This window comes from Crotalus tigris, unplaced genomic scaffold, assembly GCF_016545835.1.
Source record: "Crotalus tigris isolate CLP2741 ecotype Arizona unplaced genomic scaffold, ASM1654583v1 scf7180000019200.1136910, whole genome shotgun sequence".
Lineage (NCBI taxonomy): Eukaryota > Metazoa > Chordata > Lepidosauria > Squamata > Viperidae > Crotalus > Crotalus tigris.
Genome location: NW_024097429.1, coordinates 409,554 through 530,371, shown reverse-complemented (window position 1 = coordinate 530,371; position 120,818 = coordinate 409,554). Strand labels below are relative to the sequence as shown.

Here is a 120,818-nt window from a genome sequence, read left to right as displayed (position 1 = left end):
GGAGATGGAAGTCCACCCCGAGAATATCCAAGAGGCACACCCATGTGTAGGGTTGCTCATATGTCTGGTATTGAATATAATTTCCCCAATTTTCTGAGTTTGTTAAATCTGTCACACTATCAGATTCTGACTAAATTTAAATGCTTGATTAATACAGTTTAGCAATAGCACTTAAATTTATATACTGCTTCACAGTGCTTTACAGCACTCTGAATGGTTTACACTAGTGTCAGCATATTGCCTCCAACAATCTAGATCAGACATGTCAAACTCGCGACGTCACGTCACATCACACAACGTATCGGGACTGTTTTGCCATTGCCGGCAATGGGATGGGCACGGCTTCCACGTGATGCATCCGGCCTGTAGGCTGGTGGCTTGACACCCCTGATCTAGATCCTCATTTTACTGCTCTCAGAAGGATGGAAGGCTGAGTCAACCTTGAGTCAGCCAGGATCAAACTTCTGGCAGTGGGCAGTTAGCCTGCTATACTGCATTCTAACCACTGTGCCACCATGGAAATATTTTACAATATTTTGGTACCATATATATCAAACAGAAGTGTATCAACCTGATACTCAGATTTGACTCAATTTTACTCTAGGTCAGTGATGGCGAACCTTTTAGAGACCGAGTGCCCAAACTGCAACCCAAAACCCACTTATGTATCGTTGGGTGCTGGGTGGGTATGGCCCATTGGGTGGGCGTGGTCCATTGGGTGGGTGTGGTCCATTGGGTGGGCATGGCTGTGGTGGTAACAGCAGACTGGGTGGGACTAAAAAGTTCAATCAATTCCAACTTAGCGAGATCTTTTTTTTTCGTGAGAAGTTGATTGATTGCACCTTTTTTTTTTTTTGGCACACAGTGGCGGAGGCCTAAAGCGAAAAGATTTTATAAAACCCAGATGAAGGTCTAGGACTGGGGTGACGGCGCGCGTGCCCACAGAGAGGGTTCCGAGTGCTGTCTCTGGCAGGCGTGCCATAGGTTCGCCACCACAGCTCTAGGTAATATTTGGACCGTTACACCAACGGTTTGTTTAGTTTTTGCTTTTGGCCTTCCAAACAATAGTTTTAAAAATCTTTATAAATAAAGATTAAAATTCCTTTATTTCAGAAAAAGGAAAGTTTGTAAGTTTAATGGAGCTGTGCAGAAGATTAGCTTGTGTTCACTATTGTGTAAAATGGCAACTTGTTCTTCATTAGAGCATAAAAAAAACACATCAGATAACATACTGAATAAAGAGTGATTTGTATTATCAGAACATTTATTCTGAAACTAATGGATTGCAAAAAAGGATTTTAACTGTCCAGACACAATTCCAGATAATTTCTCAGAATTTTTATGGCATGTTATAAAATATACAATTAATTTTATCAGTAAAGGCAGATGCTCATATACTCTGAAAAGATAAATATTATTTATGACACAGTGGCAAAAGTATATCATTATTTGCTTTTTCAAACTTATAGCAAACATTTCTCAATATGTCAGAGTTTGTACTTTAGGACAGGGCTTTTCAACACTTTCACCCATTGTACCACTTTTAGGATATGGCAACATCTGAGTACCACCAGTTGCCTAGCAAGGTGTCAAAAAAGGGGGGGGGGAGTGATAAAGTACAGGTAGTCCTCAACTTGCAACAGTTCACTTAGTGACTGTTCAAAGTTACAATAGCACTGAAAAAAATGCCCCCCAAGACACAGCTGAGCAAGACACCTGCCTGTCCGCCCGACGGCGCTCTTCCTCCTGTCCAAGGTTTTCATTGTTGTGAGCATTTCTGTTGAGGATTGGCAGCAGGGGTGGGTGGGGGTGTTTGGTTTTTATTCCCCCATCTGTTGGGTGGTTGCAACAGCTTTTGGGTCACTTCACATGACCCTGGGACACTGTGACAGTCATAAATATGAATCAGTTGCCAAGCATTTGAATGTAAATCACAAGACCCTGGAGATGCTGCAACAATCCAGCTGATTGGCACTTCTTCTGGGCTCAGCAGAAGCGCCAGGATCAGTGCTGCTTTCCAGCTGATTGGTGCTTCTTCTGGGCTCAGCAGAAGCACCAGGATCAGCGCCGCCGAGCTCCAGCTGGAGCCTGGCGCTGATCCTGGCGCTTCCACTGAGCCCTGACAGCCCCGAAGAAGCACCAATCTGGCACTGATCCTGGCGCTTCCGCTGAGCCTGACAGCCCTGCAGCTCCAGCCATCTCTTGCTCAGGCTTGTGCGGTGCTGCCATTGGTTCAGTTCATTCCCCTCCCCCACTAAAACTTTTCTAGGATGGCCGCGTACCACCTGCCAGGTGCCAATGTACCACAAATGGTACCCGTACCATTGGTTGAAAAGCCCTGCTTTAGGATATCTCAAAATACGTTAAATGCCCAGGGCATAGAGAAAATAAATATGAAGTCTTTGTTTATAAAGTCCTGTAGATGGGAGATCACAGTCAATGCCACATAAATACCCACTGGTGTTACTGACATCTTTTCCTGCAGAATTGGAGGTGAAAATATTCTGCATTGTTACATCTTGTAGTCAGAAAAGAATGTTTTAAAAATTCTAAGCATATCATATTGTCTTAAATTTATTTTTGATACCTAGTTTGCTTATTTCAGTCATAGCCACTGGTTGTTCAGTTAGAAGTGGTTATCAAATATAATTTCCCCACATTTCTATTGGAAAAGTGGGTAAATATTTCCTGTATCTTTAACATTCTGAAAATACTTTAGTATTCACTAATTGTTCAGCAGCAGTATATTCTATGTAAAAGATTTATCAAATTGATTATAACCTTCCTTAGGCCAGTATGCCCCAAATTTAAAAACGCTTATGGTCCTTGTGAGTTGCTCAAGCAGATTGCCTCAAGAGTGTTAAGTTACCTGACTAAAATGTGATCTCACCTACTGTTGAATATTCTAGATCAGTAGTTCTCAACCTTTTTAATGCTGTGACCCCAACCGGTCATAAGTCGAGGACTACCCAACCGGTCGTAAGTCGAGGACTTTCCCTGCCCGGGAGCGCTGCACATGCATGGTGCCGCCCCCTGCGCCAGCCGAGGCGTAGCTGGCAAGCGGCAGAGACGGAGCAGGCCGACCACTGGCTGGGCCACCAGCTGGCCCAGCCCAAGGGAGGTAAGGCACCCGCCGGGCCCCACGTGTGCCAGCAACCCTCCCTGCGTCCGCCAGCCTCCCACCTCCCACCCCTGGTCCTCTTTTACTTACATTTTTAGAAGTTGCTCAGCAGGGAGGGGTGGAAACTTCCAGACAGCTCACCTTTGCTGCAGACAACTTGCAGTACCATTTGCAGAATGGGACTTTTGGCAGGCTCAGCAGGGCAGAGACAGCCTGGACAATTCCTATTGGCTTTTGAAAGCCAATAGAATTAGACTCTATTCAAGAGAGTCTATTCTATTGGCTTTCAAAAGTCAATAGAATAAAAGGGAATAGCAAAGCTAAGAAAAAGGGGGAAAAATGGCAGACTGCGTTGTTTGGCGATCCCTGTGAAATGGTCGTTCGACCCCAAATGGGGTCGCGACCCACAGGTTGAGAACTGCTGTTCTAGATCTCTTGTTTGAAAGATGGCACATATGAAAGTCAACACTGAAAAAGCACAACTAAAGAGTTCATGTAGTCCTCAACTTAAGACCATTTGTTCAGCAAAGTTACAGTTGCTGCAGTGCCCCCACAGTAATATGATCACAATTTGAGCATTTTGTTTATGCTGGCTGCCCTTATGACCAGCTGCAGGGACACTGAAATTACCTCCATCTCACCCAGTTGGGTCCCTTGGGCCTTCTTTCACTCTGCTAGGTCCCCATAGTTTTGGGCCTGCTTCCTGCCTAGCTAGGCCTCACATCCTTGAAATTTTTGCGCCAGACCTTCATTTACATCTTCCAAAGATCATCTTTTCAAAAGAGCGCCCAGTCGATGCACCACACAGCCTTCTTATACAAAGCTACCTCATGGCATTCTGGAATCAACCACAATTCTCAGATCACAAGAACTATGGCCTCTTCCAAAATGACATCAGCTTCTGGGATTCTATGTGGCAGCTACTATATAGGAAAGCTACAGTGTTATATTTTGTGAGGTTTTACAATTGTCTTCTATTCTACTAAACCCTAATATTGCCACATCAATTGTCCACATTTTTCTTTCCAGCCACAGTTAAACCTGGTGTGTTATGTGCCAAGACTTTATCAATTTGTATTCAGAAATCCCACAATATTTTAACCTGCTTCTTTGTATTGCTTTTTCAGCATATGTTCCCACCAATTTTTTGTTATTGGCACATGATAATTTTTACAGATTTTCAAGTGAATCATTTTGGCGACTCTGTTATGTTATTGTTTATAATCAGTTTGTGCTCCTTTTTTGCATGCTTCTTTACACAATCTGTACTTTGAATCATTTTCAGTTTTGGTTTTGATTGCTTTACTTAGAATAGTTTGCTTTTGAGCAATCTAGTTTTTTAAAAATATTCCATTTGTAAGGCATTTGCAGGTCTTATCTTTTTCTCCTTGATTTTTTTGTAGAAATAAACCATATAATGCTTTTTTTTGCCAACATTCTATTCATGTTGTTACTTATTTTGATATTCATGTTTTGTGTCCTGTTCATTCAGTAAGTTCTAATGTTTAACTTGCATCAACGCTTGTGCTTGGCTGCCTTTTACATAATCAGCCAATGCATGCTTTTCCTCAACAGTGTGACTTGTTATCATTTCTGTAATTTATATCATCTGTTTCCTCTATATTTCCAATTGTTATCTGAGTTTTTTTTCTACCACCTCAGCAGGACAGTGGGGCGGGCTAATGGTGAAGACACTCACACTCAGAAGGTTGAGAGTTCAATCTTAGGCAGGGACAGATGTTTCTCTACTAGCGTGCAAAGAGAAAGCATCTGCTGCAAACTCTGTATAGGCATCTGGAAGGGCATCCTGTCAATAAATACTCAGCTTTATTCAGTGCCCCAACCCCCAAAGTAAAGATTACAGAGTCGTAAAAAAGAAAACAAATCTGAGTTTTTTCTACTATTTTACTATTGTTTTTGAGTCTTCCATTTTCACATTTTTTTCTGAATCTGAACTTTTTTTCCTGAAAATGAAGAAACTAAATTGCTCTGGGACTTTAGAATTCAAACAGACAGCTACCTGTTACGTAACACCTCAGATAAGAAAGACAAAAAAACTCTGGATAGTGGACATGGTGGTACCTGAAGTCAGCAGAATAGAAGAAAAATTGGAGAAGATAACTACAAAGACCTGCAAGTAGAAATAGAATGTGGCCAAAAAAAAACACACCAAAAGGTGGTACCACTAGTGATCGGTACCTTAGGTGCAATCCCAAAAGAACTGGAGTACCACTTGAACATCGTTGGCATTGACAAAATCATTCTTGGTCAAAGAATGCGAAAAGCAGCTAACTACCGTATATAAGACATTGCTATCTTTGATGATGTTTAATGTTTATTTTGACTGAAAAGTTTTCACTTTGGAAATGTTTAATTGAATGTAATAGGTTAGTTGGTAATATTTGGTAATATTTGTTAGTATTTTCAATATAGAGTTATTTCGATAATGTTTAATATTTTTTGTAATATTTGTTGAGATTGGATTTTAAACAGAAGTAGGAAAATACATGTTAATAGGTGTTTTTGTTGGCACACTTATTCTTTGCTGATTAAGACAAACAGGATTTGAGACTAGTTTATTTAAAATGGAGTGGGATATGGAATGAAGATGTAGCTGACCATACTTTAAGAGACAGTGCTAAATAGTTAATGTTGAATAATGTCGCAGAGAATGAATGGGAGGTTTTTTCCAGTCTGTTTTCCCCCTTTTTGGAGAGAAAGGTTCTGCACTTTCTTTTTTCTTTTGATGTATTGTTTTTTTAGGATTTTTTTGCATCTGTTTTTATCTATTTCATATAGTCTTCAATAAGATTATTGCAAAAGATGAAAATAATTTATCGAATATACTGGTAAAAATATCAAGGATGCCAATCAAGTCAGAGACTTCGTTTTTTTAGATTTTCATCTTTTAGTATAGGAGTTACCTTGCATTCCCCTCCTCCGTTTTTCCGTAAACACCCTTGTGGGATAGCTTGGGCTCAGAGCCATGATTGATTGGCCAAAGCCACCCAGTGAAGTGACACTGTACTTGAATCCGGGTCTCGTTGCTCCTAGTGCATCACCTGAACTCCTATTGGGGCAGTCCAGGCTCCCCAGCGAAAGGTGTCAGATCCAGTCTTAGCAACAAAACAGTGCAAACTGTTTTGCTGCACTGCTACCGATCATCACCATAGCATACTTAATTAGACAAACTTCGTAGCATCTCGGCATGGTTTCGACCGTGCGTGTAATTTCCGCCTCATTTTAAAATCTCAAACGTTTGAAAGGCAGATCCGAGCGTTTTGTTTCTTAGTCTTCCAGAAAATCGTCAGGAGAAGAACACCTCGGGCGGATAAGCCGGGCCCAACAACAAAGACATACAAATTACGTACGAGCACCGCCCACCCAGGCAACCGTTAACGGCCATCTCGCGGTGAAATGCATCGCAGCCCACCCTCCCGCCTCGATCCTTTCGTTTTTGAACAAAACCTTCCGAAAACTTTGATTGGCTTGAGGACGTTGGCTTCTTTCAACGCGTGCGCAGCAGCGAAGCGGCCGGCCGTTTCTTTTCTCTTTTTCTGTTGATTCTGATTGGAGGCAGCTGGAGGAGCATCATTAGGAGGCCGCCGATGCCGTCTCCGGTGGGGGAGCTCATTCGCCGCGGCAGGAGAAGTTTGGGGGAACGGGTGGCCTGCTGGCGGTTCAGGAATCCGGCGGGAGGCTGAGGTGAACTTCGACGGCGGGCGGGGGGGGGGGGGAAAGAATCGGCGCCGTGCCTGTTTGCTTAAGAACGAACCGAGGAAGGGTTCAGGCCCTGGCCGTTACTGCTGTTGTGCCCCTCAGTGGCCTGTGTGTGGAGAGGGACGAGCTACACTAGTGACTTCGTTTGCGAAGAGGACGTTTATCGGACTGTTCGTATCTTTAGAATAGAGCTGGAAGGGACCTTGGAGGTCTTAGTTTTCTAACTAAAACCTTTGTTTTCTGGAGCTGACAGCTTACTTAAAAGCAGGGGTTGTCCGCATCCTTGTTCTTGTGCTCATCGCTAAACTCCAATCGCCCTGTGTGACTTTTTTTCTGGTGATTGTCACGATCATCTCTCTCTTTAGACAAGGTGCTCTTTCAGTGGGAGGCTTTGCCTCGCATGTAACTATGTGGGGAAGAGGCGATCCTAACAGGTGTAACTCGTAAGGATATTTTTCCTTAGTCCATTTTCTTTCCTCCTTTTGTTTTAATGTGGGATTAATATCAGTTCAGGTTTCTCTGGCTGGTTCATGGCCAACTAGATGAATTCAGAAAATTTGCAAGCAGTATAGTTAGTCCTCGACTTACAACCATAATTGAGCCCAAACTTTCCATTACTAAACAAGGCAATTAAATGAGTTTTGCTCCACTTTATAGCCTTTTTTGTCACAGTTTTTAAGCGAACTGTTGCAGTTGTTAAGTGAATCTATCATTAAATAAATCTGGCTTCTCCCATTGGCTTTGCTTGTTGGAAACCAACTGGGAAGGTTACCAATGGTGATCACATGATCCCAAGACGGTACAACTGTCATAAATACACGCCAGTTGCCAACCATCCGAATTTTGATCATAGGGATGCTGCAATGGTCATATGTTTTTCAGTGCCATTGTAATTTTAAATGGTTACTAAACAAATGGTTGTTAAGTTGAGGACTGCCTATAGTTCTTTTCTACCAGTGCTAGTTTTCTATCTGTGAGCCTTCAAAATGTATAGCTATTCCAGTTGGATCTTCCATTTATTTGTACTTTTAATACTATCTGCATTTTTGGCCATCACCAATTAACAGTGATCATACATTGATAAAACTGTTAAGAATATGAAAACAGCTTTCCTTAGTCTTCTGTTTTTACAACATATGATTGTTTATTTGGTTCATTTGGTCATTGTGGTTTGTAATTTTGGGAGTTGTAGTCAAACATTTAGATGCTTGGGGATGGAGACTGAGGACTGCTGGTAAAGATGCTGGCCTAGAAACAATGAGACTGAGTTCCAGTCTCACTTTAGGCATGAAAGTTGGCTGGGTGATTTTGGGTTAATCACTCACTCTCAACTAAACCCACCTCACAGGGTTGTGGGGGAGTGAAGCAGGAAGGGGAAGGAGAAAGAATAGATTAGAATTGGAATTGAATTCTTTATTGGCCAAGTGTGATTGGACACACAAGGAATTGTCTCCAGTGCATAAGCTCTCAATGTACATATAAGCAATAAGCGATAAATCATTATTATAATCATAAAAAAACATTCATCATAAATCGCAAGATACAACACTCAGTGATGGTCATAGGATACTAAATAAGCAAGATAAATCATATTAGGATACTAAATAAAACAATATAAATCATAAGATACAAGCAACAAAGTTATAGTCATAAGAAAATAAGGAATAGGTAATAGGAAGGATGAAAAGGATAATAATAATACAGCCCTACTAGGTAGTTATATATGTTTGCTGCCTTGAGTTACTTATAAAGCAATAAAGGCAGGATAAAAATCTAATAAATTGTTAAAAATAATACAATGCCTCCAGATTACTTTTCCCTTCCTTTGAAGAGTCTTTCCATTAAAATATGCCAATAAGGAGGAAAATCTAGAAAAGAGGAAATGCTTTTGAATAGTGCTACCCAGTCTTTATTTCCAAAATGATTTTTTAAAAACAATTCAGTAGCACGATGTAAGACTATTTTACAGTATCAGAGCTATACAATTCCTAGGTGTCACACAGAGTATAACTTTTAAATGCAAAAATAGTCCTTTTTTTCCTTTGTGAAATATTAACACCTTCTGAAGGTGGGTCTCAGGCATTTATCATTGACCTCTCTTCCTCTTGTTCCTATTTGATCTAGAGTTTGGTGTATCTATTCTTGCCTTTTATTGAACCTCAAAACATGGGGATGCATTGGTAGTAGTATTCACTTATTTATATTAGGAACTTAAAAAATATGCATGTCACTTTATATATTACAATTTTCCTCAAACTTTCTTCCCTCATGGAAAGATGATAATATGGGAAGGTTATATTATATTAAATGATTGTATCATTTCTTGAAATATTACATTGAATCTTATCACAGACAGGTGATCAAATTGATGTTTTACATGAAATTAAGCTTAATAAAATTATTAATATTCTAGTGATGCATATCTGTTAAATTTGCCACTTGTAATCTTGAGTAGAATACCGTGTTTCCCTGAAAGTAATGCCTACACCAACAATAAGCCCTAGCTTGATTTCTGGGAGTGGGCCTAATATAAGCCCTATACCAAAAATAAGCCCTAGTTTTGGGGTGAGGCATACACCTAAAAATCAAGCTGGGCTGGGGATGTGGAGCTGCCCCACCTGCCCCACACCCACTTTCCTTGCAGCCAGGCCTCTCCTTGCCAGCCCACTTCTTCTTCTGAGGCCTCTTCTGTAGCCAGGCCTACATTTCTCAGTCACAGGGCTTTCTGGAAGGCCTGCACAGCCAAGAATCAAGTTATGGATTCAATCCATAGCTCAGTTCTGCAAGACCTCAGAAGCCGAGCACCAAGCTATGGATTGAATCCATACCTCGGTACTCAGCTGCTTAGGCCTCCTTGAAAGGCCTGACTGCAAAATGCAGGCCCGAATGGAGAACTTTGCAGAACTTTGGCCCCAGAAGTGGGCTGGCTGGGTGGGGCCATCTGTCGGGAGTGTTGTGTGATAAATGTTGCTATGGCTCTTTCTTCACTTGTGAATAATAAATGCCTTGAAAATTGTTAGGAGGAAGATCAACAAAGATTAAAGTATGTTCTCTGAGAAGGCTCTATGCTATGAAACCTGTTTACTTCTGTTTGAAAATCTTTGTTGTCTTGCTTAAGAGTTTACTGTGTGCAGTTCTACCTGTAATGTGTAAATGTGGACACAATAGCTTTTCAAGTGTTATATGACACTTGAAAGTTCTATTACAATTGGCCCAATATAACTGCCTTTCTCTAAAATATGTACAGTTCTCGAAACAATCACGTTTTTGCTTCACAAATAAGTGAACAATGCTTAATTACAAAAATCAATCTATAAGAATAGTAGATCAATTTTGTCCAGCCTTCTCATCCCATGTTGCCAAAAAGCAACCTCAAGTTGGACTTGGAGTGCTCCTGCTTAATTACTTGACCAATTGGATTTCAGTGGCATTGTTCTCTATTGGAAGTTAAAAAACAACTTTTGTTTTTGTGATATTAATAACTCAGGCTTTATAGATTTTTATCTGTTTTTATAGTGGCAGTTTTATGTATTGTTTTTGTTCTCTGAAGCCCTGAGCTATACCAGGGATAGGCAACTTTGGCTCTTTTATGACTCATGGACTTCAACTCCCAGAATTCCTGAGCCAGTCATGCTGAGGGGAAAGAGAGGTTTCCAAGCTGAGCCATACTGACTCAAGAATTCTGGGAGTTGAAGTCCTTGAGTCATAAAAGAGCCAAGGTTGCCTACCCCTGGGCTATACCCACAAATATTAAGCTTAGCTTAAAACATGGTAACTAAAGCAGAATGCTAAATTGCCACTATGTTCTTGAATTATTATTTCATGATTTTACTTTGACTGTAAATCTAATAAAAGCTTAGTAGTTAAACTAATTTTAAAAATAATGGAATGATGAAATGTGTGTAAGATGCAAAGCATTTCTTGTTAACATTTTATTGTTAATTTTTGGATTTTTTTTTTTTTTTTTTGGTTTAGATCAGGGATGTCAAACTCGATTTCATTGAGGGCCGCATCAGCATTGTGGTTGCCGTCAGGTGGGCGCATGGCTGGCTGGGCATGGCTGGCTGGCTGGGCAAGGTGGGCACAGCCGGCTCAATGTCGCTTGCATCAGGGGCACCTTGAGGGTTGGACAGGACTGTGGGAGGATCCTGGGATCTGCAGCAGAGGGGGATGGGACCTCGTCCATCAGAGGAGCCTCGCTGTCCTTCTCAGACCATGCGAGAGTCCCCCGGACGGTGGCATGGACTCTCCAGGGCAACCCTGTGGGCCAGAACTAGGCCCATTGTGGACCGGATCTGGCCCGAGGGCTGTTGTGTTTGACGTGTCTGGTCTGGATACTACAGACAAATTTAATATTAGAAATAAATAGTAATTAGGTTAATATCTTACACCAAAGAGATAAAGTGGGAATTAATCATGTATTATTTATTGTGTTGGCTAATTCTGCTTGTATTTTTTTAAAGATTTGCATTTAAATCATGTAATAGCTAATTCCTTTGAACTATCAGTATTTTAATATTTCTTAATCATTTTACATTTCTATCTCATTTTTTTTTAATTTTAGGAAATGCATTATTTTGAAGAGGAATTAACTTGTTCTATTTGCTACAGTATATTTGATGATCCTCGTGTACTGCCATGTTCACATACATTTTGTAGAAATTGTTTGGAAAGTATTCTTCAGATATCAAGCAATTTTTCCATATGGCGACCTTTAAGGCTTCCTCTGAAGTGTCCTAACTGTAGAAGTATTGTTGAAATTCCTCCATCTGGTACTGAATCTTTGCCTGTAAACTTTGCATTAAAGGCTATTATTGAAAAGTATCAACAAGAGGATCATCCTGAAGTTGCTACCTGCAATGAACATTATAGACAGCCATTAAATATTTACTGTCTGCTAGACAGAAAGCTTGTGTGTGGCCATTGTCTTACAATAGGAAAACATCATGGCCATCCTATAGATGATCTACAAAGTGCCTATATGAAAGAAAAAGAAACTCCTGGAAGACTCCTTGAGCAGTTGACAGACAAACATTGGAGTGAAGTTTGTTTGCTTATTCAGAATCTTGAAGAACAGAAAGCTCAATGTGGGAGCATTGTTCAGGAGGATAAAAAAACAGTTTTGCAATATTTTAAGAGACTCGGAGATGTCCTTGATCAGAAAAAACAAGCTTTACTTGCAGCTCTGGATGATGTAAATATGCAGATTGAGACAGAATATGAACCTCTCATAGAAATGTTGAAAGGAATACGAGAAGAACAACTTGAACTAATGTCACTGAATACATCATTTCAGGAGGAAGAGTCTCCTCTTCATTTTCTGGAGAAAGTTGAGGAAATACGTCAGCGTGTTAAATCTTTGAGGGAAAAACCATTACCAACGATTAAGCCAGTTGAAATCCACCCTCGAATAGGACAGGTATTAAAAGATGTGTGGAGCAAAAGTGAACTTAATCAGATTAACAAAATTCTCATTCCCAAAATAAAGCTAATTTCAAAGCAAAAAGTGTATACCCAGGATTGTGACAATGAGACTAGACCAGCTAAAAAATCCTTCTGGTCCTTAAGTCCTTTGGCAATTATATTAATTTCTTTTATTTTTCTTACTGTTGCTTTTAGCCAACATATATTAACATTCATAAATAAAATAGTTTTTCCATATATTTTTGATACCTTGCAGATAATTTATCAAGATTTAAGTAAAAGATTGCACATAGCAGTGGAAAACACTATGATACACCCCTGATTTAATTGAATAATATTTTTGCTTTTGATAGCAACTTTTTGCCCTGTTAAGAAAAATATCTGAATTCTAATGGATTTAATTTTAGCTTGATGTTAAATTAAGGTTTAATTGATATCAATGTCTTTTGTCAGGTGCGTCAGAGGATAAAATTACCTAGCACTGCAAATAGGCGAGTAACAGCCTGTACTATTTGGATAAATATTCAATTCCGTTCTCAATATCATGCAGGGGTAATCTCTGGCCAACAGAAGATCATGTAAAAATTGTGTGAGAATCAAGGTTTGTTTTGTTTTTTTGCAGTTTTGCAAGTTAATGAACCCTAGGTAACATAATCAACCATAAGAACACTTCCACCAACAGTGATAGGGCAAGACATTTGTATATAAACATAGAGCAAACCCCATTCACTTCTAGCAACCATGGTGTTACTACCTTAGTTGTGTAATGAAATGTCTGCAGAACAAGTTTAGATGGTACCAGGGACCTTACAGTTCAAGCTACAAATATTCTCTTCTTTGGGGATCAAAGTAATGTTTGACTTGACTTGGTTTACTCCGGTCATATTCTTGTTGTCTTCACATGCATAGTTTTATACACTATATATTAATGCTAATTATTAGTGCTAATTATCCTAAAACTTTATTTTAAATTGCTTTTCCTGTTAGGAATAAATATTGGAGACTATATGTGTTTACTTATGAAAAAAGGAAAGTTAGATGAAACATCTAACAATTTCTACTCAGTTTCAAATGGCATGCCTAAGAAAGACAAAAAATATTTTTATTAACTCTCTTATAGAGAGAGATTATCTTGACAAGTAGGGAAACAAGTTATATTTCTAGTCTTAACATTTAAAATTTATATTACGTCATCTCAGCTTTCATAAAGCTTACAATTTTTTAATGATCAGCATTTGCAATAAATCTCCCAGGGGTTCCAGTTTTAATTTCACAAAGATTTGAGCCTGTCACTTCAAACAAGCATTATAGTTCTTTTAATAATGATCCTATAACTGCTTCCTATTTTACATACATATTTCACTGAGGCCTTAATTTTTCTTGGAAGACAGTAGAATATTAAATAGTGAGAGAGTGAACTTTCCAGGAAATAAACCTGGCATTACCTGACAGAATTATCATAAATTGCCAGAAGGGTTTTCATACTTTTTAAAATGAAAATGATAATGAACTGGTCTTGGCAATTTTTCACTGCAAATGGCAGTGAAAATGATTAAATGACCAAAATAGCAGAGCCTATCAGCTTCTTCAGAATAGTTTGTGGGGTTTAACAAATTTTCTATAAAGATTAATGGACTTGTTTAACATGTTTTCATGTTGCAAAAACAGATGTTTAGCTGTTACCACATAAAATGAGATTACTAAAAAGGAATAAATGTAAACTATAAATGTGGTTTCAGAGTAAATATTGTCATCATCCTTAACTGTAGTTGGTTCAACAAACATAGAGCACAAGAGCCTGGTAGAAAATATATTTTAAATAATGTAGTAGCCTCTTTTCTGTTACTCATACCATATATGGTTTATAGCAGCCGCATGATGATCAGGGAGGTTTTTTTGGAATTTGTAATCTCTATCCTCAGTATTGGTTCTCATTCACATTTTTAAATTTGTAGTGGGTTTTGCAAGATTCAGAATTTCAGAATTTGTACTTTTAATTAATAAAAAAATCATTCAGCTATAATTGTATTAATTTATTTCTGAAGCTATTTTAAATGTGTAAAAAAATAAACTGTTCTTGGGTAAGACAGATTGTAACTGATGAGAAACACCATTGTATCTTTTCAATATGCATGTTTGTTTCTCTATGTTAGATTTAAATGCAAATATCATTTGTGATTTGCTTTAATATGGTGGTTACAATTCCTGAATTTGGGGGACAATGCATTTTATTTATTTTACCGAATTTGGATGCTGCCCAACCCCAGAGAAATGGATCCTCTTCAAAGAAAAATAAATACAACTCGATAATTTTAAACAACAAATCTAGCCTAAAGTACACCTTGTAGCAGGGGCACGAGGAATCTATAAATGTGTTTACTATTAATCTTGACAGTTGCAGACACTACAAATGAGAGAAAAGTTTGTTTTAGTGATCTAGAAGAAAATCCCAATGTTTCATTTATCCCATAACTCAATATGAACCTCTTAAGTCCTTATGCTATGTTTTGTCTTTACAGTGCATATCATATAGAAATCAGGAACACTGCTATGACAGGATCACTAACCCTGCCAGCAAAAAACTTTCCAGAATACAAGAATCCCTAGAATGTCTTAAAAGTTTCAAGAATGGAATTGATGTAATAGATCCTTCAATCCTACAGAAGGGATCAACTACTGCCGATCCAAAATTTCTATAGTAAAGAAGTTGCTACTTCACCATAATGGAATCTCTGAATCTCAGCTTGCACGCACCTAATCATCCTCTCTTTGTCCAATTGCAAATCAAACTAACTGCAAAAAGCAGATTTAAAAATTGTCTTCTGTGATAAAAGTTTAAAACTGGTACAATTCCAAAGGTGAAGATGAAGGGTTTCATCTGACACTGCCAGGAAAACATTCAGAGACGGCTTAGAATTTCTTGTGAGAGCTGCAGTTGGTTGAGTTTTATCCTAAGAACCTTGGCTCTGAGCCAACAGAAGCCTGCCTAGCAATAGACTACTGTTTACATTCAGAACTCTGAAAGAGCCAGGGGTTAAGTGTGGAAAGAACAAGTAACTCATCCATCTGCCCATCGTACTCTACCATCTATCTGCCCATCATACTCTACTCTGTGTCCAGTACTCAATTTAATGTCCAGATCTGATGGTTCTCATTCTCACTTATTGATATAGAGGTTTGTGTGAGGTGAGCATTACGTCCAAGTGTAGAGTTCTATTTAAATTTTGTTAACTATCTTTGTTGCTTAGAAATTGTTTCTGCATTTCACTGTAGAGCAGGGGTGTCAAACTGCCAGTCCGTGGGCTGGACACATCACGCAGAAGCCGCGCCCACTCCATTGCTGACAATGGCAAAACAGTCCCAATACGTTGCGCGACGTCACTTGACTTTGTGAGTTTCACATGTCTGCTGTAGAGCATGACTAATTTTTTAAAGATTTTTTTTATCCTGCCTTTATTATTTTTATAAATAACTCAAGGCAATGAACATACCTTATATTCCTTCCTCTTATTTTTCCCACAACCACCACCCTGTGAGGTGAGTTGGACTGAGAGTGACTGACCCCAAAGTCACCTAACCAGGTTTCATGCCTACCATCCTTGTCACAATCACTGTTTATAATTATTCGGCAATTCCCATGATTTGTTTGAGGCAAAACCCAGACCACCACCCTACATCCAAGTTTTATTTCTACCAAACTGCGGCTTATCTGAAATGTTTTGTAAAACATTTGAGAAGGTGATATTTGTTTCAGGTTTGAAATAAACCTGCTTTTCTATTTTGGGAACACCCTTAATTTGTTGGGAAACATGGAATATTACAAGCAATTTTAAAATTACTATGAAGATTCATTTTATTTCAATTCAAAAACATGGAGTTAAAGGAAAACGTGCAAAAATCATATTCTTTATTCTCCTTTTCTATGAACAATGCTTTCTTGATGGTAAAAGATAATATAAGATAAAGCTCAAGTGGAGGAGGTTGTTCCAGGACATTTTTTCTTCAGAACCCAGGTAAGACCAAACTAGGGCCTTCAAAGCCACCCGTCTCACAGAAGGAATGAACTCCAGAAGTAAAACTCAAACCATTTTGTAAAGCTTCAGCATAATCTATACAAGTAATTTAATGATGGGAAATGGGATTGGAATTTCCATCACTAAGCACATCATATGACTACATTGCTTAGCAATGGTAATCCAGTTAGTCTCTGTTGCTCTCTTTAAGCGAGGACCTCCCAACTAGTAACTTTTTGTCAGCGTCCCACAAGTAAAGGGGAAACCGGCAGGAATCTGAAAGTCCCAAGAGGCTTGCAAGCAGGTTCGTGAGTGGGTGAGTGCTAGAGTGAGTCTGGGGGTAGGGGTATTGCAGTACTAGTGTGTATGTATGGAAAAGGATGATACTGTGGTGCTAGTATGCACTGTAGCAGTGGTGGCAAACCTATGGCATGCGTGCCAGAGATGGCACTTGAAGCCCTCTGTGGGCACACGTGCCATTGCTCCAGCCTCGCCTCCCCCTATGACCCCACCAGCAACCCCTGGAGGAGAGTTGCCCCTGAGTGTGGCCCACACAGAGCAGCACAGCCAAGGACAGGGCAGCCAGGCAGCATAGACAAGACTCTGCTCTCACACCCCATCACGCAGTTGATGCTGTGGGGCGCGGACAGAGGGTGTGGTTGCCATGGCACTGCTAGGCTGCCATGGCAATCTGCGCTGGGCCCTGGAGGCGGTGAGTGGTCCTGTGGGCAGGCAGGGGCGGGGCAGGGGAGGGGCCAGTTTTTGGGCACTCGGTCTCTAAAAGGTTCACCATCACTGCACTATAGACTACAAGATCCCTGGGATCTTACATAATGGGGTCCATTATTGTAAATGGGAGTGGCTTACAGGAATGATTTGCAACCTTTCCTGCCTCCTTCCACATTGACTTCACTTGGGACAAACCAGCAAAGGTTACAAATGGCTGTCATGTGATCCAGTTGCCAAGCACCTGGATCACAATCACATGACTGTAGAGATGTTGCAACAGCTGGAACTTCTGAGGACTGGTCTAAAGAACCATTTGTTCATCGCTGTCACAAATAATTGCCTGAGCTGGTGGGAGTAACAGGACCAGCAATAGCAATCACAGTACAACAACTAGCCCAATGGCAACAGCAATCATGGCAGAGACAACTGGTCCAATGGCAACAGCTAGCAAGTGGCCTAGAATGTATTCTGGACTTGGCCCCTGCCCTAATTCTTGGGATTGCTACCATAGAGATTTTATTATAAAGACAATCTGAGCCAGCACAGGATAGGACCTTAGCTGCAGTTTTCCAGGATGAGTAAAAAACTTTTTGGGAAACTGCCAAACTGGGGACATTGAGACAAAAAGTTTTCTACCAGCTTATTTAAGGGAAGCAACTTATTTAAGCACCATCCACTTGATGGTTATTAAGTCTGGTTAAGAAACATGTGATTTTCCTTGCATTGCAGCCATTGTCCATTATTAAGAGTGTCTTGTTCTGCAATACTTGTAATGTAGTGAGAACATATTTCAGCAATAATTTTTATATTATTGGTGAAATAATTTTTAGATTATGGGTTAACAAAATGTTTGAGCCAGAGTCTGTTTAACCATTATTTGTTGCAGCTTTTAATTGTCAAATCAACCCCAAATCCGAGATGCCAAACCAAATCCAAGAACCATACTGCAGCTAGCACAATATCACAGCCTCGCCTCTGCTTGCTATTTATATATATTTTTACTGTTTATCAACTTATTTATTTACTAGACTGTTTTTGTAATATACAGAGAAATTTGTCAAAATTTTATTTTCAAATTCAAATAAAAATATGCTGCGTGTATTTTTTTTTAAAAAAATCCACCATTTTAATCACTAAGTGCTTCTACCAAAAGTCATATCTGAACTGTCTGTTTTAAGCAGTCACTTAAAGAGATCTATATTGTTTAAGATAATGAACACTCAGTAACAAGTCAGATTTAAAAACCACTTATAGAAAATAGATATTAAATTATTGGCAAATCTTCAGGAAAATCTTAGGAAAAAATAATGTTGAAAGAAAATTCCATATTCAGTAGCATTCTGTGGAACCAAGTTCAGCAAGTCCCTTTGATGCAATAACTTTGGGGTTTGTTGCCACACTTTTTGTTGTATTATAAGTCTTGTAAATACCAATGAGTCTGTCTGCTATTTCAAACATGTTGTTTCGCAGAGAAATAATGATGAACTGTGCATTTTTTGTTTGCTCCTGGAAATTGGAATAAATTTTGTATTAATATTCATAACTCAAGGCAACGGACATATACAACATACCTTGCTCTTCTTTTTCCCACAACAACCCTGTGAGATAATTTGGGATTACAGAATGACTGGCTCAAGGTCACCCAGCTGTTTTCATGGTGGGACTTGAACTCACGGTCCACTTCTTTCTAGTCTGATATCTTAACTTTAACTTTATATTGTTACTTTGAAAAGAAACAATATAAAGTATACATTCACTAAAATACTGGTCATGTGCATTTTCTACAGTATCGGTACCCATAGTTTTTGCTGTTGTTAATTAATCTAACATTCTGAAAAATTATTTTCATATTTCATTTTTTTAATTTGTGGGGGGTGTACATTTCCAAAAAGTTCAAAAGCTTTTCCCAATACTTTTATGTACAGCTACTGTTCCCTTGATATTAATGTATATGAAGTTTGAATGTTAACTTCTGTAATACTTACATATATGTAAAATGCTACAATAGAAACGTTTTTAAAATCAAGGGCTGCGTCAATTTCATCCATGAAATACAGAGGGGTTGGCTTGTAATGATGCAAAGCAAAAACCAAAGCTAATGAGCTCAATGTCTTCTCTCCACCTGACAAGTTAAATATCTTCTTCCAACTTTTCTTTGGTGGCCGAACACTGAAAGATGATTGTCACAAATGTATGCTTTACTTAATTTCACTGTAACACCAAGATGCTTTAAGCAAACTAAAAGCACATTATGTCTATCATCTCAATAATTTTCCATTAATCCTTCAGACACATTAGAATCATCATTATTTTTGTAGTGCAAATTAGGGGCCAAGATTTAGATATCGTTACTGTGGTTAAAAAAAAAAAACCCACAAGTTTTTGTGATTCACATTCTTAGTCCTTATTTTATCCCCACGTCCATCATGTAGTGTTAATTCATTCGTGTCATCACCCCCTATGAACTTACTATACTTTCTTGCCAACTTGTTAGATGGTTTATAATGAAAAATATGACTTTATCCAAATTCTATTGTTAAACATTTAGAATTTTGCTTCACATTCTCTTCAGAACAGATTTGGAATTCCTTGTATTTGAAATATTTTTCTTTAATGTGTATTTATAACTAAGTATACTATTTTCTCCCAAACAATAAACCTGCGAGATAGGTTTGGTTGAGAGGTAGTGACTGGGCCTAAGGACGTTTCCCAGTTAAGGACATATTAGTCTCTCTGTTCATAGTCAAATACCTTATCACTATAGTAAACTGGCTCACAAAAAAACAAAAAGTTCAGACTTCAGTGATAGTACAATTATTCTAAATATCAACATTTAAAAATATAGCAAATTAGCAATTGCCTTGCTTAGTGACCATTTTCAGTTATGATGGTGATGAAAAAGTAATTTTATGACCAATCTTCACAATCCTTTGCAGGCCTGTAAAGTGATGCAAAGCTGAAGTAAGATCATACTTAACAACCAAATTTCTGTTGTGGTCATTAAATAAGAATATAGGTAGAACATCCTTCATTCTTGAACACTGATAAAGTATTCCAAAACATTAACAAATTCTCTTTGACTTTTAACCAATATCAGTAAAGAAAATGTTTCCATTGGAATATAATGCAAAGCCCTAAAAAACAAAGACTACGACCAATTCTCAAGTTTTCATACTTCTCTTATCTTCTTCCTCTGATATTAGGTGATATACGTTCCTTCTTTTTATATTAATTGTAATTCCAATTTTCTGAAGAGAAGATAAGCCAGATTCCCAGACTATATTTTCAAGTTATTTTTTACTAACCATAATTAAGATTTCTTTACCCCAATTTTCAGCTAAAAAAATGATACAGCAAACTGCCTTGAATTGAAATTATAACAAAAACCTTCAATCACCTCTATAGGAAATGAGAGATTAAGAAATCTAAGAACACTAGATTTGATTAATCATGTTAAGTCTTGATTTCTTTGATACTTAGCTTTGCACATCTTGCTTTTAAAATGGCTTAATTTAAATTAATATTACATGCAATAACAACCTGAACATAATTCCTTCAGAGAAAGGATCCAGACTGTCAACAAGCTCAAGTTCTGCATCTCCTCCTAGTGTAAGCATCTGATAATTTTCCTTTAGCTTATTTGTTATGACATTAAATCCTGCCATAAATTCATTAAGCCGTTTTTTCCGAAGGTCTTCAAAAGCTTCTCTGAATTTATGTCTCTCGTTGGTAATTTCATCCAACTCTGCCACACGTTTTAGATACAGCTCTTCCTAAAAACAAATGTTAAAAATCAAGTACACATGAAATTAAGCAATGTATTTAACAATTCAATGAAGCTTAACAGTGCTGAAATACTGGACAACAGCCATGTCATCCTAATACAGATAGTCTTTGCTTACTGACCACCTGTTCAACAAGAGAAGTTGTCACGGTACTGAATGGTACTTACAACTGATTCTTGGAAATCTGACTGTCCCAGCACCCCTATGGTCACATGATTGCGATTCGAGCATTTGGCAACAAAATTGCACTTAGATTGTTTCAATGTCCCACATTCATGCGATTGTCATTTGCAATCTTCCCTGCCGGCTTCCAAAAGGAAAGGCAATGGGGAACCTGGCAGGGAAGGTCACAAGTCACTGTGGTAATCCCCACCTTCAGTCTTCTAACACTCAGACTGCATCACACCTCCTTCCCTGAGCCTCCCAGCACTCATCCTGTGCCATGCCGCCTTCCTTTAACCTCCCTGCACTCACACATCCATATTCTCTTTCCTTCATCAACTATCCCAGTGCAGCCTCTTCCCAACTTGGCCAGGCCTCTCCTGCCACCCTACAGAACCCACACTCTTTACCTGGAACTCCCACCACTTCCTACTTAATGATCTGCATGGGGTTATAACAGCATTTGGGACTACCTGGATTTTCATTGCTAAGCAATGTGGTCATGTGATGTACTTTACAAATTTCAGTCCAAATTGCTTGGTCCGTCCCAGCCCAGTCTTCAGTATGGTAAGACACTGCCTCCTCTGTAATTTACTCAAACTTATTTAACTTTCCCCATACACATCTGTCATTTTGGTCTCCCTGCACACTGGCACTCCTTGACAATAGTACTGGAATTAAAGTACGGGCTTCTAAAATCTTTTAAGAAGGCTGTACCCATCATTCTCCAAATCACGCGTGCCATTCTCATAATGCTTTGGAGTGTCTTGGGGAAATTATATGGGGCATTCTTGCGATGCTTTAAGCCTTTGGAAAGCTTCTCTTCCGAAGTATTGTGCATATGCAATTTAGAGTATGGTCTGAATGGCTCTTGGAACAAGGCCTACTGTGGCCAGCAGCTGCCTCATATAGGAAGGTAGACTTCAGCAGCAGTAGGAGAAAGATGGCAAAAATCAACTGGGCATGGCAAGGATTGTGGAGCATAGGAAATGGCTGGGGTTTGTTTTGCAGCCAGTGTTGGGGTGACTGGCTGCAGTGCAGGGCTGCTGCTGCCGCCACAGAGTGCTGCTATTCAAGGCAGCCAACCCCATCAAGAAGAGATAGGGAAGAACTAGGTGGATAGATGGAGATGAAGTTTGCGTGGGTTGTAATGCCTGAATTTTGATCACATGACCCCAGGGACTACAACCTAATCTACATTAGCTTGTAAGAATTCTACAACAATACTGAAAAAATTCTTACCTTTTTATTATATTCCGCAATGGCACTCAAGTTTGGTTTCATTTCATGACACTGAGCTTCTAAAAGAGCTATTTGATTTGTTATAATATCTGGATCTGTAATATTTTCTAGTTCATCTTGAGTTAGTACTGGAAGGTTTTCTGTTTGTTTATCTTCCATCGAATGCAGTGATATCTTTGATATCTAAAATATATTTTATTCAGTTCAGTGAATGAGCAATTACCATTCATATCTGTAGCAATTATTTTAAAGAGGGGATTATATACTGTATTGTGTTTATTTTTGCCCAGATTCTTAAACTGTGATTAATGGAGTTTTTAAAGTGCTGCATTTCATTTTGAAAGTCTTACTGTTAAAAAGTTCACCTGGAAAATGTGACCATAAAAACTAATTACCGAATCAGGAAAATGTAACAAATTTGACAGTCCAATTGTTAACAAATGAGGAATTCAGTAATGCAAAAGATAGACAAAAATTCTAATAAAATTAGTGTACTTTCCCAAATAATTTTTCATTTTGTTCCTAAATTTGAAGAATGCCCTACCCAAGGAAAAGGATTATACTAAGTTTTAGAAAATTGAAAATCAATTTTTTTCTTAGGTAAACCTTACAGATGTTTTATATAAACTGTTATACAATTAAGGTATTGATGCCATTAAGACAAGATCATATAAATAAACATTTATTAATTCTGAGCTACTCTTAACTTCCAGTAGTTTCCACTGAATTTCAATATTAATCCACTTACTCAGTTCCCATAACTATCAAAAAAATAAAATTACCCAAATGAGTTTCTGGAGGTTATAATGAATGAAGCATTTCATTTGTCCCTACAGAGGTCTCTTCCTTGTATAACCCATGTATGCTATAAAAGCACATGCTTTGCCACTTCTCCACCCAGGAGACAAAGCCCAGCATAAAAACCATTGATTTCTTCAATATTGATTTTTACAAATTTCAGCATATGATACGTTGATAATTTAATGCCTGTTATATGAAATATGCAATCATTTAGGACCTTTTTCTAAATGTGTAATTTGTGTTAATTTTTTAAAAATATTATCAGTATTTATTACCTCCTTTTGCCAATACTTAATCTTTAATTGATGCTCAGCAATGTGACTGTCTAGTTGTTCAATTTTAAGCCTAATATTGAGAGCCTCTTTTTGTAACAAATGTTCTTCTTCTTGTATAGTTTTAATTTTTTGAAGCACCAAACGACGTTCCTCTTGAATCTCTGGTAAGGATTCCTAAACAAGTTAAAATTAAATCTTTATTATTAGGTTATAAGAAAAATTGCATTTCTAATGATCTATTTTAAAATACCTTTTAATGTATCTTTAATTTATATATATGGACATAGATACCATGAAAAATTAAAATAATAAATTTTATAAAATAAAATTAAAATTATTTGCAAAGCATCAAAATTAGTCAAATTTCAAAGAAAAGTGATTGAAAAAGCCATACAAGTTTTGTCTGCTTAGTTTTGCTTTGAATTATGGACAATCTCTTCCCTTTCTCATAAAGTGAGAAAATATTCCATAAATAAATAAATGAATAAAGCCATCATCAATTTCTATTTTGACTGTTTTAGAAAGCTGTTTTTTTCTGAACAGTATTCTTACATCTAGTCTACTACGTAAAGCTTTTGATTCAGTCTCCAAAATGAGTTCTGGAATAGATGATATTTGCATGAGTAGAGGATCCATCACCAAGATCACTCCTACCAATACTTATAGGGTAAGCCCCTAGCATATAAAACGAGAGCAAGCTCTACTCCCTTCTAGCACTGATAATGTTACAAGTTTAGTAATGAAACATCTGCAAGAAAACAAGCTCAGAAAGCACAGAGGACCCCACGATTTTCACTGTGCTTTCAAAAGTTACTGTTAAAGACTATAAAACAGCAACTTAGTTTACTTAGAATTATTTTAACAGAATATACCTTAAGCAGAGTGAATTTCATCTGATACTCTTCCCTCATATATAATTTTTGGTAGTGTTACAATCTTACCAGAGAATTCAGTAGAAAATACTACTTTTTTTTTTTATACAAGCTCATTTTGGGTTCATGTATCATTATGACTATTTTAAATGTCATCTGAAAAATTAAGCAAATGTTATACATACTTCAGCTTTTTTGCTGTTACCTATAACTTCAGCAGCTCTTTCGTCTAATGCAGTCAGCTGTTTTTTAAAGATTTCTATATTGTTTTTATTTTCTTCAATTTCTTTCTCAGTGCGAACAATTGCATCCTCCGTTTTCTTCAGGTTTCTATAAAGTATAAACATATATTATGAAACTCCTTTTTAACATGTATTAAATACATAAATACAATAAAGACCAAATTTTCTGCAGAAAAATTAGCTACATTGCTGTTTTCTTCGCTGTTGAAACATGAGCTCATGTTTTAAATCTTTGCCTTGTATTCATTCTGTTTAAAACTGCTAACAAGAAATGTCAGAATCTTTTTCTGCATCTGAAAATATTGTCAGTTTTTTATTGCTGATCTATTCTAGTTCATTTATTATAAATCTATTATTGTTCATTTTCCTTTTGATCTATCTGATCAGTTTTAATTAATTAATTAAATTTATTACCGCCCGTGGGGCTAGTCTGAGTGGCTTACAACAGTAAAAATGTAAAATTATAATAAATGTAAATATAACAATAGTAAGACAATGAAACAAGAAAAATAAATAAAAGTATAGCAATATTAAGAGTCGGGAGCAGGATGCATGGGGGGGGGGCGAAGTGGGGAAATAGTAATACATACAGTGCATTCACAATGTATTCAGACCTCCTTCACTTTTGTCAATTTTGTTATGCTGCAGCCTGATTCTACAGTTATTGAAAATCTTTTTTTCTCATTAATCTACACTCTGTTCCCCATAATGACAAAGTAAAAACAGAATTTTAGAAGTGTCTGTAATTTTTTTAAAAAGAACAAACCGAAATATCACATTGGCATAAGTATTCAGACCCTTTGTAACAACACTTGAAATTTAGCTCAGGTGCCTCCCATTCTTTTGATAGTTGCTGACATGTTTCTACACATTGATTGGAGTCCACCTATGATAAATTAAATTGATTGGACATGATTTGGAAAGGCACACACCTCTCTAAAGGCCTCACAGCTGACAATGCATACTGTAGCAGAGAAAAAGCCATGAGGTAAAAGGAACTGCCTGCAGAGCTCAGAGACAGGATCATTGCAAGGCACAGATCTGGGGAAGGCTACAATAACCTCTGCTGCACTGAAGGTTGCTAGAGCACAATGGCCTCCATAATTCTCAAATGGAAGAAGTTTGGCACAAACTGAGCAATCGGGGGAGAAGAGCCTTAGTAAGAGAGATGACCAAGAATCCAATAGTCACCCTGACTGAGCTCCAAAGATCCTTTGTGGAGATGGGACAGAGCTCCAGAAGAACACCCATCACTGCAGGCCTCTATCAATCTGGGTTTTATGGCAGAGTGGCTAGACGGAAGCGTCTCCTCAGTGCAAAACATGAAAGCCCGCTTGAAGTTTGCAAATAAGCACCTGAAGGATTCTCATACTGTGAGGAACAAGATTCTCTGATCTGATGAAACCAAGATTGAACTGTTTGGCCTCAATTCTAAATGTTATGTCTGGAGGAAACAAGGCACCACTCATCACTTGCCCAATATCATCACAACAGTGAAGTGTGGTGGTGGCATTCTGGAACTCTGTCCCGTCTCCATGCTGCGGGGGTGTTTCCAGCAGCAGGGACTAGGAGACTGGTCAGGGTTGAGGGAAAGTAAAGTACAGGGATATCTTCAATGAAAATCTGTTCCACGGCCCTCTGGACCTCAGACTGGGCCGAAGATTCATTTTCCAACATGAAAATGATCCTAAGCACACAGCCAGGACAATACATGAGTGGTTTAGGAACAACTCCGTGAATGTCCTAATGTGGCTCAGCAAGAGCCCTGACCTGAATCCTATTGAACATCTCTAGAGGGACTTGAAAATGCATGTCCACCAACGGTCGCTATTTAACATGACTGAGCTTGAGAGGATTTGTAAGGAAGAATGGCAGAAAATCCCTCCAGTCCAGATGTGCAAAGCTTGTTGCATCATACCCAAAAAAACCTTGAAGCTGTAATTGCTGCCAAAGGTGCTTCAACAAAGTACTGAGTGAAGGGTCCGAACACTTATGCCAATGTGACATTTCAGGATTTTTTAAAATAAATTTACAGAGATATCTAAAATTCTATTTTCACTTTGTCGTTTTGGGGCACCAAGTGTAGATTAATGAGAGAAAAAAAAATTCAACAACTGTAGAATCAGACTGCAGCATAACAAAATTGACAGGGGTCTGAATACTTTCTGAATGCACTGTAGCTTATAATTGATGTTCACTAAAGAAATTGGATTATATGTCTGAAGTTCTCTGGATTAATTCCTTTTTTATATAGTTCAAAATTATATATGCATCTCCCCATGTCTTTGGTATTATTTGTGTTTCTTTAATTTCACTCATTGTTCTTACCTCTTTACTATGGTTCCAACAGTTCTTCCTTTATGTTTTATAATATTGGGCTATCAGCCTGTCTGGGCCTAGTGCTTTGTCAATTTAACATTTTAAATTGCTTCCTTAGTCTCTTGAATAGTTATGGGTTTGCTCAATATTTGTCTATGTAATTCATTATATTCTTTAAATAAGTCACCAATATATGTGTTGAAACCAATGCATGACACAATAGCAGAATTCAGACTATTAAGAATTAAAAATTTAGTTATAAGAACAAAAAAGACTGTCAGCAGTTAATACATGGATTACTTAATACATTTGTTAAATTATTGAATTAAATGTAATAATTACAATAAATATCGCAATTCTACCTCTAAGAGGTTGGTTCATAATAGGAAATCATACCTTTCTGATGTCTTGATGGCTACCTGCGCTTTTGTAATGGCAAAAGTGCACTGATCTATTTCTTTGTTTATCTTATCAAGACTGTCTTGCTGAGCTTTAAGTTTATTATTACTTATCTCAATAATGAGATTATGTAGTCTTTTAACTTCTTTTTCCAGTTTGTCAGCTTTTGCAGCCACTTTGTCATAATCTATCAAAAAGAAATATCCTTATTAATATTTTACTGCAAAATTAAAGATGGAAATGTAAAGAACTATTGTTTTGAATTTTACCAATAATATTATACTTGTTGATGACCTACAATTAACTCAGGATAGAGGTGGTGCATCCATCTCTCCTTGATCTCTTAATGGCCTTTGAACAATGGTATCACCCCGGTTCACTATGGGTGTTGGCACCTTTTTGCAGTGGTTTTCGAATGCCAGTTCCAGTTGGTGGAAGGGAATCAACTGAACTCTGGGTCTACCAGATCTGGAAGTTGCAGAATTTCCATCTTTGGTTTTGGTTGGGTGGCACTACACCATTCAGATTTGGTGCACAATCTGCACATTCTATAGGATTCTCAGCTCCTGCTTGAAGAGCAGGCAACAGCTATGACCAGGGGAGCCTTTGCACAACTATGTCTTGTTTGCCACTTGTTCATCCTCAAACAAGGAGGCCCTGTTCATAGTCACTCACACCTGATCACTCTAAATGAAACGTGGATGTATGGATGACCTTGGGGAACGAGGGGAAGAGATGTGCTTAGGAAACAATCAGACAAGAGAGGCAGGAGCCCCAGTGGCTTCATGGTTAGAGTAAGAAACTTAGGAAGGACCTACCCTAATGAATAAAGCAATCAAAAGTGGTGGCAGGAAGTTTGCACTTTCAGATTTGCAGGATTCTATTAATGTAGCCTTACAATAAAGTAGAATTAGTTCATCTAGTCATGTCTCCTGCCTAGTTTATCTGGGGGGCTGACAAGCAAATCTCGTTATGCTCATGTAACTCTCTAAACTGTACTGGCTAATAGGATTCCGGGTATGATCCAAGCTGCTGATTATTGCCTTTAAAGCCCCACATGGATTACTTTGAAGGATCCCACCTTGTTCCAAGAATATCTACCTCTATCACACATCTCCAAAGGTAGGATATGCTCTGCACTCTAAATTTTGTCATCTTATCAGATCCAGGAAATCTGCCTTTTTCACTGATTTCTAGAACAATCAACTTCTCAACAGGCCCAATATTCTTGCCTTAAGGAAAGCCACTAAGACTTGGCTCTTCCCAGACATTAGGGGCCAGTTAAGTCCAACTCCCCCTAGATTTCATTTCTTGTATATTTGTTTAGTGTTTTACATTTTATATTTATATGTTGCCTATTTATTGTTATGATTTTTTTGTTTATTCTTTTTTAATATATTGTATGTTTATGCTGTATGCTGCTCAGAGCCACACTGTTTGGGTTGGGCAATGTTATAAAGCTTGAAAATATATAAATATTATTATGAGAGCTGATAAAAGTAATAAAGGATTCTGGCTTGTTTTCTGAAAAGAAAATCAATCAAAAGAAAACAACATAATAGCAGGAACTTAGCTTGAGGGGAAAAATGTGAAAAAGGAGACCTGACTGTGAGATAACAAAAGTTCCACTGAAATATTTAGTACTTTACTTGTCATGATGCAATAAGGATATATTTTGAAACTGTTGCAATAAATTATGGAAGGGAATGAAACAAGACCTTGAAATACAGAAAATATTAAAACATTTCTAGTTATGACTTAAGGTGACCAAAAAGAGATCACTACGCAAGATAAAACGATTTCAAATGACACCAATTCAAATCGCACATTTAAAAAATGGCAAAAACATTTAATGGATTTATATAGTGTGTGTGTGGGGGGGGGGGGGGAACCAAGAGTAAAATTCAACATTTTGCAAGACATGAACCAGCCCCCAAAGATTATTTACCTTCTTTGAAGTTATTACATTTTTTCTCCATTTCTATTTGCTTGACTTTATCAGGAGCAGAAGCAATTACATTTGCTTCTAGTTCTTTAACCTGGACTTTTAAATGAGCTTCTTGATCCAACAAACTCTAAAGATAAAAAGAGGCATGTTAGCAGTTCACACAAAATATTCAAGTTCATGAGTACTGCATAATCCTCATGAAAGACAACTCTCAATTGACTTCAGACCAGCAGACTCCTCACAAGCTACTCTTCTTGAACATGATTTTATGATATAAGAACTTCTGTCAATAAATGAAAATACAGTGGGGCAAAAAAGTATTTAGTCAGCCACCAATTGTACAAATTCACCCACTTAAAAAGATGAGAGAGGCCTGTAATTGTCATCATAGGTAGACCTCAACTATGAGAGACAAAATGAGAAAACAAATCCAGACAATCACATTGTCTGATTTGGAAAGAATTTATTTGCAAATTATGGTGGAAAATAAGTATTTGGTCAATATCAAAAGTTCATCTCAATACTGTTATATATCCTTTGTTGACAAAGACAGAGGTCAAACATTTTCTGTAAGTCTTCACAAGGTTGGCACACTGTTGCTGGTATGTTGGCCCATTCCTCCATGCAGATCTCCTCTAGAGCAGTGATGTTTTGGGGCTGTCGCTGGGCAACACGGACTTTCAACTCCCTCCAAAGGTTTCCTATGGGGTTGAGATCTGGAGACTGGCTAGGCCACTCCAGGACCTTGAAATGCTTCTTACGAAGCCACTCCTTCGTTGCCCGGGCGGTGTATTTGGGATGTCATGCTGAAAGACCCAGCCACGTTTCATCTTCAATGCCCTTGCTGATGGAAGGAGGTTTGCACTCAAAATCTCACGATACATGGCCCCATTCATTCTTTCCTGTACACGGATCAGTCGTCCTGGTCCCTTTGCAGAGAAACAGCCCCAAAGCATGATGTTGCCACCCCCATGCTTCACAGTAGGTATGGTGTTCTTTGGATGCAACTCAGCATTCTCTCTCCTCCAAACACGATGAGTTGTGTTTCTACCAAACAGTTCTACTTTGGTTTCATCTGACCATATGACATTCTCCCAATCCTCTTCTGGATCATCCAAATGCTCTCTAGCAGACTTCAGATGGCCCGGACATGTACTGGCTTAAGCAAGGGGACACGTCTGGCACTGCAGGATCTGAGTCCCTGGTGGTGTAGTGTGTTACGATGGTTGCCTTTGTTATGTTGGTCCCAGCTCTCTGCAGGTCATTCACTAGGTCCCCTGTTCTGGGATTTTTGCTCACTGTTCTTGTGATCATGTTAACCCCACGGGGTGAGATCTTGCGTGGAGCCCCAGATCGAGGGAGATTATCAGTGGTCTTGTATATCTTCCATTTTCTAATTATTGCTCCCACAGTTGATTTCTTCACACCAAGCTGCTTGCCTATTGCAGATTCAGTCTTCCCAGCCTGGTGCAGGTCTACAATTTTGTTTCTGGTGTCCTTCGACAGCTCTTTGGTCTTCACCATAGTGGAGTTTGGAGTGTGACTGTTTGAGGTTGTGGACAGGTGTCTTTTATACTGATAGCAAGTTCAAACAGGTGCCATTAATACAGGTAATGAGTGGAGGACAGAGGAGCCTCTTAAAGAAGTTACAGATCTGTGAGAGCCAGAAATCTTGCTTGTTTGTAGGTGACCAAATACTTATTTTCCACCATAATTTGCAAATAAATCCTTTCCAAATCAGACAATGTGATTGTCTGGATTTGTTTTCTCATTTTGTCTCTCATAGTTGAGGTCTACCTATGATGACAATTACAGGCCTCTCTCATCTTTTTAAGTGGGTGAACTTGCACAATTGGTGGCTGACTAAATACTTTTTTGCCCCACTGTATCCCATTTTTGTCTACTTGCTTCAGAGTGTTTTATTAAAATGAATTCATAATTCCTAATCTACATACCTGCTCTCAAATTCTAATTTATTTTACATATTTATTAAATTTCTATACATTCTAGATGACTTCATTCTCAAATGAAGAATTTAAACTTGTAAACCTTCACATTATGACTTAATCTGAAGAAAGGTTGTCTTCTACCAGTTATATTAAATAATAGAAATACCACTGTAGAAAGGCAGTCTCTAGAACTACCTACAAAGTACAAGTTCAAAAGAACAGTTTTATTTTCTGAGATTCAGAATCTTGCATTTATTTTCTTGGGTGATATTTTTAAATAGGACTGTCTCAAAAATAGACCACAAATTTAGTTTCCTCTAAAAAAGATGTAGCTATGCAACATAAACAATGATTATTACCTTTATACTGGCAGTATATTTTTCTAAAGTGTTTTTCATTTCTCTAATATTTTTATGTAATTTCGCTATTATTTCCTCCAGTTGTGCTTTCTGTTCCTGACATAGCATGGCCATTTGAGTCTTTTTTTGCAATTGTGATTCCATTTCTTGGACCTGCAAAAATAAATTGTAAGTTAAAAAAGTTAAATGTAAATAAGTTAAGCAAAGTATTATCCGGAATTTATTAGTGTCATCTTATTCATGAATACTCCCATTTCTAAAATTTGTGACACACTTAAGGTTCAATATGATTATTCCAGGGCTTTGAATATGATTGCTGTAGGTGTACATTTGTTTTCCTTTCCTTACACTTTAAGTTGAATTAGTTATTTTTATTATTTAAACCTACAGTAGGTATTTTAGTTCTTGATTATAAGGCATTTTGAGATTTGTTATAATAGAAAAGGTCATGCAAATAAATATGTATTCAGCATTTATGCAGTCTACTAACCTCTTCTTCAGATGTTTCAACTATAACAGAGGATCCCATTCTACCCTTCATTACTTTTCCTCCACCACCAGTCATTGTTCCTATGGAAATATTAAGAACAAATTAGAAATGCTAGCCTTATATATACATTCCATTTCTTTTTTATTGTATTTTTAAAAGTACCTGACTGTTCTATCAGTTGTCCTTGCAAAGTTATGACTCTCCATCTATTGCCTTTTCCAAATGCTACTCTGGTGGCCTGATCCAAGTTATTGGCTACCAGAGTATCACGCAATGCAAAATAAAAAGCTTGGCGAACCTTCTCATCTTTCATTTTCACCATGTCAAATAGACGAGGAATGTTTTCAGGAGTCTGAATTTTGCCCATGTTTTTCTCCCATACTGCCATCTGGAGGAGAATGAAAACCATCATAAAAGCAATAGATTGATAATTTTAAAAATTATATAAGCATATCTACAGCTTCAGTTATATCGATTTTTGTTTTATTTATTTATTGGCATCTTAATGATACTACAAAACATTTTTAGTCCTTTCTTTGATGCAATCTTAATATATATTTTCAAACTGTAACCTGGCATCCAGAGAACACACCATAAAAATTTCTTAGCAAAATAACATTTTGCTATAGGTTTTGTCCTACTTTTCTGGTGCTGCATTTTAATGGGTAGGATATGAACAGAGAACAGTTAAAACTACAGGTAGCAGTAAACTTCTAATTGGTTGTTTAAGAATGTTCAGGTACGGTGGCCTTGGAAAGGATGATTTACAGCCTTGAAAAGCACTTATGGATGTCATAGATTGTTGCAATGCCATCAAGTCGGTGATTACATGACTGCATTTCAGATGATTGGCAACTAGTTCATATTTACAACTGATTGCAGCATCCCAAGGTCACATGACTGCGATTTATGAATTTGCCAGTTTCCAGCATTAGTACTTATTCTGCCAAAAAGCAACCATTCGGGAGATAGATCTGGGATTACAACCATATGATTTGCTTAATTCGGAGATTTGTACTTGCAAGCAGGTCATTTGCTTAATAACTACCATAAAAATGGTCATAAAATCAGATCCATTCATAGAAGTGTCTTGACTTATGATTGTCATGACTTAAGATTGAAATTCCAGTCCCAGTTGCGGTTATAATTCGAAGGCTACTTATGGTTGACATAGACCTAAAGCTGCTTTTATTAAAACAGCGATGGCTACAAAATCTTGCAAGGCTCAGATCTAATTATTTAAAAATAATAATATTCCGAGCAGCTACTAAAGCACATGTGAGGCTCTGTTAGAGGATCACATAAAATTATTCAAAACATGGATAATTTTAATGGATACATAAATGAAAGCATTGATATTAATTATTGGTTTAAAGGCAAAAATTTTCATGTATCAAGATAATAAAAATGACATTAAAATTTAGTTCCAATTTTATATTAAAATTTAAATATCAGTCATTGGAAAACATTTATTGACTATAGCTATAATATAAAATCATTTTTCCAAATTAAAAAACCCTACCAATTACAAGAAAATTACAACAAATTAAAACCATACAAACCTTATCAAGAGCTATAAATGTTGCTACTCCTATGTTTTGCTTCTTTAAGAAATTAACACATTTTTGAGCTGTATCAATAGTATCAACAACTATGTGATCTAATGCTCCGCATGATGATGATATTGCAACATCGTATTTTTCATCTATAGCTCCCAAGTCACCCTGTTGGCAAAATATCAAATATTTAGTATACAGGTAAGAAACAGAAGTTAGTAACATGATACTAAGCAATATTTATTAACATATAAATACCACAAATTTCATTAAAACACACACTTCATTTTTCATTAAGAGAAATTAACATAATTTGCTTCTTTGTTCTAAGCTTCATTATTAAAATGTGTAGTGTGTAAGAGTCCAAAAAATTATATGCATTTAACTTAAATTAATTGAAGTTGTATAAGCACTGTCAATCAAAGCAAATGGCAGTACTTTGTTGTCTGAAGCAAATCTTGAAAAAAAGCTGTACAGGATTGGACTTGGAGGCAAATATACGCATCCCAGGATAATGTTGCAGGATCCAACTGGGTTGGTCACTGGGACCAGAGGTTTAGTCTTCCGAGGTTTCAGACTCATGCTGGAATGCACTCTCACCAGAATGTATACATATTCCGAGGATGGTTTTCCAGCAGAATCTGAAAGCTTGGAAGACTAAATATCTGGTCCCAGTGACTAACCCAGAATGGATTCTGCAGGATTGGACATCGATGAGAGACTGCCAGGAAAAATCAAGACAGTAAGCTAGAATGAGAAGTTAAAATATATAATAAATCTAGAAGATGCAATTGCAAAGTCCTTCCCTATTGCTGTTTGGAAAACATTGAGATTTCATGTAACACCAGTAACAGAATTCAGCTCAAGGGAAACTTTTATCTTATGCACAATTAATTCTCCAGCAGTTGTGAACAAAATCCTCTGAAGCTTAAAGATGTTTGAGTCAACATTTGAATCCTTTTCAGTATTGAAGGAACACGCCACTTTGTGTACATGCATGGGTGTGTAAAAGAATGTAGATAAATGCAGCCTGGTTTGAAATAAAAATACGGGGTAATGCTGCCAACTACAATAATATGATTTACACATAAGTTTTATGTGAAAGATCAATAATGGATAAATCACGGTATACCTTCATAGATTCCTTAGTAAAAATTACAATTTAAATGTTTTCAAAACTCTAATAAAATCAAGATAGTAGAACACTAGTTTATTGTAGCATATCAACAAAAACATTGAAAGGTATATGACCAAAGAACTGGATATCTAGCAGATGTTTAAAAATGAAAAGCTAATGTTGAACTTTTTTTTTTCCTGTAGAAAACCCTTGGAAACCAGACATATCTTTGAAGAAGGTTTTTTATATATACTTTTAGCTTTTAACAAACACTTCTTTTACATTTTCTAGCTTTTTATAATTTTGTTAGATTTTCATTAAATCAAGATATTTTAAATCCATTATACTTTTTAATGACTCTAACGCACTTTATGCTGGTATATGACAGTAATAAGGATATAATTTATTTATAATAATCTTTATTTAATAATATTTTACCTTAACAAGCAAATACTTTAATCTCCAAGCAACGGCCACAAATTAAGTTTTATTACGACCAGCCATTCCCTGATAACATGTTTTCTCAATGAATATAGTTCTTTCCTAAATTACAGTTCAAAAAAGGAGGGGAAAATAACAATATAATAAAAAAAAAACAAATAGCTTACAAGTCTTCCATATATTCCAGAAATATTTCCAGATTTCTTCTGCTGAATTAAGGCTTCAAGAACTTTTCCTCGGCTTTTATTTATTGCAAATGAACTTTTTGCTTCTTCTACTTTCTGACGTAGATCTCCAATGTAATATTTTAAGTCCGTCTCCTCTTTTATAAGTTTATCCAATTCATTTTCTTTCTTAAAAGAAAGAAATCAACATTATTTTTTTTTTAAAGTCTACACGCAGCATAACAAACTTAATATTTAGGAGTTACCTGAGTGGAGACATTTATGTTAGATATTACCAGAAAATATTTTTATAATAAAACTCTTACACAACCAATCCACCGAAACACTTATATTCACAACTACTTAAAAAAGTGGGAATTCTACTAAAAATTAATTGTACAGATACTTGAATAAGAAATGGAAAGTATATGTCTCCACAAGGGGGAAGCAAATGATGATACATATGTCATATCACACAAATGCCATAACTTATATATTTGCCTTAGGCATCAATACGACAGTATATAAGGTAATATTTGTTATGACATCACTGTATACATATCAGTTTGGATCATCATGACTTGCTGCAGATACATTCATAACATTTAATTTATGATTCTACAAATAAGATGGGGTAAAAGACATATCAAGCAATACCTAATAATATAACTGAACTTTGAAAAGTGACATAGGATAGTAATAAAACCATTTTTCTGCTGTTCCTCTTATTTAGTCAAATAAGCCTTCCAAATTTATATAAATTTATAAATAAAATATACAACTGCCCATATCATCAAAAGTGATTGGACAGTGTACAATAAAAAAACATTTTTGCAAATCCATTTAAACAGTAATAAGAGATAAAACAAGGCTATGAGAGGAATGATGTTACAATAGAACCAACATATAGGCTCCCTATTGCTAGGGCAGGCTTCCTGACAAAAACAGACTTATAAGTTTTTCTTTCTTACAGTTTAATTTAGTTTATACTTTCTTAATGTATTTATAGTTATCCTCTGGAAATTTTGGAACTGGAGCATTTTGCAATTATCTAAATGGATTGATGAATCTGTTGCAACATATTTAGATTATGTGAATATATGTAAAGCTACAAATTAGAACCCAAGAATTACACAAACATCATTTTTTTACATGGAAGCAAGATAACTAACAGCAGCAAGGTCAATACTTAATCCATTTTTCTATGAGGGAAAAGCCCATGCCAAGTTTTGAAATGATGAATTTAAGTTCTTAAGAGCATTACTTATAGAAAAGTGGGCAAAAGAAACCTATAAAAAGAAACAGTGGTTAAAAGAAAGGGAAATATCCACTGCTTAACCATGTGTGTGTGTGCGCGTGCCCAAGAATAGAAGGAAATGTCTTTGTCCACCATGGAAAAAAGGCATTCATAAGAATGATCTCCTACAACAGTGGTTCTCAACCTGTGGGTTGGGACCCCATTTGGGGTCGAACGACCATTTCACGGGGGTCGCCAAACAACACAGTCCGCCATTTTTTCCCCTTTTTCCTTAGCTGTGCCCCTTTTATTCTATTGACTTTTGAAAGCCAATAGAATAGACTCTCTTGAATAGAGTCTAATTCTATTGGCTTTCAAAAGCCAATAGGAATTGTCCAGGCTGTCTCTGCCCTGCTGAGCCCACCAAAAGTCCCATTCTGCAAACAGTGCTGCACCAGTTGAGTAGTCCTCGACTTACGACCTGTTGAGTAGTCCTCGACTTACGACCGGTTGGGGGGGGGGTCACGGCATTAAAAAGGTTGAGAACTACTGTCCTACAAGAATGAGATGTATCAGAGGGGAGGCTGGTAACAGTTAATATTTGAAAGAAAAAATATTCTGTAATATCTGTGGAAGAAATTTCTAGTGTTTAAAGCAGATCTGCTGGCAATACTCAACTGAGAAAGCTTGTGATAAATTGCTTAACAAAATATGCTGCTTTTCAAGAGTGCTACTAAGAGTTACTATCAGAGAGCATTTCACTTCAGAAGTAATAAATACTTTTGGGATCTGCTTGTTATGATGTTCTGAAGGAAGTCCAGAATCTTCAGAAGTCATATGTACATCCTCATCCATTCATACTAGGTTTTGTGTGCTACGTTAGGGATAACATTTCAAAAATAATTGTGGCCAGGATGCATTTCAGGGGCAAGGGGGAATCAACACTTTTAAGGGATGAAATGAATGCCATTAAGTTCCTACTAAATTAGCACACACATTTTGTTCCTTAAATTTCTCCATCCTATTTTGTTCTAAAAGAACCTAGGTGTCCAGTCATTCTGGGAGGGTTCCTAGAGCTACAAAACAAATGCTGAAATTTTTGTATTCATAGTCTATGGGCTGCAGGATAACTAGTTTCCCTTTTGGACGGGTTCTGGGGGGGGGGTGAGATGACATGGCTATAATGCCATCTGAAACTTATTCTACAGTTTGGTCAGTACTTAGAAAATTCACATGCCTATAGATGAATCCACAGATGTGCAAAATTTACCAGCATTCCATCCATTAGACAGAATTGAAATTGTCATTGCTATTTGCATTAGTTCATTTGGGTATTAAGAAAGGTGTGTCCTTGCATTAGGATTTATGTTGTTAGATCACTGCCATGTTCACAAGATACAAATTGGGTTCCTATTCTAACAATCATAATGCTGAAAGAACTTTGTAAGATAGTGGACATTCCTGTGATCTTCCCTCTAGTCTAGCCTCTCTTCTAGTTAGTAGTAAGTCTTTCTTTTTGTCCTTACTTTAGATCAGCGGTTCTCAACCAGTGGGTCGCGACCTTATTTGGGGTCGAACAACCATTTCACGGGGGTCACCAAACAATGCAGTCCGCCATTTTTTTCCCCTTTTCCTTAGCTGTGCTACTCCCTTTTATTCTATTGACTTTTGAAAGCCAATAGAATAGACTCTCTTGAATAGAGTCTAATTCTATTGGCTTTCAAAAGCCAATAGGAATTGTCCAGGCTGTCTCTGCCCTGCTGAGCCCGCCAAAAGTCCCATTCTGCAAACGGTGCTGCAAGTTGTCTGCAGCGAAGGCGAGCTGTCTGGAAGTTTCCACCCCTCCCTGCTGAGCAACTACTAAAAATGTAAGTAAAAGAGGGTCAAGGGTGGGAGGTGGGAGGCCGGCGGGCGCAGGGAGGGTTGCTGGTGCGTGTGGGGCCCAGCGGGTGCCTTACCTCCTTTGGGCTGGGCTAGCTGGTGGCCCAGCCGGTGGTCGGCCTGCTCCGTCACTGCCCCTTGCCAGCTACACTCTGCCGGCTTAGGGGGTGGCACCATGCATGCGCGGCGCTCCCGGGCAGGGAAAGTGCTCGACTTACGACTGGTTGGGTAGTCCTCGACTTACAACCAGTTGAGTAGTCCTGGACTTATGACCGGTTGGGGGTCGCTGCATTAAAAAGGTTGAGAACCACTGCTTTAGATCTAAATATTCAACCTTGAAGTGTCTGGATATTAGAATCAGTTCTGATTCAGAATCCATATTTCTGTTCTGTATTACAGCTGCTTCTGATGTAAACAATTGAGCCTGTGACTTTTATGGAGAGCTATGGGGTAGTTAAGGTAGAATCTGACATGAATGCTGCTGTCTTTCCTAACTCATTCACACTATCATAATTCTTCTTCCTGTAATGGAATGAGTTGTTTGATCCATAGTATGGAAGCTCTGGAAAGAAGGACATCCCTATAGTTGCCTATAAACAGTCAATTTTTTTTCAGGATTTTATGGGATCTTCCCCATTCTTGTTGATTATTATCCCAGAAGCCAATGCAGCACCACTAGAACAGCACTTCTTCTAGGAAAACATTTGTGGAATTGGCACCAAGAACCCCACAGTTCAATCCTAAGCTACAAATATTTTCTTCTATCAGAAACCACCTACTAGATATATTTGAGAATCTGAGGATTCAGTTGCATTTGAGCCCCTTATTTTGCTCCATTTCTGGTAAAAAATAGAGAATCTATAGCAGTGGTTCTCAACCTTTTTAATGCCGCGACCCCCAACCGGTTGTAAGTCAAGCTCTATCCAACCGGTCGTAAGTCGAGGACTACCCAACCGGTCATAAGTCGAGGACTTTCCCTGCCCGGGAGCACCGCGCATGCATGGTGCTGCTCCCTGCGCCGGCCGAGGCGTAGCTGGCAAGTGGCAGGGCGACCACTGGCTGGGCCACCAGCTGGCCCAGCCCAAGGGAGGTAAGGCACCCACCGGGCCCCACATGCACCAGCAACCCTCCCTGCGCCTGCCGGCCTCCCACCTCCCACCCTGGCCCTCTTTTACTTACATTTTTAGTAGTTGCTCAGCAGGGAGGGGTGGAAACTTCCAGACAGCTCGCCTTCGCTGCAGACAACTTGCAGCACCGTTTGCAGAATGAGACTTTTGGCGGTCTCAGCAGGGCAGACACAGCCTGGACAATTCCTATTGGCTTTTGAAAGCCAATAGAATTAAACTCTATTTAAGAGAGTCTATTCTATTGGCTTTCAAAAGCCAATAGAATAAAAGGGAGTAGCACAGCTAAGGAAAAGGGGGAAAAAAATGGCGGACTGCGTTGTTTGGTGACCCCCATGAAATGGTCATTCAACCCCAAATGGGGTCCTGACCCACAGGTTGAGAACCGCTGATCTATAGGGAAGCAACCTTAATTCTTATAATTATAATGTATAGATAGGCAACATATAGGATGAATAACAGCATTTCTTCACCAGCGAACTGATACTACTATTCTAGCTTATACTAAAACAGGGGTTCCCAATCAGGGGTGTGAGATATTCCAGGAAGTGTGAAAACTTGGGTTTTCAAAATTATAATGTATATGCATAGTTGTTGTTATTTCAAACTTTTGTAAGGGGCGCGAGAATATATCAGAAGCATTCTAGGGAAAGGTTGGCAACCACTGTACTAGAATATAGAAGACATGATTTGCTTTGCAGACCAATAAATTTAGGGTATTGGGGAAGTTGTTAAAACCTGTTATGGCTGACTAAAGGGAGACCCAGAAATGTGTGAAATATCCATACTTCACAGATCTCGTAATTTGAAGCAATAACAGTCATCTGACTTTCTAAAATATAGCAGAACAAACAATCACCCTGACTGTTGTGTATCGGTTAATGTGTGGATGTGTATAAGGATAGGACCACAAACTCAGACAAGCTGCCTGAATGTATATTGTGCATGCAAAATAAATTAGAATAACTAAGGAAAGAGTCATGAAAGACAAGTGGGCAGATGAATTCAAGCCTCCTTCTAGAATAGGCAAAAAAAAAATTTTTTTTTTTTGCAGTAGATACTATGTTAAGTCATAAGTTAAAGAAAAAAGTATAAAACATTGGCCAACTCCCCCCCCCACTCCCAAAGAATGGTCTCAATCATGACTGATGAGATGTTACTGCTGTGATACGTGAGTCAAGATTCACAATTAGGTACATATATTGAGGTATATTTCTGGACATTTATCTTTAATTCAGGATAACATATACTGGTTCCTAAGCAAATCAGCAAAGGAAACTAACACATGACAGTTTAAATGTTTGTTTAGAGTACATCTGAAGATTAATTCAGTTTATTAGATTTAGTTGAGCTTCAGGCCAATTTCACTTTTATTCTTTATGAAGAATAGAGTTGATATTCTATGCATCCTGAGATAGTATCTCTAACATTCCAGGCTTTCAGATTTCCCCTTGAGAATAAAGGAGCTAAAATTAAAATTTGAAAAAAAAAAAAAACAAAACCCTCTCATCATTCTTGAGACTAATTCTTTCCAGCATCAGAAACTCTGTCATTAAGAAGGTAAAAATGAATCATGAAGGACACATGGGAGTAAACACTAAGTGAAATGTACAGCCCTCAATTGTCTGATGCAGAATTTGCAAGCCTGTGACCCAAAAATGGCCCCAAGTTTGGTTCTTTCCACTCCCACAAGATCACATCAATGACTACATTCCTAAATGTTAAAAGACAATATCTGTTTTAAAAATATTTATTTTTAAAGCACAGTTTTTGATGTCAAAAAATTATCCACCCCAGATTTCTAGAACATCACAAATGAAGTTAAACATTTCAAATACTCAAAAATATTTTAATAAAATCTGACCTTCTTGAGTTCATTCTCTGTTTGAGGTAATTTTGATTCCAATTCTTTGATAGCAGTTAATCTTTCCTTACGTGTCCCTGAAGCAGTCTGAAGAGCATCTTCTGTTGCTTTTAGCTGAGATACAGCAGTATTATGACAACTAAGATACAAATCAAGTTCTGACTTGGCCATGTCAAAATTTGAACGTGCTTCATTAACTGTTTTGCTGAATTCCATTAGTTCTTTTTCTTTATCCTGAAGAGAGAGGCAGGGGAAAAACGAATAGATTTGTCTTACTATAGAAATTAATATATCTGTGGATTTCAACTTTCCATAACAATTTCTGCCAAATGTCATTCTATTAAGATATAAGTGTGCACAATGTTTTGAGATTAAAAGGGCTGTTTTGAATATTCTAAGCGGATTCCAACATCCTGCAATTGATTTTTTTTTCAAATTCCTTCCCATGAAAGTGCATTGGCCAAGTATCCTACACAAATATCATCCTTACTGCCATTAGCTGGAACTAATTAGAGAAGACAAGGAATGAAGGACAATCAAGCACACCAGAGATTGAGAACTACCTACACTACAGGTAATTCTCAACTTACAACAGTTCGCTTAGTGACCGTTCAAAGTTATAACAGCACTGAAAAAAGAGGCTTATGGCCATTTTTCAAACTTATGACCATCACAGCATCCCACGTGATCAAAATTCAGACACTTGGCAATTAACTCACATTTATGACACTTGCAATGTCCCGTAATCATGTGATCGATCCCCTTTTGCGACCTTCTGACAAGCAAAGTCACTTAACAACTGTGTTACTAATTTAAGAACAGCAGTGATTCACTTAACAAATGTAGTGAGAAAAGTTGTAAATTACTGGAAGACTGTTATCATATCACCCCTAATCTTTCTCTTTGTTAGGTTAGACCACGGGTCGGCAACCCGCGGCTCTGGAGCCACATATAGCTCTTTGAGCCTTTTCCTGCAGCTCCCAGCCTCCTCTGCCATTTGCAGACAGAGACCGAGACAGAGAGAGGCACTTGCGTCCCCCCTCCTCTGTGTGTGTAAAAAGGGGGGTGTCCTTACGCTGTTCTCTGACGAGCTGACAAGCTTATTGGGTGGAGCTCCTGCCTTGTCTGCGTCTCTGCAGGAAGCAAGAAGGGCAGAAGAGCCAGCTCAATAAGAATGTATGTCAGCTTGTTGGAGAACAGCCTGAAGCCAGCTTGCCAGGTGAGCAGATCGGAGAGAGGGAGGGGGGGAGAGAGAGAAAGAGAGAGGGAAAGGAGAGAGGGAAGGGAAAGGAAAGAGAGGGAGAGAGAGCGAGTGAGTAAGAGAGGAAATAGAGAGAGGAAAGAGAGAAAGACAGAAAGAGAGAGAGAGGAAAGAGAAGAGAGAAAGAGAGGGAGAAAGGAAAGAGAGAGAGGAAAGAGAGAACTCATGCACAGCAGCCTCTATTTCTTTTTAATTAAACTCTTCAATCAAGCTCCCTCCTAGTTTTGCGGCTCCCAGTGTTTTCTTTTCTCTGGGAAACGGGTCCAAGTGGCTCTTTGAGTGTTTAAGGTTGCAGACCCCTGGGTTAGATCTATCTAGTTCCCTCAATTGTTCATTGTGCGATTCAGCCTTCATACCCCTTATCTTCGTTGCTCTTCTCTGCACTCTTTCTAGGATTTCAACATCTTTTTTGTACCTAGTGACCAAAACTGGACACAGTATTCTAAGTGTGGTCTCACCAGTGCAGTATAAATAATAAGCATAATCCATGGGCTTGATATTTTTTTAAAATCCAGCTGTTTCAAAACTCCAGTTTTCTGTATATGTATCTACATATACAATTGTCATCTCATAATCATTCAATCTGTCCTTAAAATTTTTTTTAAAAAAGAACCATACACTGACTACATTAATGCTGCAACATATTTCCAAGAAATAAAATATAGTACCATAGTAATCAAAAGAATATGGACAACTGTATTTCATTATATAATTGATTGCTGGGAATTTACTGTTATTTGAATGGGCAAAAACAAAATACTATTTTTAAGAGATAGATAGATAGATTTAATACAAACCGCTTTCTCTTTCTGCAGTCCTTGAGTTTCTTTTTTAAGACTGTCCATAACTTCTTTTAGTTTTTCTTCCAGTTTTTCTTTTTCTTTTTCTTGAATTCCTCTCTTAGCCGTTGCTTCAGTAATTGCAGATTCACTGCTAGCAGGTACAGTTCTGAAGTCTTCTATCTATGAGAAGTCTAACATTAGTTTTTCAATGGAACAATTCCCTACTTTTAAAAAAGTTTTATGAAAATTTACAATCAGATTCTTTAGAATCATCCAAACCTATTTGGAAGATTAGGAGACATTTTGAAAATGTAAAGATTAGAAGAATAAGTCCCTACAAGCAAAAAGAAGCCTAGTTATGTAGCTTTGGATATTGCTCATTAGTTGTCTTTATCAAAAAACATACGTAGTATCTAAAGATCAGATGAATTTGTACACATTATAATTTATGCAGCAAGCATACCCTATTCATGAATAACAATATATAGCACAATTTTTGCAGAATGCATCCTAAAACAGACAGGAATTCTATGCTGTTGTACTTCTTTCCTCAAGACATTTTATCTATATACTTACAGTACTAAAACTTTCACTCTACTTATCTGTATCCTGCTTTGTCCAAATGCTGCATTACAGTGCAATAAATTTTAAATCAAGGTACATAAAATCAGCTAACTTAAAGAATGCATAAAAATTCAGGTGGAGTTGAAAATTCCAGAGTTTAGACCAGCGGTTCTCAACCTATGGGTCGCGACCCCATTTGGGGTCGATCGACCATTTCTCGGGGGTCGCCAAACAAGGCGATCCGCCATTTTCCCCCCTCGGGGGCGGTGCCACGCATGCGCACCGCGCATGCACGGCACATTTGTGTGACGGGGGTCGCCGTCACACAAACGTTGAGAAGCACTGGTTTAGACAGTTTATTCACCAATTTGTGACTGTTCAGTGTCCCCAGTCACATGTTCTCCAATGTGCCCTGCTAGTTTTCTATAAGCAAAATCAAACAGGGAAGCCTGCCTGTGATCATTTATATGTTGAGTCATTATTAAAGTTTGTTTGCCACTACAATTATCTTTATGATATATAATCTTCTTAGATTATCAAAGGCTATCCAGCATTGGGTAAAACACATATGATCAGCCTAAAATTTAATGTTTATTTCACTTATAATCAGACTGCACTATCATTCTTTCAAAGGATAACCCAGTGGGTAACAGGATTATCTAGTTCATAATACTTCACTCATTCAGAGTCACATTACATCATTAATAATTGGTTTGCCAGAAATAGTAACTAGTCTAAACATTTTACAGTAACTTTGCCTTAATGCAGATGTATTTCCATGTTTTTGCAGCAAAAGCTATATGCATGCCATATAAATATTTACATAAACGTAAATATAAAACCTAACCAAAAGAATGAACTATATAGAAACCATAAGTGAAACCTCTTTTCCTTGAACTACCTCATGGAAGAAATGTCTGCTGGTCAAGAATTCCTCTTAAAACACAAATGACATCAAAGTAACTGTGTCATTTGAATAATGACATCACACAAATGGATACAAATGTCAACTAATGACTTCATTTGAATGATGTCATTGTGTAAATGATGCATGTCACTACACAAATCACTTTAGATATTTGGTTCCAATTCATGCAGTCCATTGTATTGAGATTAGGCTAATAAGAGATTTCATAGTAATTACTGTATGTAGTTATGTTTCCCAAAGGAGATAAACTGAATCAAGTATGAACACAGCCTAAAAATTAAACTGTTCTTGGCTTATGATATGGAGGAATCTTCTCAGGGGAATAATCCAGATTTTGCAACTTCTTATTCCAGGAAGTTTGTTTAGTTTGGAGTTGGGTGTTTTTGGTCACTTTAATATACTCATGCTAAAATAGTTTAATTTAAAGACTACTTGACTACAAAATAAATTATTTAATATCTTTCTTAACTATTGTGAGAGGTTTGGAATATTATAAGGCAGATATTAACTGTAAATTAATATCACAAATTATTTCATTAAATAAATTGCTATATATATAGTAAAATTCCACCATTATATAATTTTCCTGATTCTCTGAAGATAATTTTCATAAATAGAGTATGGAAAAGTTAAAAAATATTTTGAACAAGTTTTATTTAAATGGCTACTAGATATAACTTAGTGATGTTTATTCAGTTTATATTATTTAAAGTTTGGATGTAATCCTAAAAATGTTATCAAATACTAATGTTAACTTTATTATATATATAGAATCTGCCTAAAACCACATGCCTACAGATAAAGAAATAAAGCCTTCGAAAGATTGTCTAAGTCAGTGCTTCTCAAATAGTGGGGCGCGCCCCCAGGGGGGGCGCAAGGCTCCGTAAAGGGGGGCTCGTTTGACCTCGGCAAATACTGTCATATTGGATTTCTAGATCGAATCATCCGACTCACTCGCAAGCGGCGTCCCACACGGCATTGGTTGCCCAGCAACTCTAGAGCTGAAGAGAGGGAGCAGCGCGGCGCGAACACTGAAGATTGTCCCAGCGCAGCCCCAGTAGCAGCCTGACGCGGAGGACAACATGACCGCCAACGCACGTGACACATGCAAAGGATCCGATTGGATAGACATGATGCTCTATCCTGATTGGCCAAACCCGCCCATGTGACTTTTAGACCCGGAAATCGGTCGTCTGTACAGAAAAAAAATACAGGTCTCGGCTACACATTGAGAAGGAGCTGAGAGTTGCTGTGTCCTGCTTCAAACCCCGCTTCGAAAAGCTATGCATTGAAAAACGTGCTCATTGTAGCCATTAATCCAGACATCACCTCTGATTAAAAAATCAGCTCAAATTATTTTATATATTTTTGTTTTGCAGGTTAAAGTTTTTTTTAATATTGTGCTCCTTTAAATCTTTTCTGCTACAGTTAATAAAGCTATTCTTTGTTGTAAATTGATCCACATTTCTTTCTTTTTTTATTCTCATATACGTTAATAAGGATACAGTGTTATGCAGAGGTGTATTTATAACAATTTTATAGACAAATGATACTATTTACAGTCGCGCGGAGGGCGCGAAATGTTTTCTTCTTCCTAGGGGGGCATGACAGAAAATAATTGAGAAGCACTGGTCTAAGTTGAGAGTGGGCTAGAGTAGCAAACTTTTAAATAATCTATCTTTTGTAGTCATAACTGCATTAGGATATGGGAATAAAATATTAATTCCCTGATTGAAGAAATTGGGACAGAACAGAACAAAGAGAGAAAAGTCATAGAAAGGAATACAGCTATGATCACAAAACTTTCATAGGTTCTAACTGCAGCAGCAGGATTCGTCTTTCTGGAAATAATGCCATATATTCAACATATTTTTACATTATACAATCTAGAGGCAACTAAATAGATTTTTCCCCTTGAAAAGCCATAATGATATTGCAGTTATACCTTTTCTTTATCCTTCTGAAGCTGCTTCTCTAGTTTTTTTGATTTGCTTTTTGCATGTTTTAGATTTTCCCTTAACTGAACATCCTCCAGATCTAGCTGGGTAAATCTATTTTTATTTTCTTCAATAAATGCTGTGATTTCATTGAGTTTCCTAAAAAAAGTAAATATATCAACAACCATTGTATTAGAATAAGAACATAATCCAGGTGTTCCTTTTATGTCCACACACCCCTTTATTGTAATCTTATTGTACACACCTTGTTAAAAATACAAACACCAAAATGAACACAATACAATGGAACTTTGAGAAAGATCTAACAAACTAATTTCTTTATGCCTCTCCTGAACTCTAGCTATACTTCCCCATGGGAGGTACACTTCAGTTTGAGAAACCCTCAAATGATCCAATGAATTTTATTTTCATCATTTTTACAAAAGATAAAAAATGCACCAGTGATGAACAGCAAATAGAACAAGTACAGCACTCTTTCAAATATTGTTACATTTTGCCAAATAATAGAAAAATTAATGCTTACTTTTCTACTTCTTTCAGAGCCTCATTCTTATCTCTCATTTCATCTGCCAGTTTGCTGCTCTTCTCATTAACTTCTTTGGTGTCTTCATGTATTTTTCCTTTCTGTGCTTCCAGGTCATATATCCGCTTCTGTAATTCATAACTAAAAAAAAAAAAAAAAAAGAAGAAAAAGAAAGAAAGAAAGAAAGAAAGAAAGAAAGAAAGAAAGAAAGAAAGAAAGAAAGAAAGAAAGAAAGAAAGAAAGAAAGAAAGAAGGCATCTGATATTGGATAAAATTGATCTTATCTAAAGTCACCTGACTGCTTTGAAATATACAAAGTCAAAGCAAACCTAGTGCCCTACATTGGATTCATTGCCCAGTGTAAGGAGATTTATAAAAGCAATGGGTTAAATCTGGACTCCACTATTGGCAATTAAATTCCATTGTTTGAATGGAAAGTATTTAATTATAAAATTTATTTGACATCCATCTCATAACCTACTCCAATGAAATGAGTAATTTACTCATTTTTTTCACACTCCTTAGCAAAGTGTAAGTAAGCCCAAATACTGATCAAACCCAATATATTTCCTATCTTTGGTTGAAGTGCATTAAATAGAACATATACTTTAACATTTCACATACTTTAACTGAACTATGGGTGTAGTCCAAAATTATTTTTTGAAAACTTTTTATTTAACCAATTAGTGCCAAAAACAATGCACAATAAAACATACACATTGTAATAATTACAGAAACCAAACCAACCAAATGTACCAATATTACACTAAAATACATCATCATAACTGGTAGCTTGGTAGAATAGGAAATAATACAATTTCTATCAGAAGTGTGTAAAGCTTACAGTTTTGAAACAGCTGGTTGAAACGTTCCAAACTTATTCAGAGCTTACAGGATATTTCATTCCACATTCCTTCTAATGATCTAATAACCCAGTTTTTTTTTTAATAATTTCAAGCTATGGTGAGTTGGAAAGATCAGCCTATAAATAGCAAACTTTGCATTTCATATGTGTCACTAATGGTTATATTTAGGTAATGTCAGGTGAAGAAAAGTCATTTCAGCACATACTATCACATTTCATAGATAACTACTGCTCTTTTTAAATTTGCTACTATAGAATTCATTAGCTGTAATATGTCTTAGGTGCTATCTCAATGTATTCTAAATGCATTGTGCTTTTTTAAGCAGGTTATCAAATGCAAATTTGAACATTGTGCATTTGCACTGTAGAAACTGTTGCTATTTCAGACTGATGAACCTAAATTTATCATTGACATTCAGCTTTGCAGGAAAGCTCAGAAATTTGAAAACTATACAGTTTTAGCTTGCACATTAGGAAAAGCCACATACAACCAAAGAAATGTGCTTCTGCTCTGTTGACATTAATTGTTGAAGTAAATTCTACTGCTTCTTTGCTGAGTTGATTTCTATGGTTATCTGTGCAGGCAGGCCAGGCAGTAAAAAAAAAAAATCTTTCCAGTTTACTTGTCACTTGGAATTTATTTACTGCTGGGATTTTAAAAAGGGTTTTATAATATACTTTATAAACAACTCCTAGGTAGCATATAACACACAGTAGTCTCATATATCAATTTTTGTGTCTCAAGGATGAAAAACAAAGAAATAAGAGACTTGTTTCAAGTTTCTATGTTATATATGATTGAACATTCAACACATTTTGAGTTTTGTTATGTTGGAATACAATCAACTCAGAACATTCCACTGAAATATTTCTAATAAAGCTGTCCTGTTCTGGGCTCAGAACAATATTTTTTTTCTCTCAGACATATTGTAGGTTTTACTAGCTATCTAAGCAAACTACTATAGGAAAATAAATCTTCCACATTTAATGTTTCCATAAATATAAACTAAACACATATTTGAGTAGATATATGTTCATATATGCTCATTTAATCCATTCCATCCCATCTTTTCCAAAATGATGCTACTTACATGTAGTATTGACAGATTTTATTTTTTTCTTTAAACATTTTGTTTTCCAAAGAAAGAAATTCAACTGCTTTATTCCGTTCTCCTTCCAAGGCATCTTTTTCCTTTTCCACCATTTTAACTCTATTTAACTAGACAGAACATATAGATTTAAGCTATTTTGCAATAGCTACACCTACTTAATTAGTTTTCACAAATTCACTATATAAAAATCATAAAGGGTTTAGCTTGAGTTTGCATGCAGTTAATTCCACATGAAAGGAAGAACTTTCCAGATACTTCACTTTTACAGCATTCAAGGTTGTTGCAATTCAGAAAAAAATCAGTTGCATTGCATAGTATATGACAAACATAATACTCAATGGTTTCTTAGATTTATAATTTAAGTTTACATTTATAATTTAAATAAAATTAAAACTATAGAATAATTTATTAATTTAAAGTCTCACCTTCTCACCTCTCTGTTCATTTAATATCTCCACTCTTCGACATAATATTTGAATAGGCTCTTTCAATCGTCCTGATCCTATTATATCTTCTAAATATTCAAGCATGCCTTCATCATGCTCATTCTGCCCTTTTGGTTTCATCATTGCTATTTGTTCAACTTCTCCCTACAAGGTATTTAATAAAAAGAATCTTCAAGAGCTTTAACCAAAATTGCAAATATAACGACCAAAAAATACTTGTATACCAACGCAAGAAAATCTTAATTGAAAAGATACATAACAGGATGCTAGTACTTATGTTTGCACAAAGCATTATGTAATATCTTTTTTCAAGTCATGTGCTTTCCCAAGTTTCTTACATGTTTCTGTCAAGGATTCTCAGTTGGTGTGTCTCCATGTGCACTTCAAGCTCAAATCTATCTACAGTTTGTTGTCTATCTATATTAAGCATACGACATACTTGCAAAAGGAGCTCCACTGAAGACCTGATACTACAAGGTAGACTAAAAAAAACCATTAAATTGAACCCAAAGAGCACCAGCATAAGTATTTCAGCAAAGGGAGAAGTGCCACCTGAAGTTTGCAAGCTATTGTCAAGGGCTGCCCCACAAATTCTTATAGTAGTGTAGACAATAGTTTAAAGGCTAAAACTACATATTTTTAATTAAAAATTAGCAGCTAGCTGTTGCTGAAGGCAAGTTATGATACAATTATACTGGCAACCGCAATCCAGCCAGCAATGAAGTACATATTAATTTCATTTGAAGTTTGTAGCTTCTGTTCTACTATCTTTAAATATAACTGATCCACCAATCTGCAAATTATATTGTTCAGAATGTATTTTAACTCCCATTAAAATCACAACTATAGAATGAATAAACCAATTTTATTATAGTATTTAAATATTATAGTAAGAATATTCTTAGTAGACCATTGTAGTTTAATATGTAAATTCAAGAATAACAAATAACCCATCATTCAAGTAATCCTTGATTTATGATCACAATTGGGCCTGGAATTTTGGTCATAAGTCAGGATGAAACATGACTGGACTTCTTGATAACTGCTTTTACAAAAATAAGTGGTATGTTACAGCTTCAGTATTTTCAATAAATATTCCTGAAATAATATTTATCTGGATTATGTCCTAGTTTTCATAATAACCATATATAATGGACTATTTTTCGATTTAGTAAAGATTCTTAAAAAAATACTATAACAAATAATTCCTTTTCAGTTTAAGTAATACTTAAAAGTATGCATCTATAAAAGTACAGATCTGAGAAATAACCTTACAGTACAATAACTGTTGTTGTATAGGACTATTGGCAGGTGTCTGTGTATATAATTGAGGATAGCAACCTAAGAATTTGCAGATACAAATGAGTTCCTTTAAGACCTACTAGCACATTTTGAATAATATTTCTTCCCAGGATGATAGGAAAATATATTGGGGATGAGTATATTCTAAACCATAAAATATGTCACTTCTGCTGTTGATAATTAGCAACAAAAATGGGAAATATTTGGATTTTGGGGAGGGGACATTTATACTAAGAGAAACAGAAACAGTTTTTCAGATCAACTGAATTTGAATGACTCAGATAACATACTTCATATCTTATTTGCACTTAGAAGAAAATGATGAAATTCTTGGAATTTTTTTTTAAATGTTTGGATGTCAACAATACTATATTTCTCAAGATTCTAGTATATAACACTGCAGATACTCAAAAATAATTTTTCCATAGTTTCTTTTAAGATTTGTACAGTCCTGTTTCTGACATACACAGACACACACATATACAGGAAAAATTTTACTTATATCATATAGAGGGAAGTGTGGTAAGTTCCCAAAGAATTTTTTTAAAAAGTTCTAAATACAGTTGAATATACATATTGGAAGTGAGAAAATTCTGATTGTAGCACAGTTCTGATCCACTAAACTTTTTGTGTCTATTTAAATTTATAGATTCTGTATTTTAGTTTGAAGCAAAAATGTTAATTTTACAGAAATAGTAATTATAATTTACAGTAGGGTAATTGTTTTTAAAATAGGAAAAGATGTTTAAAATAGGAAAAGATACTAAAATGGTATATTCAGATTTTAAAGAAAAACAATAAAATTATTAAAATATTTACACAATATGACAAAATTTCCTATTCTTTTTTATAGGAATATTTATTTTTCTCTTATAATCAGATTACAATAGAAACAAAATTATATAATCTGATCACAATCAGCATTTTCAGATAATTTAACTCTATGGAAAAAAGTTAAGAACATGCTTATCAATTTTAATGAAATCCAACAATTTATGGCTATGTGGTCATGTTTAAACTGAATAAAGCTTCAGCATAACTTGTAATCTTTTCAGATTACATTATTAGACATAAAGGATTCCTAAATTTGATATGAATCCTTTATTGCTCATGGTTAAAAAGAGCTGCATATGAGCAACATATAAGTGCGTATTGGATGGTCCACACCAAAATTAGGAAGTGTTCTCTGTATACAGATTGAAACTAGGTTATTTTGTTTTTGAAATGGAAGAGTTGTTCCAGCCAGAAATTGTTGAGAGGATAAAAGCAGGACTGAGCAATCAGTGGAAGTAGAAGGTAGATTAAGAATGTCAGGGACAAATGGACCAGTAGAATATTTGCACTCTTATTAATATTCCTTACTGATTGGATTTCTGCAGGAATTTGGTGGCACTAACAGAGATGAGCAAGGAGGCAGGCAGTGGGAAGATAAGAACCAGGCAGGCTGCTACACAAACTATTCAGAATAGTAGGAGAATGCTCAAAGTTTGTTTTACATTTAAAACAAAACACATTTTCCATTTTATGCATACCTTTAATGTGTGTGTGTGTGTGTGTGCGCGCGCGCGCACACACACACACACACACACACACACCCCATATACCCATATTTTAAGAATTAGGGAACCTGCAGATATACATCTGGAAACAAAAGATAACCAGCAAAAAGCTTTCATTTAACAGGTGGGCTCTGTGTAAACTGACTTAATAAAGTTATACCACATCCTTCGGAATAGTGTTTTTCAAACACAATTTTATTGTGGAAAGCTACATTTGATCACATTACATCTTATTTAGAAGTGGTGAATATAAAACATTGAATTAGAAAAAAAATACAGATACAGTTATACATCCAATTCTAGAAAGACATAGCAACCAAGATAGTAAAGAACCTAGATGGCAAAACATAGCAAATTAATCTTGAAAAAGACAAGATGATAGAGAAAAATATCTACATATCTGTCTCTTACAATCTGAGGGGCTACCATGTAGAAGCCAAGGCAGAACTGCTGTTTTCCAGAAGACAGGATAAAAAATAGTGAATTAAAATTACAAAAGGGTACATTTAGATTGGACATCAAGAAAAAAAATGTAAGTGTTCAAAAACAGAACAGAATGTCTCAAGAGGTAACATATTTTCTCATGTTGGAGGGTTTTAAATAGAGTTCATCTAATGGGAATACTTTTACAGGGCTAGCTGCAGGGGGCTGGAATAGATTATCTCAAAAGCCCCTTCTGATAGTTACATTATATGATTCTTTCTAATGACTTATAACTAAGCCCAGATGAATTCAATAAGACATACTCCTAAGTCTTATTATATAATTAGGGCTTAAATACATCTTTGCAAATATAAACAGCTAACAAAAGTTTTGTACTGGACATATACATTGGACAGCAGGAATTATCAAAATGCCCTGGACACAATCCAGTCAAAGGTTTTGCATTTGACGGACTGCCAATTTCAATAAATTATTTATGTCCTGGTTTTGTTTAATTGAGGGAAAAACCCAATAATGCTACACATGTTTAATTTGGCTAAAATATACAATAATATATTATTTTACAATACAATATACAATAATATAATCCAATTATATTTTCCCATTTAATAAATATCATTTTAAAAGTGTTTTTATTTAAGTTTTAAACCAAAATAACTTGCTCTTCAAAAATGCAACACTTTAACATATTATATTTATGACATTTATAAATTATTTAGCAGAACAGGAACATTGAAACCTGCCAACTAAACTTATTGGAAGTTTTTCTAAAATTTTAAAAGTTTTATAAAATATTTAAATATAGTATTTTTAAATCTGGTTTATATTAAACTTAATGTAATCTTGTAAATGTAACATTAAACTTCATTAAGAAGCAGACAAAGCAAAATATATAGTAACTTTAGCACAAAAGTATTAATTCAAATCCTCCAATTAATTAACTTAAAACTGAATCATTATTCTCTCCATAGTACTAGGTAGATAGTAGAGTGCCAATCCTGCTGATCAGCATAAAGAAATAACAACTGGAAAAAACCCTTACTTCTAATCAGACATAATATAGCATACTTAGTACGTTTTGGTTGGGATCCAAGAGGTTTTAGATATTAGATAATCTTTTTTTGCATTCTCTTATTGTTCTTCACAGTCACCATTGTGGACATTCAACAATGTAAACTGCAACCTGAATAAAAATCTGGACATCCTTCCCTCAGAGAAACCTTTTCCTTTTATGTATGGGCTATTTTGGATTCTAGCCAAAACCTGTTATGATCCTAATTCTATTAGCCAAAGGCCACAGAGTCATAATCAATTCCAGCTCCAAAATAAATCCTATGGTTCACCTAGTCAACCCAGCAAACCTACCAAGATGTCTTTCTATAAATGTTATGTATCCTATCTGAGAATGTGATTTTAAGCTGCCATGTTTGATTTATTACCATAAGTGCAATTAAGTCAACCAACGCAGTTCCCGACATCCCTTATCATCAGCCATGAGGAGTTAAGCAGTTGATAATTCTATTTCAGAAACTCCTTAGGCACATCCCTAAGCAAAAACATTACATGGTACTTCATTCCATTTCTCACTATTATTCCAATCTCCTCTGCATGTCCCAAAAGTTGAAGCACTTCTAAAGGCACTCTAAATTACAATATTAAACTTGCAACAAGATTGTAATAAGGTGGTAACAAGCAATCTATCCCTGTCATATTCTAAAAATATGGATTGATCATAGAAAAAGAATGTAGCAACAATGTAAATATACAAGAACTTTTATAAAATAAAGCACTTAAAATGCACATTTCTTTATTAGTAGTAGTAAACAGAAACATCTTACATTTTTACCTATTTTCCTTAATGGTTTATACTACAGTCCTACATACTATTTCTATTTTTTTTTCATTTACATCATTTTTTTACATCATTTTTTTCATTTACATTTTTTTCATTTAAATGTTAGCTCATTTTCTATTAAAAGTAATTCCAAAGAATAGTGCAATAGGACTATAGTCTTAAATCATTTGATTTAAAATAAAGCCACCTGTCTTTAAGTGTTTCTCTGATTAGGATACAGTGTTTCGGAGAATCAACCGAATTCAGTCTGGGAGCCTGGATGCTCAGATATTGCTTAAAAACTTTAAAAGTCTAAAACTATAAATTATATTGTTTGACTTTCAAATCAAGCATAATCATCAAAAATAATTTCTTCCAAGGATATTGCTTATTACAAATTATTCATGTTATCAAGAGTCACAAAGGTATATTGGCAGGACTCCAACTCTATACATTGTATTCATATAAAAGCTGTACGTAACTTAACTTGAAGTTACTTTATTTTTAAAATTGTGCTTTATAATTTTTATATCTCTCATGGGGAAAGTATGTGCTCAATCAAGAATAAAATACCTTTTCAAAATTAAGCCTCTAAATTATGAATGTTAAGTTATACTTTTTTATTTCAGAATAAATTAGGAACCAGCTATTAATAACTCAAAATATAGAATATGCTATTTTGAAATATATTTCACATATTACGAAACATATTTTGTACAGTAAAACTGTAGAGAATTGTGTATGTGTGTATCTATCTAAATGAGTAGGCCTGAGTGAAAGATACAATTCTTGATATCATTACTCTTATTTTTAACAATAAATTCAGTGTGATTTACATTTATAAGATTTAGAATCTGATGCTATGCTTGCATTTGATTTAAAAAAAAAAAAGGGGGGAAGCATTAGTAAAAAAGAAAAACAAATTATTGTATGCATACCTACATGATCCCATTCCTTAAGAATTAAGCGATGGCATAGTACAACTAATATAACTTTAAGCAGCTATAAAACGAATATGGCATCACATAAAGGTCACCTATGACATATAAGTGCCTCTGTACATGGACAAAGACTTTTTAGCTAATCCATACTAACTCTTAATGTTAGAGGTGTTCAAAGTTCTCAGTCTTGGAGCAAACTTTACTTTTGAGCATTTGAAATTCATATAAGTTTCTCTGTACTGCAAACTTTACAATATTTCTCTATTTGCTTCTGACTAAATAAAAACTCAAAATCTTCTAAATAGAATTTTAGTTATTTTAAAATTATTTCATAACCTTTTAATAAAATACCATTTGTAATTTTAGGGAAATGTTGTTTGTCATTATTTATTCAATTAATTTTATTCCTGCTTATTACTTTAAAATTTATAATGTAGGAAAAAAACTAGGTTTGACACAATTCATTCCTGGTGATTACTGTAGGGATTTAGCCATCGTCATGAAACAGAAAGTAGAAATTAGTAAATATCAAGTTACATTAAATTTTTTCTAAGAAAGAAAATTTAAGCAATATGACTGTTTACATTTACTATTAAATCCTGTGTCCTCAATTAATATTTTAGGCCTTACACTCTTCTGTCCAAAAACAGGTTTAACTATTTGTGTAAGATTACAGAATGGGATGAAAATTTTATATTTCTAATCTACTAATACAAAAAGGCACAGAGAATAGTAAAACGTATTTCATTAATTTGCAATAAATTATGTACTAAAAATTACAGACATTATCATGACATGTAACAGGACCCAAATGTTGGTTAATCCCTGTCACGCTTAAGCAGCACAATAATATTGGTGTTATCTTTACTACACCAATATTTACGTGCTGCTACAGCGGAACAAGTATAAGAATTATTCTATCCACATGCCTATTTAACACATGAAATCAATCTAATATCAGAAACTTTTTAATTGGTTTTCTTCCTTAAAATTCTAAAGCAGCAAATAATGACTTGCATATTTATTATGAAACACAAATCATGATGTGCTGCTATAGTACTCTGAGGCTTCCAGAACAGAACTGCCATAATCCCTAATAAAATATATTGAGTTATATGAAGTAATAAATTATTTTAGAGAGTACCTGTAAAATCAGAAACCTATTATGGTCCAGGTCAATACCATGACTTCGGAGCAAAAGCCCAACATCTTTAAAAGTTGCTTTCTTCCCACTGATATGGTATATTGAAGAATTATCTTTATAGGCTGTTCTGGAAACACAGAAACTGCTGTTGGGAATGACTTCATAATCATCCCCTTCCTGTTTTGAAGGAAAACAAAACCAGAAAAACAAATCTTAGTATTAAGTCATTTCTCTACTTCAGATTTCAAAATTATTTTATTTCACAAATCTTTTATATTCAAACTACAACTGAAGCTAGAATAAATTTTGCAATGCATGTACTGTATTAGTCATACCAGTATTTTTGTTATCACAATGTCTTAGAAAACAAAAGATCCACATTCAATTGCCAAAACAGTATCAAACACACCTTTCTTCCTGAGTAAACTTAACTGAGTAATCTTAACTGCGTTCAGTGGGAGAGTCTAAAATAATTGTATACAGGATTCCACCTTACACTTCATCTGTTGCCATCTTATGAAAAAGATGCTTCTCTTCTATATTGTGGACTGCTTGCATAGTCTTGTCACTTTAGAATACTTGTAATATGTATTAATGAAAGCCTTAGTATTTGAACACTTGTAATTGCTTTATAATCATTTCTATGAGGAAACTTGAAAAAAAATGGGATTATGTATAATTTCAAAAACATCAAAATTACACATTTACCCAGTCTCCTGCTTCAGAAGCATTTTTAGAGATTTTGATAAAAATCCAAAATTATTTTATTTTCATTTTTGTATTACTAATTTTAGGTAACAGTTTGCTTTCCCAGATTAATTCCTTAAGAATTTATTTTAATAAAAAATGGTAGAGAATACATTTTAGAAAGCCAGTATTAATATAAATGGAAAATTAGCTATGATCCAATTATGTCTAATAGCCAAATGACCATATATCATGGTTAAATTTATAAGAAAAATATTTTAAATTATATTTAAATTATTGCATTTTAATATATTCCATTCTCTTTCGTCAGAAAAATACCAACTTTAATATCACTTTTATACAAAATTCCTCCATCCAATTTCTTTTTAGACTATTAAGTCACTAAAATGTTATTGGTGGGTATTTTTTTAGTATCTTTTGTAACAGTAAAACATTAAAATAAGTCCCAAATTTAACTTCAAATTAATCCTTGCAAAAGTAACTATCATTAAATGTATAATTTGAAAATTTAAATAAATTATATCATTTTTTAAAAAAAAGTTAATACTGAAAGGATTATACATGTGTGTGTGTATACACACACATATCCAAATACAAACCCACACACCACATATCCTTGAATTATCTAGAATTTTTTTAAAAAAATATTTAGCAATATACATTTGTAGCTATACCATATTTCATACAAAGCAAATGTCTAGAATGTTGCAAATTGTGTATACAGTAAACACTTTCCCCAATTTAACACATTTACACAGAAGAAAATGAATATTAAATGTCATTGTTTTATAGACAATTTGAATAAATTCAATACTACTTCCACAGTGTTTTTCTACCTAAATTCAATCAACTGCATGATTAAAAATTCATAAGGCATTAAGTGATTAGCTTCTTCAGGTTTAAAAAACATACCTTGTCAATTATCTTTTGAAAATGAACTTCTACAGTGCAGCTCTGGATGTCACTATGTTCATCAGAATTGTGTATCAGTACTGAAATTTTTTTGGATCTTATTTTTTGTGCTCGATAGCCAAAAACAAAGAGCATGGAATCAATCACATTAGATTTTCCACTGCCATTTGGTCCAATAATGCATGAAAAACGCTGCATTAACACACACACACACAAAAAAAATACATAGCAGCTTAATAGTTCCTAACAATTGATCTCTCTACCTTTCACAATGGTTTAAAATATAGTTAAACATGGTACAGGAAAATATGAAGTATAGTACTGGAAAGCTTAGTTTTTATTGCCAAGGATAAAGCACACAAACTACACCCCCTATTAGTTCACATTTCTAAAGTTTTACCAAAAACATAAACCAAATGCTACAAACAAGTATGTTCATAATTAGCATCAATAAAATGCTTCAAACTGTAAAAGATTATTTTATTTAATTACCGATTGTTATTCATATGTACTAGGAAAATACTGTGTATACTTTTAGCTTCTTGAACTCCACAACAAGCAACTTTTTGAAAAGTACAAACAATAGTAATTGAGACTTTCATCTGCTCTACCCCCCCACCTCGGTGTTAGTTGCCAATATGTAATTTATTTAACTATTAAGTAGAAAAGTCACAATAAATCTTTACTTCAGCTTAGAAGTTATATAAACTAGAAAGATACCTTATGAAACGGTCCTAGAATTTGCTCCCCAGCATAAGATTTGAAGTTCTGGTTTACAATGTGAGTTATCATGAGACGAGGAGCTCCAGCTTCATTGGTCATAGCTGGAGGTGGGGGAGGAGAGATGCTACTCAAAATTTCTTCTAAACTTTGATCAACTCCATTTGATACTGCTAAAGATATTCAAAAACAAGAAAACTGATATACTTAATAACTACAGTAGACAGACACAGACACACACACACACACATATTATCAGTGGAAGTAAAAGCTTCATCTTTTAAAGCTATACTAGTGTAACAGGATCAACATATTTGTACAATTAGACTGAATTATTAGGAACTGACCTAGAATGCATCTCTCCCAATTAGTCCTTCAGGACTAATTCAATCATCAGAATTCTATTCTCAGAGCAATCATTTTTTTTCTATGTAGTACCTTCCTCGATTAGAAAATACCTTTATACATATAAATCAAAGTAAATAGAAAAATCTTCCCATATTCCTGCATTTTCAGGCACACCCAGAGGTTCAGCAAACTGTGGTTGCTAACTATACACTGCCTTGCAAGTTCTAATGACAGCAACAGCACTACTTCTCAAAGACAGGAAGTTTGTCTCTCTCAAACACAAACACACACACACACACACAAATCTGGCCATTTATGTTTCAGCAAGACTTAGACTTTTTACTAACTCCCTGAGAAAAACTTTTCTCTGAATAAATGGTATCAATGTTCAGTATCAATCCACTTACTAATATTTGATAAGTAAGTTGTACTGGCAGTTATTTATTTTTACTGGAGAACACACACACACACACACACACACACACACACACACACACACACACACACAAACTTAAGCATGATGAGTAATTGTCTACCAGTATATAAGGTACAAATACTGCTCTCCAAATGTTTCCAAAAATTTTATCTACTTCAATTATTGATGTCATGATATCACAACATACCGAAAATAAGGCAATTAACTTTCCCTGAAATTCCAAATTTGCTTTTAAACACCACTTTTACCTGAACATTGTATAATCACTACACAAGCCAGCACATAATAATAAACAAAATCAGGTCAATAAGAGACTGACCTTGCTGAAGTACTTCAGAGGGGTACATATTCGCTTCTTTTTCAGGTATCCCATCATTAGAGGACTCCTCCAAGGAATCACTGCCTTTTTGATGGGCTGCCGTAGATACTTTAGTTCTTTTGCTTGGCATGATTTCTGTCTGTTTCAATTCCAAACAATCATACTATAAAAACTGTGTGTTTTGTTTCCCTTTGTGCTGAAGTACTAAAAGAGAAAAGAAAAACCCTATACCTCGACTATAAAAACTTGCATCTACTCCCAAATATTAATTGATCACAGCAAGGATTTCAAATTGGCAAACTATTTATGATAGCGGCATGCATTTTCCTATCTTTACACAGCAGATATCTTCCATACTAAGGCAGATTGTATATTATAAATTACAATTTACATCTGTCCTACTATCCCAACAAATAATTCAAGCTGATAAAAAAACGAAAATGAATTCCTAATAAGTACTCTGCAGTAGAGAACTGGTCTAGCACTTAAATTCTTAAAAATATATTAATATGAACTTAAATGAATATAATGGGATCCAGATATATTGATTTTATTCTAAAGTCAAAAGTTACAAAATTGAAAAAAAATAAAACTTTTATAAAAATCAGATCTTAAAATTTAGATGGGTTCATAATTTGGTTTATACAAGATGAAAAGCATGATTGTTTTATGCCTCATGAATTTTTTAGATATTAGTATTAAAGAAATGTCTAAAAACCACTAATCTAGATTGAAGTGTTGGTTTGACTCAGTCTGCATAGTATTTTGGAGCAATTATCTTTCTGATTTTTAGCAAAAAACATACTATTAACATAACAGGAAACTGAGACTTACGTAAATTACATATTTCATTACTTCAAAATCCCAAAAAATCCAATTGACAGGAATCAAAATTTGAGTTTATTTTAAAAGTTCCAAAAAACTACCTTATGGAGAGCATTTCATAAAAACTGTAGAAAATTAAGGAGAAAAAAAAATCAGATTTCTAACCTTCATAAATCCATCACCTCTTCCTCACCCCTCTTAACTTGCATCGATAAGGGGTCGAAGTAGCGGTGTTTCCTAACAGATTTACGAACCTAATGCAAAATATCACTCATCAGATCAGAGCCGCAAAATCAAAACTCTGCTGCTTTTGAATGTACAAGTTTTAAAAATTAGTGTCTTGCCAATTTCTGAAAGAATGTATTGGAATAAGTTTCCCCTCCTCTGCACTTCGAAGGCATGCATGCTTTTCAAAGTGCTCACTTGCTAGAATAATCAGTTTAAGACATTGGAAAAAAAAGCAGGCTGAGCGTTATCATTTAAACGGCTAATTAATTTTTCTAACCCCCCCCATCACTTTTTATAGAAATAATACGAATTGAGCGGAATAGGCACTATGACAGCCTACTTCAAATAAAAAAATGGCTGTGCGAGAATAAAAGTTAGGGAGTCAACTTGGCGTTTATTACAGGCAACGGAAAAAAAGCCAACCAATGCCTTCTGTCCCCTTCCCCCACGCGGTGGCGGGGAGTGGGAAAAGCGGGGGAGAAGAAAGTGTCCGCCGGTTGGGGGAAGGGGGAAATGAAGCAAGTGCCTTTTCGTACAAGAGACAAATTTGCGCGGAATTTCTATTCTCCCAATTAGGCCGGAATCAAATACTCTTCCCCATACACACCAATAATTATTTACCGTATTGAAGCTTTAACCTCCGGTCTAATCCCAGCGAGTTCCTCAAATATATCTCCTGAAGCAAAACGCAGGAATATTATATCCAATGATGAGCTTACCAGGCAGCTACTAAGTATTCCGTCTTCACCCACGAGCAGAGTTGGTACTAGGACCGCGGGCCAGCAAGTTTCCGAGTAGCAGCCCCTGCAGCACCAGACACCTTCGTTTCCTGCCTGCAGCCTTGGCGGCTTCTACACTCGAAAATGGCGCCCAAACGGCAAACTCCTAACGAAATTCGTTAGAAAAGCGCAAAGCATGCTGGGGGAAGAAAGGGGCAGGGTTCCCGTAGGTTTGAAAGGAGGAAAAAAAAATAATGAAACGCTCTCCCGCGCCGCCATCTTGTTTTCCGTTATTTCGCGAAAAGGTGGCGGATTGTTCTCACGTCATGTTTTCTCAACAGTTTTTTGAAGTTTATGGGGGAGGAAGCAAGAGGCATACTTCCCAGTTTTTAGAAGAATATGTTTGAAAATATCCCCAAATAACAAAAGGAGAGGAAAGGACACGAACTCCTCCCGTTGTGTCGGTGGGTTACTTAGCAACAGCCTAGAGATAATGGAATAATAGAGGAGTTTTTAAAAAGACTGACTGCAGCCTTTATTATTATTATTATTTTTTAAAAAGAAACACATTTCATTTTGTGTGCATTGATTAAACTTGACAGATTGGACTTTTGACGTCAGGGCTGGCGTCACGCGCTTGGGAATGCCCGCGTTGGGTGGGGGAAAAGGGAGTCAAACCTCGTGGGGGAGGGAGACGATTGCTAGGGATTAGGCATTAGGAACTCTCGCGGGAAGTAGCTATAGAAACCGAGCCGCTTCCTCTCACGGTGGAAACGGCGGAAAAGCTCCTCTTTTCCTGTGGAGGTTTTTGAGGGTGCGGTTGGGAGACTGGCACCTTTAGCTACATCAAGGCTCAGGACACCTGTCCTGGGAGAGGCCTACTTTGTTTCTCCTGGCTCCTGAGTTATCCCAGGTAAGTTCTTTCCGTAGACCTTCACTTTGGAAAGATGATGGGAAAAGTGAGCCGCACAGGTGTTGGAGGTAAAGAGACTCAGAGGCGAATGATAAGAGACGGGAACGTGGGATCGGTTATTGACAAGCCCAGATTGGTGGGCCTGGTCTCGTTGAATTGCCTTTGCCTTCGGAGACTACTGGAGAGCGGGAAAGGACAAGATTATTACCATTCCTGGTCGTTGCTCATCAGAGAAGGGGTAAACCATGATCATACCTTCCCTCCGCTAGATCTATCTACACTCAGAAACCGAATAAGTACAAGTATGCGAAGCCCCAGTGATGCCTGTCACTTTCACGGTAAGAGTTATTTGGGAAGTGAAAGCTCTGAGCCTTCCCCCCCCCCCGCCGCCTTTTCTATATACGACTGCATAGAGCAGCTCCCCTTCTTGATCCTTTTCTTTTAAGCTAAATTCGCCATATAAAAATATTAGAAAAGATTTCCGAGCCGAAAATTAGTGGAGGTATGAAAGATAACAAGCTGATCCTTGTTAAAATTGAATAGATTTTAAATGAATGTTTGCTATTGCCTACCTTTACTGCAATGCTAACACTTTATTACATTACTACATCATTTACTATATATTCTGAGTCTTTGAAACAGGAAAGAAATTTATGAATGTCTTGTTATCACAATCTTATTAGAGAGAAAAAAAGAGGGCTTCATTAGTAAACAGCCAAATTGCATATTTTCCTGCATTTTAGTTTGATTGCCAAATTAGACTACATGAAAAGATGGAGTCAGGAGTCCATAATCTCACTGAATACCCGAGTCTTGCAATGTAGAATGCCAATTAAAGATTAAACTACATTGCCTATTATCAATGTGTTTTCAGTTATATTACCAATAGATAAAGAAGTGATGGAGAAGATTTTCAGTTCTTTTAGTACACATTTCCTTGGGAATTTGAATTAAAATTCACATTTATGGAAATTTGCAACAAGAAAGGAAAGGAAATACTCCCTGCAGATTTTACTCTGCTTGTTGTTGCCAAATATAGAGGACAGCATTCATCTCTGTTTCAAGGCCTTTGAGCCAGTGCTGTCTAAAGAAATTTTTGCAGTCATGTGGCCAGTATGATGCCACGGAACTCTGTTTCCTCCCACCAAAGTGTTACCTATTTATCTACTTGCATTTGCATGCTTTCAAACTGCTAGGTAGAAAGACAGGTGCTCACCATGCTAGGGTACCAACTGTTGGCTTTCCAGCCAACAAGCCCAGCATCTTAACAGCCAAGCCGTTATGCCACCCTGCAGAAAATATTTCCAGAAATTATAAGTTTGTTAGAGTTAGCAGCAATGGTTCAGAGGTAAAACTTCATTCTCAATTTGTCATGTGTAATAAATTTATTAAAAGAGAAAGTTACAGTGTAATTATACTAGAGAACAAAACTGAGGATCTAGTAATAAGGCAAAGTCTCATAGAAGCATATAACCTGAGGTAGTATAGGCTAACTTCCCTCCTATATAAATTTAAGGCATTAACTAAGCTTATTGTAGCTGTAAAATTACTGACCTCTCTGATTTTCCATCTAAGAAAAGCATAGCATGTAATGAACTCCCTCTGAAATTCAGAAAACTTTTACCAAAAGCTTGCAAACAACTGAGTAAATAATACAAATATTTCCAGTACTGTAAAATTTCTCCTTTACTTTGCATTCTTGGTGTGTTCCTGTGCAGTTGTTATGACAATCTCTTGCAGTAGAAAATACAACCCTGTGGGACCTTAAAACCCAATATTTTTATTAAGCAATATGTTTCATAGCTTCTGGCATATTTCATATAAGGGAATTTCTGCTGCTAAGACTAACATGTTGACTGGGTGTAAATGTCATATTAAGCCATGGTGTAATTTATTTGGCTTTGGTTTAGCTTCTTGTATAAACATAATCATTGTGCCTTCTGAAAGATTTAGTGTAACATAGGAATCTAGCCGTTTATATTTATCAAACTACGGTAAGATTAAATTACACCTTATTATAGGTGATCGCAGCTAATTGCTCTTCAAAACAAGTAGGTTTTGAGTCTGTTAAACACTCTTCTCATTTTTAATATATTTACTTTTTTGTGGATAGTAATTGTAACATTCTTTGGAAATTCATCTTGGCTAAAGGATAGGGAATAAATACATTGTTACAGTAGTAAAAATATGCTTTCAGTATCATTGATACTAAAATGACTATCAAGAATAGTCTAAATCCTTGATTTATCCTCATAATATAAAATAATATAAAAAAATTACAAACAAGTTGTGAAAAGTTAGATTTATTTATTCATTGAAAACAATAGATCTTTAATTAGTATTTCTACATATTTAGCCATTTTATTCTCAGGAGTATAATATGTACTGAAATTTTGATGTGAAATATCTGTAGAGAAAAGTTATGTGATTAAGATTAAAATTAACATTATTTTTTGGTAAACTCTTATAACATTTTTTATATAAATATATGTTAGCAGTTGAAAAATGGAAGCTCTCTGCATCTTCTGTAGTGAGAAAAAATCTGAATCAGCAATTGAAAGGAGAATTTCAGGGCCATAATCAGAAACAGAATCTCAAGATGTATATTCACACATAAATATGAGATTGTGAGCCACAATGTGATTTATTGAAACTTGTTTTCATTTTAAAAGTACTGTATAAAAATTTTTTATTTTTAAAATACAGTAACAAGGTTATATGCTGTACTCTCATATTACATCATTTTCATATTTAGTTAATAAATGACAGAAGTTTCACCTATATTATAACTGGATAAAACGATTTTAAGATATAAAGATTATGTTTGAAACAGCATTTGTCTTTTAAGTTAACCAGCTCTTAAGCCTGATCTTGCTTATTCTATGTTACTAACATGTGTATTTATGCCTAATTTAGCATTTACAAAAAGTTCAACCCTCCAACCATTTAGAAATTAAATTTATAAGAAATGTCTTTTTTCCCCTTTCAAATTAGGTTAAGTTAAATACTCTGGGGAAAATTGATATGTCCTGTAGATGTATCTATTTTGGGCTTTGAAAAAATCTTTGTGTAGTAATTCTTCAGTGGGTTGTAGTCCATTTGTCATAGGACTCCCAAGAGATTAGAAAACATATGTTCTAATTAATAGGATATGCTCTTCTGAATAAGCAAATGCAAGTACCTTTCATTGTAGAAGTTACATGAGATCCATTGTTTTGCAGAGCATTTTGTATCATTTTCTGCTTTTTGTAGATAAATATTGTTAATTACTTTTCAGTTTATACCAGGAAATAGACCCAATATTAATATTAATGTTTAATAAATTACCAATATAGAACATGGTCAATATTTTTTTTATTCTTATGTATATAATTATATTCATTTTTTATTAGTTTGGGTCAGGAAATATTTGCAATTTATATATTAGTATTTAATTTCCATACAAGTGTGTGTAACATTTTAGAGCAAAATCCTAAAGAATAGGTAAAATGTAAAATGGTTATATTACAATAAAATAATTTAAAAATAGGTCCTTTAAAATATGCTTATATAATTAAAACATAAAAACTCCAAGTATATCAGAAATACTTTCGGATTTTTGTTTTATGTTTAAAATTTCAAACTACAGTTTGAAATAATTGAAATGAACCTCTGGACTATGCCAGAGTTGTCCACACATGCATCTTACAGAACACAGTGAAATACAAGTAGTCCTCGAGTTATAACTACAATTGAGCCCAAAGTTTCTGTTGCTAAGTGAAACATTTGTTAAATGAGTTTACCCCATTTTACAACTTTTTTTGCCATAGTTGTTAAGTGAATCATTTCATTTGTTAAGCTAATAACATGGTTGTTAAATGAATCTGACTTCCCTGTTGACTTGGCTTGTCAGTAGGTCACAAAAGGTGATCACATGATCCTAGGACACTGCAACCATTATAAATATCAACCATCTGAATTTTGATCATGTGACTATAGGGATGCTGCAATGGTCGTAAGCGTGGAAAACAGTCATAAGTCACTTTTTATAGTGCCGTTGTAATTTTGAATGGTCACTAAATGAATTGTTGTAAGTCGAGGACTACCTGTAATCTAACTCAGATGTGAATAATGTATTGATGAAGACTTTTCCTTCAGCAATTTTCAGTATAAAATGACCAAAGTCTAGTCTAATCATAGGTGATGGCTAAGATACTAAAAGATCTGCAGGCCATCTGTAGAACTGGAACCTGATTGTACAGGGGAATTCAGCTTATTCCAAGAAAAAGCTCATTGTTACTTCCAGGTACCTGCCATCTTGGATACATTTCAGCTTCTCAACATTTAATGTTTCAAAACCTCTTTATATCTGTTTGGACTCCATTACCTTTCTGGAGCTTTTAAATAGAAAAAAAGAAGTAAACTTGGATTGTATATTACATTGGTAAAATTATAACAGGACGTTTTAGAAGACTGTTTGTTCCTAGCCAATTCATATAGATGTGGATCTTCATAAACCAACAATTATGAAATAGAGTTGAAAATTCAGAGAAATTGAAAAATATCTCTGTATTGCTACTTTGGACAAAACAGTCTGTAAATTATATTTGCATTTATTAAAGTGTTAGTCTATTATCTAGTCTTGGAGGATGGTCTATTAATGATTTTTTAAAATATTTACAGATAACGTGTGCAATCAAGACAACATCTCTTCATGAATCTGCTGGATTATCAGCATAGAAAATATAGTCCAAATGAGATTAAAGATATCACTGCTAAAAGAACCAAAGCATATCCTTTCTTTGTGTCTGAAATAATGCTGTCAGTGTAGTGGATGTTGTTTCCCAATGTTTGTAGTAATTTATATTTTAAAAATTATACATGATAAGACAATAAAATGGATGGTATCCTGTATTGGCCCAAACAAAGTCATTTTGTGCAAATCAAAATCCCCCCTGCCATTTTAAGAATTTATTATCCATTTTCAGTAAAATATTACAGTGGTATAAAGAAAAACAATAGAATGAAAACACTTTATTTATGAAATAATAATAACTGCATAATCCAAGTTTGTAAGTTATCTCTATTGAACACGTCAACCAAAATTTTGAGAAAATCTTTATTATTTTTGTAGCCAAATTTTGACACACTTTTGGTGTTAAAGTTCCCAACATCAGGATCTGTTTCCCATGTACTCTGAAATAATTTACTTTATTGTAAGGGAAATCTTGATTGTTGTAGATCAGAAGTTTCCAACCTATTGGGCACCAGGAACCAGTTCCATGGAGAGAGGTTTTTCCATGGACCAGAGGGTGTGTGGTTTTGTGTGCTGCCTGCATCTCACAGATGGGGCTTTGCTTGTTTGTGTGGCCTGGTTGCTGGCATGCCACGGCTCGGTACTGGTCCACGGACTGGGGTTGGGGACCCCTGTTGTAGATGGTTTTAGAATTGTTTTGCTATTTCTTCGGAATAAGAACTTAGATGAAACACTAGGAAGAAAGAAACAAGGATTAATTTCAATTTATTTTTCAAATTTGTATGCTGATTAACTCCCAGCTACTATGGCAGCTCACAAGAAAAATGAGAAATATTATTAATAACAAAGGAAAAATAAAAGATGGCGAGAAGAGGAAACTGGATTAGAATGAAACAAAGGACTTCACTCTCCATTACCGTTTAGCCAAAGAACCAAATCTTCCAGTCCTTCTAAATAATAGCAAGGAGGGGCCACGGGATTTGTGGAGAAATTTCATTCTAGAGGATAGGTATTGCTACAGAAAAGGTACACTTTTGGAGTTCCAATAGATAGATAGATAGTTTAATCGAAGAACTCAGATTGTGCAAACTCTGTAAGATTTAATCAATGGGGTAGATGCTATTGGGAAAAAATGTATCTTGTTGGCTTTATAGGTAACAGCTAGAACCTTGAATCATTCCAGTAGCAAACTGATAACCAGTGCTGAATCAGAAGCAGATATACATATTACATGGACACAGGGTACCTGAGGAATCATCTCACCTAATTGGACTCATCCCAATGGAAAGGGCCTACTTCCGATCCCGTCAGCCAAAGAAATTCAACTGGTGAGATCCAGGAGAAGAGCCTTTACTACTGTGGCCTTTGCCTCTGGAATATTCTCCTGTCAGAGATGAGGTCTACTCCCACATTCCTGGCCTTCAGGAAGAGCCTAAAAACTTGACTCTGCCACTTGGCCTGGGGCTCCAGGAGGGGTCTGCTACATTTGGGCTGGCTGACGGGATAGAGAAGATTCTCACTCTCTGGACGCCTGTCACCTTTGTTTTTAACTTTTAACTTCTTTAATTTTTTCTCATTGTAATTGCACTTTAAAACTTTTTATTATATTGTAAGCTACCCAGAGTTTTCATCAGTGAGATGGGTGGCATAGAAATTTAATAAATAAAGTGCCTACAACTGCCCACACTGGTGCATTCTGGGCCAGTTGAAGCTTCCTGGTTGTCTTCAAAGACAGTTCAGTGTAGACTGAATTGCAGTAATTAGATTGTGACATGATCAGGGCATGAGTAACAGTGTGAAGGGCCCCCTGATCTAGGAAAGGTACAACTGTCACACCAGTTGAAGTTGTGCAAAAGCCTTCCTGGCCACATCTGCCACCTCTTCTTTGAGCAGGATCTGTGAGTCCAGAAAGATTCCTCATGTAGTGGACTAGCTCTGAATAGGGAAATGCAAGCCTTGCCAAATAGAAAAATGAGGTATCCCCAGATCTGGACAACCTAACACCCACAACTACTTGGTTTTGGTAGGACTGAGTTGGATACAGTTTCTCCTCATATAAAAATATGATCAAAGGTTTTGAAGAGAACTAAATAGGGTTTGTAAAATAGAATCATGTTGATCTGCTAAAGGTTTCGAGAATATGGAAAACATGTGGAATAAGGGTAATTTGATAGCTTTCTGAAACATCTAAACTGTTCATTGTTAAACACTTCAACAACAAGGAATAAAAGAAATCTTCTATTGATTGGTAATGGATTAGAATAGGAAAAAATAGCCTGTTCTCAAAATAAAGGGATATAAACAAGCTTTTTAATTGTTAAACTTCTACAGGTTGCAATATTATATTGCTGTTCTCTAGGAAACGTTCAGATTGTGTAAGTTCTGTTTAAATTAAACAGGTCAGTAATGATTGAATGAATGATTTCAGTGGATTTACAGCTGGATTTGGATTCAAGGCAATATTTTTACTATGTGCTAATTAATCTTTATTCACATTCTCTGAAGAGTAGATGTTATAATATGATACTGTCATTTGAGAAATGCAGCCCTCATACAAACAAAATTGTACAATTATTTGTTGTAAATTCTAGGATTAAGCATACCAATCCATGTATTTTTTTTGTGCTGGAATATTCAGATGATGAGATTTTAAAATAAAATGTACTGTAATATTTATTGTATCAATTTTTAAAACAAATGTAAATTCTTTTTGAATAATGCATGAGTCAGATGTGTTAGAAATAATTTTATTCCTTAATTCTTTCAAAACATAAGGAATTAGTTAGTTGTGTGGGGTGGACAACAGCAGATGAACTATATTCATGTAGCGATGATCACCAAATTATAAAATGGAACTTGTTAAATGGAGAAACAGCACAAGTTGTCAAGCTTCCTGATGATATCTATCCTCTAGATCTTCACTGGTTTCCTAAAAGTTTAGGTGGAAAGAGACAAACCCATGCTGAGAATTTTGTACTTACAAGTTCTGATGGTAAGTTGCCTTGAAAATGTGTATTATTCATTTTGGAGTATTATCAAAATATGATATACCCTCCTAAATCACTAATGTTAGATTCATTGTCACATTGATTGCATTTGCACATAACACTATGCAGGATTTGTTTTGCCCACTATTCAAACAACGTAAAGTTGATCTTTTAGACAAGCAAATTAATAATATTTTGGCCAATTTCTTATTTGTTTTTCCCTTCAATTAATTTTCTAACCAATTGGCCTCCCCAAGTTGCTCTCTGCTTACGTTTTTTTTTCTTTTATTATACAATATATTTGTGGTGGTTTACTGGGTAAGAACTTTTACATTATGTTAGTATCATTTTATAAGGCCTTGGTAAGATCATACTTGGAATACTGAATCCAGTTTTGGTCACCACAATATAAAAAAAATGTTGAGACTGGAAAGAGTGCAGAGAAAAGCAGCAAAGATGATTAAGGGGCTGGAGGCTAAAACATATGAAGAATGGTTGTAAGAATTGGATTTGTCTAACGAAAAGAAGGACTAGGAGTGACATGATAGCAATGTTTCAATATTTGAGAGGCTGCCACAAAGAAGAGGGGCTCAACCTATTTATTAAAACACTAGAAGGCAAGACAAGAAGCAGTGTTTGGAAACTAATCAAGGAGAACCTAGCACTAAGGAGAAATTTCCTGACAGTGAAAACAATAAACCAGTGGAACAGCTTGCCTTCAGAAGTTATGGGTACTCCATTACTGGAGGCTTTTAAAAAGAGACTGGACAGCCATTTGTCTGAAATAATATAGGATCTCTGTCTTGAGTAGAGGGTTGGACTAGAAGACCTCCAAGGTCCCTTCCAACTCTGTATTCTGTTATTCTATTACATGGAGAAAAATGGTAATAGTATTGATTTGATGCATTATCTATGTAGTTGAAATGTTTTTCAATTTCTTTAATGAAGTGTGTATTAGCTTCATAATATATTTTTGTAAGGTATATCTTTTAAAAGATTTTTGATGTTGTGTACAATATATTATCCATATGTATGTGTGAAGAGCAAGAAAGAATTTGTCCAAAGACAATTGAAGTTAGATACAATTTTGGTTGGCCTGATAAGTGTTTTATATTGGGGGTAGGGGGTATGGTCTGTCTAATTTATCATTTTAGTTGTTGTGTTGAAATGCTTAGCATGTTGTTTTCCTGGCCCAATTCAAGGGGCTTACAATGAAGGTTAAAGTGTCACATGGCTTAGGATCACATTATTTACCCCTATTCCTATACAGAATCACCTACACTTGAATCATTGACAAGTCAAATTTGGTTGGTTCTGTCATGGATGCAATCAACATTAATATTCAGTTGGCTTTTTCTAAGATAGGGCCTATGGTATGGAGTGAACTGCCACTGAACTGAGGCAAAGTCTTTGCCTGACCTAAATTTAGGAAGTATTTATATACTTACTGCATACTTACCTTTTTACATTGTTACTGGTTTTGGATTTTTACTCATTTTATCATTTAATAATTGTTTTATGGATATTTTAACAAAGTTACCTGCAGCCATTACAACAATATGTAGCATATATAATCATTTAAATAAAATATAAAGCTTGGTACATTTGTACAAAGTGAATCAAAACAAATCTTGACTAATTTCTATCTGTAAATCAGGACATTTTCTGTCCTCTGTTCTCTCTTCCATTCTTTCTCCCCTCTTTTTCAAAATGTAAACAATTTTGCACAGTAACTGCACTAGCTCTAGTGTGATATATTTGGTATGAGGGAGATCTGTTTGCATATGTGTTCCCACTTGGGATAAAAATATTTAAGAAAGCAATTGGCAAAATATGCCAGATTAACTCAAATACTATTGAAATATAAGTCAACATAACTGGTATGGTATGTTAACCTTTAACACAATTGTGTTATTTTTCAGAATCAAATTTTGTCATAATCGAACAGTTGCTGAAAACACATATTAACACAGTAAAAAATAAATGTTAGGGGGAAGTGGTGGTTTAGAAAAAATAATTTTATGTCTATCAAGAGGGATGTTAAGATGCTGTTGGTTTGCTTAGAAGTACATTGAAATGCAATCCCCTTTGCTGTGATATGAATTAAGATATATGTTCCCATTTGCTTTTATTGCAAAGAAGTTGTCATTTTATGTAATTCTGATACTAAATATTGTATTTTCCTATGGGGCATTATGCATGTGATTCTTTGTGTTTTTGCTGGGACTGCCTGGACCTGACAAGTTTCAGGTGTTTGAAACAACTTAATTCACTTATAGATGATCTTCTGGATAATGGAACAATTGATGTCCAATTAATTGAGGATATTTTTAAATCCCTTTTTTTCTTAACACCTCACAAGCCTTTTTTGATATGTGCATGTCGATACCACACATTTGTCACATCCCTATTATTTCAAAGAAAAAATCAAATTAAATGTCAGGATGAATAGGTTCCTCCCAGATCCCCTATAATGATATTCTAATCATTATTTGCTCCTGAAAATTTTGGAATATCCATGATCAAATAATTTGACAAATTAAAAATGCAAATTTGTCAAACTGGTCTCCAGAAGAATATATTTCAAATGTATTTGTCAATGAAATACTAACAGTATAACTGAGTTCTTGCATCTTGCTAAGAGTTTGTTTTATTCAGCAAATCATAGCTACTAATCAGCAGGGTTTACCCTATGCTAAGCTATAAACTACAAGGATTATATTCAAACAGTATGATAAATAAACCATACAATGTACAGACCCAGTGAAAGTTGAAAGAAAGAGAAAACAACATGGAGATGTTCTGAGAAGTCAGTTTAACTAGGTGATAATTTCATAAGAAATGTTAATAACTTAATTCTGAGTTTGAAATAATAGGGATGTGACTTCACAGCAAGTAAACTGATGATAGCTGCAGATGTTATGAGTCCCTCTTAATACAGATTCACTTTAACATCAATCACTTACTAATGCCATCACTTATGTTTAACAAGGTTTTTGTACTATAATCTTTACCTTCAAAACTCAGGTTAAAACTAGCAGTTCCATTTTCCACACATCAAAACACGTTCTTTAATTTGATCTGCTATTCAAATCAACCACTCCACTTTCTGTTTATATGAAGTTTTTCCTAATCATTGGCTTTATTCCTGAAAAGGCTGATTTGAATATAAGTTCTTCTGAACTGAATAATGCTTAATTTGGAATAGTCACTTTAATATTAATTACTTTATTCTTTGATAGATTGAAAATTACATTTATATAAAGGTCCATTTCTATTTGGCAAAGGGGAATTAAAATTATTTATCAATATTTTTTATAAATATTTGTACATAACCTTTTTATTCGTTCTGCTTTTCAGTATAATCTGTACTGGTTCTTTAAAAGTGTTTCCCTCTACTAGTTTTTGTTTCATTGATGACTAATTGTTAAAACTGGAACAGAATATTTAAAGGGTTTGTGGTAGCAAATGAATATAACAGACATACTGTAGTTTTGTGCATGTTGTACTTGAAAAGCCTGCTAATATCTTATTTGAATAATTTTCAGAACAGCAAAAATGTTTCAATATTGAGAATCTTCATGGCTTCAGTAATTAATAAAAACGGAAAAAGGAATAGATACAAAGTTGAAGTTGAAACTGAGTCTTTTCATTTTTTGTTCCAGCTATATTATCAAAAGTTTCTTACTAAAAGTTTTATTTTTTTAAGTTTGATTTACAGCAGTGATGAAAAGAATATATCAATTCCAGCAAATGTATTAATATTTAGTTTCATTATTGATGGATGCATTAATGCTGCAATATAGTTACAGTTCATGATTGCTTGTACATTTGTGAGAAAAAAAGTCAGGAATCTTTCATAATTTCAATAGGTTTTTAGTCTTAATCCTTCCTCAGCATCTTTTTACACTTAGAATTGTAAGATATTTTCCCTTAGTGCAGTGGTTCTCAACCTTTTTAATGCCGCGACCCCCAACCGGTCGTAAGTTGAGGACTACCCAACCGGTCGTAAGTTAAGGACTACCCAACCGGTCATAAGTCGAGGACTACCCAACCGGTCTTAAGTCAAGGACTTTCCCTGCCCGGGAGCACCGCACATGCGTGGTGCCGCCCCCTGCGCCGACCGAGGCGTAGCTGGCAAGCGGCAGAGACGGAGCAGGCCGACCACCGGCTGGGCCACCAGCTGGCCCAGCCCAAGGGAAGTAAGGCACCCGCCGGGTCCCACGCGTGCCAGCAACCCTCCCTGCGCCCGCCGGCCTCCCACCTCCCACCCCTGGCTCTCTTTTACTTACATTTTTAGTAGTTGCTCAGCAGGGAGGGGTGGAAACTTCCAGACAGCTCACCTTCGCTGAAGACAACTTGCAGCACCGTTTGCAGAATGGGACTTTTGGCGGTCTCAGCAGGGCAGAGACAGCCTGGACAATTCCTATTGGCTTTTGAAAGCCAATAGAATTAGACTCTATTCAAGAGAGTCTATTCTATTGGCTTTCAAAAGCCAATAGAATAAAAGGGAGTAGCACAGCTAAGGAAAAGGGGAAAAAAATGGCGGACTGCGTTGTTTGGCGATCCCTGTGAAATAGTCGTTTGACCCCAAATGGGGTCGCGACCCACAGGTTGAGAACCGCTGCCCTAGTGCAATGCAGTAACTTCAGTATTTAGCTCATAATAGAATTTATTTTCTAGCTGCAAAGAACAGATACTTCAAGAGCTTTTACCAAATTGGACACCCTATTGTTAATAACCTTATATCAGGATTTAGAATGAGAAATAGGAGTACTATCCTACTTAGTGAGAGGATAGAGTTTAGCAATTAGGAAATGTGCATTTTGGCACAAAGTTTTTGAGGGTATGTGGCTGGCTGAAGTGCCCTAACCCGGCAACTTTTCCTTGAGGTGCCAGATTCACCTTATTATTTTCCATATTGACTATTAACACTCTGCTCTGTTTTTTATGTTTCTGAGCCCATGTTCAATGTGGGTTTTGGTAATTAAAGTCCACCAATTCTAAGATAGAAAACATCTTACGTAAGCGAGAACTGTAGTCTTCTTTGAACTTATCTCAATTCTTGATAACCTAATGTATCCATGTGGTTTTCTTTGTAATAATATGTAATTGTGGATTTTTCATCACTTAGACTGTCCTGACAGAACTCTATTTAGGGAAATCACTCGTTAAAAAAAACTATATATAGTGAAAAAATGTGTTTATAATTAATGTTGAATTTATATGTCTTGTATTAGAACCATTACCATTATCAAGCCAAGTCTCCCTTTGAATACATACTTGATTTTTGTTTCTGTTAAATATCATTGCATTACTTTTAACTCATTTCTCTAACCTATCAAAACTACTTTGAATTTTATTTCTTTTTTAACTATTCCCCCCAATTTTGTGTCATATGCACTTCTTCTGCCAAAATTATTACCGTAAATGCCGGCGTATAAGACGACTTCCACGAGCGCTGAAATCGGCGCCAAAGATGGGGGTCGTCTTATACACCGAGTCGTCTTATACGCCGGAAATACTGGTAGTTTCTGGCGTATAAGACGACGTTCTAGGAATGCGGCCCGGCTATAAAGACGGGGGTCGTCTTATACGCCGGGTCGCCTTGTACGCCGGCATTTACGGTACATAAAATATTAATAGAAAATACAGAGTGATCCTTGTTCAATCTCAATTGATATCTCCTGTTTGATGAGATCTTGCAGATGACATTCTTTGAAAATAGTTTTTAAGCCCCATAAGTATTGATATAATTATGAAGCTATCCGGTTCATTCTTGATTAGTTTCTTAATGTTTTGGGGTACTTTATAAATTATTTGCTAAAGTGAGCAAGAGAAATTATGCCAAGATCTATCAAGAACAAATTCATACTGACTTTTGCTCATGTTATGAATCAGGCATCAAGAATAAATGTTTAACTATGCTCCTAAGCATCTTCAAGGAGGTCACAATTTGGGTTTCATGTGGGAAGGCTGTTCTGTGAAACTTGAGTACGTACAGAAAAACACCTTTTGTAGACCCCTCCAATATATATATCATAGGGGGATGCTAATCATCCCAATTTTAGATGTATGTCCTAGATGGGTCAGTTTTACGTGAAGGTCCATAAAGCTTCTGTATAGACCATTATAATTTGTGTTCCTGCCTTGCAAAGAACTATATTGCTAATAATCCTCATTTGGATAAGAAATGATCTGTCTATGGTGAAGAACCATAATATTCTTCAGTTTCAAAAGGTACATTAAGGCTTGGGTAAACATGATCTTATTGCAAATAGACCTATTTATCAACAGCAACCCAATCCTAAATACAGTAATATGGCCACTTGGGATCAATAAAGTTCCAGAGTTACCAGAATCAAACTCTGAATCTCTCTTCCTCTGGAACAGCATGCTAAGAACCTCCCACCATATCTTCCTAGGCTTTTCAGCGCAAAGACATATTTCTTCTTTAGGTGTCCTGTAACTACATATATTGTAGAGCTGATTCTTTCAACAAGATAAATTAGTTTTTCTAATTTGTCCTATTGATTTCAGTGTGAATAATTTCAGTTGAACTGAAACCAATTACTTATATTAGTGAGAAGTATTTACAAACTGACAATAATAAGTTGACTAATAAATTAGAAAAAGAGAAGAATGAAATGCTGTTTTCAGAAAATATCTTTGTATGTAAATTAGGTTTCTAACGCAATATAACTAATGTAATATTTCTATAGGTAAGTTTCATTTGATTTCCAAAACTGGAAGAGTTGAAAAAAGTGTAGAAGCCCACTGCGGAGCTGTACTTGCAGGAAGATGGAATTATGAAGGTACCGCACTTGTTACAGGTAACAGAATTCATCTCTAAGTGTGCCGTGAAAGAATATGGTTAACTCTTTCCTGATTTTATTTATCATTTTTTGTCTCTCAAGTTCTCATAGTTCTTCTGGCAGAATCCATTTTGTCATTTTTTTTCTTGTCCTCAAACTTATTTTGTGATCTTAGAGTATAAGTTGTTTTTTCCATGTCCAGTATTTCCTGTAATTTTTTTTCATCTGGGTTAAGTCATACTTCCTTTTATTGTTAAGCTCCATCTTAAAATCTCTCTGTCTCATATTCAGTTGTCTGTTTTTTTCTGTTCACTCTCTATTTTTATTTTGTGAGAATTTTTGTGTTGTAAAGATAAATTGGAGATGTGTTCATTTATATTTTCAGTTATTTTTAATTTCCTAGTGGTTTGACATCATTGTTGTTTGGATTTGTTGCAACATAGCATAGATCTCCTTCTGGAATCTTTCAGCAGATTTCTAGTTTTCCATGATAGCCAAAAATTAAGGTTTTCCTTTCTCTGCAGATAGCTTTAGAGTCATAGTTGAGTTGGTATGTGTAATCCAGAAAGGTCAATTTTTTTTCTAAAGTTTATAATTCCCACTTTATAAATAGCCCAAAATGTTCTCTCTCTCTTTTTTGTCACAGTATTCTCTGTTATTAAGACATTGAAGGTCACCAGAAACAAGTTATCTTTTCCTGGGCTTTACCAGCTCCTGTGATAGAGCAACTGCTGTTGTATATTTTCATCCACCACTAGATGTTAGCACCAGTTCATTTTTCAGTAATAGACAATTGTTTACTTCTATTATTTACTTCTATTTTCATGGTTTAAGAGGAAACTCTTAACAGATTCCATTGATTTCAAATTTATTCAGATTGAGTCTTATATTCATTTCATTTCAGTATATTTCTGTTCTCCCTGAAAAGTTTAATTTGCCGCTTCCATCTGTAGGAGGGTGGGGCAAAGATTCCCCCCCCCCTTCTCACTTTCGGAGGCTTTTTGCTTCTTGAGGTTTTTCTTTTTTTTTTTCTCCCCCAGGAAATCAGTTTTCAAGTAGAAGAGAGAAAATCACCGTTCTTACCCAGTTCCAAACATGTTGTTTACAGTCAGCTTAAAATAGTGCTTTTGGGCTTCGGCTGCTTGTAACTTGGGCTAGACTCTGAAGTTAAGTTAGCCTTCCTCCTGCTGGTTTCTGGAAGGCTTTTTCCAAACTAATTGGATCGACTGATATGTCTCTGCAATCGGAGAGACTTCCTTCCTTCTTTGTTGCCTCTATGGGGCAACTTCAGGTCCATTTAGGGTCCCCTAGCAGGCAGAAATCGGTTGTAGGGTGTGGAGCCTTGCGATCACTTAGCTGCTGTGCTACTGCGCAAAAGCAGAAACCAGACAACACACTGTTGTGATTATGTTAAAAATCAATAAAACATATTTAAACATATTTAAAACAAAAAAATATTTTTTTTAAAAAATATGGTTAACTCAAGAATACATGCAGAAGGAGAATTGCTCCTTTTTTAAAGTGCAGAAATTGAAAGAAAGGATAGAATAACATGTTGTGTAATTGCTTCATTTTTTTCAATTGCACGATGCAAAAGAAGTAACATGATTACTATATAAAATATTTAGTGCATGGAAGTAACAGAAGTAACATGATTACTATATAAAATATTTAGTGCATGGAAATTATATAAAGATAGATAACTAGGCATATACAGAACATTCGTATTTATTTCATTATTGTGCTTGAAGAATATGTTACTTTAAACTCTAATAATACGTTATCATTTGTGTATACAGAAAGTAGCTAAACCAGAGGCTACATTGGATATGAAAAACTTCATTTATTGTATAGTTCAGTCAGTAGTAAACTGATTGAAAGGCAACATCATGGAATAAAAACTACTTGCTTGTCACTTGTATTGATTTATATAACAGTGAAAATAGTTGCAATATACTGTTTTATGTAAAGTGCCCTATTAGATTAGATATTTCTGTGAATCCCTGAGTAAATAGAAATTGACATATACTGTACATGATACAAACATGACATATGTGTATACTTACTATTTATGTGCAGTTTATAGATTGAAAAATAGGAAAATACTGAATATATTCATTGTATTGAATATAGTCTTCATTATCAATTAACAGAAATAAGTCAAATTCAAAATTCAATTGTTAATTGAATATAGGACTTTAGTGAACTTTAGATATTTAATATGCAGACAATACGATAGGAAGTATATTTTCCATTTGTATAAAATAGACTGGGCCAGCTTTTATTAAATATATAATCACTGTTGCTCCTTTGCATGTGACAATAATAATTCTGCTGTTAGCATTCGAAATTTGTATGTGTATACATTTACATACAGAAGGAATAAAAACTTTAAAAACAGGAAACTGCAATACATATTTAGGAAATTGTATTTTTCCCTTTGTTAATGTTTCCTTTTTAAAAATAGAAGAATCAAAACTAGAAGTTATCATTTCCTTACATTTTCTTCTTAAATTATTCATAAGATGGTTAAGAAAATTATTCAAACAGGACTATGGTAAGATATCTTCAAGTCAGCCTTGATTTCTGACAACTATATAGTTGAGGTTTCCTTGGCAGTAGTTTCCATTGCTATCTTCCAGGATAATCGGAAGGCCTGTTAATTTCATTGTGTGCTTTCTTACTTAGGTGATTTAAGAATATTTAGAGAAAGAGGAAGAAAACATTTACATGGATAATAATAATAATATCACATTGATTATTATGCTAACATATTCAGGAAACCTTTTAATTAGTCACCCTAGAGCAGGGGTGACATGCTGGCTGAGGAATTCTGGGAGTTGAAGTCCACAAGTCATAAAAGGGCCAAGTGTGAAACCCCTGCTCTAGAGAATGATAGTTCTTTTTACCATACAATTCTTCAAAAAGCAATGAGAAGACTGTTAGTACTGCTTTTTAGGGGTAAAGTCATAATACATGATTTTCAAAGTTTTAAAGGATTTTAATGCTGAAATCATATTTAGGCAAAGACTTTGCTATTTATTTCTAGTTGGTGAAGATGGACAAATAAAAATTTGGTCCAAGAGTGGAATGCTAAGATCTACATTAGTACAACAAGGTAAGTTGTTATTTCTTTATTGTTGAAATTCCACCTAAGAATCCTGCATTCTGAATTTTTCAGAATACACATTCTCCAGAATACACATTCTGAATTCAGAATTCTCCAAAATACACATTCTGGAGAATGAGAAAATCCCTGATGATGGGCTGCAGCACAAGTCCGAAAGCTATGCTAAATCACCTATTTTTTCTTTACTGGATGTCTTACTGACATCTTAAATGGAATATAGTGAAAGGAATCCCCAGTTTTTCTAGCAAACTTTTCCCCACAAACACCTTGTATTCACATTACTTCCTATTCTAGAATTTCTGCTTCTTTTAATTCTCATTTAAAGCAGTATTTTTTCCAATTGTCATTTATTTGATAACCAACTATAGTTTTATTGATTTTGTTTCTCTTCTCCAAATCTCTGATAATTGTTTTATCCTACGTTTTTCTTAAGTAGTTTTAAATAAGCCATAAAATATATAAAGAGGCATTACACTATTTATCCTTTCAGGGTTTTTTTTTTAAATGCTCCCTAATTTTATCAGCTTGAATGATTTCCAGCAAAGTTAATTTCCAGCAAAGAGCAAATACAAAAGGAGTAATTTATATTAAAGGGACTATTTTTCTAAATTTTCCTTTTAGTTAATAAACATAAATATGGACTTTCCTTAGGTATGGAGTCAACCATGGATGGGAATACCTTTTTGAAACTAACTTTTCAAAAACTTGAACCAAAAGATCTAATGCAGCTTATCAGTGGATTAGGTGATTCAGTTTCAGATGAAGTCAATTGAGAAGAAAGAATAATATTTTGTCAGAGAATGAACTAGTCACCTTAGAATTGGATCAATCTAGTACGTTTTTGTTGTTGTTGAATTAGAAATGAAATAGCATCCCTAGAGAAACAAAAGTATAATCTGATTATACTTCAATTGAGTTTCTCAATCACTAAATGTGGTATGCAAATCTTTAGTCTAAATTACAGTGGTGTTACCATGAAAATGGAAGGAGAGTATCTCTGACAACTTTATATCAAAGAAAGTTAGCAATAGATAAAGATCATTACTAAAATTGGTAAGAAGATAGTAAAATCCTCATGCTTTCCGTTGCTAGTTTATTCTAATATTTAATTTTATTCAATTTTAAAGTAATGTTGTTTGAATTTATACTCTTTTTCACTATATGTTGCTTTGATGATTGCTGAGAGTCTCTACTGCTATTTCCTCAACCAGATAAATAAATTATGAGTTCAACTGAGAATAATGTATTGTGGCAATCTAATGTATATTGTTTTTAATGTATTGATTGAGAATGTTAATTTAGTATTGTATAATGCAATTATACAGCATTCTGTAAAGATGTTTGGATAGTGAAATTACACAAATCATACAGTTGGAATGTAGCTAAGACACAATCTCAGTACTGTATTCAGAGCTGGATCCTAACTGAAAAATATCAGTAAATTTGCTTTATGGCCATTTCTGCATTCACACAAATTTCATCCCCATTTAAGTTGTCCTGCTCTGGTTCTTTGATATGAATAACTAGGAAATAGCTTGGCTGCATTTCTTTTGCTTTTTATGCTTTTTTTCTGCTGACAAATCCATATCAGGCCTTAATTTATTACCTTTGAGTTTCAGTAACTATTTGGGGTGGGGAGCTTGACTAATAAGTGATAAAAACTGAATACAACAGAAAATAAATTCTAAAATGTAATATTAAAGATTTCATCACATCCCCCAAAAGTCAATCCAGATAAAAATTCCTGCAATCTTGCCAGTAGTAGCTCATAATTTAGAGATTCTCTGTGGGAAGGGAATTCTTTTGTTGCAGCTTAGCCAAGAAGAATGCTTCCCTGTGTATGCTTGTTTTTTCAGTTTGCTTTTACATACTTCCATGCTGAAAGAAGGGAGTAAGATAGAAAGCAATGCCATCATCTTGTCCTTTTCCCTTCACTGTTAACTTTCTTTATCTTAGTATCCTTCATTTCCACCTCTCTACCTCCCTTTCTAAGAAATACTTTATTTCATTTTTTCTTTTGACAATAACATATTTAATACTTAATATCTTTCAGGGGCTTGTTCCTTTAAAAATATTTTGATTGTGTTCTACATTATCTTTGTCATCTTTAGTGCTGGTTGGGGTTGTATAGCCCCAGACAGACATGGTGTGCAATCTGGAGGTCCTCCTAGATTCATGACTCCTGCTGTAAGAGCAGGTGGCAGTCACGACTAGGAGGGCCTTTTGCACAGCTTTGTGTTGTATACCAGTTATGCCCACTTATACCATTCCTGGATCGTGGAGCTGTGCTCTCAGTTACTTACGTCCTAGTCACCTTCCAATTGGATTACTGTAATGCACTCTACATGGTGCTACCTTTGAAGAATATCCAAAAGGTTCAGCTGGTAGAAATACAGAAGTGCAGATAGTTATGTATGCTTCTAAAACGACACTTCTTATGCTTTTGCTCCCCGAGCTGCATTGATTGCCAGTTTGTTCTAGGTCCAATTAGAGATGCTGTGTCAAGTGCAAGAAATCAGGAACTTGGGTCATGTGGTGTCTCATTTAGTGATCATAGTGATTCAGTTAATAATGGAAGGGAGCTTGTAAATCTGTCACAGTCATGTGATTTCTGCTCAACAATCACAGTGCTTAATGATAGTGTTGCTATCCATTATTTTAACTAGAATTCAGATAGAATGTTGGTCTTTAACCTTGTGTGATTTCAAAAGCTTACATATTTCAGACTTGCCATTATTAAATCACAATCCACCTTTATGAAGATCATTTTGTTGTCCATATGAAGTCTGAGTGATAGCTTAGGAGATTTGAAATTTTTAAAAAAGTATTTTATGCTCTTCTAGCAGTTCAAACAAACTTTCATCAATAATATAAACCCAAAGACATGGCTGTTATCCAGTTATGCTAAACCAAATAATGTACCCTGCTACCCTTATCCACTGCTGTTCTCAAGTTGATTATTTTTGATCAGAGAAAGTACAGAGTAAGATTTGACATACAGGCAGATGGTGATACTGGTTCTTTTTTAATAACTACAAATGGAATCTTTTTTGGGTTTCAAGTGTGTATTAAGAATACAACAAGCTGCCCTCCTTGCAGCTGAATAGAATGTGTCAGGTGTTAATAAATTATTGCTTAAGTAATGGAATGTACTTGTTTTCTCACCATTGGCATGCTTTCTATAATGATGATTTCCCTTGTTCTTGTGTTGCAATTAAATGTTAATCCATCTCTCCATTGATAAAAGTGATACTTTTTTTTGATTCTGAAATTTAATTCACCATTCCTTTGATCAAACCTGTCACATCACAAACAAGAAGAAAGCAATTGTCAAGAGCCTGACCAGGCAATCTTGTGCTCTCTAGACTTTTTATTCTATGACACCCTTAATACTTTGCTATTAGCATTCTGGATTGAGTCTTAACCTGTTCTTCTCCATCCTGATTTGGATAGCCTCCTGGTGAATTCCAATCCCATACTGGTAGATGATCTCCCCAGCAGTTTTAGATAAATGTTATATAGGAATGGAGAGATTTTATATGAATAAAAGTTTACCTTTGTTGCTAATTTTATCCTTTTTTAGCACTTTGTATAAAACTGAAATTGATTAGAACAGTATTAAACTATTTTGGAATGTAAACAATAGTAGCATTTTGCACCAATATGTATGAGTTTTTCTTTCCTTATCTCTATAGGAACACCAATATATTCAGTAGCATGGGGTCCAGATTCTGAAAAGATTCTCTACACATCAGGAAAACAGTTGATTATCAAACCACTTCAGCCAAATGCTAAAGTTTTACAGGTATTATTAATATAGAATATTTAATAATTATAATGATTACAAAATGTTTAGTGAACAGTATCCAAAACAGTAATCTTCATCTTATCTTTGTTGTGTGAAGGATGGTGATGTATAGCAGTCAGAGAATATGTTGTGTTGGTAGAATTGCCACTATTTATGTCAGAATTGGTATTCAGAAGTACTTGCTATACAAAATCTTAGAATCTAAACTTAAGCAGACAAATTGAATTAAGTTAGCTATTACTTTACTACTTAATGTATGTCATCATGCTAGCTTTAAAAAGTAACATTACAGCTAAAGGGTGGATTTCAAGTCCCAGAATTCCCCAAGCCAGCACACATTTTAAAGCTGTTGAGGTTGAGAAACACTGCCTTAACCCCACTGTACCAGGACAATGGCTCAACATTAATTTAATCTGGAATTAGATTACAAATTGTAATTGAATATGAAAGTTCTATAATATTTAATTTTAAAAAATGGGGGGGAGGATTAACACCTGTTCAGAGAAGAACTGTAAAAAATAGTGCATAGTATAGTATTAAAGTGAAATTGTGGGAATTGTTTTTACAGCAGTTCAGTTTCTTAGTAAGATTAGCAGGTAGAAGTAGAGTTACCTAGAAATATGCTAATTGAAATGGTTGTAAAATAATGGCATCAAGTATCCATCTTGAGTTTATTGTGTCAATTATATGTAACAAAGCTGCAGGAAGATGTATTTTAAGTTCATTTAACCAAATCTATATACATGGTTTATACAATCTAACTTAATGCAGTCTTTTTGCAAACTGAAGTTCAATTTTCATATCTGCACATCAAATATTTTGACTAAAATGTTATTTATTTAAAAATAATAATACTCACTTAATACTATATCTTGTTAATATTTAGAGCTCTTGGCACTATTGCACTATTATAAGCTTTATTTTAAATATTCTTTGTTCTTCCTGTTTGTTCCCAGTGGAAAGCTCATGATGGAATTATTCTAAAAGTTGATTGGAATTCTGTCAATGATCTTATTTTGTCAGCTGGGGAAGACTGTAAATATAAGGTATGCATTCTTTCCAAAAATGTTTTACAATATGCTAATAACTATCATAAGAAGTGCAGTTAAATAAAAGAAGCTAATATCTCACTACACTTGAAACAGTATTTGTGTATGTGTGTGTGTAACAAGTACAAGTAATCCTTGTTTAGTGACTGCCTCATTTAGCAACTGTTCACAATTATGACCAATCCTCACCTTTCCCCTTAATGACTGCTTCACTTAATGACTGAATTACTGGTCCCAGTTGTACCTATTTGATTACCTGCATCACGAATGTTTTACACTTACTGCATACTTATAATTAATTATAATTGTTATTTATTGTAATTTATAATTATAATTACAGTTAATTACAATTTTAATTAGATAGTTTTGAAGAGGTTAAAGTGCTGGCCTGGAAACTAGAAGAGGCCTTTCTTACACATGAAAGCTGGCTGAATGATTTTGGCCTTGTCCCAGCCCAACTCATCCCAGAGAGTTGTGAGGAAAATAGGAGGCATGAGTATTATTTATTTAATTATATTTCACATTTCTAAACCATCCATCTCTCTCAAAGAGGGACTTTGGGTGGTGTACAATAAAACATCAAAATATAAAAACAATTTATATGCAATATATAAAGTAAAAAACAAAATATAAAACAAAATAAAAATATATAAAAAATAAAAAATAGAATGTTAGAGTTAAAATTTTGAATTAAAAATTTAAAAAATTATAAAAAATTTTAAGGAGGCAAAGCAGATATAATTAGGTATGTTTACCTCCTTGAATTGATCAAATTTTAAAAAGTCAGTTAAAAATCTAATAATCATAATAAATCTTCATTATGTTAATAAATGATATTGTTGGGGAAATATTCACTGTAAATGTACTAACATAATCATGTATAGTTAAATACTTAGATTGGAAATTTTAAATATCATTAAGTTTTTGAATAAAGATTGCATTATTATTACTTTACATGGGTGTGAAAAAAAAACCCACACAAGCTCACTGAAATGAAATCACATCATAATACAAATCTTGATTTTGGTTTTTGTTCTTTAATAAAATAGGTATGGGATAGCTATGGTCGTTTGCTGTATAGCTCACAGTCCCATGAATATCCTATCACTTCAGTTGCTTGGGCTTTGGATGGGGAATTATTTGCTGTTGGATCCTTTCACACTTTGCGGCTTTGTGATAAAACAGGGGTAAGTAATAGTTCAAATTGTATATATTAATATAAAATATTAAGTGTACTATACTTAATCAAAATTCAGATAATTGGCATCTAGTTCATATTTATGACTGTTGCTGTGTCCCAAAGTCATGTGATCACCTTTTGCGACCTTGTAACAAACAAAGCCAGTGGGGAAGCCAGATTTACTTAACAACTATATTACAGTTTTATCAATGGCAGTGATTCACTTAACAACTTTGTCAAGGAAGATCATAAAATGGGGCAAAACTCACTTAACAAATGTCTCAACAACAGAAATTAGGGGCTCAATTGTGGTTGTAAGTTGAGGACTACCTGTACATCTCAAGAAAACGAGATTAAAGATTAAGATTTTAATTATACATTTTTCTTGAAGTATAAAGAGTAAATCTATTAAATTTATAGATGAATATAAGACATGTCTTAAATTCAAAGCTGTTTTGCTTCTCATTCTATTACATGCCATCAGCAAGATTTTTTTAAATCCATGAATATAGTATTTACCAACTATCACTTGTTAAATTTGTAACCGTATTTTCTTCAGTTAATTTGATTTCTGATGATGACAGTTTCTATATATTTTATTATTTTTCACTTCCAAAATTCTGTGGTTAGCTTAAGGAAATTGATTATGTAAATTATGGTTATTAGTTCCTCAAATTAACTCCATCTTTTCTTTTAGTACAAAGGTCTGTTGTGTTGGAGTGTGTCATTTCATAGTTTTTAATTTTCATTGCTCATTCTAGTGACTCTTTTGAATATACTTCAGAGAGGGATATTTTTTTCAAACAATCATAAGATAAATTATCAAAAGATTTTGTGGAGTGTGTTTGAAGAGGAAACATATCCAAGAATTGTTCTGAGAAGTGCTTATTGGGCATGATAAAGTCATATAAGACTGATGTAAAGCTAAGAATGATTGGGTTGCTGGGATTATTCCACTCACATTGTTTGAGTTGGGCAGCCTTGAAAATACTTGCAATGACATGAAATGAAAATAAAAATTACTGCTTAGTTCTCCATTTTCTATGCTGAACTGCTTCTATCTTTTCATTAGCCTCTGCAACATGCCTTGGTGTAATATGATTTATTTATTTATATTACATGTTTCTACACTGCCTAGCTCCCTCAATGAGACTCTGGACAGTGTGCAATATAATATCAGCATATAAACAGTAAATAAGATTAAAAGTCAAATATTAAAATTGATATAAGATTAAAAACTTTAAAATTATAAGATTATAAAATGATTACTGTGAAGTGTAACTTGCTGGCCTGGATTGTTCTACTCTATGAAATGCAAATGGCAAAGAGATGAGGCATAAATGTGCAGATGTACTGCTTGGTTCTACACAATAGTATTATGTATTGGTATTGTTGAGAGAGAGAGAGAGAGAGAGAGAGAGAGAGAGAGAGAGAGAGAGAGAGAGAGAGAGAGAGAGAGAGATCGTCATGTATGATTTTGTTTGTAGTTTTGTAATGCTCTTTTTCTTCTGCTACTTGCACCCTAACATCCCAAGATCTGTCTACAATTGCTCACTTAACAACAGTGATTGAGAATAGAATTCCTATTGTTAAGCAATGCGGTTGCAAAGTGTGATGTCTTGTGACCATGCTGCATAGTCCCACAAATGTTAACACTTCTGGTTACTGCTGTTGAGTGCATCCTGCAATTAAATTGGGAGATCATATTGTTGCTATTTCTGATCTCCTCTTGGCTTCCTCATTGATTTTGCTTGTGGGAAGCTGACAAAGGAGGCTGTAAATGGCAACTAAGGACGCTGCAACCTTTTAAAGTATGAGGACCAGTTGTAATTGTTCAGGCCTGTTGTAGACTCAGTTGTGAAGTGAGGACCAGTTATATTTCAGAAAACAGTAAATAGTAAACAGTTGCTGACATTTATTCATTTCATTAAATTTGTTTGCCCCCTATCTCGCCAACATTTACCTGCAGTTAGAAAATTGAAAGTGACCTTTTGAATTGTAACCTATTGTAATGTATTGTAAATCTCTTTAGCCAGGTCTTTTGCATTCTGCTCCTTTTAAGCCATCTGTCTATATTTAACTTCTCTCATGGGTGCTCTGCCTTTTTGGACTGCTTGTGTGTTCACCTGTCTCACACACATTATCCACACACTTTCTTTCCCTATGCATATTTTCTTCCATGGAGAAACTTTGTAGAAAAAACAATAGCCAATAGTTATTACCAAACTCCAAAATAATATGGAATAGTTAGAGTAAATCATGAGTAATTTTATATCTGCACTAAATAAGTATTTAAGAATATGGACATTCATTTTTGTATCAGAATAATCCATAACTTCAGTCCTTTCTTCAGCAATTTGTACTGGCAGTTGCAATTGTTATAAAGAATAGCTTAGCAGAAGATTGTTTAATTTAATCCTTCAAAGTTTTTCTTTTAATAATTTGCAGTTAAAGGAGTAAACCCTTTACTTCAGATATATGTCTCAGATATGTCTCAAAATACCAGGTAAACTACATTCACAGAGCTCTTCCTTCAATTTGAAAAGAAGCAAAATGGGGTGGTATAGAAAGAGAAAGCTGGTTTAAGAAAATTACAGAGTAAAGTAGAAACAGTTGCATAATATTTATCCTAAGCATTCCTGAATATCAACAAAGATATTCCTCCTCCATTTTTAATCCTGTGAAGAAAGTGAAGATTTTAACTACATTTTTATTTATTGCTGATTTAAAGATAATAAATCTTAACTTTATTAGAAAATGATAATATTCTTAATTGATTAAATGGCATAAGTAAATGAATTTACAAAATACATTTCTTTAAATGGGCTTCCGGGGAAAAGTTTTTTTATTTTGCTCTGGGAGAGGAGTGGATTTTAACAGTAGCTAAAGCCAGATGCTATCTATTTCTTTACAGCTGGCTGTAATAATTTATTAGACTTGCCTCTATACATTTCTGCCGCTTCATGCAAGTTTTTTCTTTGACTTAAATATAAATAGCTGCTAAAGAATTAGCTGTGCTAGTGCTGAGAGAGAATGATTCACTGGTTATTTGTGTGATAGTGTTTGAAGAGAACCAGGCCTGGCTTTTTGGTCAACACAGACATTTTTATTGTGTCTGATGTAATGGAGCTGAATCAGCAAATTGCTCCCTGGAGAACCATCAGGAGATATACATATCATTAACCCTTCTGCCGCATATGTGACTAGTTATAAAGCATAATTTAATTAAATACATTAACATACACTTTTTTGCATCAGTTTTTTTCTTTTTCGTAGCACTAATAAAACTAAGGAGTGCTAATATTAAAAGTATATAGTTTGCCATTTCTATAAGTATACTGTTTGCAAGTGTTTTTTCTTTATTTTTTTTCTTTTATCCTTTTTTTCATATAACACTTAAGCTGGCAAACTTATCAATGCTGCTTTCTTTTATTTTTCCCACAACACAACAATCCCGCGAGGTGGATTGGGCTGAGAGAAAGTGACCCAAAGTCACCCAGCCAGTTTTTCATAGCTAAAGTGCCACTAGAACTCAGTCACCTGATTTCACCTTTGACTACCTCTCATTTTAGGTATCAAGCACACTTTTTAAAATATTTTCAAAGTATGAAATGGGGAGGGGGAGAAACTCTCTGTCCATGCTTTTCAGCATTTTAAAACTTGCAGGGTTTAAAGGGTTTAAGCCTGTGACTATTCATATATACCTTGTGGGTGACTTCCTGTAGATGTGTGCATGCTTTGACGATGTTGCAAATGCAGTTCTCTTACACCCAAATAGAAATGAGGAGGAAGGACAGAAAGGTCTTCTGATATTCGTCCTTCCCTACAGTTATAGAAAATGAATCATAAGAGAAGACCTTTTTCAGTGCCCTAGAGAATAAAATATTAATTCCTGTTCTGTACATCTTGAGTTGATAATGTGTGGTTAACACATTTTTCATATTGGACAATGGTTGGGTGTTTTTGTTTTTTTGCTGAAATTTTCATTTTTAATCATGTTTTTGATTTTCCCAACCAATGTAACATCACAGTTTCAGCATGTTCCATTGTACTAGTTCACAGATACATCTATCTAAGGCAATGTAATAGCATTATAGTATATTTTTCTCTGCTATTATTATGCATCTTCGTGATTTCCTTTCTAATTTAAATTTTAAAATGCTAATATTTATGGTAAGACAGATAATTTAAATTTGATTTGAAAGGAGATTTATATATAACAGGGTTCTTGAGGAGATTGTGATAATGATTCTGTACTCTCAGATTTCTGGCAGGGCAACTTGGGCCAACTTTGAATCAATAGAAGAAAATAATGAGATATACCTGTGGTAAGATTTAAGCCTGCTTTCAGTCTTCTGTTAGGTATAGATCAGTGCTTTTGAAACTTGGCAACTTTAGGGTGGGCAGAATGTTGGCTGAGGAATTCTGGGAGTTGAAGTCTATACATCTTAAAGTTGCCAAGCTTGAAAAACACAGATCTAGATGAGAAGCAGATAGATTTAGCAGTCTCTTAATATGTTCTTGGTTCTCTCTAATAATGGGAGCTGTTTTTTAAATAGGTAATAATGTTTATTGGAAGCAATTCTGTGTGTGTTTAAGAAAGTATTAGAGCCCATTTTATAGGACTGTTTCTCAATGTCTTTTTTTGATTGTATAAGACTTAAGCATGTAGAAGTGTAGTTGTGACACACTAAAAGAACTACTTGATATTAAGTTTTACCAGTTTTAGAATTGTTGAGAGATTTTATAAAATAAGTATAATAATATATTCATAAAATAAGTATTCTACTTTATGTGATCTATTTGGACTGATATTACCTAATTCTTCCTAGAGAACCAGTTTTTTTAGATCCAGACTAGATTGAGAACTGAATTTGGTACCCAGAATATAATATATGTTTGATTATAATATTTGCCCTGTTGATTGATTCATGGCAGGAAAGAAACAGTCATATTAATCATACAGCAGCTTGTGATGCTCTTGACCATGATATCCTGGTCAGAACACTTGAAGAAACTTTGAAAATTGTGTTGGGAGGAGGGAGTTGTCCTACAGATTTTCATTTTGTCTCTAGGTATATGTCTCAGACCATGGTGAAGTAAGCAAACTGTGACCTCACTCTCACAGTGCCTGAAGTCTGTTAAAGGTTGGATGTGGAGCAATGCGCTGAAAAATGAAGCTTGCAGTTGTTGAGTGAAGCAGTCAAATGGTGTCTTGCTCAATGTTTTGCTCAATGACTAAGATTCCAGGCCCAATTGTGTTTATGAGCCCAAAATTTCTGTTGCTAAGTGAAACATTTGTTAAGTGAGTTTTGCCCCATTTTATGATCTTTTTTGCTGTATTTGTTAAGTGAATCAGTGTGGTTGTTAAGTTAGTAACATGGTTCTTAAGTGACTCTGGCTTGCCTATTGACTTTGCCTGTCAAAAGATTACAAAAGGTGATCACATGACCCCTGGACACTGCAATCGTCATAAATATGAACTAGGTGCCAAGCATCTGAATTTTGATTATGTGACCATGGGGATGTCAAGTGTGAAAAATGGTCATAAGTTGCTTTTTTCTGTGCCATTGTAACTTTGAACAGTCACTAAATGAACTGTTGTAAGTCGAGGACTACATGTAAAGAATATATCTTCCCTAATTTTGAACACTATGAACTGGAAGCATAGTTGCTTATAATTTGCAACAATTTTTTTTGTAGGAAAAGTTCTTTCAGTCACCATATATTACTTTTATGTATTGAATTACAGTTCTTAAAATATGTCTTACAAATTTTAACACCTTTCATTGTCCCTGATTGCTGGGTACATATTTTGAAACTGACAGAGTCCCAAATACAAACAAAAGAGAACAAGATGCAAGATCAGTGTCAAAATATTTTTTAATGTTTTCCATCACTCATTACAAATCGCTTTCTCTGGAAAGTAATCACATTTGAGAAAATTACTATATGAAAGCTTGCTATCAAAAATGATATTATTTTGCAGATGCAATTTATATTGCACAAGTGCTCCATTTTTTAATATAAATTGGTTGATTAACATACCAGTGCTTATTTAAATATAATACTTTTTGGTGTTTCTGTGTGGAATGGACAATTTCAAGTCACATAGGCATATATTGTATGTAATATAATCTATACCAACATCTAAAGTACTGCATAGTAAATTTATGATAATGGTAAAATTGATCAAAATAATGAAAAATAAATTACATGATGAAAACTGAAGAAACTATACTGCCAATGAGATGGCAGGATGTTACTGCATGAACTCCAGAAGCATGGCTAGAAGATGACTATCTTCTGATGCACAAGTTAGGGCATCTTCAACTTTGGCAATAACAGCACATGTTGAGAAAAGTATCTTGATGATGATGATGTCAGAAAGTACCTTGGAGATCATCTAGTCTAACGCCCTGCTCAGGCAGGAAACCCTATCTTATCTCTATGCATACCATAATTTCTTAGGAAATAAAATAGTTTCTTTGACAGTGGTAAAAGTACACAAAAATCAAAATGTTCAAATAATTAGTTTTGCAGAAATCAAATAATTTTTTATAAACTCATAAAACGATGATTAAAATGCAATTGAAAAGGTCCCAAAATAAATACAACCAATATAATTTACAAATAGAGAAGCAATCATCTATCTGAATAGGAGTCTGTATGATGTGAGAGTTCAGAAATTAATTACACTAGTAAGACTTGGTTGGATTTGTCATCAACAGTCTAGTGATAGCTAAAAGATTTTTTAGTGAAATTGTAATGTGAAAGTGAGAAATATGTTCTAACCAATACATAGCAGATAATTGGAGATGCCATCAAGTCTTACCCCTTAATCTAATTAATTTTAATTAATTAATTTTTATTTTTATTCATCCATACTTGTTTAGTTGAAGATCACTTCATAGAAAGGCATTCAAAAACCAAATACAGCTCTTGATCTGAAGAAAAGTGTGTCCTTCATTCCTTGAATGCCTGTGTAGGAAAGCAAAGCAAGCATAGCAGAGAATAACTGAAGAACTTGCACATATTCTTGCCACTGTATTTTCAAGGCAAAATTGCATTATCTTTCTTATATCTAAAGACAGAAGAATAAAATACAAAGGTGCGGTGGTAGTTGGGTTTAGGAGGGAAACAGAAAGAGGAAAATCTCTTGAAAAATAATAAAGAACATAAAATATTCATGATCTTCCTGGGATCCCTAAATAGCAAATGACAGGCAATAATTCCAAGCAGAAATTCAAGCCAATTAAGGCTATTTTATGTAAATTAACTGATGTACATCATGAAAAAAAGAACCTAAAATTTAAATGTGTATGCTTTATAATTGAAAGACTTTTCCCTCACTTTGATGTGTTTGTATCAGTACATTTGTGAAGGAACTTCATCTCAGGCAATGTGCTGCAAATTTGAGGGGTGGTTTGCCAAGCCCAAGTGCCGAGCAGTTTGGTAGTAGCTGCTTTATTTGTTTCTTTCTTGTATACCACATGAGTCCTCAAAATTACCTTAGACCAGTTGAGAAAGTACAACAAATATAAGCACATTTTTTTAAAAAAACAAACCTTGCACTTGCATCTGTTTTATATTAAGTTCTCTATCTGGTATAGCAGGAAATCTGTTTCTGGAAGAGTAGGCTCTGGTTTTAACTGAGATAGCTATCTCTGGTTCTCTGGGAGAGCTTTTGGCACTTCACATCAACCTTTAGAAGTAATCTAAAAGAAGGCCTTTCCATGATGAATTTAGCAATTTTATGAAGTCCATCTTCAATTCAATTGTTCAAAGCTGAATCAGCCATGCAGTTGTTACCTGGATATATTTGCCAATCACGTAAAATACTTACCGGTAAACAGACCGATTTATATTTTCACTGCACAGGAATGTGGAAGGGGGGAAAAAAGGAATGGATCCCAGTAACCCAATATGCCACAACTGGTATCTTTTTGGAACAAAAAGATGATTAAACAAAGTCATTTTCTGAAAAAAAAAAACCTTCATATTTCTCTCTTATATATTGAAGGATTGTCATAAAGAAGATAGCAAACTGGTTTTCTACTGTATATTAGGGATTAATACAATACAATACAGAATACATTTTGATTGAACAATGATGGATAATTCTTAACAGTATGATATAATCACAATGATTTATTTCACTCAGTTTTGTCTGCCAGTTTATATTTGAGAGAGGCAATTTTGACTGTTTTTGTAACAATAACAGCTTTTGGTCTTCAGTCTTAGAAAATAGGTTTTGTTATACTGTTGTCATGCACAAATTAAATAGCAGTTACATAATTCTTATAGTTAATTTAAGGGAGGACATTGTCATATGATTTACCTGAGTTGTTAAATACGAAGTGTGTGATTGTATTTGTATATAATGATATACATACATACATACATACATACATACATACATACATACATACATACATATGATATAATGCACTCTTTTCCAATTGATCCTAAGAAAGAATAAACCTTCACCACTGCAATTTTTGGCTTCTTATGTTAGAAACATTTTATGTAATACCATTTGATTATTATCTTTCTTTTCCCTGTGCGCTTGAAGGTCCTTTTAGACAACAGAGAATCCTATTTGTGGGGAAAACAGAATAGTAGCTTTTTAAAAAATATTGTTTTATTGTATACCCAATGTATTGGATGCCAATTACCATCCATTAATATATCTTTGAAGTACCCGGTTTGATTTGTGTGTCCCACTTCATGTATGACAATATCTCTGTGTTTAATAGTATTTCCCTACAATAAAACACTTGCTGGGAAACCACAAAGAAACCTCTTCCCCTATGAACTTTCTCACCCCACATATCTACCAAAATGTTTCACAACAGTACTCCGTTTCATTGACTAAACAGGTTTGAAATGAAGACTTATTATTTTTCATTTTTTGCTTTAAATCTTGCTTTAATTATATATTATTCTAATAACGTTAAAATTCCCAACACAATTGACATTCAATATTTTTACACTCTAGTAATAGTGTATAAGCATTCCACTGATTCATTCCTCCATGCACTAAAATTTTTAATTTTATATAATTTTTTAAATCATAGCTATAGATATATTTGAACATCATTTTCAATTGTTACTGTTTTAAAAAAGTTTTCACCATTAACATATAGGTTTGGCAACTAAGAATAAGAATATATTTTTTTATTAATCAGAATAGATTAATATTCTCTCAAATGTATTATGAATTGATGGCAGGCTCCACTTTTCTTCTTGTTCTCTACTCTCTACCTGTCCATCATTCTTTTTTGTAATTATATAGTTGTATTTCTCATTTTGTACTTTTTGTTTATTTTTTTACTCTATTATCTTCTGTTCACACTGTTTTAATTTCTTCCTTTTTATTGTTATATGGAACATAGAGTAGCCCACATTGAGACAGACAGCAAATAAGTTTAATAAATTAATAAATTTAATAAATGTAATTCAGGGATACATTCTTACTTCCCATAAAATTTTCTGCTGGAATAATACAGCATAGGAATAAATGTTTGCATCCCCTCAAACATTTCATTGAGTTATTATTAATTATTTGCCCAAATCTATATCCTATAACTTGCAGTTAAACAGAGGGATTACTTATCCCTTATGTACAGTAAGTTATGAATAATAATGATTAATTTCTCAAAATTGTTCATAGGTTAAATTAGCTGTTTCACTTTATCATTAAAAAAAGATTGAACTTGAAATTACATTTGATGTGAAATCAAATCAAGATATCTGATGGTCTGCCTTAGATTTTATCTCTTCCTTACTGTGTAACATGTTGTTATAGAAATCTCTTATTTTATATTAGTCACATTGTCTTCATAACCAGAATGCTCTTTAAAGTAAGTTAATGGGGAGATGTTGTTTCTCAGTCCAAACTTTTCATTCTTCAAACTGAAACATAGTTTTATTAAATGTGTTCTTTATATTGCTTACTTTTTTAAGAACCTAATTACAAGACTCTTGTAAGTCTTCTATCTGAATCCCTGGTTTTGCTATCTTCCAGTATGAATGAAATTCCAAATTCCAAATGAACTGCTTTATTATATAGTTTTAATGAAGTTATCTCCCATTCTCCCTGCCTCTTATAACCTATAAAGAATTTTCCTATTGACCCTCAACCTTTTAGCATTAAAACAAAATGTTTTCTATTTTTCTCTGCCATTATTGGCACTTTTTCCCTTAAAATTTGAACTGTCAAGACTTGGAACAAGAAATATAATTTTGAAAGTGCCATTATTTTAGCAATTACTATTCAAGTATTTCTAGTGCCATCTTTTTCATTTATTTTTTTAAATAGGAATATTCCTGAATGGAAACTTTTATAATAATGTACTGCATTTAATATACATTTGTCATTAAAAACAATATTAATAATGTTAAATAAAAATTGTTATTGTGTGAAATCATAGTAATGTTGTTATTTTATAAAAAGAATATTTCCCTTATCTATGATAATCTTGTTTCAATTCATGTAAAATAAAATAGATATATACAGTGCTATTAATCATATGTCTAATATGCAAACATATAATGTTTACATAGATAATAATAATAATAATAGTAGTAGTAGTAAAGTTGGAAGGGACCTTGGAGGTCATCTAGCCCAACCCCCTGCTCGGGCAGGAAACCCTACACTATTTCGGACAAATGGCTGTCCAGTCTCTTCTTAAAAACTTCCAGTGTTGGAGCATTTACTGCTTCTGGAGGCAAGCTGTTCCACTGATTAATTGTTCTCACTGTCAGGAAGTTTCTCCTTAGTTCTAGGTTGCTTCTCTCCTTGATTAGTTTCCACCCGTTGCTTCTTGTCCTGCCTTCAGGTGCTTTGGAAAATAGCTTAATTCCCTCTTCTTTATGGCAGCCCCTGAGATATTGGAATACTGCTATCATGTCCCCCCTTGTCCTTCTCTTCGTTAAACTAGACATACCCAATTCTAGCAACCGTTCCTTATATGTTTTAGCCTCCAGTCCCCTAATCATCTTTGTTGCTCTTCTCTGTACTAGATAGATAGGTAGATAGATAGATAGATAGATAGATAGATAGATAGATAGATAGATAGATAACCTTTATTGTCATTTTTACTGTGTGCACAATAGCACACATTAAAAATGAAATTTAGTTGCTTGCTCTCAAAGTGTACACATACATAACACACATTTAAACATACTATATACAACATATTTATAGACCTACATCTTTACATATAAATAACATATAAATATTAATCACTGTTCATCTTGAATACATAATGGAAGGAGGAAGCTTTAGAGTTCACAAGGTTAATACTGTATGGAACAAAACTGTAACTGAATCTGGATGTTCTGCTTCAGATACCACGGAGCCTCCTCCCACAAGGTAACAAGGAAAACAGGTCGTGAAAAGGATGTGTAGTGTCCCAGACAATCTTGTGGAACCTGCTCAAGCAACACTTATCTGCTATGTCCTGGATGAAAGGGAGGAATTGCCAATGATGTTTTTAGCCATCTTCACCAATCTCTGCACCGCCTTCCTGTCTGAAACAGTGATGCTTCCAAATGAGATTGTGATGCTGTATGACAGGATGTTCTCATTGTCCCTCTGCAGAAAGTTGTAAGGACAGGGGAAGGAAGATGTGCTTTTCTCATGCAACGCAGAAAATGCAGGCACTGCTGTGCCCATTTCACCAGTATCTTGCTGTTGAGCGACCAAGCCAGCCTACGTGTTAACTGCACACCTGGTTTATTATATGTTTTATATATTACACTTTAGGATTTTTTAACTTTTAATTTTAAATTATTTTTAAAAAATATTTTACAGTGGTCCTATGCTTTAGAGAAACCAAACACTGGCAGCATATTTAATATTGCTTGGTCTACGGATGGTACACAATTAGCTGGGGCTTGTGGAAACGGACATGTGATTTTTGCCCATGTTGTGGAACAGCGCTGGGTATGGAAAAACTTTGGAATAACATTAACTAAGAGAAGAACCATGGAGGTATGTATTGGCTATTTAACAGTGGATTATTTTTTAAACACAACTTTTCTCTTCAAAACAGTTGATACATTTAGATATGATTTTTGTGGTTAACAGACTTGAATCAGAGACTTTTTTTTAGAATTTACTCGCATTAAGTCAATAATATCATATTGTTCATGAAGTTAACATATTACCATTTAGCTAGGTAGAACACCCTTCAGTGTGTTCCCATTGGAATGCGCATGTTGGTTCATGCACTTATGAATGTAGTCAAATGTTTAAACCTAGAGTGATCTCTCTATAGTCATGTATACTCAGAGCAGGGGTCCCCAACCCCCGGTCCATGAACCAGCACCAGTCCATGGACTGGCACCGGGCCACGGCATGTCAGAAACTGGTCCACACAAACAAGCAAAGCCCTATCTACGGGATGCAGACAGTACATGAAACCATACCCTCTCTGGTCCCCGGAAAAACTTCTCCATGGAACTGGTCCCTGGTGCCCAAAGGCTTGGGGAACTCTGCTCTAGAGTACATAAAATGTGTATTCTAGCCTGAACTGATGCTTTCATTGGCTAGAAAGTCAGAATCAAAAACTATTTTTATATTGGAAATGGTTTTGTAAAATCTGAAAACAAAGTCAGTACTTTGGAAGCAATAACATATTTGAAAAGCTTAAAAAAAAAAACCACCCGTATTTGTATGCAGTACAGCTGTGGTTTACCATTACACCAGCTGCAGTGTTGTCGGCTATTACTGAAGTGTTGAGTTTTCTTTTGTATTGTTTTTTGCTAAGGGCAGGTGTAAAAGATACCTGTTTTCTTTTATCTAAAAATCAGTAAATTAGCATCCCTTCTCCCAAACTATAATTAAACTGATTAATATATATTTCTGTAGAATGTTGATGGATATTATAATTGCTCTGAACAAAGTATAATACTAATCACTTTTATTACTGGATACTTGCAGACTCAATAAACTTGAACAGTTTCATATTGCGTATTGCTAAAATAAGCGTACGAATATCTACAGCAAAAAATAAAGAGGACTTTTATTAAAATCTTTTAATAAAATATTTTGGGGCAACAGTGTTTTGCTTTTTTTTAAAAAAAGTTACATTTATAGATCCCAAACACGTAGTTTACTTAAAAATGGGTTTTTATCAAAATTGTCCTACAGTAAAAACTGAGCCAGATCAATCTAGAAGTACAAAATAGTATTTCATCTGGCAAATGTGCTATATTCCTCGGAAATACAGTGACCCATACTATCACACAAGAGGACTAGAAGATAATGCACAATTTCTGAATTTCACATTTAGAATAGGAATTTAGATCAAATTTTTTTAAACCTGGTTGCCCAATATTAGACTCTCCAAATCTTTAATTAAGCACTTAATTATCATATGGCATTTTTAATGCTGGTTATATAATAGGAATATTCACTGGATGGAATGTTATGAGTCATTGTCTGGAAATATAGAAAACAAAATTGTTAGCTAAAAATCATATACTCATTTCCACCCATAAAATTGAATGAATGTGATAAGCCCTGAATCTAGAGTTGCGTTATACTTATAAAAATATCTGAGCAACCTATACAATGAAATCTTTATTAGTAAAGTGTACTACTATTACTATGTATGAATGCTAGGTACACAGGATACAATATTGGATTGCTTTAATTTTTAGTTGGCAAATAATGCTTCTCTCTCTAGTTTATATTATTTTTATAATTAATTTCATTATGTATTTCTGTAAATGGAAAGCCAGTACTAAGTAAAAAGTGGATCATTTTTTGTATTTATTAAGTAACTTATCAATATTACACCTATTCTTATTTGTTATCATTGCTTTTTTTAAGGAGTACTGACCCTTTTTATTTTCCAAATGTTAACTTTTTGTTAAGGTTTTACTGAAGCTATTGATTGATTGATTTGATTTGATTGTCACCCATCTTGCCTCAAGACAATTGATCCTGGGCAGCTTACAACATTTTAAATAGCCCCTAACACATGTCTAAATCCAGTTGAATATCTTTCAAAAATGAAAATATGTGGGATGGATGCTCCCACCAGATAGATTCATAGCTGGTTTAAGAACAGGGCTCAGTTCACGGTCTTTAATAGTACCAAGTCAAATGGAATGAGGTATCCAGTGGGTATCTCAGATTTCTATCCTGGGCCTAGTGCTCTCTCTTTCATAAAGATGTAGGTGATAGGATAAATAGGATGCTCATTCAGTTGGTAGATAACACAAAATGGATAGGGAAGAAGTACTGTTAATACTTCCGAATGATCTTGATAAGCTTGAATAATGAGCTCCAGCCAACAATATGCAATTCATCGACAAGAAGGTTTTGCACTGAGGTAAGAAAAATTACCAGTACAAGAGAGGTGGTATCTGGCTTGTAAATAGTACTGTGAGAAAGATGTAACTGTCCTTGTAGGCCACAGATTAAGCATGAGCCAGCAATGTGCTGCATCTGCCAAAAATTGCTAATGAGATCATAGGAAGTTCTGTGTTGCACTGGTCAGATCACACTTGAAATACCATATTTGGTTCTTCTCATGATAATTCAAGGAGGACACTGGGGAACTGGAAAGAGTACAGAGAAGAGCAACAAAGATGATGAGGTGCTTGGAGGCTAATCACTTTGAAAAATAGTTAAGGGACATTGATACATTTAGTCTAAAGAAGCCAAGATCCAGGGGAAACATGATAGCAGTCTTCTAATACTAGAAGGACTGTCAAAGAGAATAGAATGTGAATTTATTCTCCATAACTCCCAAACGTAGAACAAGAACTAGTAGGTTGAGGCTTTACAGAGGAAGATTCAAAATCTAATGAGGAGGAATTTCCTGATCATGAGAGCTATTAAGCAATGGAGCCTCTTAAAGTCATGGGAGCTTATTGGAGGTTTTCAAGCAAAGGTTGGACAGCCATTTGTCTGGGATGGTCTGAGAATTTTTACTGTGTGCAAAACTGCTAAAGTAGTGGAACTTACTTCCCAGTAAATACTTAAGGAATACAGTTTATAAGTTCCAATTGACTATGAGTTCCTTGCAACCATATAAAATGAGTTATTCTTTCTACAGATTTTTTTTCAAGAATTTCCATTTTTTTCTGATGTATTAATTAAATGCCTAATGCCAGCTGTACAAAGCAAAATATAGCAACTATTTACAATATGATTTGATGATTTTTTTTAACATTTTGAAAATCTGTATTGTGATAATTGTTTTAAACAAATCGAAGGGCTTCGTGCATAGTCATGTGCACTAGAGTCTCTTTGGAGAGCCAGGGTGTAGTAGTGTTTAACAATATGAACTATGGCCAGGGAGACTCAGCTTCAAGTCCACTCTTAATCATGGAAGTTCACTGAGTGATTTTGGGCCAGTCTAAACTATCCAGTAGTTCAGCGACCTCCAACATTCATCCATGCAGTGGGGGAGGAGTGAAATAAAATAACACACATTCTTTCATTCTGCACAAAAGTTAATTTGCATTAACATTAGTCTGGTACTTTAGAAAAAAATACTTCCAAGTGCTGAGAGGTGATAAGGAAACATTAATTATAAATTCTGCAGGCAGAAACATGGATGTGCAAAATGAAGCTCTCCAGCGGTGGAATGTTATATCACTTTTCCCTAGAATGTTTTCAACTAGGTATTTTGGGGTGGTGTTATTCTGAAAGTACACTGAATAGAAAGTAGTTTGTGATGACTAGATGTATTAAGCATTAGAGAATGTCCTGAATACTGTGAACTTTTCCAGAATATTCAGATTGGTCAATTCAAGGGGATAAACAGAATGTCCTGGAGAAATGAGAAGTAGTCTGTTATCAGTGCATCTCATTGTATATCCCTACGCAAAGCTCTTCCAAGTGATTTAATTATTACCAGACCTAATTATTATCAGAGTGTTTAAAGTGGCAGCAAATTTGGTGATCTGTTGTAAATAGTGTTTTTGCAAACTGCAGAACATTATCAGTTCTGTCAATCAGATTTTAAGCTGCTGTGATGTGCAGAGGAAGAATATTGACTATATATGCATAGAATTCTCTGGGATTTTTGGTAAAAATGAAAGTTGAGTGCAGATATGGGAAGAGATACAAGAAGAGTGTCTATCTGAGCATAATGCGGAGTCCCACCCATGAAAAATTGATAATTCCCATGAGCCAAAGAAGTGTGGCAGAGGGTCCCAATATAATAATACCAGGAAAATTGCAAATTTCAAAGGAAAAATTGATATATTATTATTTCGGAAAATGCCAAGAAAAGGAGGAGATATTTTAGGTTAGTTTTAGCAAGGTTTCTGTGTCATAGAAACTTCCAGTAGATGGTGCATTTTTCTGATAAACTAAAAAAAGTCAACTGAAATGCCTCAATAGGATTGGGAGTGAGGAGAGGTTCACAGCCTACCTCTACTGACATTTACACATATTAGCTTCCTTAAAATGCAATCCTTTGCCCATTTAAACTTTTAGAAATTATCTGAGAGTGAGACAGGTGGTGCTTACATCTGATAAATAAAAATATCCTGTTAAATGTATGGAAAATATTTTTGTCAGGATCTAATCTGGTAATTTTTACATTACAGCATTACAAGTCTTTTTGTAAGTAGTCCTTTGGAATTCATAAGAGTGTACAAAGCATCTATTTTTGAATTCCCAATTTAAGCAGTCTCAACTTAAGTGAATACTTCAGAAGCTCCTCACTTGCACAATCTACTCATTGCACAAGAAGAGAACAAAAAGTATGGTATATGCATATGTGGAAACAGCTGGGAGAGCTTCTGAAGTAGCTGTACAGAGTTAGAAAATATATGATTACTTCACTGATATGATATTTTGCAAGCACTCCTGCATGTTCTGAAACACTCCTTTCAAAGGATATGCCCAGCTCTGTTCTGGCCATCTTTAAGCTAGGTGTTATAGAAAAGGATTGGGTCCTTTTGGTTAGATTTGGCTTGGTTCATTCTCTCTCAATATACTATGTGGTTTTATTTTTAAATAATTGCTTGTATTTTTTGAAAAGTATTGGTTTTAATTGCTAAATACAATGCTGAAAAAAATGATTTTTTTTATATTTATTATAGTTGACTTAAAATTGAAATGCTCTACTTACATATTTAAGTTTGATTTAACTATGTGCTCTTGTTTTTATTAGGTTCGTAATGTACTTAATGATGCAGTGGATTTGCTGGAATTTCGTGACAGAGTCATTAAAGCATCTTTGAATTTTGGCCATTTAGTAGTTTCAACATCTCTTCAGTGTTACATATTCTCGTAAGTAATTAGAATTGAAGAGATATCATGTGATAAATTTTAAATATGTAATAACTTTGATGTGGTTTGATTTAGAGAAGCAGCCAGGATTTAACAAATAAACTACAGTATAAACTTCAGAATTACACATGGAATTGACTGAGTACACTTAGTTTCCTATGAGCAAAGCTTTTGTAGTGAGCCCATATGGTTTCCTTAACAGAACCCTGTCTTTTAATCCAGTTATGAATTTTCCAGAACTCTAATTGATCTGCTTAGCAAATTACTTATGCCAAATCACTGAACTTTTTGTTTTATTTAAAATTCTTTTTAAATGGTGTGTATGTTGCTTTGAAGGAATATGCAATGTACTTGTAGGCTACAACTCACACCTACATGTCTATGTACATTTTTTTAATCACAGCAGCTGTAACTAAACAGTGTTATAGTGATAACAGAAAGTGCAAAATGCAATTAGATAATCTGTTTTTAAATCAAGTAAAAATACTTGCATATATTCCTTTTTTTTTTGCAATCTTAGCACGTATAGTCTTCTTGGGGTTGTATATTTCTGTATAAAATAAAACATTCGTTAAATGCTTTGTATAAACAATTTTTAAATGTGGATTGCCTTCCCTTTATTTTAGAGTTAAAAACTGGAATACACCTTTAATCTTTGACCTCAAAGAAGGAACTGTCAGTTTAATTTTACAAGCAGAAAGGTATATATTTTAAATGACTCTTTAGACAATTTATTTTTATTAAAGTAAAATTTATTCAAATCTCATAAGGTATTGCCATTTGCATTGATTTCAGTAGGGATTGACAATTCCACATTCCCTTTTTTCTATGGAGTAACAGATCAACCATACTAAATGAATCTGACCATTTCTCCTATAGTTGGAACTACAGAGTAGAAACAATAATTTGTCGTCTCCCCCCCCCCTTAAATGAAGATGGCAGTGTACTGTTTATTTTAGGTCTGTCACTTGTTGGTTGTAACTTGAGAGGTAAAACAAATATCTGCTATATCTTTCTAGCAGGAGAAGAATGGCAGTGGCTTGGTGAAAAAAGATATATTGGCATTATCATTCGCCTAATGGCTGCTGGAAATGGTTGGAGCTGTAACTACTGTGACTGGCTTTCATCCTTATCTATTTGGAGTTGGAGAGGAGGGTTATTCGGGGAGAAAGGGAACTTGCTTCTTTCTGGAAAGGCTTGTAGTTGGCCTTGTCTTAAAACAGTGTTTAGCCCAGTCCAGCCCAGCATTGCCCACTGAATGCTTATTTTACCAAACCTTCTTCCAAAGCAAGTTTACATCCAGGTTTAATCTATTATTGGAATAGGTTATTGATATTATTATTATTATTATTATTATTATTATTATTATTATTATTATTATCTCATTTTATAAACTTCTTTTTTACACATTGAGCACCTGATTGGATGCTGAGAATGAGATCCAAAATTAATTTTTAGAAAACAGCAAGCAAGAGAAAATAAATTTGTTATTTGCTGATCACTTAATACAGTGTTAGTCTGTATTGGCCTGAATATAAATTGGTCAGCTGATATTCCACTGCTTTATACAAATAAATTAATTAGAAATTTATGATGTTCTGACAGTTCAAAAATGGTAAAGGTATCTGTATTCTAATATACGCATGTTAGATAAATGAAACAGGATTTATTTGATAATATTAGACACCTATATTGGCAGAATAGAAAACCCTAAAAGCAAATGCTAGCATAATATATTATAAGTTAAAATAATTGAATAAACTTGTTAAACAGTGCAAGCAATTTACAAATCAATTAGATTAATTTTACTATAATATTAACCAAGTTATTGATGGCCATAATCTCACCCACAATTCTTAGGCATTTTGTTCTTGTTGATGGTGGAGGAATCTACTTATATTCCTATGAGGGACGTTTAATTTCCTCTCCAAAGTTTCCAGGAATGAGAACTGACATACTGAACGGCCAAACTGTATCCTTGAGTAATGATACATTATCTATAAGGGACAAATCTGATGAAAAAGGTATGTGTGTATGTATATGTATATGTATATGTATATGTATATGTATATGTATATATATATATATATATATATATATATATATATATATATATATATGTTTAATGTAATGTTTGAAATATGATTATATGTTAATTAAAATATGTGGAAAAAATATGCTTCCTATATGAAGTTAAAATATGATTCCGAAAAGATTATTCGTTCTCAGATATGAGGATGGTAACACAATCTCCTCCTTGGAAACATGTCTATCTATGATAATCTACTACCCATATGTATCTCTTGTATTTTTTTTTTAAAAAATGAATGCTTTATAAAAGGTAATTTAGATAGAAAAGCAATTCTGTTTGTTTTAAAAAGCAAACAATAAAATATTTGTGGAACAATATTAATTGCTTAATATGTTTGGAATAAGCCAACACATCACATAATACAGAATCGTGTTCTTTGTTCTTTTTTTGAAACACTTTTGCCTTTTTTGTCTGTTTTAATACTCAACAAATTAAAAAACATATCTATAAATTTTTACCCTTTTTTATTCTTCTTTGAGAAACAGTGGAGTTTTTATAATGTATTCAGTTTTCCTTAAAAAAATTTCAAGTTATTATCATAAGTATTTGAATAAAAGCTTTTGTAAAAGCATGAGCAATGAATCAGAAGGGAAAAAAAGATCCCAACTTTCTGAAGTCAGAAGTTACTTTCTTGTGTTTACACAGCTGGCTGAAACTAGCACTGGACGCAACTCTTTTTTTCATATGTAACCAATAAGTTCAGAACAACACCTGTTCTTATAACAGCATTTTTTCCTGCCAATATAACTAGTGACTGCAAACCAATATCCTGTATCCTTCTAAAAAAAAAGTCATGATATACAAATTGAAGAATCTTTGAAAGTTCAGTATGTTTGCTGCATGGAATATAAATGAGATTATCAGTTAGATTTGGCAAGTAATATTGAACTGTTTATATTGTGTTTAGAATTAATAATCCCTCTAAATGTTTTTGTATTCTGAGATGGTTACTGTATACTAGCGTATTATTACTATAATAGTCCAGAAACCTCACATGCAGAAATATTAGTTATTTAATCTTAAAGTACAGATTAGATAAAATTAACATAATAAAACACTGTATTTTTGTATTTTTGTTGGCTTTAATGAGAATCATGCAGCAAAATATTTACCCCCAAATGTTTTCACTTTTGCTGCTTCAGCACCAAGTCTGCATTTACCAAGAGCAAATTGAAGTTTGAGATTCCAAATAAGTTTGTGATAAAGTCAGCCTTCCAAGAAAGTATTTCAAAGTAGAACATCTTAAAGTAGTTCAAAATATATTATAAAAAAACAATGTATCGATACTTACTACTTTTATTTATAACATTTATTTACTTATTACAAATATTCACTTTACCCCACTCTTCAATTAAAAAGACGACATTACAATATTAGTTTTAAAAATCCATTCCATTCACTGGCTTATGCTGCAGAGACAAGGGGCAAAGCAAAAAGTGATGGGAAGAAAGAAGGAGATGGTGGTCTTATAGTTAGAATCTATGAGGCCAGACTCAGGGACTGTGAGACTCAATACTCAACTGTGGGCCTTCCTATGTGCCTCAGCATTATTCTGTTTTTCATCAGCCAGAAGAATGGTAGAGTTATGAAAATACTAAATTGAATCAAAGTTATACAACATTTTATGCCTTGAAAAGAAGAATAGAGGAACAGAAATTACTGTTTGCTAGATTGAGATAGCAATGATCTCTCAGAAGTGACTTAAAATTTGCACCAACTGCACAGTAAAAGTTATCAGTGTCCTTATTTGAACTTTTAAACACATTTGCTAAATTAACCTAGTAGGGTCTCCACTTGATACGTTTTTGTACTGTATACCATCATTATAGAAAGAGACTTATGAAAATATACCTACAGTATATATTTATCAATAATCAGCTTTTTATCTGTTTTTAAAAAACAGTTATTTATCTGTTTGAACCTTTATCTGGCAAACAACTAGGAGATGGAAAACCTCTTAGTCATAAGGTAAATAATGTTTAATATTTCTGTAGTTTATATTGGAAAAAAATATAATCTGGTGAATAACTTATATCAAGATGTTACTGGCACTGAATAAATTTTTCTATCTTCTATTACCGTAACATGTTTCAGTTTGAACTCTGATCAGTCTGAGCAGATTCATGTAGAAAGTGTTATATGGTTATTAAGAAATTAGTTGTATTCATTGATGCTTATACAAGACAGAGTTGCAGGAAGATTTTTTTAAAAAAATGTATAGGGGGTTGGACTAGATGACCTCCAAGGTCCCTTCCAACTTTATCATCATCATTATTATTAGAAAGCTGATGTTGCTCAAGCCAATAATACATTAAGAATTTGTGTCCCTTGTCTAGGCATCTTTTTCACTTGTTCTTATAACATTAAAATACTGACTAATTTTTATTTGAATGAAACTTTGTTATTGTAGTCATATGCCACAACTGTTCAACTGGAACATGTTATGTCATTTTAATCTCTTTTTTATGGTAATAAGAAAAAAATTTCTTTTTTGAAATGAGGAAAACCATTTAATCAAGCATGAAGTTCTCTCAGTCTGAAATACTTAAATACTAGCTCTGACTTGAGGACCACACAGTAGTCTTAAATTTGTGGATTAATAATTCTTCATCTAACTATTTTCTAAAATTGTTTTCTTCCATTCCCATTTTATGTGATTCTGAGCTACTAAGTTCCATTGGAAAAGAGATTGAGAAATAAAATATAGATGTATTATATGGAAAATCTGTACTTCCCACTTTATATCACCTTCTACCAATGCCATTTATAAGAACATATTTTCTAAATTATCTGATATTTTATTTATTACACAAATTTATATGGCTGCTCAACTCTCACAGTTATACTTACTATGTTATAGCAGTAAGTATAATATGAGTAAATTTTTAATTGATAATATTGTACTATATTGTTGATGCTAGCAATATTAATAATTAGATCTGAGAATGTAAATCTTTATTACTGTAAAAAAATCTTGCTTTGATACAAATGTGAGTTTTGATTCAAATATTTTTACAGACAGAAATTGTGGAAATTGCCTTAGATCAGAAGGGTCTTACAAATGAAAGGAAAATTGCTTTTATTGACAAAAATAGAGATCTTTATATAACTTCTGTGAAGAGATTTGGAAAAGAACAGAAAATTATCAAAATAGGTAAGAACTGGCTTAACTCCCAACCCGCATATTGCAATTTAACAAAGTGTTCTAAAATTGTGTGTTTTAGTGATTATATGTAATTTGTAGAATATAATTTGTGAGGAAAGAATGGTACAAAAACACCTAAATATGTTTTGTTTCTTGTTTAGAATTTGTTTGCAACAAGCTAATTTCTGGATCATCTCAATAAATTAGGAACCCCAGAATCAAACCTGTAGTCTCAGTGAAGTCAGTGAATGCATCATCCTATTTGGTTTCATCATTCTAGAAAGAGAATGATAATGGAAAGATATTTTTTTTTTTAAATTAAGGAGATAGCTCTTTGAGAGTGAAGGTTCATTCTCTGAGCTTGTGGGTTGGTTTCTGAATGTTTCATTACCAGGCAAGGTAACAACTTCAGCAGAGTTTAGGGCATGTCAGTGTCTGTATTCTTCTATTTATAAGGGCTTCAGGTGTGGGTGTGTCAAGTGAGGATCTGTGGGGGGTCAGGTGATGGGTCATGTGTGAATCATCAGTGAGTCTTGTGATGGGGAGGTTACATCAGGTCAGGGTCATTGGAAAATGAACTGCTGGTGGATGGGGGCTTGTGTGGGTTGGTTGAGGGTCGGTGCTGTCTCTCAGATAGTTCTTTATTGTTGTTTTAAGAACAAAACTAATTTAAATTAAATCAATATCACAGATGTCCCTTGTGCTTTCTGTAAAAATGTGATAGTTTATAAAGCACTATAAAGCTGTGATTTTCACTGTGGTTCACGGAGATTCACTACGTGTTTAGGTGCAGACTATAGTTATCGCCAACACCTGCTCACTACTGAGACCTTCCTCCCCAAGTTCATTGCCAATTACTTGGTTCATAAAAATGGATTGGTGGTTGAAAGCTCATTCTTTATAGCACAGGCATTTAGGTGAGATGGACAGGATAGAAATGTGTCTCTCTGTGTGTGTGTGAGAGAGAAAGAGAGACAGAGATGATCTAGGTAATAGTGAAAGTACTAAAATTATGAAAACAGGTTTTGAATGCAATTATCAAATGTGAGTCCTAATGACTAGTAATGTAAGCATTTTATTTTGAATACAGAAATATGTTATTTAGAATCATATCCCAGTAGAGAAGAGATGATGATACTGCTGTTTGCAGGCTAGAATAGATTATTTACCCAATTTAGTTGATATGTATTTATTTAGTTTTTTTGTCTGTTTGTTAAGGAACAATGGTACATACTCTGGCATGGAATGACTCATGCAACATACTATGTGGACTGCAGGATACACGTTTCACAGTCTGGTACTACCCCAATGTAGTGTATGTAGACAAGGATCTCTTGCCAAAAACTCTCTATGAAAAGGATGCAAGGTATTTCTTATTTGTTTTATATTCCATTAATAGTTTTCACTAATAAAATATTTTTAATCTAATCTTTGAGACTGAGACTGTATGGCACAGGCAAACAACAGTTTCCAATCTGATACTTCAAATTATTTGAGGAGCCAGGAGTACACAAAAGGTCTTTAGGATTTGATCAAAAAAATTCAGCCTGACTGTCCTCTATTTTGGATGTTTACAGAGGGGTTGGACGGTGGAAATACATGCATTTTGCCTTACAGAAGTTAGATATTTCCAACCTTATTTTGCCACTTTGGCACCAAAAATCAGGGCACTGAATGCCAGCCAATTTTAGCCATGTTTAACTTTATTTCTGGGGTTTAGGCAAGATATGTAATTGAAATGCATTTTGTTCTGCAGAATTTAAATTCTTTTTTTTAGCATTTTTACATATGTACCCAAAATCATATATAACAAATTGGCCATTTTGTTTGAAGACTATAAATGGAGTTTGTGGGCAGGGGCACTAACATGAGCCATGGATTATAATACTTAATAGAGAAATACCTAACTTGTCAGTTGCCAAGTTTACTAAATATGACATTTCAAAATACACACTTCCAGATTCTTTTGGACTGAACAATTAAAAAAACAGTATATAAAAAATTGGGCTATATATTACTTCCTAATCTGTAAATTCTAGATTAGCACAACGGGAGTGAAGTGTGCAGTCTTATTTCTATCACAATCAGTGCATACTCAGAAAGAGATCATGGTTATTATTTTAAATGGAATATCTGTCTGTTTCATAGGTACTCTATCTAAGCTACATTAATACTAAAATAATGTTTCTGAAGCGTGTCTGTTTTTTTCAATAGTGAATTTAATAAAAGTCCCCAGATCTTAAGTTTTGTTGGCAATCAGGTAACAATCAGAAGAGCTGATGGTTCACTTATTCACATTAGTATTTCACCATATCCAGCTATTCTTCATGAATATGTGAACAATTTGAAATGGGAAGATGCCATCAGATTGTGTCGCTTTGTCAAGGTAAATATAATGTTAACTTTTAGAAAAAGGTTACTGGGGTGGGAGACATATTATTCTTTTAATTTTAAAACACAGATTACATTAATGCAATAATCCTTTCAGACGCCCATCATAAAATGCTTTCCAAGGTAATGTTATTTACCTAACTTGTGATGCACTGAAAGGGACCTGCTGTTTAGAAAAACTATACATACTGTATCTTCTACAGATAGTCCTCGACTTACATCAATTCATTTAGTGACTGTTCAAAGTTACAACGATGCTAAAAAAAGTGACTTATGACTGTTTTTCATACATACGACCATTTCAACATTCCCATGGTTACGTGATCAAAATTCAGACGCTTGACAACTGACTCATATTTATGATGGTTGCAGTGTCCCAGGATCATGTGATAAAGTTGTGTAATCTTCTGACAAGCAAAGTCAATGGGTGAGCCAGATTCATTTAACAACTGTGGCAAGAAAGGTCATGAAATGGGGTAAAGCTCACTTAACAAATTTCTCACTTAGGAACAGAAATTTTGGGCTCAATTGTGGTCATAAGTTGAGGACTATCTGTACTTTCAAACTGCTAACAGTACTCAACTTCAAATATATTTTAGATATGTTTCTCTGTTCTTTGTTTATAAAATGGAGACATTTGCTTATGCTTTAATGTTTGGCCGCCTTTCAGATTATATTTGCCACCAGAGAGTTATGTATGCATTTCTGAGCAGCTTAACTGTATGTTTGGCTGTTATCACAACACTATTTACATTCTGATTTCTGTACATAAGAACAGTCATTTAAGGATAGAAGAAAAAAAAGGAATATACAATAGCCTCCTGGTTGCTTATCATAAATTCCTTCTTTCTTCCTTCAAGAATAGCTTTTTTATCACAGTGCACTAGTGCATTGCATCTCCTAGCAACACATACAGTAGTTTTGTAACAGGTATAAAATGAATGCAAAGGAGAAGGCAAACTGAACAGGTTGCTGGATCCTCTGTGGTTACCAATGTGGCAGGAATATTTGGTTCCTTTTAAAAAAAAATCTTTTCTTTCTCTTCTTTTACCTTTCTAGTATCCTAGATAACTGTCAGATATGATGGTTCTGATAATCTCTTATAATCTCTTTTCTCTGATATTACATTCCATCAGGTAATGAATGATGCTGTGCAAAGCTTTCACAAGAAAGCATCCCCTTTGAAATGATTAAAGCAGCTAATTTCTTTGCATGTAAAGTGAAGACAATTAGAAGCAGTTTCCTTCTTCCATGCCTTTTTCATTCTTCTTCCCCCATCTTCTTAGAAAGCTGCAAGGAGAGGAACAAATTGGGCCAAAAGCCAAATTATTTTAAATATTTAATATTATATATTTACATTTCCTCTACTTACTGAAAGAGAATGAATTATAGATACCTGCCACAAGTATCCATTTGCTCTGGAAAAGTGCTGGTTAAGTAAATAGAATTCTTCTGTATCTCAGTTAGTTTTGATTCACTTATGTTTATTAAATCGTGTATCTACTATAATGAGAGCAAGTAAATATAAATGATATTTCCTTGCTAGTTTCCAATAGCCTGATGATTAGAGATTAACTTCAGGATTAACATGAGACAACCAGTGAAGCAGTAAATCATTTCCTAATCAAGAAATTATCAACTCAGACAAACAAACAAGCATTAAACACTAGTTTAATCAAGGAATTACCACAGAAACAACAACATTCCCACAAACACTGGTAGAGCAAACTAGGATATATAAACAGAGAGGAAAACCCATTTCTTTCTAACACTGAAGATGTTACATAGTCAAGTAATGAAATGTCTGCAAGCAAATAACCAATCTCAGAGAGCACCAAGGATTCAACAGTTCAACCCTGAGCTACAAATATTCTCTTTTATAATGTATCTAAATGTTTATTTTTATGTTATGAGAGGTGACTCTATCTTTCTATCTTCACACATGTGATGATAAATCATTATATAATGATTTATATATTGCAGTTTTTTCTTTATTTTCTTTATTAAATGTGCATGTGATCTGGGAATACAATGCACTACAAATGTATAAACATTGATAGCCAATTGATTCTTAGATAATGGTTAAATTATATTCATACCAATTTGGCATAAGATAAATATTTATATTCTATAAGAAGAAAAGTTATTTTAATATGTTCATTTCAGGATCAAACATTATGGGCTTGTTTAGCTGCTATGGCAATAGCAAATAAAGATATGAACACAGCAGAAATAGCCTATGCATCAGTTGGCGAGGTAAGTAGTTCACTATTTAATAACTTTAATAACTTTAACCAAATATTTGAAAATATTTAATGCTAATCCTGTTGCAATTTAAAGGATTCTTGGCATTTGTTGCATTATCTAACTTATTACAAAACAAGAATTTAACCAACTTTATTGTGCCTATCACATTTATTTTTTAAAAAACCAACAGATTGATAAAGTTCAGTTTATCAGTTCCATGAAAGATCTTCCATCAAAAGAATCAAGAATGGCTCATATTCTGCTTTTTAGTGGAAATGTCCAGGATGCTGAAACTTTGCTTTTGCAAGCTGGACTTATTTACCAGGCGATTCAAGTTAATATTAATCTATACAACTGGGAAAGGTAATATGGCTCTTATATAATGTATTATAGTATATATTTTTGTCTTGGTTCTGATCTAGGTTTAACAGTTTAAATCAGTATTTCTCAACCTGGGCAGCTAGAGGATGTATGGACTTCAACTTCTTCTGAGAGTTGAAGTCCATACATCTCCAAGCTGCCAAGGTTGAGAAACTCTGGTTTAAATGATAACTTACATAATTTTATCCCTTTCCAAGTCCTATTTTTTTCCTTTCAAAACGTTGATGTAATATATACAAAGTTTGTGACATGGCATGTGGAATTGTTGATAAAGAAGCACAAGCTTCTTTATCAACAAGTCCTATTTTGTTACACAGATGTTTCTAAAAAAGCTTTTGTACCTGATTATAACATCAGTACCTCTTTAGCTCCATGTATATCTGATTATGTATGCTGCTCACTTGGCTGAAGAACAAATAAGGAATGCACCTAAAATGTATTTTTGGGGGGAGGGGGTAGTTCTTTGTCTCACTGCTTGCCTCCTTTGCTTCCCTTAGAAAGAAATTATCCCGAGTTTAGAATGATTTTGATTTTCATGATTTTCCTAACATAAACCTCAATGCTAAAAATGCCACCTGTGAAATCTCTGAAATACCACAAGTAGCCTTAGCTATTCTTCTCTAAAAGTTCAGATTTTGTGCCAATCTATAAATATGGAGCAGTGGTGTTCTCACCTATTTTATAATGAATGTGACATATGTTAACAATGGAAAGTAACATGGACATGCTAGCTATTAACTGATAAAATGCATACCAACTCCCAATATATATACTTAGATTTTCTGAGCAGTGTCTCATTTTGACATTGCCTAAGCCTATTCGAGTTCAGTTTAAACAAGATTGATATGCTACAAGGTTTTTGTTTCTGGTCCTTTAAAGAAAAAAAAAATGTTACTGACAGCTGTGCTAATCTCAAGTCTTTGGATGCAAAGCAATAATTGTTACATTGTTAATAGGAAGCTTTTACTATTTTAGAAAGTTAAGAGAGAAATTTGAAAGTTTCCAATCTAAAGTTTCATGAATAGGAAATGTATGTGATGTATATAATGTTCTGATTTTCATATTCTTATTGTACATGTAGAGCCTTCTACATAATCATAAAAGAATGGGAATAAATTTTTAATTGAACTACTGTACATTAGTAAGCTGCCACATGATCCTTAGAAGGGGGAATAGGAAAGTAAGAAGGTTCACCAGAATTGTTCATTGGTATAAAGATTGTTACTTTTGTTTAAGCCATCCAACAATTACAAAGACCACTACTTGCCAGAAAATATAGCTTAAAATTAATAGAAAACATAAATAAACTTATTTAATGGGGAAAGTAGTTTTCAATTAAAGCAATTGTTGTCGGCCGTAATGCTTGGTTTCTTCTTTCTTTATGAATAGAAAATGTTTCATTAGTGCGGTTGCTGTACAGTGGGCATATTTATAAAACCAAGGCCTTTATGATCAGTTTAGTTTCTGAGGTCGGCCTGATGAGCTTATTACTGCTTTGCTTTCTTCTAGAGCGCTAGAACTTGCTGTGAAATACAAGACGCACGTTGACACAGTGCTGGCTTACCGACAAAAGTTCTTGGATGACTTCAGTAAAAAAGAAACGAATCAGCGATTTTTACAATATGCAGAAGGGGCAAGTATTCTGTGGAAGTTGAGTTATACTTTTTGAAACTCTGCCTTATAGCAATGAAACAATTTCAGACTGTAAGCCAATGTGTATTTAATAACACTGTGTGCTTGTACTTTAATTCACAGTATGAAACAAAATCAACAACTTGATTTTTTTTTTTCAGGATTTCCACTTTGAGGCTCAGTTATTAGCATTGATGGAATAGGGCCAAAGTATGTTAGGAGATATCTCCTTACTGTTATGAAAATCATACTGTGGAAATACTATAGAGTTAGATAATATAGGTATAGAATTTTTATTTTATGGGAAAAGACAAATATTAAGAGCAGTTTTTTGCTGCTAAAGCTTTCAGGTTTATGATTTCATCAGTACAGGCTAATACAGTGAAAGATGCTGTCTTAGCTTATTCTGATGTGGCATTCTGAGGAAACATTACAACAGCCAACATGCTGCTTAGCTTATTAAAACTTGTCTAAGGTATACTGAGTTTTATCTGAAAATCATATGCTGCTTTTGGCAAACTGCACCATAATGTTCACACTCCTTTGCATAACAAGATAGAAATTTAGAATACTGTCATATGGGACTCTGAGCCAATAGTATCTGGCAAGTTTTGAATATACTATAATACATCACAGAAACAGCCCCCTGAAACAAGATAAAATAGTTGTGGTAAAGAAAAGTTTCATATGGCTGTGAAATCACAGCAGCTATCATGCCATATTTGATGGAAGTAGAGTCATAATACACAGTTGGCAAGGAAGAGACCTGAAATCCAAATAATTTTATTTCAGAATCTAATTCTCATGTGATGCAAATTTATCACTGAGGGGGCAAATATAACACATTTTTGGACCCAAAGAATTTGATTAATAGTAGGCAGTTTTTTGGATCTTGGTGATTTAGTAATTTTTTAAAAAATCAGCTAATTCATCAAACTGAGATCATTACAAAAGAAAATGGGCTATAATATTCTGTTTTTCCTTCTGTTTTGCAAAATATATGTATTTTGTAAAATCAGACTATATGAGTTGGAAAAAAATCTCATATAGATCATCCAATCCAAGCTTCTGTTCAGTGCAGGAATTCTCTCTAACTAACCCATCTCTGGAAGGGTGCTATGCAACCTTCTTTGAAAACCTTCAATATGGGAAACTAAAGGACTCCTCACCATTATTATAGGCAATCTGTTCATCTACTTAACTGTTCTTACCATCAGGATATTTCTCATCAAATTGAATCTCCTTTATTTTCTTTTAATTGAAACCTACTGGTCATTTTTCTGTTCTCAGTTTCAAGAGAAAACAGGCCTTGCTTGTTTTTTTACTGGTTTTTTTAACCAGCTGTTTTAGCAGCTCCCTTTCCAGCACTCTTTTCTGTGCTGTAAGGTTCAAAGTGCTATGTGAAAATAAAAAAATCACAACCTCATTTTATGTACAAGTAGTCCTTGGTTTATGTCCATTTGTTCATCAACCATTTAAAGTTATGGTGACAGTGAAAAAATGTATTTATGACTGGTCCCTTATTTTCTGGCCATCACAGCATCCCCACAGTCACATGATTGTGATCCGGATGTCTGGCTCACAATTTTGATGTTGCAGGAAACCACAATCACATAATCGCCATTTGCTACCTTCCCTACCAGGTTCCCACAAATAAAGGGCAAACTGGCAAAGAAAGTTGCAAGTTACTCTGATAACCTACAGTTGCTCTCACCTACAGCAACTCCACGACTGGTACACAGTCTCCACCGGCCCTCTTAGGACTCCCTTGACATGCACGATCGGTGCTGGGATGCCAAAGCCCTCTTCTAGCCTCTTTCAATTCACATGCTGCCTGTCTTGGGCGAGCTCGTCCTTGATTTGCACAGGGCATCCACTGGGCCTCCCAAACTCACCCCAGATTGTCTTTACTCATGTGCAGACGATGCCAAGCCTCTCAGGTAATGTCTGGCTCTTTCAGCTCACATGTGGCTTGCAACAGACCTCCCCTTATCCCCAGACCTCTCCTGGCCTATTCCGTACCTTACAGCATTGTCTACTTCTCATCTGGGACTCCTGCAGCTCCCTCCTTAATGACCCACATATCTTGAGGTTACAACAGCTACCAGGACTGCCAGGATTGCTGTCACATTTGGTCTTTTCTATCATAATAACTATTATTTTTTCCCCTAGCTTAAAATTAAGAAGAATTTTGAACCAAAGATAAAATGCAGCACCAGAACAGGCCTAAGAAACCATCTTGGGCCTAAGGAAACCCCAAATATATGAGATAGTTTCCCACATATGCACACACAAAAGCATACTTGTAATTTTTCCCCCTGCCCAAATAAAAATATTTTTTCTCTTTTTTTCCTCCCTCCCTCTTGATTTTGCAGCTTGATGTTAACTGGGATAAAATCAAAGCTAAAATTGAGTTGGAAATTGCAAAAGAACGAGAACGAGCTACTGCTACTCCAACAGTCAGAGGAAGCATGATCATTCAGCGCTGAGAGATGTATTGATTATATGAAATATGAACTTTGTATATGTCATTCAGTATTTTAAGCTACTGATAATATTTGTATACAATGCTTAGTTTCTATAGTTAGTTTAAAAATGAATTTGAATGAATGTAGCCTGCTGGAATGTTAAATACATTTTTATTATAATGGTCATATAGATACTCTAAATGAATAGATTTCTAATATTGTATAAACTGTTACTATTAATGATGCATATTAAATCTGTTACATAAACAAATGGTCAGCTATTCTTGGTACCAACAGGCTATTCTTGTTCAGCATGAAATCTGAGAATACATTTGCTTTTATATGTAGGAGTTTTTAATGATAAGAAATATATGGTAAGACATTTTCAGAAAATATTCACAGATTTAAGTTAGCACATGCAATCTTCTTTTGTCAAGATCTTCTTGTTTGTTTATTTATATTATACAATTGTACAGTATTTAAATAAGCTGTTGTTTGGAATGAAATCATTTTGGGATTGGTAAATCATGTTAAATGTGTAAATAATTTAAAATGTTATGAGGTTTAATTTCTTGTAAATTTATCTGTTTGTTTATTATATTAATATCGCTACTTATAAATTCTGGGAGGCTCCCAGTCAAACATTAAGACACCATTAAAGCTATATTTGGTCTAGTGCAGGGATAGTCAACCTTGGCTTTTTTATGACTCATGGACTTCAACTCCCAGAATTCAGGAATTCTGGGAGTTGAAGTCCACGAGTCAAAAGAGCCAAGGTTGACTACCCCTGGTCTAGTGGTTAAGGCACCAGGCTAGAAAGCAGGAGACCATGATTTCAAGCCCTGCTTTAGCTATGAAATCCAGCTAGATGACTTTGGACCTGTCACTCTCTCTCAGTCCAACCTACCACACAGGGTTATTTTTTTAGGCAAAATAGGAGGAGGAAGATGAGTTGGATATGTTCACCACCTTGAATTATTTGTAAAAATAATACAGACAGGATACAAATAAAATAAAAAACAAAAACAATATTAAAACTATAAAAAACTACATTAAAAATGAAAAGCTGGCACCAAGTCAAACTTCTGATCTGCAGTCACCTCATCCCACCACTATTTGGGGGGAAAGCTAGGTCTTCAAAGCTTTACAGAAAGCTAAGAGGATAGTGGTCTGTTGAACTTCAGGGGCCAGAATGTTTCATTGGGCAGGGGCTGTCATGGAAAAGTCACACTTCTAGTTTGCCATAAGATGGTAATATTTAAGGGAAGGGATTGAAGTATGCCCACCCTATCTGACCTGGTAGGATAGGTAGATGCCCTTAGGGAAAGGCAGTCCTGCAGATAACATTGCCCTGTGCTATAAAGAACTTTGAAGGAGATGATCAGCATTTTAATTGTATCCAGAGATAAACAATACATTGTTGTTATATGGGCAAATATAGAGGCTTTCATTATTGTGCATGCTACTGCATTCTAGACCAGTTGAAGCTTCTGGGTAGTTTGCAAGGGCAGTCCTATATAGACCGTGTTGCAGTATCCAACTGGAAGGTGACTTAGACACGGTCTCCTAGTTCAAGAAAGGATGCAACTGGCACACTAGATAAATTTTTGCAAAGGTCCCTTTAGCTACAGCGGCTACCTGTTTCTCAAATTGCACACCAGCTCAGTTTGTGAAAGTGCCACCCCATCAAGAGCCAAAGATAATGTATAATTTGGACCTGGGAAGGCAAAACCCCATCTTGCCACTCTATGTTGCTAGGGTTGAGTTGAAGCTGGTTTCTCCCAATTCAGATCTTTACAGCCTTCAAAGATTCAACCAGCATTAACACAGCATCATCTGTCTGGCTAGTGTTGGAGATGTATAATTGAGTATCATCTGCATATTGGGGATACTGGATCTTATACCAACACATGACCTCCCCTAGTAGTTTCATGTAGATGGTAAAAAGGAACAGTGAAATACTCAAGCCCTGGGACAGTCCACGTTGGGACCTCTTCTCTCCTCTCCTTCCCTCCCCTATCAACACCAACTGGAACTGGTCATAGAGGAAGGAGGACAACCCACAGTAATGCTGAAACTAGTCCAGAAAGAAACTGTGGTTGATAATATTGAAAGCCACTGATAAGTCCAGGGTTGTACCACCTTCATCCTGAGTCCTCCAAAGGTCATTGACAAGTGTGATCAGTGTCATTTCACTGACCTAAATAAAGACTAGAATTCTTATTAAGAATTCATAAAAAATAAAAGTATTATAAGATCACTCACGATTTTATTTTTTTCAGCCAAAACAATCTGAGAGCTTTGAGAACCAAATTTTGCATACATCAGAACCACCAAATAAGAAACTGATATTTTTTCCATAATGCCCAAGTAAAATGATTGAGCATATAAAATAATAACAATAATAATAAAATTGGAAGGGACTTTGGAGGTCATCTAGTCCAATCCCCTGCTCAGGCGG

The 120,818-nt window shown here is 34.9% G+C and overlaps 3 protein-coding genes across 12 annotated transcripts; 2 read left to right on the top strand and 1 right to left on the bottom strand.

The window, feature by feature from the left end:
* The first annotated feature begins 6,353 nt into the window (after positions 1–6,353).
* TRIM59 (tripartite motif containing 59) lies at positions 6,354–18,312 on the top strand. Of its 6 annotated transcripts, none has more exons than XM_039361105.1 (3): positions 6,356–6,826; positions 10,817–10,875; positions 11,406–14,354. In XM_039361105.1, the coding sequence occupies exon 3, from the start codon at positions 11,409–11,411 to the stop codon at positions 12,585–12,587; it is 1,179 nt and encodes a 392-aa protein (XP_039217039.1). In that variant the 5' UTR covers positions 6,356–6,826; positions 10,817–10,875; positions 11,406–11,408; the 3' UTR covers positions 12,588–14,354. The 6 variants fall into 6 exon arrangements, 5 of the variants coding, with proteins under 5 accessions (XP_039217037.1, XP_039217039.1, XP_039217038.1 ...); XM_039361107.1 differs by having other exon boundaries at positions 6,694–6,826; positions 10,817–10,918; XR_005558840.1 differs by lacking the exon at positions 6,356–6,826 and adding an exon at positions 14,785–14,915 and having other exon boundaries at positions 10,863–10,918; positions 11,406–12,866.
* SMC4 (structural maintenance of chromosomes 4) lies at positions 17,873–62,262 on the bottom strand. The gene is made up of 25 exons (XM_039361096.1): positions 62,113–62,262; positions 61,331–61,419; positions 60,341–60,479; positions 59,238–59,410; positions 58,518–58,709; positions 56,898–57,074; positions 49,653–49,817; positions 49,207–49,334; positions 47,251–47,391; positions 46,715–46,865; positions 43,293–43,457; positions 41,235–41,468; positions 35,132–35,317; positions 33,413–33,574; positions 32,013–32,238; positions 31,851–31,930; positions 31,361–31,513; positions 29,053–29,179; positions 27,102–27,291; positions 24,330–24,474; positions 23,273–23,446; positions 22,197–22,379; positions 20,548–20,780; positions 18,993–19,176; positions 17,873–18,513 (listed from the first exon to the last, which is right to left on the bottom strand). Exons 2-25 carry the CDS (start codon positions 61,334–61,336, stop codon positions 18,337–18,339), a joined length of 3,891 nt encoding a protein of 1,296 aa, XP_039217030.1. The 5' UTR covers positions 61,337–61,419; positions 62,113–62,262; the 3' UTR covers positions 17,873–18,336.
* A 123-nt stretch (positions 62,263–62,385) lies between these two features.
* On the top strand, positions 62,386–118,936 carry IFT80 (intraflagellar transport 80). Of its 5 annotated transcripts, none has more exons than XM_039361099.1 (21): positions 62,386–62,576; positions 63,295–63,363; positions 67,688–67,795; positions 70,531–70,752; positions 77,470–77,580; positions 80,612–80,680; positions 84,388–84,497; positions 85,457–85,546; positions 86,599–86,736; positions 98,551–98,730; positions 103,883–104,001; positions 104,628–104,702; positions 105,862–106,025; positions 107,997–108,061; positions 109,112–109,247; positions 110,457–110,604; positions 111,453–111,624; positions 113,796–113,885; positions 114,067–114,239; positions 115,767–115,890; positions 118,265–118,936. In XM_039361099.1, the coding sequence occupies exons 3-21, from the start codon at positions 67,759–67,761 to the stop codon at positions 118,376–118,378; spliced, it is 2,337 nt and encodes a 778-aa protein (XP_039217033.1). In that variant the 5' UTR covers positions 62,386–62,576; positions 63,295–63,363; positions 67,688–67,758; the 3' UTR covers positions 118,379–118,936. The 5 variants fall into 5 exon arrangements, with proteins under 5 accessions (XP_039217033.1, XP_039217034.1, XP_039217032.1 ...); XM_039361098.1 differs by lacking the exon at positions 62,386–62,576 and adding an exon at positions 62,633–63,025; XM_039361100.1 differs by lacking the exon at positions 63,295–63,363.
* Positions 118,937–120,818: the final 1,882 nt, after the last annotated feature.

Excerpts from the sequence above, each read along its gene's own strand:
- TRIM59 (XM_039361107.1), top strand. The coding sequence starts at position 10,898 with ATGGCTGGCTGGCTGGGCAAG. Across the intron at positions 10,919-11,405 it reads TGGCTGGCTGGCTGGGCAAG|GAAATGCATTATTTTGAAGA; the intron begins GTGGGCACAGCC and ends TTTTAATTTTAG.
- IFT80 (XM_039361100.1), top strand. The coding sequence starts at position 67,759 with ATGAGATTAAAGATATCACTGCTAAAAGAACCAAAGC. Across the intron at positions 80,681-84,387 it reads ATCTACATTAGTACAACAAG|GAACACCAATATATTCAGTA; the intron begins GTAAGTTGTTAT and ends TTATCTCTATAG. Across the intron at positions 110,605-111,452 it reads CTCTATGAAAAGGATGCAAG|TGAATTTAATAAAAGTCCCC; the intron begins GTATTTCTTATT and ends TTTTTTCAATAG.
- SMC4 (XM_039361096.1), bottom strand. Across the intron at positions 35,318-41,234 it reads CAGAGAATGAACTCAAGAAG|AAAGAAAATGAATTGGATAA; the intron begins GTCAGATTTTAT and ends CTTTCTTTTAAG. Across the intron at positions 18,514-18,992 it reads TTGTAGCATTTTACATATAT|GAGCAAACAAAAAATGCACA; the intron begins GTAAGTATTACA and ends TCCAATTTCCAG.